We start from the raw sequence: 144,179 nt of genomic DNA, 5'->3' as shown, positions 1-144,179 counted from the left end.
GGCATACAGGTCTGCTCAGGGAACCATCCCATGCTTCTTCCAAAAGGTGCACGAGAGGGCGGGGGCGGGGGCGGGGGGGTGCTCAGTCGCGTCCTCGCAGACATACATATTGAGGACCTGCTGGTCCTTCTATGCCGGTCTATATGACAGAAAGGCCCCAGACACCACAGCCTCCCACAACTTCCTGTCGTCTATCACGCAGGTCTCAGACGACGGCAAGCGGGAGAGTCTGGACCAGCCACTGACCCTGGACGAGATGACAGGCTGCATCTGTTCCTTTGAACGTAGTAAGACTCCCGGAAGCGACGGCTTACCGGTTGAGTAGTATTTGGCTCTGTGGAACTGCATGAGCCCAGACCTGTTGGAAGTCCACAACGCTATGCTTCTGGCCGACAGCATGTCAGAATCCATGAGGAAAGGCATCATCACCCTCATTTACAAGCAGAAGGGGGAAAGAGATGACATTAAAAATTGGAGGCCCGTATCACTTCTGAATGTGGACTACAAGATCCTGTCCATGACTATCGCCAACAGGGTTAAGTCTGCTCTGGGACGGGTGATCCACCCGGACCAACCCTGTTCTCTACCGGGCAGGAAGATCTCGGACAGCCTCGCGCTGCTGAGGGACACCATCGCCGACGTGCGGGACAAGGGGGGTGAACGCCTGCCTGGTCAGCTTGGACCAGGAGAAAGCCTTCGACAGGATATCGCACACGTACATGGCGGACGTGCTCTCCAAAATGGGATTTGGCGAGGGACTCGGGAATTGGACCCAGGTGCTCTACACAGACATCTGTAGTGCAGTCCAGGTTAACGGGTGGGAAACAGATAATTTCCCCATCAAGTCTGGAGTGAGGCGGGGCTGCCTCTCTCCGCTGTCTTGTTTGTGTGCTGTATAGAAAACCCTTTGGCGAAGCCATCGGGAAGGATTAGGGCATAAGAGGGGTGAAGCTGCCAGGCAGTGGAGGACCCCAGGTGAAAACCTCTCTGTACATGGACGACGTTACCATCTTCTGGTCTGATCCGAGGTCAGTTCGCAGGCTGATTAGCATCTGTGACCAGTTTGAGCTGGCGTCGGGGGTCAGGGTCAAAAACACGAAGAGCGAAGGCATGCTCTGCGGCAACTGACCTGAGCGATCCAGCGTCCCCTTCACCATCAGGTCCGTTACGTGAAGGTGTTGGGATTCTGGTTCGGAGGGGCCGAGGCGAGCAATAAGAACTGGCTGGAGTGGACTGCCAAGGTGAAACAGAAACTGGGTCTGTGGGGAGGGCGCTCCCTATCCATAACGGGCAAGAACCTGCTCATCAGGAGTGAGGTGCTCTCGGGGCTGCTGTACTTGGCGCAAGCGTGGCCCATTCCCCTCTCCTGCAGCTCGGAAATCACCCGATCCCCATGTTCGGCTGGGGATCAAAGATGGAGCAGATCAGACGGGTCCCTGGACAATGGGGGCAGAAACGAATCCAATGTCGCCCTCATCCTGATGACCAGCTCCGTGTGTGACTGCATCAGGTTGTGTGTGGAACCCAAATATGTGGGCACCAAGTAACACTATGTGCCCAGGTTCTACCTGTCGCCCTGGCTACGAAGGATGGATATGGCCCCACTCCCGCGCAACGCCCCAGTCAGCTGGACGTTGCCGCACTACTTGGCTTTCATGGGGAGGGCGGGGTGTGGTCGACAGCCCGCCCCTGCATTTCTGATCACCAGCTGTTTATGGTTCTTGTGTTAAAATGCTTTCGTGGAATTACGTGAGAAGTTTCAGTTCAATTAACGTTACATTTTAGCTTGGTTTATACCGTTATTTGCTTGTGTATACGTGGGTCACCCTGACTGTAACTGGGATGTGTGATGGTCACCTTCCCACCGGTATGACACTGAGCTTTTCTCTCTCCGGTTGTGGTGCCCGGTCTGTTCTGCGGTCTCTACTTGTTGAGGGGTATACTCCCCGCCACCCAGCCCCTCCCACTCCCCCGGGAGAAGAACCCTATACCCTGGTCCTTCCCCACCGGGCCCTTGCGGTGGCAGTACCAAGTTTCGGTGCGTCCCTTGGAACGTACCCCTGCAGCCGAGAATGTGCCAGTTGGCTCGACGTGCTGGTAGACCATCAAGTTTCGGGCCGCCCAAAGAGCGTCTTTCACTGAGTTGTTGATCCGCCAGCGGCGTCGGATATTGGTCTCCATGTGCGTCCCCGGGAACAGCCCGTAGTTAAGAGAGTCCTCTGTGACGCACTGCAGGAACAGTTAGAACCAAAGCCATTGTTGATTTCAGAATGTTTTAGGTTTCATAAACGGAATCAAAAGGTCTAATCAACGGCTTTCTGCGAGGGTTGGGAGGGCTGAGGGCTGAGGGCTGCCTGCTGCGGGAGTGGCTGAGTGGACGAGGGAGTTAGCTGCTGGCTGTGGGGTGTTGTGGGGGACATTCTGTGGGAATATTGACAGACGGCCTGTATAGATCCGGAATGACGGATCACGGTCCCTTGCAAACTCTGATAGGATGGCAGGGAGGGAGACTGATGGTGACAGCAATAGCACTGAGTGTGAGTGGGAAGAGGTAGGGAGAGGGACTAAGAACAGGAAGATGATGGGTCAGAAGAGAAAGAAAGGAGGTGGGTCTAAAGTAGGTGGATCGGAAAGTGAGGGAAGAGAAGTTGAGGAGAAGGGCTGAGGGCAAAATTGCTAAATGTAGTGATAAGATTTGAGGGGGAAGGGGGAGTAAAGAAAATTGATCCGCTTAAGCTAACAAAAATCATTAGAGGACAAGTAGGGGAAGTGAACCATGTGAGAATTTTAGGAGATGGAAACCTGCTGATGGGATGTAGAACTGAAGAGCGGATGGAGAAGGCAATGAAGGTGATTAATGCTGGGAAAGACAAAGTGTCCAGGGTTGTAAGAGTTGGAGCACAAAGGGTCAATGGTTGCAAGGGGGTGATATCTGGGATTCCCCTCAGTGTTAATATGAAGGAGCTAGTGGAGAACTTGAGAGTGAGGAATAGTTCACTGAAGAGTGTGAAAAGAATGACAAGGGGAGCAGAGAAAAGAAAGACTGAAACCGTTCTGGTAGAATTTGAGGATAAGGTCCCTCCAAAGGAGTTATATTTTGGATTTCTAAGATACAATGTAAGAGAATATATACCAAAACCTATGAGGTGTTTCAATTGCCAGGAGTTTGGGCATGTGGCCAAAGTGTGCAAAGGAAAGAGAAGATGTGCAAGGTGTGGTGTGGAACATGAATACAGAAAATGTGGAGCGGGAGTGAGACCAAAGTGCAGTAATTGTGGAGGTAACCATAGTGTAGCGTACTGGCGATGTGAAGTGTTGAAAAAAGAGGTGGAGGTGCAGCAGATAACGGTGAAGGAAAAAGTCTGATTTGCTGAGGCAGTCAAGTTGGCAGCACAGAAGGAAATGAATGAGGGAGGATGTAGCAAAGAGCAAGCAGCAACTAAAGAAAGGCAAGATAAGAAGAATGCATGGATAGAGAAGAAGAAATTGGTGACCTTTATAGCAGGAGTGGTAACCGCAATGTATGAGATCAAATCTAAAACTGCAAGGATTCAGATTATTGTGAAAGCTGCAGAGCACCATTCGGGTATGATAGGATTAAAATGGGAAGAAGTAAATGATGAACTCAGGGTACAGTCAAGTCAAGAGACAGTATGTGTGGGTTGATATTACTAATAATACTACTTCTTCAATGGAACGCAAGAAGCCTGATTGCTAATGGACAAGATTTCAAGCAGTTTATAACAAGTAGGAGAGAAAAGCCAGATGTTGTGTGTATCCAAGAGACCTGGTTAAAACCTAATTTAGATTTTGTTTTGTATGGTTATGAGGCAGTAAGGCGAGACAGGAGAGAGGGTGGAGGAGGAGGATGTGCAACTTATGTAAAGCGAGGTATTCCTTATAGAATACTAGGTGTAGGAAGTGAACAAGAGTATGTGGTAGTAAAAGTATGGGCTGAAAGGAAAGAGTTGGTGATTGTGAATTATTATAATCCATGCAAAAGACTAGAGTTAAACAAGCTTGAGGAGATAGAAGGGCAGAATAGTAGTAATGTTGTTTGGTGTGGTGATTTTAATGGACATAATGTATTATGGGGGAGTGACAGAACAGACATCAATGGTCAGGCAATAAGGAGTTACTAGATGAGAAGCATTTAGTGTGCCTAAATGATGGTAGTAGTACTAGGATTGATGTTAATACAGGTAAAGAATCTGTGCTTGATCTTACATTAGTATCAAACTCCATTGCATCAGTGTGTGATTGGTTAGTGTACCAAGAAGGAACTGTAGGGAGTGATCATTACCCAATCTAGTGCAAGATAAATATTTCTGCTTCATTGGTCACAGTGAATACAGGTGGGAAATGGATCCTTGAGAAAGCCAACTGGGAGAAATTTCTGGAAAAAAGTGATAGATATCTAAGTCAGGTCAATGATGGAATGGGCGTAGAAACACTTGACTTAAAACAAGGTATAATATCAGCTGCATTAGAATCCATCCCTAAAAGTAGAGGAAGAATAAAAAAGAGAATAATACCATGGTGGGATGATAATTGTAAGGAAGCAGTGAGAAATAGAAATAAGGCATTTAAACTGGTTAAAAGATCTCATAACTTCCAACATATGATTCAGTACAAACAAGCTCAGGCAGTAGTAAGGAGGACAATAGACATGCTAAAAGAACGCACTGGAGAAAGTATTGTGATTCAATCGGAAACACAACTCAAGTAGGAGAGGTGTGGGGGATGATAAAAAGGATGGGAGGGGACAGGAGAGAGTGGAGGTACCCAGTTCTGGTTGATGGAAATGTGACTGCAGTAACAAATAAGGAAAAGGCAGAATTGTTGGCAAACACTTTTGTTATGGTACATGGTTCTGATAATTTGTCTGAGAAGGGTAGAAGAGGTAGAGAGAGAACAAGAGTTGAAAATATGGAGGCTTTATGTAGGAAAACTAACCTTGACGGTGTGCAAGATGTCCCTTTCAGCATGGGAGAACTAAGAAAGGCACTAGATAAAACAGGAAAGACTGCGCCAGGTAAAGATGAAATATGTTATAGTATGATAAAACACTTGAGTGAAGGAAGTCTGGAGAAACTACTGCTTCTGTATAGCAAAGTCTGGGATGAAGGGAGAATACCTGGGAGCTGGATAGAGGCAATAATTATTCCAATAAGGAAACCTGGGAAAGATGCCAGCAGGCCAGAAAAATACAGGCCAATTGCCTTAATGTCACATGTATGTAAACTTATGGAACGTATGATAAATGAGAGGTTAGTGTACTTCTTGGAAAGTAGAGGTATGGTGGCTATGCATCAAAGCGGATTCAGTAAAGGAAGGAATACTATGGATCCAGTGTTGTGTCTAGAGGATGAAATAAGAAAAGCTCAAGTAAATAAGGAGACAGTGGTTGCAGTTTTTTTGATATTGAGAAAGCTTATGATATGTTATGGAAAGAGGGGCTCCTAATCAAGCTACATTTAATGGGATTGGGGGGGGGGACAGTGTTCAATTGGGTTAAGGACTTTCTAAACAGAAGAACTATTCAGGTGAAGATAAGATCAGAGCTATCAAGCCAGTATGTTGTAGAAAACGGGACGCCTCAGGGGAGTGTAGTGAGTCCAACTTTATTCTCCATTTTGATAAATGATATATTCGTAAATATTCCAATGGAAGTGGGGAGGTCATTGTTTGCAGATGATGGGGCTTTGTGGGAAAGAGGAAGAAATATTGAACACATAGTTACGAAAATACAAGATGGAATTAATCAAGTTGAAGAGTGGGGGACAAAGTGGGGTGTTAAATTTTCAGTGGAGAAGACAAAAGCCATGTTCTTTACAAGGAAAAAGTTCAGGGGACTTAATTTGAATCTGTATGGAAGTAACCTGGAGAGAGTTGAAAGTTTTTGGTTTTTGGGAGTGCACTTTGACCTGAGATTAACATGGAGAAAACATGTTAGGTATGTAGTTAGTAAATGTAAAGATGTGATAAAGGTCATGAGGTGTCTTGCTGGATTGGAATGGGGTGCTGATTTTGCATCACTGAAGTATATTTATATAGCATTAATAAGATCAAAATTAGACTATGGAAGTATTGTATATGGGTCAGCAGCAAAATCTGTGCTGGCAGAACTGGATATCGTGCAAGCTCGGGCTCTAAGGGTGTGCTTGGGAGCGGTTAGAACTTCCCCAGTGTGTGCACTCCAAGTTGAGGCAAATGAAATGCCATTGGGGCTGTGGCGTAAACAGCTGGAGGCCAGTTACTGGATTAATTTAAGGGGACATGGTGATAGCCATCCTACAAAAAGGGTGTTGCAGACATGCTGGGAGAAGGAGAGGTCACAAAAAGAAAGTTTTGGATGGACAGGAGAGCTAACAGGAAAAGATATGAGTGTATACAATAAAGAGTTTTGTCCAAGTGTGGTGTGGCCTGTCAGACCTTTCTAGGTATTAGAAAATCCCTCTGTAGATTTGGAATTGCTTAAGATTAAGCACAGTAATAGGACAGCTGATATACTCAGTGAATATCATAGTTATAGGGAATGTAAGTATAAAGGCATGCAGATTTTTACAGATGGATCAAAGGATCCAGAAACAGGTGCAACAGGGTCTGCAATTGTTGTACCAAGTTATCGAGTGGAGATTAGCAAGAGAACACCTGATTACTTAAGTGTATATGCATTTGAAATGTTTGCCATATTGTTAGCACTAGAATGGAGTGAGCAGGTTGATTGTAATAATTTTGTGATATGTAGCGATTCTGTATCGGTCCTTGCAAGCATTAAGGCGGGTACAGCTAGAGGTCACCAGGATCTGCTTTATGAAATCCTGTTTGCAAGTTCAAGACTGGCTAGACAAGCCAAAAATATCGCATTCATGTGGGTTTCAGCACATTCAGGTCTTATGGGAAATGAGACCGCAGATATGCTGGCAAAAGCAGCAACTAAAAAAGGATCCATAGAGGTCAATATTAAACTATCAAAATCAGAGGGGAAGAGCATAATGTGGAGAAGGATAAATCAACAGTGGCAGCAGCATTGGGATAGAGCAATAAAAGGAAGACATTTACATTCAATTCAGAACAGAGTAGATATGGGAAGAAGTAGGGGAGTAAAGCAGAAGGAGCAAGTAATTATAAGTAGACTGAGAATTGGGCACAGCAACCTTAATGGCACTCTGGCCATCATAAATAAGCATCCAACATGTTTTTGCGATCTATGTCAGGAGACTGAAACAGTAGAGCAGATCCTTATTTCATGCTGGAAATTTGCACAGGAAAGGCAACAAATGTTACAACAATTACGCAAAATAGGACTGGTAGAGAACAGTGTTAAAGGTTTATTGGAATGTGGGGAGAGTGATCAGGGGAGGAAATGGTTGTTTAGTTATTTAAGGGCGACGGGACTGGAAAGACAGCTTTAAAGTGAATGGACAATGAGGGACAATAAATCCTGAAGATGGCAGTAATGCAACAGTGTGGATGCCAACTGCCGTAAAAACTCAAAGAAGAAGAAGAAGAAGGAGAGTCCATTTCAACGCATGTAGCTGAACTGAAGAGATTGTCAGAGCGTTGTCAGTTTGGTTATAGAGTGAGAGGTGACTTGAATCAGCTCCAATTTGCCTACCAGAGCAAAAGATCCACAGCAGATACCATCTCATTGGCTCTTCACTCAACCCTGGATCATCTGGACAGCAAAGATGTGTACATCAGGGTGTTCTTTATATACTTTATACTTTATTGTCGCCAAACAATTGATACTAGAACGTACAATCATCACAGCGATATTTGATTCTGTGCTTCCTGCTCCCTGGATTACAAATATTAAATAATAAAAATATTAAAAGTAGTAAAAAAAATTAGTAAATATTAAAAATTTAAATTATAAATCATAAATAGAAAATATAAAAATTGAAAGTAAGGTAGTGCAAAAAAACCGAGATGCAGGTCCGGATATTTGGAGGGTACGGCCCAGATCCGGGTCAGGATCCGTTCAGCAGTCTTATCACAGTTGGAAAGAAGCTGTTTCCAAATCTGGCCATATGAGTCTTCAAGCTCCTGAGCCTTCTCCCGGAGGGAAGAGGGACGAAAAGTGTGTTGGCTGGGTGGGTCGTGTCCTTGATTATCCTGGCAGCATTGCTCCGACAGCGTGCGGTGTAAAGTGAGTTCTTTATCAACAACAGCTCAGCATTCAATACCATCATCCCCTCAAAACTAATCAATATGCTGCAAGATCTTGGCCTCAGTACCTCCATGTGCAATTGGATCTTGAATTTTGGATTGGCGATAAAAGCTCCTCCAGGATCTCCATCATCACAGGTGCACCACAGGGTTGTGTGCTTAGTCCCCTGCTCTACTCACTTTACACCTATGACTGTGTGGCTAAGCACGGCTCTAAATGCCATATTCAAGTTTGCTGATGACAGCACTGCTGTGGGTCGTACCAAAAATGGTGATGAATCAGTACACAGGAGGGAGATTGAAAATTTGGCTGAGTGGTGTCATGACAACCCCTCACTCAATCTCTGGAAGCCCAAGGAATTGATTGTAGACCCCAGGTGAGGGAAACTAGATAGAAGCATAGAAGTATAGAAAACCTGCTGCATAATACAGGCCCGATGGCTCACAATGTTGTGCTGAACATGCACTTATTTAGAAATTACCTAGGGTTACCCATAGCCCTCTATTTCTCTAAGTTCCATGTACCTATCCAAGAGTCTCTTAAAGACCCTATCATAACTGCCCTCACCACCAATGCCAACAGCCCATTCCACACACTCACCACTCTCTGTGTGAAAAACTTACCCCTGACATCTCTGTACCTACTTCCAAGCACCTTAAAACTGTGCCTTCTCATGCTAGCCATTTCAGCCCTGGGAAAAAACCTCTGACTATCCACATGACCAATGCCTCTCGTCATCTCATACACCTCTATCAGGTCACTTCTCATCCTCTGCCGCTCCAAGGAGAAAAGGTCAAGTTCACTCAACCTATTTTCGTAAGGCATGCTCCCCAATCCAGGCAACATCCTTATAAATCTCCTCTGCACCCTTTCTATATTTTCCACATCCTTCCTGTAGTGAAGTGACCAGAACTGAGCACAGTAATCCATGTGGGGTCTGACCAGGGTCCTCGATAGCTGTAACGTTACCTCTCAGCTCTTAAATTCAATCCCACGGTTGATGAAGGCCAGTGCACCATATGCCTTCTTAACAACAAAGTCAACCTGTGCAGCAGCTTTGAGTGTCCTATGGACTAGGACCGCAAGACCCCTCTGATCCTCCACACTGCCAGGTGTCTTGCCATTAATACTATATTCTGCCATCATATTTGACCTACCAAAATGAGCCACTTCAAACTTATCTGGGTTATCTGGGTTGAACTCCATCTGCCACTTGTCAGCATCCTATGTCCATGAGTCAGTCCTTATCAGAGGTGGAAAGGGTTAACAACTTTAAATTCCTATGTGTTTCTATTTCAGAGAACCAGTGTTACTATTTCAGAGAATTCTGATTCTGATTCTTAAGTGCAATTGCAAAGAAAACACGGAAGCGCCTCTAATTCCTTAAGAGTCTGCAGAGATTTGGCATGACATCTAAAACTTTGATAAACTTCCATAGATCTGCAGTGGAGAGTATATTGACTGACTGCATCACAGGCTGGCATGGATACACCAATGCTTTTGAATGGAAAATCGTACAAAAGGTAGTGGATTCGGCCCAGTATATCACAGGTAAAGCCCTCCTAACCATTGAGCATATGTGCATGAAACACTGCTGTAGGAAAGCAGCATCCATCATCAGAGATCCCACCACCCAAGTCATACTCCCCTATCGCTGCTGACATCAGGTAGAAGGTACAGGAGCCTCTGGACTCACACCACCAGGTTCAAGAACAGTTATTACCCCTCAACCATCAGGCTCTTGAATAAAAGGGGATAGCTACAGTCACTTACCTCAACATTGAAATGTTTCCACAACCAATGATCTCACTTTAAGGACTCTCTGTCTCATTATCTCATGTTTTCGTTATTTAATGCTATTTATTTGCATTTGCACAGTTCATTGTCTTCTACACTCTGGCTGATCTTTCATTGATCCTCTAATAGTTACCATTCTATAGATTTGCTGAGCATGTCCACAGGAAGATGAGTCTCAGGGTTGTATATGTTGACATACAATAAATGTACTTTGAGAATAAAAGTTGCTTTGAACTTTGAACATATTGTGCCTGACTAATGGTGTTCCATGACGATCTATGCTGGAGCCCATGCTCTTCGTGATTTGTATAGATTACTTCTATAAGGGTGAGGATGTATTAGTAAATTTGCAGATGACATGAAGGTTGTTGATGTTGTACAGCAGATAGTGTGGAAACTTTTTGTAGGTTATGTTGGAATCAGTTGTTTTTTTTATGCCTTTAATAAGATATCACTTGAATTGACACAAGACTCAATTTTACTGACACATAACTGGCTGGCCCACAGAAGGCAAAGAGTGGTTGTAGACGGGTCATGTTCTGCATGGAGGTCGGTGACCAGAGCGTGCCTCAGGGATCGGTTCTGGGACCCTTACTCTTCGTGATTTTTATAAATGACCTGGATGAGGAAGTGGTGGGATGGGTTAGTAAGTTTGCTGATGACACAAAGGTTGGAGATGTTGTGGAAAGTGTGGAGGGCTGTCAGGGGTTACAGTGGGACATTGATAGGATGCAAAACTGGGCTGAGAAGTGGCAGATGGAGTTCAACCCATATAAGTGTGAAGTGGTTCATTTTGGTTGATCAAATATGAAGGCAGAATATAGTAATAATGGTAAGACTCTTGGTAGTGTGGAGGATCAGAGGGATCTTGGGATCTGAGTCCATAGGACACTCAAAGCAGCTGCACAAGTTGACTCTGTGGTTAAGAAGGCATACGGTGTATTGGCCTTCATCAATCGTGGAATTGAATTTAGGAGCCGAAAGGTAATGTTGCTGCTATATAGGACCCTGGTCAGACCCCACTTGGAGTACTGTGCTCAGTTCTGGTCACCTCACTACAAGAAGGATGTGGAAACCACAGAAAGGGTGCAGAGGATGTTGCCTGGATTGGGAGCATGCCTTGTGAGAATAGGTTGAGTGAACTTGGCCTTTTCTTCTTGGAGCGATGGAGGATGAGAGGTGACCTGATAGAGGTGTATAAGATGATGAGTGGCATTGATCGTGTGGATATCAGAGACTTTTCCCCAGGGCTGAAATGGTTGCCACAAGAGGACACAGGTTTAAGGTGCTGGAGAGTAGGAACAGAGGAGATGTCAGGGGTAAGTTTTTTACGCAGAGATGGTGAGTACGTGGAATGGGCTGCTGGCAACGGTGGTGGAGGTGGATACGATAGGGTCTTTTAAGAGACTTTTGCAGTTTAGAAAAATAGAGGGTTATGGGTAAGCCTAGTAATTTCTAAGGTAGGGACATGTTCAGCACAACTTTGTGGGCCAAAGGGCCTGTATTGTGTTGTAGGTTTTCTATGTTTCTATAATTAGTATTTTTAACAAAATCGTGTATTTTTCACAATATGCAGTGTTTGTCTCCACCTACTGGTGGAAAGCAGTATAGCAGTTAAATACAGCTTATCACCTTTTTTTATATATTTTTCACTGGCCAGTGTTAGCATATGATACGTGTGTTCTTACCCTGCATCTTAATTGACCCCTTTGTTTATCTCAGGAATGTGGCCTCATCTGAAGTATAGAAGTGCCAGCCTTTGAAAAAGCACCATCGTGTTCTTTGTCTTTCCCTGAGTATCTTTAGTTTCATGTGCTCTGATCCTGAAGCAACAAGTTTTCACTCATTCCTGGACTCCTAAAAGAACCTGGGAATCAGAAAAATCAGCAGATCCCATAGTTGTAATGGAATATAGAAGGATAGAGAAGCTGGGCAGAGTAATGGCAGATGGAGCTCAATGAAGAAAAGTGAGAAGTGATTCAGCTTGGAAGACTGAACTTGAAGACGGAGTACAATGTGACTGGCAGGATTCTTAGCAGTGTGCAAGAACAGGGGGATCTTGAGGATACAAGTCCACAGATCCCCCAAATTTGCTGCACAGTTGATAGGATGGTTAAAAAGTCATATGGTGTGTTGGCCTTCACTAATTGGGACTGAGCTCAAGAGAAAGATGTATTGTAAGATCACACTTGTAATGCTGTGCTCAGCACTGGTTGCCTCATTATCGGAAGAATTTTGAAGCTTTAGAGAGGGTGCAGAAGAGATTTACTGGGATGCTGCCTAGATTAAAGCGCATAACTTATGAGGATGGCATTGGCAAACACCAGAAGACATCTGTTTAAGGTGAGTGATGGAAAGTTTAGGGGAGATCTCGAAGTCAGATTTTTTACAGAGTGGTGGGTGCCAGAATATTCTGCTGGTTATGGTGGTAACAGCAGATACAGACATTTAAGTGAGAAAGGCAGATGGATGTAAGAAACATGGAAGTTTGTGGGGTGTATGGGAGCGAAAGGTTAAATTGATCTTGTAGTAGGTTTATATAAGTGCTGTTCTGTACTCTGTGTTTTACCCTGAACTCATGGCCCACCATGACTGCACTGGGAGTATTGAAAGCAGTTTTGGGCTCCTTATCTAGAAAAATATGTGCTGGCATTGGAAAGGGTTCAGAGGATGATCATGAGAATGATACCATGAATAAAAGGGTTAAGGAGTATTTGATGGCTCTGGGTCTGTACTTGCTGGAGTTTAGAAGAATAATGTGGGATCTCATTGAAACCTATTGAATATTGAAAGATCTAGATACAGCAGATGGGGTGAGGTTATTTTCTAGAATAGGCGAGTTTGGGATCAGAGGGCACAGCCTCAGAATAGAGTGTCATCCATTTAGAACAGAGATGAGGAGGATTTTTTTTTAGGCAGAGGGTGGTGCATCTGTGGAATTTATTGCCATGGGTGGCTGTAGAGACCAAGTCTTTGCATTTCTAATGACCAGCACTGTTTATTGTTCATGTTAAAATGTTTTTTGTAGGATTATGGTGGAAAGTTCCAGTTCATTTATTGTTACATTTTAGCTTGGGTTATACAGTTAATCGCTTATGTATTTGTGGGTAACTGTAATCGGGGTGTGTGATGGTCATCTTCCCCAGTCTGATTGAGACTGGTTGGGTTCACTCTCCGGGTCACGGTGCCCGGTCTGTTTTGTATTTATCACAATAAAACGGTTGTTGTGTTAACAAGCTTCCTCATCTGTCATTATAGAAACATAGAAACATAGAAAATAGGTGCAGGAGTAGGCCATTCGGCCCTTCGAGCCTGCACCGCCATTTATTATGATCATGGCTGATCATCCAACTCAGAACCCCGCCCCAGCCTTCCCTCCATACCCCCTGACCCCCGTAGCCACAAGGGCCATATCTAACTCCCTCTTAAATATAGCCAATGAACTGGCCTCAACAGTTTCCTATGGCAGAGAATTCCACAGATTCACCACTCTCTGTGTGAAGAAGTTTTTCCTCATCTCGGTCCTAAAAGGCTTCCCCTCTATCCTCAAACTGTGACCCCTCGTTCTGGACTTCCCCAACATCGGGAACAATCTTCCTGCATCTAGCCTGTCCAATCCCTTTAGGATCTTATACGTTTCAATCAGATCCCCCCTCAATCTTCTAAATTCCAACGAGTACAAGCCCAGTTCATCCAGTCTTTCTTCATATGAAAGTCCTGCCATCCCAGGAATCAATCTGGTGAACCTTCTTTGTACTCCCTCTATGGCAAAGATGTCTTTCCTCAGATTAGGGGACCAAAACTGCACACAATACTCCAGGTGTGGTCTCACCAAGGCCTTGTACAACTGCAGTAGTACCTCCCTGCTCTTGTACTCGAATCCTCTCACTATAAATGCCAGCATACCATTCGCCTTTTTCACCGCCTGCTGTACCTGCATGCCCACTTTCAATGACTGGTGTATAATGACACCCAGGTCTCGTTGCACCTCCCCTTTTCCTAATCGGCCACCATTCAGATAATAATCTGTTTTCCTATTTTTGCCACCAAAGTGGATAACTTCACATTTATCCACATTAAATTGCATCTGCCATGAATTTGCCTACTCACCCAACCTATCCAAGTCACCCTGCATCCTCTTAGCATCCTCCTCACTGCTAACACTGCCACCCAGCTTCGTGTCATCCGCAAACTTGGAGATGCTGCATTTAATTCCCTCATCCAAGTCATTAATATATATTGTAAACAACTGGGGTCCCAGCACTGAGCCTTGCGGTACCCCACTAGTCACCGCCTGCCATTCTGAAAAGGTCCCGTTTATTCCCACTCTTTGCTTCCTGTCTGCTAACCAATTCTCCACCCACACCAATACCTTACCCCCAATACCGTGTGCTTTAAGTTTGCACACTAATCTCCTGTGTGGAACCTTGTGAAAAGCCTTTTGAAAATCCAAATATACCACATCCACTGGTTCTCCCCTATCCACTCTACTAGTTACATCCTCAAAAAATTCTATGAGATTCGTCAAACATGATTTTCCTTTCACAAATCCATGCTGACTTTGTCCGATGATTTCACCGCTTTCCAAATGTGCTGTTATCACATCCTTGATAACTGACTCCAGCAGTTTCCCCACCACCGACGTTAGGCTAACCGGTCTATAATTCCCCGGTTTCTCTCTCCCTCCTTTTTTAAAAAGTGGGGTTACATTAGCCACCCTCCAATCCCCAGGAACTAGTCCAGAATCTAACGAGTTTTGAAAAATTATCACTAATGCATCCACTATTTCTTGGGCTACTTCCTTAAGCACTCTAGGATGCAGACCGTCTGGCCCGGGGGATTTATCTGCCTTCAATCCCTTCAATTTACCTACCACTTCCCTACTAACATGTATTTCGCTCAGTTCCTCCATCTCACTGGACCCTCTGTCCCTTACTATTTCTGGGAGATTATTTATGTCCTCCTTAGTGAAGACAGAACCAAAGTAATTATTCAATTGGTCTGCCATGTCCTTGCTCCCCATAATCAATTCATCTGTTTCTGTCTGCAGGGGACCTACATTTGTCTTTACCAGTCTTTTCCTTTTTACATATCTATAAAAGCTTTTACAGTCCGTTTTTATGTTCCCTGCCAGTTTTCTCTCATAATCTTTTTTCCCCTTCCTAATTAAGCCCTTTGTCCTCCTCTGCTGAACTCTGAACTTCTCCCAGTCCTCAGGTGAGCCACTTTCTCTGGCTAATTTGTATGCTTCTTCTTTGGAATTGATACTATCCCTAATTTCTCTTGTCAGCCACGGGTGCACTACCTTCCTTGATTTATTCTTTTGCCAAACTGGGATGAACAATTGTTGTAGTTCATCCATGCAACCTTTAAATGCTTGCCATTGCATATCCACCGTCAATCCTTTAAGTGTCATTTGCCAGTCTATCTTAGCTAATTCACGTCTCATACCTTCAAAGTTACCCCTCTTTAAGTTCAGAACCTTTGTTTCTGAATTAACTATGTCACTCTCCATCTTAATGAAGAATTCCACCATATTATGGTCACTCTTACCCAAGGGGCCTCTCACGACAAGATTGCTAATTAACACTTCCTCATTGCTCAAAACCCAGTCCAGAATAGCCTGCTCTCTAGTTGGTTCCTCGACATGTTGGTTCAAAAACCATCCCGCATACATTCCAAGAAATCCTCTTCCTCAGCACCTTTACCAATTTGGTTCACCCAGTCTACATGTAGATTGAAGTCACCCATTATAACTGCTGTTCCTTTATTGCACACAAATTATGGACCAAATGCAAGGGTGTCAAACATTACAGAGAGAAGGCAGGAGAATGGATTTGGGAGGGAAAATAAATCAAACCATAATGGAATAGCCTAATTCTGCTCCTATGTCTTAAGGTTTTATCTACTTCCTGCTACCTTCCTATACTCTGTACAGTTTCGTGTGGTCCAGGATGAAACAATTACCATGCTAAGCATGATACATCCAATAAGATGCTTACTATTATGCATTAGTGAGAGTCAAGGGGGACATGACAAAGTTCTTTAGCCTCCTGAGGAAGTACCAGCACTGGTGAGCATTCATGGTCATGGACCAGAACAAGACAGTGAAGTTCACTCCTAGGAACGTGAACCTCTCAACTTCTACACACCTCTGAAGTAGAAAAGAGTGTGTACTGCCCCGTCCCCTCTCCTAAAGTCAATGAGCAGCTCTTTTGTTGACATTGAGGGGAACTTCATTATCATGACAACATGTTACTCAGCTCTTATCTTCTTCCTGTAATCTGACTCATTGTCATTTGAACTTCTGATCTCACTGCTACCTCGTTATGATCTGGCACTTTATTATCTGCCTGCATTGCACTCTCTCTGCAGCTGTTACTCTCTATTCTTCATTCTGATATTGTTTTCCCTTTTCACTTCTCTATGGACAGTACACAGGACAAATTTTTCACTGTACTTCAGTACATATGACAACAATAAACTGATCTTAGTGCCACCAAGAAACTTACTAACCTCACCACCTACATTCCTGTACACATGACAAATAGAGGCTCCAGCACTGAACCCTGCAGCACACCACTGGCTACAGGCCACCAGTTTGAACAACAAACCTCTAACTCCTTCCACCAAGTGCAATTTTGAATCAAGTGGGCCAGCTCACTCCGCATCACATGGCATCTCACGAAGGGCATAATTGTAAGGTGACTGAGGTAAAATACAGGTGGAGGACAGTGTTGTTAGAGATAGGTTTTTACACAGAGAGTGGTGAGGGCATGGAACACACTGCCTGGGCAGCTGGTGGAGGTATGGATGGCCAGAGATTTTTGCAGACCTGGGCAACTTCTTAGAGTTTGTCTACAAAACAGTTTAAATCTTCTGTTCTCATGTCTTCTTTTTCAAGGTGGCTGAAATCCAGATGGAGTCCTTGATCTAAAGCTGTACTCAAACTACATTCTTCACAGATGATGGGTGCTAGGGAGTTAATTTGTGAAGGAAATTCGATTAAAATTGATTGCAAGTAAAATTAGACACAGACTTCAAAGTAAAGAGAGCTTTATTCATGATATTGTGAGGAGTAGAACTAATAAAGAGAACACATCTCATTTTATGCATGTACAAACTGATGCAAAAGCAAAGGCTGTTCGATTAACCTTGTGAATTAGAAAAGATAAGCTAGGTTCACATCCAGTTCTCTTGTGATAAACTATACCCACAGCAACAGCCAAAAATTAAAAATTCAATCCTGAGTACAACTTTGTATCAGCAACCAGTTTGTCTTATATCCTTGAGTCTAATTCTTACAAGATAAGCAACTGCAAGTATTTGTTCTAAGAGTCATCTCTGCTGAAAGCCAAGGCCATATCTGTAACAAACTAAGCTGCAAACTGGCTTCCGTACTCAAAAAGCCAATATTAACCCTTTGTCTATCAAAATCCTTAACTCAATATTTTCCTCCACAGTGGGAACTTGCCATTTTCTCTCTCTCTCTCTCTCTCTCTCTCTCTCAATGGTGAGAAAGTGCCTGTTGATTCTTGAGTCAGAGGAACTGGAATAAGCGAGGCTGCAGACTAAAATGAGCTGCAGGTGTCCCCTCTTGCTGTAGCAGGAGCGATATCCCTGTCTCCCTCGTTAGTGAGAGAGATGTTGAAGTGTTGGGATGGTCGGTAGTTTTTTTTATATGGGCTCCAGATTATCTCTGGGGGCTTGCTATAGATTGCATGGTGGATGGTGGGAAGGCTGATGCTTTTTCTGGGAACAAGTGGAGGGAGGGGAAGAGAGGTTGATCTTTTCTGCTGCTTGTACATGGGAGGGAGGAGGAGGGGGATTTGGATTCCAACATCTTCCTGTTTTTTTTGCTGTTTCATAGATGTCCACAAAGAGTAAGGATTTCGGGTTGTATATTGTATACATTCTCTGATATTATATCGAACCACTGGGATTTAAGAGACTCTTAGATAGGCACGTGGATGAAGAAAAATGCAGGGCAATACGGGAGAGAAGGGTGAGACTGACCTCCGAGTGGGTTAATAGGTCAGCTAAACATCGAGAGCCGAAGAATCTGTACTATGTTATGATGTTCTGTGTTCTCAACAGCTTACCATGCAAAGACCTTGCAGAAATCCATGTAAGTAATGTTTACCATCTAGCCCTTATCAAACTTATTAGTCATCTCTTCAATGACCAGCTCTTCTGTTGATGTTGGGGGAGAGGTTGGTGCCATGACTGCGTGTTACTCAGCTCTCTATCTCCTTCCTGTCCTCTGACTCAGTACGATTTGAGATATGGCCCACTACAGTGGTGCTATCTGCAAACTTGTAGATGGAGTTAGCGCAGAATCTGGCTATGCGTTTGTGAGTGCAATGGGAGTAGAGTATACAGCCTTCTGCAGTTATAGACTGTTGAATAGTTTGCTAATAAGACACTTGACCTCATTATGGCTCTTGCATTGCACTTTCTCTGTCACTGTAACACTTCATTCTGCATTCTGTTACTGTTTTTCCCACACACTGATGTGATGAAATGATCTGTATGGGTGGCGTGCAAAACAGTTTTTCACTGCACCTTGATACATGTAACAATAATAAGCCAATTTACCCCACGACCTGTATTCCTCTTGTCACGTCATTGTAGGAAGGATGTGGAAGCTTCAGAGTAGGCGGAGAGGAGATTTATCAGAATTCTGTCTGGAATAGAGAGCATATCTTATGAGGAAAGGTTGAGAAATCTTGGGCTTTTCTCTTTGCAGTGGAGGAGAATGCGAGGCAACTTGGTAGAGGTGTATAAGATTATAAGAGGCATAGACTGAGTTGATAGCCCACACCTTTTTCCCTAGGAAGCCTCAGGGGAGGGAGGGTGGATAGGTTTGTGGTTGATGGGCAGAGAGATCAGAAACAGAATCGGACTCTGATTTACTACCACTGGCATGTGTTGTGAAATTTGTCATTTTGTGGCTGCAGTACAGTGCCATACATAATAATTACTGCAAGTTTCAAAAATAAATATTTAGTGAAAAGCAGAATAATGAGGTAGTGTTGATAGGTTTATGGACTGTTCAGGAATCTGATGGTGGAGGGGAAGAAGCTGTTCCTAAAATGTTGAGTGTGTGTCTTCAGGCTTCTGTGCCTGATGGTAGCCAAAGAGTCATAGAGCACTTACAGCACAGAAACATGCCCTTTTTCCCATCTAATCCCATCTTCTGCCTAGTCCCATAGGCCAAAACCTCCAGTTCTAGTCTCACTCAAATTCAGTGGAAAAAGCCTGCTTGCAAATACCCCATCCATGCCCCTCAATAATTTTGTATGCCTCAATCAAATCTCCCCTCATTGTATGCTCCAGTGAATAGAATCTTAATCTATTCAATCTTTCCCAATACCCCAGGTCCTCAAGTCCTGGCAACATCCTTGTAAATTCTCCCTGTACCCTTCAATCTTATTGATATTTTCCAATAGGTATAACCATATAACCATATAACAATTACAGCACAGAAACTGGCCATCTCGGCCCTTCTAGTCCGTGCCAAACTCTTACTCTCACCTAGTCCCACCGACCCACACTCCATTCGTTTCCTGTCCATATAGCTGTCCAATTTAACATTAAACGACAACATCAAACGTGCCTCAACCACTTCTGCTGGAAGTTCGTTCCACACAGCCACCACTCTCTGAGTAAAGAAGTTACCCCTAAATTTTTGCCCTTTAACTCTCAACTCATGTCCTCTTGTTTGAATCTCCCCTACTCTCAATGGAAAAAGCCTATCCATGTCAACTCTATCTATCCCCCTCATAATTTTAAATACCTCTATCAAGTCCCCTCTCAATCTTCTACATTCCACAGAATAAAGACCCAACTTGTTCAACCTTTCTCTGTAATTTAAGTGATGAAACCCAGGTAACATTCTAGTAAACCTTCTCTGTACTCTTTCTACTTTGTTGACATTTTTCCTATAATTCGGTAAACAAAACCATACACAATACGCCAAATTTGGTCTCAGCAATGTCTTGTATAATTTCAACATTACCTTGTATAATTTCAACATTACATCCCAACTTCTATACTCAATGCTCTGATTTATAAAGGCCAGCATACCAAAAGTTTTCTTCACCACCCTATCCACATGAGATTCCACCTTCAGGGAACTCTGCACCATTATTCCTAGATCCCTCTGTTCTACTGTATTCTTCAATCCCCTACCATTTACCATGCATGTCCTATTTTGATTAGTCCTATCAAAATGTAGCACCTCACATTTATCAGCATTAAACTCCATCTGCAATCTTTCAGCCCACTCTGCTAACTGGCCTAAATCTCTCTGCAAGCTTTGAAAACCTACTTCATTATCCACAACTCCACCTATCTTAGTATCATCTGCATACTTACTCATCCAATTTACCACCCCATCATCCAGATCACTAATGTATTTGACAAACAACATTGGATCCAATACAGATCCCTGAGGCACACCGCTAGTCACTGGCCTCCACTCCGACAAACGTTTACCCACCACTACTCTCTGGTGTCCCCCATCCAGCCACTGCTGAATCCATTTTACTACTTCAATATTAATACCTAAAGATTGAACATTCCTAACTAACCTTCCCTGTGGAACCTTGTCAAAGACCTTACTGAAGTCCATATAGACAACATCCACCGCTTTACCCTCGTCAACCTCTTCAAAACATTCAATAAGATTTGTCAAGCATGACCTTCCATGCACAAATCCATGTTGACTGTTCCTAATCAGACCCTGTCTATCCAGATAATTATATATACCATCTCTAAGAATACTTTCCATTAATTTACCCACCACTGACGTCAAACTCACAGGCCAATAATTGCTAGGTTTACTCTTAGCACCTTTTTTAAACAATGGAACAACATGAGCGATACGCCAATCCTCCAGCACCATCCCCATTTCTAATGACATTTGAAATATTTCTGTCAGAGACCCTGCTATTTCCACACTAACTTCCCTCAAGGCCCTAGGGAATATCCTCTCAGGACCCGGAGACTTATCCACTTTTACATTCCTTAAAAGTGCCAGTACTTCATCTTCATTAATCATCACAGCTTCCATAACTTCCCTACCTGTTTCCCTTATCTTACACAATTCAATATGCTTCTCCTTCGTGAATACCGAAGAAAAGAAACTGTTCAGAATCTCGCCCATCTCTTTTGCCTCCACACATAGCTGTTCACTCTGATTCTCTAAGGGACCAATTTTTTTCCCTCACTATCCTTTTGCTATTTATATAACGGTAGAAACCCTTGGGATTTATTTTCACTTTACTTGCCAAAGTAACCTCATATCTTCTTTTAGCTTTTCTAATTTCTTTCTTAAGATTTTTTTTACATTATTTATATTGCTCGAGTACCTCATTTACTCCATGCTGCCTATATTTATTGTAGATATCTCTCTTTTTTCGAACCAAGTTTCCAATATCCCTTGAAAACCATGGCTCTCTCAAACTTTTAACCTTTCCTTTCAACCTAACAGGAACATAAAGATTCTGTACCCTCAAAATTTCACCTTTAAATGACCTCCATTTCTCTATTACATTCTTCCCATAAAATAAACTGTCCCAATCCACTCCTTCTAAATCCTTTCACATCTCCTTAAAGTTAGCCTTTCTCCAAGCAAAAATTTCAACCCTGGGTCCAGACCTATCCTTCTCCATAATTATATTGAAACTAATGGTATTGTGATCACTGGACCCGAAGTGCTCCCCAGCACAAACCTCCGTCACCTGATCTATCTCATTCCCTAACAGGAGATCCAACACTGCCCCTTCTCTGGTTGGTACCTCTATGTATTGCTGCACAAAACTATCCTGCACACATTTTACAAACTCCAAACCATCCAGCCCTTTTACAGTATGGGCTTCCCAGTCTATGTGTGAAAAATTAAAATCTCCCACAATGACAACCCTGTGCTTACTACAAATGTTTGCTAACTCCTTACAAATTTGCTCCTCCAATTCTCGCTCCGCATTTGGTGGTCTATAATACACCCCTATAAGTGTTACTACACCTTTCCCATTCCTCAATTTCACCCAAATAAACTCCCTAGACGAGCCCTCTAATCTATCCTGCCAGAGCACTGCTGTAATATTTTCTCTGACAAGCAATGCAACACCTCCGTCTCTTGTCCCTCCGATTCTGTCACACCTGAAGCAATTAAATTCAGGAATACTTAGTTGCCAATCACACCCCTCCTGTAACCATGTTTCACTAATAGCCACCACATCATACTTCCAGGTATCAATTCATGTTTTCAGCTCATACACCTTTCTTATAATGCTCCTAGCATTAAAATAAATGCATTTAAGAAATTTTCCACCTCTTACTCTCTGTTTATCCCCAATGGTGCAAACAACTTTACTATTTTCTTTTTCTTCCTTCTCCCCTTCATCTGTTCCTACACTCTGGTTCCCTTCCCCCCTTGTATCTAGTTTGAACTGCACTCAGCATTCCATATAAGGCCTCACCAATGTTTTATACAATTTCAACATAGCTTTCAAACTCCTGTACTCAGTATTTTGATCTATGAAGGCCAATGTGCCAAAACACTTTTTTAAAGACTCTATTGATCTATGGTGCCACTTTCAAGGGATTATAGATCTGTATTCCCAGATACCTCTTCTACTACATGCCCCACTGTTCACTGCGTATGTTCTACCCTGGTTTCTCCTCTCAACGTGCAGCACCCACACTTGCACAAAATTCCATATGATCGAGTTCAGCCTGTTTTTCCAGCTGATCCAGATCCCACTGCAAGCTCTGATAGCCTTCTTCAATGTCCACTACACCCCCAATCTTGGTGTCATCGGCAAATCTAATGTTAGCACATTATCATTAAGGTCATTGAGACAGATGACAAACAACAATGGACTCAGCATCGAATCCTGAAGTACACCAGGTCTACGGTAAAATAGGCAATCATCTACTACCATTCTTTGGCTTATCCCACAAAGCCAATATCAAACCAAAGTTAGTACTTCCATCCTGCATGCATGTGACTGAACCTTCTTGACCAAACTTCCATTGGGTAGAAGTTTAAACTAATATGGCAGGGGGATGGGAATCAGGACAATAGAGCTGAGGATAAGCCAGCAGGCTCACAAATAGATGATGGACGTAATATGAATCTAAGGAAGAGCAGGCCAATGATTAGGTACAAATGCAGGTGGAGCAAGGAGTTAAATTGTACTACAGAAGCAAAATTCAAAAGGCTAAAGAAAGCATGACTGAATGTTCTGTATTTAAATGTGCGTAGTATTCAGAATAAGGTGGATGAACTCGTGGTGCAATTCGAGATTGATTAGTATGATGTTGTGGGCACCACTGAGTCATGGCTGAAAGAAGGCCATAGTTAGGAGCTTAACATCAAAGGATATACTTTGTATCAATAGGACAGGCAGGAAGGCATAGCTGGTGGTGGGGCTCTGTTGGTAGGGGATGGAATTACATCTTTAGAAAGGTGACATTGGGTCAGAGAATGTTGAATCTTTGTGCGTGGAGTTAAGAAACTGCAAAGGTAAAAAAAAACATTATGGAAATCATAAATGGGCCTTTAAATATTGCCAAGATGTGGGGTTGAGATGGCAAAGGGAGCTGGAAAGGGCATATAATAAGGGTAATGACATAAATATAATGGGGGAGTTCAATATGCAAGGGAATTGGGAAAATCAGGTTGGTGTCAGATGGTAAGAGAGTGAATTTGCTGAATGCCTAAGAGATGTTTTTTTAGAGCAGCTTGTGCTTGAGCCTGTTCAGGGAAAAACTATCTCAGATTGGGTGTTGTGCAATAACCCAGATCTTATTAGGGAGCTTAATGTAAAGGAACCCTTAGGCGACAGTGATCATAAAATGATTGCATTCTGCAATTTGAGACAGAGAAGCATGAATTACATGTATCAGTATTGCAATGGAATAAAGGGAATTACCGAGGCATGAGAGAGGAGATTGCCCAGGTGGATTGGAGGAAGATACTGGTAGGAATGACGGTAGAGCAGAGATGGCTGAATTTTCTGGGAATAGTTCACAAGGCACAGAATAGCTGCGTCCAAAGGAGGAAGAAGTTCTCGAACAGCAGGGATAGGCATCCATGGCTGACAAAGGAAGTAAAGGACTGCATAAAAACCAAGGAAACTTGGCTGAGAGACTGGTGTAAGGGACAGGGCTTCAGATTCCTGGATCATTGGGGCCTCTTCTGGGGGAGGTACGACCTGTACAAAAAGGAGAGGTTACACCTGAACCCAAAGGGGTCCAATATCCTAGCAGGCACATTTAATTGAGCTGTTAGGGAGGGTATAAACTAATTTGGCAGGGGGATGGGAACTAGAGTTGAGGAAGGGGAAAACAGAAATAAATCAAAGATAGCATGCAACAGAGATTATAGAAAGAACAGTCAGGAGATGAGGCTTAATCACAGCCAGTGGCATGAGTTACAGGGCAATAGAAGCATGGTGCAGTTAAAACAGAAAGTAACAAACACTGGATTGAAAGTGTTATATTCGAATGCACGCGGCAAAAGGAATAAAATGGATAATCTTGGAATTCAGCTACAGATCGGCAAATATGACGTTGTGGCCATCTCTGAAACTTGGCTAAATGATGGCTTCCATCGGGAGCTGAACATCCAAGGATATACAGTGTATTGGAAAGATAGGTTAGTAGGCAGAGGGGGTGGTGTGGCTCTGTGTATAAGAAATAATATTGAATCATTAGAAAGGGATGACATAGCATTGGAAGGTGTAGAGTCTCTATGGGTTGAGTTAAGAAATGGCAAGGGTAAAAGGACCCTAATGACAGTTGTATACAGACCTCCAAACAGCAGCCAGGATGTGGATTACAAATTACAGCAGGAGATAGAAAAGGCGTGTCAGAAAGGCATCGTCATGATAATCATTGGGGATTTTAACATGAAAGTGGATCAGGAAAACTAGGTCAGAACTGGACCTCAAGAGAGAGAATATGTAGAATGTCTGCGAGATGGCTTTTTAGAACAGCTTGTTGTTGAGCCCACTAGGGGATCGGCTGTGCTGGATTGGGTGTTGTGCAATGATCCAGAGGTGCTAAGAGAGCTTAAGGTTAAGTGGTCACAATATGATTGATTTCACATTGAAATTTGAGAGGGAAAAAAATAAAATACAATGTATCGGTACTTCAGTGGAGTAAAGGAAATTACAATGGCATGAGAGGGGAACTGGCCGAAGTTGACTGGAAAGGGATATTTGCAGGAAGGACAGCAGAGCAGCAATGGCTGGAGTTTCTGTGAAAAAATAAGGAAGTGCAAAACAGATATATTCCAAATAAAATGAAATTTTCAAAGAGAAGAAGGACACTACTGTAGCTGACAAGTGAAGTCAGAGACAAGGGGAACAACAAGCGGGGGGGAGGGCCAAAGTAAATGCTAAAGAGAGGGCATTCAAGGAATCCGGAGCTAGTGAGGAGATAGAGGATTGGGAAGCATTTAAAAACTTGCAGAAGGAGACTAAGGAAGTCATTAGGAAGGAAAAATTGAATTATGAAAGGAAGCTGGTGATTAATATCAAAGAAGATACTGAAAGCTTTTTTACGTATATAAAGGGTAAAAGGGAGTCGAGGGTAGATATAGGACCAATATGAAATGACGCTAGAGATATTGTAATGAGAGATGCAGAGATGGCAGAGGAACTGAATGCGTATTTTGCATCAGTCTTCACAGTGGAAGACGTCTACAGTATACTGGACATTCAAGAATGTCAGGGAAGTGAAGTTTGTGCAGTGAAAATTACAACTGAGAAGGTGCTCAGGAAGCTTAATGGTCTGAGGGTGGATAAATCTCCTGGACCTGATGAAATGCACCCTAGGGTTCTGAAGGAAGTAGCTGGAAAGATTGCGGAGGCATTAATGATGATCTTTCAAAACTTGATAGATTCTGGCATTGTACCAGATGACTGGATAATTGCAAATGTTACTCCGCTATTTAAGAAGGGTGGGAGGCAGCAGAAAGGAAGCTATTGACCTATTAGGCTGACACCAGTGGTTGGGAAATTGTTGGAATTGATTGTTAGAGATGAGATTAAGGAGTACCTGGAGGCACATCACAAGATAGGCCAAACCCAGCATGATTTCCTGCTGACAAACCTACTGCCAAATTTGCCGATGATACAAAGATAGGTGGAGGAGTGGGTAGTGTTGCAGAAACAGTGGGCCTGTAGAGAGACTTAGATAGTTTAAGGGAATGGGCAAAGAAGTGGCAAATGAAATTACATGTTGGAAAGTGTTACGTGACCACTGTTTGGTTTACAGTGGGTGTCACTTTAAAACTCCTAAATGAGGTGGAACTATGATGTCAGTATAACAAGCTGCGACGGACCACTGGGTTTTTTCAGGAGGCGAGAGAGGGAGAGAGGGGGAGAGAGGGGGAGGTCAGGACTTCAGCTCGCTACGATATGGGTAAAGTCTGATTCTTTCCCATGCCCAAAGGACTGGGTTGAGTAACGGCACACAGTGCACATTGGATGTGTGACTGTCACTTGGTATAATCCTTACGTGGATTTTTGTTTGAGTATCCTGTGGCGACCACTCTTGTTAACCCTTACATGGATTCAGGTGTGTTAAGTGGTAACCACTCGTGCGAAGTGATACTCTGTGATTGTCACCTTCGGGATATTTTTACATGGATTTCAGAATGACTCAACGGATAAGATCTTCGGCGGCGGTTACTTCATTTTCCCAGTGTGGAACATGTGGAATTCTTCGTAATCACCTTTTCTCTACAGTTTAACGTGGATTTACAAATCTCTTCCCTCTCTTATTTCATGGATTACTGGACCTTTCTACTTTGCCATCTTAAAACTTTAAGAACTGTTCCTAAGCTTGACAGTTTGGGAGCCACACACACATAACACTGTTAACTTCTGTTTATTTTGTTTCATTTTTTTATACTTTTGTGTAGGTACTAATAAAGATAGTGGTTTTAACATTAAAACCTGACTCAATTTGTGATCTATTGCTGCTGGTATGTAACATAAATTGGGGGCTCATCTGGGATTTGAACGAAATTGGAGCTTATTGGTTGATTGATTATTGATCTGATTGGTTACTTCCCTTTTGATTGACCTGTATGTGGAATCAGCAGCAATAAATATTGATGCATTCCTGACATCACCAACCTCTGAGGCATTAGGGGAAGCCTGTCATAACCGGGCAGGGGGGAGGGCGAGGGGCTCAGGGAGGAAACACAAATGCAAGACCCAGACACTGAAGTACTAGGAACATGGCTAGACTAGAGTTAGGCATGTGACTGGATGCAGACAAGGAGCTGGGACAGAAACACAGACGTGGGCGAGGACATTGGCTAGGCAAGCGGGACCAGGACAAGGAATTGGGAACTAGGAGCCTAGGTTTGGACTCCAAGCTGGAGACTAGAGAAGGACCCTGAACCTAGGTCTTGACTCGGGCTCAGACCCTGGAACTAGGCGAGGACATGGCGTGGCTACAGGAATGGACATCGCTTGGGTTCTTCATGGCTTGGGTTCTTTGAGGCGAGGACATGACAAGGCTTGGGTTCTTCAAGGCGAGGACATGACGAGGCTTGGGTTTGGACTCCAAGCCAGAGACTGGACAAGGACCCAGAACCTGCGTCTTGATTCGGGCTCGGACTCCGGAACTAGGCGAAGACACGACGTGGTCTTGGGAGACAGGACTAGGCAAGGCTACAGGACAGAACGAGAGACTCCTGGGCAAGATGAGGGAACTCCAGTACAGGATGAAGCACATGGACAGGACGAGAATACAAAGTCTTGACTTGGTACTCAGGAACAGCCGAGCCTTGGACTTGGGACGACAGGAATCTCGGAAACTTGGACTTGGGATGACAGGAATGCGGAACACAGAGTCTTGGTCTTGGGGAGGACAGGAACACAGAGCCTTGGTCTAGAACACAGGAACATGAAGCCTTGGACTTGAGAGACAGGAACGCAAAACACAGAGCCTTGGTCTTGGGAGACAGGAACATGGAACACAGAGCTGGGACCCCTCCTTGGGAACAGGACTTGGGGCTGGGGCTCTACACAGAAAGCTGAACACGACAAGACAGTTCCCAACACTATGTAATGGCAAACGGCCAGACCTACCTAGCGAAGGCGTGGACACAGAGACAGTTCCAACTCAACGATAGACAGTTCCTTATCTTGACACAGCAAGGCTCCAGTGGTAGAACTTGACAAGGTTGCAGGCAAGTCTCCAGACACCGGTTGCGGGCAAGGCTCCAGACACCGGTTGCGGGCAAGGCTCCAGGCGAAGGTAGCAGGCGAGGCTTCAAAAGGAAGGGTAAGGGGAGAGAACAGTCCAGCCTCAATGTAACGGCAAAGACAGCCTGGCTTACCCAATGGAGGCAAGGACAGGAAGGGGCAGATCCAACCGCAGAGTAATTGCAAAAAACAGCCTGACTTCCCCACAGAGGCAAGGACGGGATACTGACAAGATGAACCAGCACCCACACTCGAACCCAGGGCCACTTATATTCCCAGCCTCAAGACGAGCATCAGTTGCCTATGATTAAGCCTGACTGAAACAAGGAACAGCTAGAAGACCCAGAGTCCGGAGTCCACAGACCGGACCATGAACTGGAACATGAACCTCACGGACTGGACCATGACAAAGCCAAAAAGAAAGACTTGTTGCTCCTTGCTGAAAAGCTGGAACTTGCTTCAGTAAAGTCGGCTAGAAGAAAGAAAGAGATTCAGAGGAGAATAGCTGAGTACTATGTATATATGGTGGAGTTTGAAGAGGGATGTTAAGGGGGTGTTAGAAATGTTTCCCAAAAGTAAACCAAATGACACTGAGCTCCATTTGGAGCTGGAACAAATAAAGTTAGAGAAACTTAGATTAGAGCTAGAGAGGTTAGAGAAGTTACAGCAAAGGGGTCCAAGGTTTGACTCTGGTGATAAGTTTGTTGCCAGTTGGGAAGTTAAATTGGATCCTCCATTTGATGAGGCTAAGGTTGATAAATACTTTCAACATTTTGAGAATGTTGCTCAGAACCTGCAGTGGCCAAGAAACTGCTGGGCTCTCCTGTAACATACATCAAAGTTGCTGGTGAACGCAGCAGGCCAAGCAGCATCTATAGGAAGAGGCGCAGTCGACGTTTCAGGCCGAGACCCTTCGTCAGGACTAACTGAAGGAAGAGTGAGTAAGGGATTTGAAAGCTGGAGGGGGAGGGGGAGATGCAAAATGATAGGAGAAGACAGGAGGGGGAGGGATAGAGCCGAGAGCTGGACAGGTGATAGGCAAAAGGGGATACGAGAGGATCATGGGACAGGAGACCTAGGGAGAAAGACGGGGGGGGGTGACCCAGAGGATGGGCAAGAGGTATATTCAGAGGGACAGAGGGAGAAAAAGGAGAGTGAGAGAAAGAATGTGTGCATAAAAATGAGTAACAGCTGGGGTACGAGGGGGAGGTGGGGCCTAGCGGAAGTTAGAGAAGTCAATGTTCATGCCATCAGGTTGGAGGCTACCCAGACGGAATATAAGGTGTTGTTCCTCCAACCTGAGTGTGGCTTCATCTTTACAGTAGAGGAGGCCGTGGATAGACATGTCAGAATGGGAATGGGATGTGGAATTAAAATGTGTGGCCACTGGGAGATCCTGCTTTCTCTAGCGGACAGAGCGTAGATGTTCAGCAAAGCGGTCTCCCAGTCTGCGTCGGGTCTCACCAATATATAAAAGGCCACATCGGGAGCACCGGACGCAGTATATCACCCCAGTCGACTCACAGGTGAAGTGATGCCTCACCTGGAAGGACTGTTTGGGGCCCTGAATGGTGGTAAGGGAGGAAGTGTAAGGGCATGTGTAGCACTTGTTCCGCTTACACGGATAAGTGCCAGGAGGGAGATCAGTGGGGAGGGATGGGGGGGACGAATGGACAAGGGAGTTGTGTAGGGAGCGATCCCTGCGGAATGCAGAGAGAGGGGGGGAGGGAAAGATGTGCTTAGTGGTGGGATCCTGTTGGAGGTGGCGGAAGTTACGGAGAATAATATGTTGGACCCGGAGGCTGGTGGGGTGGTAGGTGAGGACCAGAGGAACCCTATTCCTAGTGGGGTGGTGGGAGGATGGAGTGAGAGCAGATGTACGTGAAATGGAGGAGATGCGTTTAAGAGCAGAGTTGATAGTGGAGCAAGGGAAGCCCCTTTCTTTAAAAAATGAAGACATCTCCCTCGTCCTAGAATGAAAAGCCTCATCCTGAGAGCAGATGCAGCGGAGACGGAGGAATTGCAAGAAGGGGATGGCGTTTTTGCAAGAGACAGGGTGAGAAGAGGAATAGTCCAGATAGCTGTGAGAGTCAGTAGGCTTATAGTTGATATCAGTGGATAAGCTGTCTCCAGAGACAGAGACAGAAAGATCTAGAAAGGGGAGGGAGGTGTCGGAAATAGACCAGGTAAACTTGAGGGCAGGGTGAAAGTTGGAGGCAAAGTTAATAAAGTCAACGAGTTCTGCATGCGTGCAGGAAGCAGTGCCAATGCAGTCGTCGATATAGCGAAGGAAAAGTGGGGGACAGATACCAGAATAGGCACGGAACATAGATTGTTCCACAAACCCAACAAAAAGGCAGGCATAGCTAGGACCCATATGGGTGCCCATAGCTACACCTTTAGTTTGGAGGAAATGGGAGGAGCAAAAGGAGAAATTATTAAGAGTAAGGACTAATTCCGCTAGACGGAGCAGAGTGGTGGTAGAGGGGAACTGATTCCTCCAAACTAAAGGTGTAGCTATGGGCACCCGTATGGGTCCTAGCTATGCCTGCCTTTTTGTTGGGTTTGTGGAACAATCTATGTTCCGTGCCTATTCTGGTATCTGTCCCCCACTTTTCCTTCGCTATATCGACGACTGCATTGGCGCTGCTTCCTGCACGCATGCAGAACTCGTTGACTTTATTAACTTTGCCTCCAACTTTCACCCTGCCCTCAAGTTTACCTGGTCTATTTCCGACACCTCCCTCCCCTTTCTAGATCTTTCTGTCTCTGTCTCTGGAGACAGCTTATCCACTGATATCTACTATAAGCCTACTGACTCTCACAGCTATCTGGACTATTCCTCTTCTCACCCTGTCTCTTGCAAAAACGCCATCCCCTTCTCGCAATTCCTCCGTCTCCGCCGCATCTGCTCTCAGGATGAGGCTTTTCATTCTAGGACGAGGGAGATGTCTTCATTTTTTAAAGAAAGGGGCTTCCCTTCCTCCACTATCAACTCTGCTCTTAAACGCATCTCCTCCATTTCACGTACATCTGCTCTCACTCCATCCTCCCACCACCCCACTAGGAATAGGGTTCCTCTGGTCCTCACCTACCACCCCACCAGCCTCCGGGTCCAACATATTATTCTCCGTAACTTCCGCCACCTCCAACGGGATCCCACCACTAAGCACATCTTTCCCTCCCCCCCTCTCTCTGCATTCCGCAGGGATCGCTCCCTACACAACTCCCTTGTCCATTCGTCCCCCCCATCCCTCCCCACTGATCTCCCTCCTGGCACTTATCCATGTAAGCGGAACAAGTGCTACACATGCCCTTACACTTCCTCCCTTACCACCATTCAGGGCCCCAAACTGTCCTTCCAGGTGAGGCATCACTTCACCTGTGAGTCGACTGGGGTGATATACTGCGTCCGGTGCTCCCGATGTGGCCTTTTATATATTGGTGAGACCCGATGCAGACTGGGAGACCGCTTTGCTGAACATCTACGCTCTGTCCGCCAGAGAAAGCAGGATCTCCCAGTGGCCACACAATTAATTCCACATCCCATTCCCATTCTGACATGTCTATCCACGGCCTCCTCTACTGTAAAGATGAAGCCACACTCAGGTTGGAGGAACAACACCTTATATTCCGTCTGGGTAGCCTCCAACCTGATGGCATGAACATTGACTTCTCTAACTTCCGCTAGGCCCCACCTCCCCCTCGTACCCCAGCTGTTACTCATTTTTATGCACACATTCTTTCTCTCACTCTCCTTTTTCTCCCTCTGTCCCTCTGAATATACCTCTTGCCCATCCTCTGGGTCACCCCCCCCATCTTTCTCCCTAGGCCTCCTGTCCCATGATCCTCTCGTATCCCCTTTTGCCTATCACCTGTCCAGCTCTCGGCTCTATCCCTCCCCCTCCTGTCTTCTCCTATCATTTTGCATCTCCCCCTCCCCCTCCAGCTTTCAAATCCCTTACTCACTCTTCCTTCAGTTAGTCCTGACGAAGGGTCTCGGCCTGAAACGTCGACTGCGCCTCTTCCTATAGATGCTGCTTGGCCTGCTGCGTTCACCAGCAACTTTGATGTATGTTGCTTGAATTTCCAGCATCTGCAGAATTCCTGTTGTTTGGGCTCTCCTGTTGCAGAGTGTAATTAAGGGTAAGGCTCAGCAGGCTCATTCTTCCCTGTCAGTTGACAATGCAGCTAATTATGAGATTGTGAAACAGGCTGTGCTTAAAGCTTATGAACTGGTTCCAGAACCCTATAGGCAAAGGTTTAGGAATTTGAAGAAATCTGTGAACCAGACTCATGTAGAATTTGCTTATGAGAAGTCTGTGTGTTTTGAACAATAGTGCACATCTAAAAATGTGGATGATAATTTTGACAAATTGAAAGAGTTGATTTTAATTGAAGGGTTTAAAAGGGGCGTCCATAATGATATAAAGATATATTTAGATGAGAAGGATGCTGCCACATTACAAGAATCTGCTAAATTAGCAGCTGAGTTTGCTCTAACCCACAAGTTTAAGTTTACCCCGAGTAAGACCTTCCAAAAGAGCAGCATAGATAGTCAGGGTAAACCAGAAATCAAATCCGGGACTAATGACAAAGGTAAGGATGAAGTGAAGCAATTAAAGGAGAAGCATTCTTGTCCTACTTGTCACTGTTGCAAGAAACCTGGTCATGTTATGGCTAACTGTTTCCTCCTAAAGAAGAAGAAGGAAAAGGATGCAGTTCCAGATGCCTGTATTCAGCGCTTTGAAACACCTGTAAACCCACAGGGTTCTGGACATTCTGATGAAGCTCTATCAAAGGCTGAAACGTCTGACCTAGTTAGGAAAGAATTCATACCTTTTATGTCAGAGCGGTCTGTTTCAGTGAATGAAGGGTCATCCCTGGTACCAGTGAAAATTCTTCGGGATACTGTGGCTTCTCGGTCACTCTTGTTAGACAATGTTCTAGAGTTTAGTGATGAGACTGCCATTGGTGAGGAAAATCTTATTCAAGGCATTGGGGATGACATTGTTTCTGTACCTCTGCACAAGGTAATTTTGAAGTCAGAGTTAGTTTCAGGACCGGTTAAGATAGGACTACGACCTAGTTTACCGGTGCAGGGTGTTTTCTTGTTGTTAGGGAATGACTTAGCAGGTGGCAAAGTTGTTCCTGCAGTGCAGCTGATGATTAAGCCAATCACTGATGATCTAAAGATGGATTCTAACATGTATCCATCCTGCGCAGTAACTCGAGCTATGGTAAAGAAGCTTGCTGATGCAGATGGTTCTGTGCAGAATGGTTCTGCTACCCATGATAGCCCAAATCGGGCCTCAGGTCTTAATGACTTGTCAGCAACTTTCCTGCCTTCACTGTTTGACCAAGATCCTTGTATTAGGGCTGACTATAAAGATTTGTCTTTGTCCAGGAAGGAGTTTATAGCAGAACAGAATAGAGACCCTGAGATTGCAGCCTTGAGAGAAAAAGCTCTCCCAGGTGATGAGATTGAGAAAGTGCCAGCAGGGTATTATATCAAGGATGGACTGTTAATGAGGAAGAGGGGACTAGCTGATATTCCTGCGTGAGGAATGGGAGACTGTTCACCAGGCTGTAGTTCCTAAAGTTTATAGGAATGAGATTTTAACTTTGGCCCATAGTATGCTCTTGGGTGGGCATTTAGGTGTGTATAAAACTGTGGATAAGATTTTTAAACAATTCTTCTGGCCTGGCTTGAGGAAAGATGTTGCGACATTTTGCCAGACCTGTCACACTTGTCAGGTTGTGGGTAAACCTAATCAGGTCACCCCAGTGGCTCCACTGCAGCCTATTCCTGCATTCGCTGAACCCTTTTCTAAAGTTATTGTGGATTGTGTTGGCCCATTGCCCAAGACTAAAGCTGGCCATCAGTATTTGTTAACCATCATGTGTACAGCATCTAGATTCCCAGATTCTCAGGAATATAAAAGCTAAAACTGTGTCGAACACTCTCATAAAGTTTTGCACCATATTTGGTTTGCCTAAAGAAATCCAGTCTGATAAAGAAAGTAATTTTATGTCAGGATTGTTTCAGCAGGTAGATTACAAACTGGGAGCCAAATAAATTACATCAACTGCGTATCATCCAGAATCCCAAGGGGCTTTAGAGAGATTTCATTCTACCCTCAAAAGCATGATTAGGACATTCTGTATTGAAAATGAAAAAGGTTGGGATGAGGGAGTTCACTTGCTTCTATTTGCAGTAAGGGAGTCAGTGCAGGAATCCCTAGGCTTTAGCTCATTTTTTTTAGATTATGAAGACACGTAGTCCTCTTTTATTGTCATTTAGTACTGCATACAATAAGAAATGATACAATATTTCCTCCGGTGTGATATCACAAAACACAGGACAGACCAAGACTGAAAAAAACTGACAAAACCACATTATTATAACATATAGTTACAACAGTGCAACAATACCATAACTTGATGAAGAAGTCCATGAGCACAGTAAAGTTCAAAGTCTCTCAAATGTCCCACATCTCACACAGACGGGAGAAGAAAGAAAAACTCTCCCTGCCATGCTGACCACAATCCAACTCTGAGTCATCCGAAAACTTCGAGCTCTGATCAGCTCTCCGACACCGAGTACTGAGCGTCATCTCTGTCCGAATGATTCAACCTCCTTCTCAGTCACCAAAAGCAGGCAGGGCCGGGGATTTTGAGGCCTACCCTCTGAAAGATTCCCAACCACGCAGTAATGACAAGAGCGAACGAGCGTTTCAGAAATTTCTCCAGATGTTCCTCTGTGCTTTCACATCCATTCTCCATTAAATAAGAACTGTCCACGGCCCCTATTTAACAGATACGATATCATTTTTCACTGGAGTGCTGCGCACGTGCAGGCGCGCTGCTCTCCTCTCCTCCCAACCATTTGATCTTGTGTTTGGGCACCAGGTCCGAGGACCTTTAGCATTATTAAAAGAGCAGTGGATTAACAATGACCTGCATATTAATTTGTTGGACTATGTTTTAAAATTCAAGGACAGATTACAAAGGGCTTGTAACTTAACAAGGGAAAATTTAAAATCAGCCCAGGGAAGAATGAAAACTTGGTATGATAAAGAAGCTAGAATGAGGTCATTCAAGACAGGAGATAAAGTCCTTGTTTTGTTCCCAGTGAAAACAAACCCTTTGCAAGCTAGGTTCCATGGTCCCTGTGAAGTTGTGTCTAAAGTTAATGATGTGGATTATGTCGTCAAAATACCAGATACACGAGGGCCAATGCAGCTTTGTCATGTAAACATGCTTAAGTTGTACCGTGAGAAACAGCCAGCAGCTGTGACAGTTGTTGTCAATAACAATGAGTCTGAACTCTTTGGGAACTTACCAGCTGATCCATCTGAGGTCTATTTTAAATCAAACATTATTTCAGCTAGATTGACAAATTTGACTAGTTTGGAAAATGTTGATGAGATGTTGGCTCATTTACAGCCACGGCAGCAGCAACAGATGAAGCAGTTGATCATGAAATTTAGGGATTTGTTCCTTGATGTTCCAAAAAGAACCACAGTAGCCTCATATGATGTAGATGTTAGTGATGCCAAACCTATAAAACAACATCCATATCTCATGAATGTTGAAAAATGGAGACTTGCTAAACAAGAAATTGAATATATGTTGGAAAATGGTGTTCTACTTCAGATTGGAGTTCAGCTTGTATTGTGGTACCTAAACCAGATGGTAGTATCAGGTTTTGTATTGATTACAGAAAGGTGAATGCAGTAACAAAAACAGATGCTCATCCCATCCCCAGAGTGGATGATTGTGTAGACAAGGTTGAATGGCTAAGTTTCTTACAAAGATCAATCTGTTAAAAGGATATTGGTGTGTTCCATTAACGGATAGAGGTAGAGAAATTTCTACATTTGTAATGCCTTCTGGGTTGTATGAATACAATGCTCTGCCATTTGGAATGAAAAATTCTCCAGGAAAATTCCAGAGAATGATTAATTCTGTAATTCAAGAGTCAGAACACACAGATGCCTATATTGGTGATTTGGTCAAAGTGGAAAAGCTGTTTGACAGGCTCTCAAAGGCCAACCTTACAGTTAACTTAGCTAAGAGTAAATTTAATCATGCCACTGTGACCTATCTCGGTTATGTTGTAGGTCAGGGCAGGTTGGCTCCTGTTCAGGCGAAAGTTCAGGAAATTTCTGAGGTTCTGAGGTTCCCATTCCAACCGGTAAAAAACCTCTTTGAAGATTCCTGGGAATGGTCGGACATTATCACAAGTTCTGTAAGAACTTTGTTGATGTTGCTCTTCCATTGACTAACCTCCTGAAGAAGGGTGAAAAGTTTGTTTGGATAGAGCTTTGACAGGAGGTATTTGATAAATTGAAAGCCATCTTATGTCACCAACCTGTGCTCAGGTCACCTGACTTTGCAAAGCCATTTTCCATAGCTGTGGATGCCAATAACGAAGCTGCAGGAGCCGTATTATTACAAAGGGATGATTATGCTGATGTTGACCATCCTGTGGCTTACTTCTCGAAGAAATTCAATGAGCATCAAAGAAATGATTCCACCATAGGGAAGGAATTATTATTACTTATTTTGGCTTTGCAGCATTTTGATGTGTATGTTTGCTCAGCTCAGAAACCACTGGTGGTTTATACAGATCATAATCCATTGGTGTTCTTGAGTAAAGTGAAAAACAAAAATAGAAGGTTGTTGAATTGGAGTTTGGTTTTGCAGGAGAATGATCTCATGATCACTCACATTAAAGGCAAGGATAATATAATTGCCGACTGTCTTTCCAGATGTTAAGTTTGCAATGTAGTTTTAGTAGTAGAGTGGAATTTACTATTTGTATACGCTTCTGCAATTGTTATATTAGTCTGTAGTATCCTATATGGTAATCGTAAATGTATTGTTTCACATACTACAGTTTGCAGGTAAAATTTTGCTCTTACATTTCAAAATTTTCCCTTTTTGGGGGAAGGTGCTATGTGACCACGGTTTCGTTTACTGTGGGTGTCACTTTAAAACTCTTAAATGAGGTGGGACTATGACGTCAGTATAACAAGCTGCGATGGACCACTGGATTTTTTTCAGGAGTAGAGGAGGGAGAGAGAGAGCGGGCTGTCAGGACTTCAGCTCACTACAATATGGGTGAAGTCTGATACTTTCCCATGCCCAGAGGACTGGGTTGAGTAACGGCACACAGTGCACATTGGATGCGTGACTGTCACTTGGTATAATCCTTACATGGATTTTTTTGTTGGAGTATCTTGTGGCGACAACTCTTGTTAACCCTTAACTGGATTCGGCTGTGTTACGTGGTAACCACTTGTGTGAAGTGATATTCTGTGACTGTCACCTTTGGGATATTTCTATGTGGATTTTGGGACAACTCGATGGATAAGATCTTCGGTGACTGTTACTTCGTTTTCCCAGCGTGGAACCTGTGGAATTCTTCGTAATCGCCTTCTCTCCACATTTTAACGTGGATTTACAAATCTCTCCCCTCAGTTATTTCGTGGATTACTGGACCTTTCTACTTTGCCATCTTAAGACTTTAAGAACTGTTCCTAAGCTTGATAGTTTGGGAGCCACACACACATAACATTGTTAACTTCTGTTTATTTCCTTTAATTTTTTTATACTTTTGAGTAGGTACTAATAAAGATAGTGGTTTTAACATTAAAACCTGACTCAATTTGTGATCTATTGCTGCTGGTACGTAACATAAACATATGGTCATGCACTTTGGTGGAAGAAATAAACAGGCAGACTGTTATTTAGATGGAAAGAGAGAATTCAAAATGCAGAGGTACAAAGGTTCTTGGGAGTCCTTGTGCAAGATACCCTAAAGGTTAACCTCCAGGTTGAGTCGGTTGTGAAGAAGGTGAAAGCAATGTTGGCATTCATTTCCAGAGGTATAGAATATAAGAGCAGGGATGTGATGTTGAGGCACTCATGAGACCACACTTGCAGTATTGTGTGCAGTTCTGGGCTCCTTATTTTAGAAAGGATATACTGACATTGGAGACAGTTTAGAGAAGATTCACAAGAATGATTCCAGGAATGAAAGGGTTACCATATGAGGAAAGTCTGGCAGCTCTTGGGCTGTATTCCTTGGAGTTCAGGAAAATGAGGGGGGATCTCGTAGAAACATTCCAAATGTTGAAAGGCCTGAACAGATTAGATATGGCAAAGTTATTTCCTGTGGTAGGGGATTCTAGGACAAGAGGGCACAACTTCAGGATTGAAGGACATCCATTTAGAACTGAGATGTGGAAAAATTACTTTAGTCAGAGGGTGGTAAATCTGTGGAATTTGTTGCCACGAGTGGCAGTGGAGGCTAAATCATTGGGTGCATTTAAGGCAGAGATAGATAACTTCTTGATTAGCCAGAGCATTAAAGGATATGGGGAAAAGGCAGGGGAATGGGGATGACTGGAAGAATTGGATCAGCCCATGATTGAATGGTGGAACTGACTCGATGGGCCGAATGGCCTACTTGTGCTCCTCTTATGGAAAGGGCATATAAAGTAGCAAAAGTGAGTGGGAAGTTGAATGATTGGCAAGCTCTTAAAATCCAATGCAAGGCAACTAAAAAAGCTATAGAAGGGAAAAGATGAAAGACGAAGGCAACCTAACCAATAATAACACCAGAACACCAAAAGATTTTTCAGTTATATAGTTACAGGAATGGATAGAGGAATGGCTGATAGGCAGGAGGCAGTGGGTGGGAATAGAACGGGCTTTTTCTGGCTGGGTGCCAGTGACTAGTGGTGTTCTTCAGTGGTCAGTATTGGGATCGCTGCTTTTCATATTTCTTGTCAAAGATTTGGATAATGGAATTGATTATTTTGTGGCAAAGTTTGAGGATGATTCGAAGATAGGTGGAGGGGTGGGTAGTGCTAAGGAAGTAAAGTAATTGCAGCCGGACTTAGACAAATCAGAAGAATGGGCAAAAGAATGGAAGATGGAATACAATCTTGGGAAATGTTTGATAATGTATTTTGATAAAAGGAACAATAGTGCAGACTATTATCTAAATGGGGAGAAGGTTCAGACATCAGAGACTTGGGAGTCCTTGTGCAAGACCCCCTGAAGGTTAATTTCCAGGTTGAGTTTTTGCTACAGAAGGCAAATGCGATGTTGGCATTTATTTCAAGGGGAATAGAATATAAAAGCAAGGAGATAATGCTGAGCCTTTATAAGACATTAGTCAGGCTGCACGTGGAGAATTGTCAACAGTTTTGGTCCCATATCTCAGAAAGGATGTGTTGCCATTGGAGAGAGTCCAGTGAAGGCTCATAAAGATGATTCTGCGAATGAAAGGTTTAACATATGAGGAGCATTTTGCAGCTTTGGGCCTGTACTCACAGGAATTTAGAAGAATGTGGGGGGGGGGGGAATCTCACTGAAACCTACCATATGTTGAAAGGACTAGATAAGTTGGATGTGGAGAGGATGTTTCCTATGATGAGGGTATCCAGAACTAGAGGGCACAGCCTCAAAATTGAGGGACAACCTTTTAAAACAGAGGCAAAGGGTTTTTTTTTAGCCAGTCCATGGGTATAGTTAAGGCAAAAATTGATCATTTCCTGATCAGTCAGGGCATCAAAAGATATGGCAAGAAGGCAGACATATGGGGTTGAGTGGGATCTGGAATGATGGAGCAAACTCGACGTGCTGAATGGCCTAATTCTGCTCCTATGTCTTATGGTCTTATACAAAAGCATGGAAAGCATGTATCATCGGACTCAAGGACAGCTTCCACCTTTAAGACCATAAGACTTAAGAGCATGTCTAGGCCATTCAGCCTATCGAGTCTGGTCCGCCATTTAGGCATGGCTGATCCACTTCCCTGTGAACCCATTCTCCTGTCTTCTCCCATAACTAATCAAGTACATATCAACCTCCACCTTAAAAACACCCAATGACCTGGCCTTCACAGCCATCTGGGGCAATCAATTTCACAGATTTACCACCTTTTGGCTGAAGAATTTCCTCATCAGTTCAATTCTAAATAGACATCCCTCTATTCTGAGGCTGTACCATCTGGTGTTAAGACTCCCCAACCATAGGAAACATCCCCTCCATGTCCACTCTATTGAGGCCTTTCAACATTCAATAGATTCCCCCTGCCCCACCCAATCCTTTTAAATTTGGTAAGTAAGGTCCCAGACCAGCAATCGCCTCTCAAACAATCAGTTTTTCATTCCCAGAATCATTCTCAAGAACCTCCACTGAACTGTCTCCAATGTCCTTTCTTAAACAATGGACCTGAAACTGCTCACAATACTCCAAATGAGGCCTCACCACTGTTTTATAATGCCTCAACATTCCATCTTTGCTTTTATATTGTAATCCTCTTGAAATGAATGCTAACATTGCATTTGCCTTCCTCGCCATTGACTCAACCTGCAAATGAACCTTTAGGGAATCCTGTACGAGGACTCCCAAGTCCCTTTATGCCCTGGATTTTTAAAATTTTCTCACATTTAGAAAATAGTGTCTGCTTTTATTCCTTCTGCTAAAGTGCATGACCATACTCTTCTAGACACTGTATTCCATTTCCTACTTTTTTCCTCATTCTCCTAAACCGTCCAAGTCCTTCTGCAGCCTACCTGCTTCCTCAGCACCAGCTGTCCCTCCACCTCTCTTCGTATTGTCCACATACCTGGTCACAACGCCATCAATTCCGTCATCTAAATCATTGACATATAACGTAAAATGAAGTGGAACATCACTAGTCACTGGCAGCCAATCAGAAAAAACTCCCTTTATTCCCACTGCCTCTTTCCAATTAACCAATGCTCTATCTGTGCTAGAATCTTTCCTGTAATATCATGAGCTCTTATCTTATTAAGCAGCCTCGTCTGCCGCTCCTTGTCAAAGGTCTTCTGAAAATCTGAGTACATACCGATTCTCCTTTGTCTATCATTTTAAAGGATTCTAACAGATTAGCCAGGCAAGATTTTCCCTTCAGGAACTCATGCTGACTTTGGCCTATTTTAACATGTGCCTCCAAGTACCTCTGAAACCACATCCTTAACAATCAAATTCAACAACTTCTCAACCACTGAGGTCAGGCTATAACTTCCTTTCTTCATCCTCTCACTCTTCCTGAAGAGTGGAGTGACATTTGCAATTTTCCAGTCCTCCAGAACCAGTCAAGAATCTAGTGATTCTTGAAAGATCTTTACTAAAACCTCCACAGTCTTTTAGAACTGCAGTCTATCTGGTCCAAGTGACTTATCTACCTTCAGTTTCCCAAGCACTTTCTCCCTAATAATGGCAACTTCACTCACACTCTCGAACATCCAGCGTACTGCAAATGTCTTCCACAGATACCTATTCAGTTCATCTGCCATTTCCTTGTCCCCCATTAGTACCTGTATCTCTTCTGTGTCATTTTCCAGCAGTCCAATATCTACTCTCACCTCTCCTTTACTCTATATATAGAAAAAAAAACTTTTGGTGTCTGCTTTAATATTGTTGACTAACTTACCTTCATGATTACCTACAGTCCTGATGAAGGGTTCCAGCCCGAAACGTTGACTTATCGTTTCCACAGATGCTGCTCGACCTGCTGAGTTCCTCCAGCGTGTTGTGAGTGTTACCTTCATGATTCATCTCCCTTCCCCGCCCATGGCCTTTAAAACTCCCTTCTGTTGGTTTTTAAAAAGTTTTCCAATCCTCTAGTTTTTCCTCTATTATATGCCCTCTCTTTTGCTTTTATGTTGGCATTGACTTTCCTTGTCAGCCACAGTTATATCATCCTGCCTTTAGAACATTTCTTTATCATGCACCTTTCGAATTTCTCTTGGAAACTCCAGCCACTGCTGCTCTGCCATCATTCTTCATCATCCCTGCTTGTGTCCCCTTCTAATCAACTTTATACTTACACTTTATTGTCGCCAAACAATTGATACTAGAACGTACAATCATCATAGCGATATTTGATTCTGCACTTCCCGCTCCCTGGATTACCAATCGATAGTAAATATTAAAAATTTAAATTATAAATCATAAATAGAAAATATAAAAATTGAAAGGAAGGTAGTGCAAAAAAACCGAGATGCAGGTCCGGATATTTGGAGGGTACGACCCAGATCCGGGTCAGGATCCGTTCAGCAGTCTTATCACAGTTGGAAAGAAGCTGTTCCCAAATCTGGCCATACGAGTCTTGAAGCTCCTGAGCCTTCTCCCGGAGGGAAGAAGGATGAAAAGTGTGTTGGCTGGGTGGGTCGTGTCCTTAATTATCCTGGCAGCACTGCTCCGACAGCGTGCAGTGTAAATTGAGTCCAAGGATGGAAGATTGGTTTGTGTGATGTGCTGTGCCATGTTCACGAGCTTCTGCAGCTTCTCCCAGTCTTGGACAGGACAACTTCCATACCAGGTTGTGATGCACCCGAGAAGGATGCTTTCTATGGTGCATCTATAAAACTTAGTGAGGGTTTTAGGGGACAGGCCAAATTTCTCTAGTTTTCTCAGGAAGTAAAGGCGCTGGTGGGCCTTCTTGGCAGTGGACTCTGCTTGGTTGGACCAAGTCAGGTCATTTGTGATATTGACCCCGAGGAACTTAAAGCTTTTGACCTGTTCCACTTGCACACCACCGATTTAAATTGGGTCGTGCGGTCCGCTACTCCTTCTGAAGTCAACAACCAATTCCTTTGTCTTGCTGACGTTGAGGGATAGGTTATTGTCTTCGCACCATGCCACCAGGTTCTTAATTTCCTCTCTGTACTCAAACTCATCATTACCCGAGATATGGCCTACAATTGTTGTGTCATCAGCAAACTTATATATTGAGTTTGATGGAAACTTGGCTACACAATCATGGGAGTACAATGAGTACAGCAGGGGGCTGAGTACACAGCCTTGTGGGGCACCGGTGCTCAGAGTGATTGTAGAGGAGAGCTTGTCAGAGCTTATTCAGCTCCTCTCTCATACCTCTATAATTCTCTTTACTCTACTGTAATACTAATACATTTGACACTAGCTTCTCCCTCTCAAATAGCAGTGTGAATTTGATCATATTACGACCACTACCTCCTAAGGGTTCCTTTACCTTATGCTCCCTATCAAATCCAGTTCATTACACATCACCCAATCCAGAATAACTGAACCCCCAGTGGGCTTAACCACAAGCTGCTCTAAAAAGCCATCTTGTAGGCATTCGACAGATTCTCTCTCTTAGGATCCAGCACCAACCTGATTTTCCCAAACCACCTCGATCCTGGATTTGCTGTCAGGTTGCCAGCAGGTTTTAAGAGTGGGCTCCCTCACATCCAACCTTCTGACTCTCAATACAGGAGCCCCTCAGAGCTGCGTACTAAGTCTACTCCCTGTATACCCATGACTGTATCACTACCACAGCTCCAATGTGCTAATTAAATTTGCTGACGACACTACATTGATTGGCCTTATCTCAAACAATAACAAGATGGCCTTATCTCAAATAATAATGAAGTCATCTCTCTGACGTGGTAGTGTCAAGAAAACAACTTCTCCCCCAATGTCGCAAAAACAAAGGAGCTGGTTGTGGATTACAGGAGGAATGGAAACGGGCTAATCCCTATTGACATCAATGGATCTGGGGTTGAGAGGGTAAACAGCTTCAAGTTCCTCGGCATCCACATCACTGAGGACCTCATGTGGTCTGTACACACCAGCTGTGTGGTGAAAAAAGCACAACAGTTCCTCTTTCCCCTCAGACGGTTGAGGAAGCTTGGTACGGGCCCCCAAATCCTAATAACTTTCTATAGGGGCACAATTGAGAGCATCCTGACTGGCTGCATCACTGCCTGGTATGGGAACTGTACCTCCCTTAATCGCAGGACTCTGCAAAGAGTGGTGCGGACAGCCCAGCGCATCTGTAGTTGTGAACTTCTCATGATGCAGGACATTTACAAGGACAGGTGTGTAAAAAGGGGCCGTAGGATCATTGGGGACCCAAACCATCCCAACCACAATCTATTCCAGCTGCTACCATCCGGGAAGTGGTACTGCAGCATAAAAGCCAGGACCAACAGGCTCTGGGACAGCTTCTTTCACCAGGCCATCAGACTGATGAACTCACACTGATTTGAGTGTACTCTATATTACATTGACTGTTCTATTTATTATAAATTACTATCATTGCACATGGCACATTTAGATGGAGATGTAACATAAATATTTTTATTCCTCATGTATGTGAAGGCTGTAAGAAATGACGTCGAGTCAATTCAATATCAGAATCCCCCAAAAATATCGTAACATTACCTATTTTACATGGCTTTCCTATCTTCTGCTGCAATTTGTAGCCCACACCCTGGCTACTGTATGAAAGCCTGTATATAACTCCCATTAGGGCCTTTTTATCCCGGCAGTTTCTTAACTCTACCCACAAGAAATCAACATCTTCTGATCCTATATCACAGATCCTAAAAGTGGCAGACGGAACACAGTTTTGGGAAATGTATGATAATGCATTTTGGTAAAAGGAACGATAGTGCAGACTATTATCTAAATGGGGAGAAAATTCAAACATCAGAGGTGCAGAGGGACTTGGGAGTCCTTGTGCTAGACTCCCAGAAGATTAATTTACAGGTTGGGTCTGTGGTAAAGAAAGCAAATGCAATATTGGCATTTATTTCAAGGGGAATAGAATGTAAAGGCAAGGAGATAATACAGTCTTTATAAGACACTAGTCAGACCGTACTTGGAGTATTGTCAACAGTTTGGGGCCCCATATCTCAGAAAGAATGTGTTGTCATAGGAGAAATCCCAGAAAAGGTTTACGAGGATGATTCCAGGAATGAAGGGGTTAACATATGAGGAGTATTTGGCAAATTTGAGCCTGTACTCACTGGAATTTAGAAGAATGCGAGGGGATCTCCTTGAAACCTACCAAAGTGGACAAGGTGGATCTGGAGAGGATGTGTCCTATGGAGGGGGTATCCAGAACTAGAGGGCACAGCCTCAAAATTGAGAGGCAACCTTTCAGAACAGAGGTAAGGGGGAATTGTTTAGCCAAAAATAGTGAATCTGTGGAATGCCCTGTCACAGACTGGTGGAGGCCAAGTCCGTGGTATATTTAAAGCAGAAGTTGATAGTTTCCTGATCGGTCAGGACATCAAAGGATATGGTGAGAAGGCAGGTGTATAGGGTTGTGTGGGATCCGGGATCAGCCATGATGAAATGGCAAAGCAGATTTGATCAACTGAATGGCATAATTCAGCTCTAAAGTCAGATGGTCGCCTCTTTAAGGATTTGATTACATTTTTTTTACCAACAGAGTCACACCACCCTCTCTGTCTAGCTGCCTGTTCTTCCAATACAGTGTGTATCCTTGGATATTAAGCTCTCAACTATGATCTTCTTTCAGCCACAACTCAATGATGCCCACAACGTCATACCTGCCCATCTTTAACTGCACTACAAAATATATCTCATATATTTTACCTGTACATTGCATGTATTCAAATATAACACTCCCATCACCCTTTTCAATTTTGTTCCCATTTTACACTACAACTCGTCTCACTGACTGCAATTTCACCCTATCAACTACCTGTCCTTTCTTACAGTGTCACTACACACTACCTCTGCTTGTAAGCCAACAGCCCAATCACTTTGGTTCCTATCCCCTGCCAAATTAGTTTAAACCATCTCTAGCAGCTCTAGCAAACCTACTGACAAGGATATTAGTGCCCTTCGAGTTCGGGGTAAACTGCCTCTTTTTTACTGGTCATACTTTCCCCAGAAGAGATCTCAAGGATCCAGAAATCTGAAAGACTACTCACTACACCAATTTCTCAGCCATGCATTGATCATCTAATTCTCGTCTTTAACAGCAGGCAGCACGGGCAGCAATCCAGAGATCGCTACCCTGGAGCTTTTTACTTAGCGCCCTAAATTTTCTGTTCAGGACCTCCTTGCCTTTCCTACCACAGTCTTTGGTTACAAATGAGATAGGGAACAAAAATCATCTGACCCCACTATTATAAGACGATCGGATATTCATCTAGTACGATAAGACTTTGCAATCTACTTCATTGTGGCCTTTGCACTTTATCGTCTGCCTGCACTACAATTTGTTTAACTGTAACACTTTATTTGGCATTCTGTAATTATTTTACCTATACTGATGTGACGAGCAGTCCTGGGTATGACTCTAAACTGCAACCAGTGATGAGGCTCTGATCGGGGACTTTCAGAGCTTTGGGGAAAGTGGAGTTACCCCTCAGTCATTCATTGCTCCCGGGGCCGCTCTGACCTGGAACGGTAGCATCTGCAAGGGTTCCTGCTCAGGATATGAGCGAAGGCCAACAGCAGATCCGGCAGGTTCAGTAACTGAACTTACGACGGAGAAGGTAGATGAGCTAGGACCTCAAATGTCAATGGCTATAGTGCAGGCATTTGGCTATTCAATGGCTATAGAACATTTGGGAAGAGTCACCGCTTGAGGATAAAGGGGAAGCCTTTTAGGACAGAGATGAGGAAAAACTTCTTCACACAGAGAGTGGTGAATCTGTGGAATTCTCTGCCACAGGAAACAGTTGAGGCCAGTTCATTGGCTGTATTTAAGAGGGAGTTAGATATGGCCCTTGTTGCTAAAGGGATCAGGGGGTATGGAGGAAAGGCTGGTACAGGGTTCTGAGTTGGATGATCAGCCAGGCTCGAAGGGTCAAATGGCCTACTCCTGCACCTATTTTCTATGTTTCTCTGTTTCTATGTTAAGAGAAATGGTAATTTCTTTAGTTCGCCCAATGGAAGGCAATAGCAAACCACCGTTGCTAGATTCTAGGTTTCCTAGAATCTACTTGCTAAGAAAACCATGGTCAAGCTCACAAAACGTATCACACAACAACAGCGTCAAAAGGATCTTCAAGATAACTCTGAAGATGCTTCGCTCGGTAGGGTAAATTCTGAGCAGCAGGGGATCCCCGACCGTCTTCAAGCTACTGCTCATAAAATTCAAGTAACACAAAAGAAAATTATTGCCACTTGGAATGTAAGAACCCTATATCAAGCAGGAAGATTAGACAATATGATAAATGAAATGGAAAGACTAAAGATTAACATCATGGGAATTAGCGAAGTTCATTGGCTAGGTGCTGGAACATGTCAGAATATAAATAAAACACTAATTTATTCTTGTGAAACATCCCATACTAATGGAGTAGGAATTCTTATGGATGAAAACATGGCAAAAAGTGTTTTAGGACATTGGGCAATATCAGAAAGAGTGCTCCTTGTTAGATTCAGAGGACATCCATTTGATTTAGCAATTATACAGGTATATGCACCAACGACAGATGGATCAAATGAGGATATAGATAAATTCTATGAAGAGCTTGAACAAGCAAAGAATGGATGCAAATCTCAAGATACTGTTATTGTTATGGGAGATCTAAATGCTCAAGTAGGACAAGGTGCTAATGGAAATATCATAGGAAAATTTGGACTGGGGAAAGAAATGAAAGAGGTGAGAAATGAGTAGAATGGTGCAAGATGAATAATCAGGTCATTATGAATACCTACTTTAAAAACCATCCAAGACGCTTGTGGGCCTGGAAAATTCCAGGTGATAGCACTAGAAATCAAATTGACTTTATTACTATAAACCAAAGATTTAGAAACTCAGTGACTCAATGCAAAACATATCCAGGTGCAGACTGTAATAGTGACCATAACCCAGTAGTATGTCATGTAAAAGTAAAACTTAAAAAACTAGAGAAGCAAAAACCTGAACAATCCTTTGACTACTCGCAATTAATTAAAGAAAATATAAGACAAAAATTTACAATTGAAGTAAGAAATAGATTTCAAAGACTCGAAATAGAATCTGTTGAAGATGATAGCAATCATGTAGAAATGAAGTTTAACTCTATAAAGGATGCCTTGGTAGAATCAGAAAAGTCAGTGATTCCTAAAAAAGAAAAAAGCACAAGGAATAAATGGATGACAGATGAAATCAAAAATCTAATGGAAGAAAGGAGACAGAAGAAAGCAAATCTTATAGAATATAAGTTCATAGATAAAAACATTAAAAGCTTATGTCGAAAAACCAAAGAAGAATGGTTAAACCAGGAATGTGAGCAAATAGAAAGAATCCCTATTACTGATCCAAAAAGGTTACATCAACAAATGAAGAATATCACTGGTAAAAAGCTCCTCTGTTCTTCAGGTGGATGTTTGAAAGCAAAGGACAGTACCATTATCATGGAAAAAAATGAGATTATGAACAAATGGACTGAGTATATTCAGGAATTGTTTGAAGATGATCGAGGCAAAAAAAACAAAAATTAAGAAGAACGTTGAAGGTCCAAGTATTTTAAAATCTGAAGTTCGTAATGCAATTAATAAGATGAAGAAAGGAAAGGCAGTAGGTCCTGATGAATTAGTAACAGAACAAATTATCGCCCTTGAAGATTATGGAATTGAAAAACTTACTGATTTAATCAATGACATTTATGAAACTGTCACAATGGTGAGGGCATTGGTAGCAAGGGTGAACCCAAATGCAAGACACATCTTGTGAGGTTACTGAGATTTAGTTTATTGTTTGATACCAGGAGAGCAAGGCAGGAGCAGGAATAGCGACCTGGACAAGGACTCAGGAATACGACTAGGCTGGGACCAAGGGTCTGGGCTTGGACTCGGAATCGGCTCCCTGAACTAGAGGAGACATAAAGAGGCTAGGGTATGGACTCCGAGCCTGAGACTAGGCAAGGACCCAGTACCTGGGTCTTGCCTTGGGCTTGGACCCCAGAACCTGGCATGGACATGACATGGGCTAGGGAGAGGAGGAACATGGAAAACAGAGCCTCGGTCTCGGGAGAGCAGGTACATGGAACCATGGACACATACACAGGACACAGAGCCGGGACCCCTCCTTGGGTACAGGACATAGGGCCGGGACTCACACACAGAACAGACAGCCAGGACCCCTCCTTGGGTACAGGACATAGGGCCGGGACTCATGACCCTCCGCGGGGCAACGGCAAGATGGCCTGACTTACCCCACGGAGGCGAGGACAAGACATGACAAGCCATGACCCTCCCCGCAGGGTAACGGCAAGACGGCCAGACTTACCCCACGGAGGCGAGGACAAGACATGACTCCCCACAGGGCAATGGCAAGTCAGCCAGACTTACCCCACGGAGGCGAAGACAAGACAAGACCAACACGAAAGAACACCAGACAGTACCTATCTAGCTCCAGCGATAGAACTAGACCGAGGTGCAGGCGAGGGCTGCAGATGAGGGCTATAGGCGAGAGGGGCAGAGAAGGGATTCAGACAGGGGGTTAGGACAGGAATCACAGACCGCCAGGGCCAGGACTTGACTCAGAACTGGGAAGCCACCAGGGCCAGGACTTGACTTGGTACTCGAATGCCGCCCGGGCCAGGACTTGACTTGGGACTTGAATGCCACCAGGGCCAGGACTTGACTTGGGACTTGAATGCCGCCAGGGCAAGGACTTGGACTTGGAACTTGAATGCCCCAGGAGCCAGGACTTGACTTGGAGCCTCCGGGTAGTGGCGAGCTCTCGACTTGGCCCGGGAACAGTAGACAGCGGTTCTTGATTCCCTTCGGCGGGTTAACTGACAGACCCACCTCGGTGAGGCAACTTTGCAGGCTCGCTTTGGCAAGGTAACTAGACCAAGTTGCTCTGGTGAGGAAAGGCGAATTACCGGCACTTGCTTCAGGTGGAGACTAGGCTTGCTCCGGCCAGATGACATTGGCACGCCGTACCTTGGTGACTTTGCAAATGCTCCCGCACCGAACGGCTGAAAGCCGGAGACTATAAACTACCGGTTCAGCCGAGCATTAATTGCCTCTAATCACCAAAGTCGAGGGACACAGGAAAACAGGGAATCAACGGTCCGGATCGTAACATAAACAAGGTAAATTTAAAGGGACCCCAATCCGGACCATGACATAGACTGAAATAATACCAGAAGAGATGGAAAAAAATCAGTATTTATCACTCTTCCTAAGAAACCTGGAGCAATAGAATGTGAATTCATAGGACCATAAGTTTAATGAGTCATATCACCAAGATACTTCTAAGAATTTTGATGACAAGAGCTAAAAGTAAGATACAAGCCGAAATAGGTAAAGAACAATGTGGTTTTGTGAAAGACAAAGGTACAAGAAACACAATATTGATGTTAAGGATACTATCAGAACGAGCTATTCAAGTGCAAAAAGATTTGTTTGATTGTTTTATCGACTACACAAAATCACTTGATAAGGTGAAGCACAATAAGTTATTTGAAATATTACAGGAAACTCTGGATCTAGATTCAAAAGACCTCCGCCTAATCAGAAATCTGTACTGGGAACAAACTGCCGCTGTAAGGATAGATGGAGAAGTGAGTCAGTTTACGAAAATCAGGAGAGGTGTTACACAAGGGTGTGTCTTCTCCCCTGATTTATTTAATGTGTACAGTGAAACAATATTACAAAAAGTAAGAGACATCTTGGGAATCAAAGTTGGCAGTGAAAACATCAATAATTTCAGATATGCAGATGACACTGTGTTAATTGCAAGTACGGAGGAAGAACTACAAAACTTAATTGATATAGTTGTTGAAGAAAGTGCAAAAATGGGTCTATCAATTGCAAAAAGACAGAATGTATGGTGATACCCAAAAATAAGGAGAATCGTATCCGCAGGCTGAGAATAAATGGGGAAGACATAAAACAATTACAGAACTTTTGCTACTTCGGAAGCTGGGTGACATCAGATGGCAGGTGCGACATGGACATCAAAAGAAGAATAGGGATGACGAAAGACACCTTTACGAAGAATGAAGAGTATACTGACCAATACTAAACTAGGCATGACAACCCGCCTCAGAGTACTGAAATGTTACGTTTATTCAGTTATGTTATATGGCTCAGAATGTTGGACAATATCTAGTAACATGAGGAAACAAATTGAAGCAGCAGAGATGTGATTTTTGAGGAGGATGCAAAGAATATCATGGACAAAACGAATATCTAATGAGGATGTCATGAACAGAGCAAACACAAAAAGAGAAATAATGTATGAGATCATGAAAAGGCAACGTAACTTCATTGGACATGTGATTAGGAAAGAGGAGTTAGAAAGCACCGTAATTGTGGGCACGTGGCCAAGTGTTCCAAGTGTTAAGGCATTGAACTGGCGATCTGAAGGTCGTGAGTTTGAGCAAAGTGCTGTGTCCTTGAGCAAGGCGCTTAACCACACAGTGCTCTGCGATTACACTGGTGCCAAGATGTATCGGCCTTTGCCCTTCCCTTAGACAACATCAGTGCTGTGGAGAGGGGAGATTTGCAGCATGGGCAACTGCCGGTCTTCCATACAATCTTGCCCAGGCCTGCGCCCTGGAGAGTGAAGACTTTCCAGGTGCAGATCCATGGTCTCGCATGACTAACGGATGCCTTAATTATGGGAAAGATTGAAGGGAAGAAAGCAAGAGGAAGACAAAGACAAATGATGATGGGGACAACAGCCAGAGAACTGGAAATGAATACCAATGAATTGATCCATTTGACCCGAAACAGGAGTGCGTGGGCCATGGCAATCAAAGCTCAAACTGGGCATGGCACATGATGATGATGTGACAACCTGATCAGTATGGATAGTACGTTCAACGTTTTTCACAGTACCTTGGTACACGTGACAATAATAAATCAAATTCTCAGGCTCTTTCCCGCCCCTTCCCTCGCACAGTCATCTTTCCACTCAGCTACGATACAGAGTGGGCACCCGAGACCCTGACTGTCCAGAGGCGGCGCGAATCTCCGGCCGTTTTGTTTCTTAATCCAACTTCCGCGTTCGAGGAGCAACCCGCCCCCGAGCCCCAGTCTCCGACTCCCATTCGCTCGCAATCCCGATGACGCAATTGTAGACCGTTGGGGTGCGAACCGTGACTGGCGGGGCCTTCTGAGTAGGAGATTGCGATTGGGTCTGCGCTCCCAGGGAGGCTGATTGACACGAGTAGCCTGGATTGGGATTGGTTGAGATAGGTGCCCGGGGCGAAGGGACGGGAGGCTATGGCGCTGACACTGGCGTTGATTGGTAAATTTTATCCAGGGGACGGTTTCTGAAATTGGCTTGAGGCGGAGGCGGTGATTGGTCGGCAGCCTTTGCCGGCCGGTGGGTGTTGAAGATGGCGTCGGGCGGAGCGGCGCCGGGGTCGGAAGGGAGAAGCACAAAGGTCCGGCCGCTGGCAGGTGGGTACCTGTTACTATGGAAAGCGGTTACCCCGGTAACCTCCCTCGTGCGTGCCCGTCAAGGGGGGAGGGGGGTCGGTGAGGGTTGAGGGTGTACCTGGACCTGGACCTAATCCGGAGCGTTGGTTTCCAGGGAGACCCCGTCACCAAGGAGACCCGCCATGTTGGCCGATCTCAAGGACCAGCTCCGAGACGTTGGTTACCGGGGCAACCCGGGATGAAATTCGCAATCTTGGGTGAGGAGGATCGTTGCCATGGGGATGTGGGGAAACGTGGTTACCAGGGGGATGATGTGGGATGGGTGCCACTGGGATCTGGAGAGATACAGAGCTGGGAATCTAGTTACTGGGCTAGTTCTGAGTGGTGAGAGGAGATATTAGGATTGATGTTCAGGAAGTCTGAGCAGTAAGTGTTTGGTGTCCGAGCTTCCCGGGTCACTGAGTATATTTGCCTCAGTAACATTACTGATGCATTGCTGTGTACCAATTCCCCAGCCTCTTTCCCACCCCTTTCCTCTCATCTTCCTGATCAGCCATGAGACCCTGACCACCCTGAGGTGGCCCAGAGCACCAAGTCCTGATGGCCACAGCCTTTTAACTTGCAGCTCAGAGTTTCCTAATAACCCTGCTGTGTTAACTGTGGCAAGGCAGTGCTCACTCACTGATACATAAAGGCATCAGTGAAACAAACACCATCCCAACACCCCAACCCAAATGGACAGCCTGGACTGATGAAGGGTATTGACCTGAAATGTTGACTGTCCATTTTCCCTCCCCCAAATCAGGTGCTACCTGACCAGCTGACCTCCCCTCTTATCCCTGATTGCCACTGAACCGTCCCTTATTATCCCCCTTTTCCCAAATTACTTCCCATGTACCCAAGAAGTAAATGTGGTGGTGTTCCTGAATTTTATGTGTGGCCACAGCCTAGTGCTGGTTAATCCCAGTTGGCCTTGGATTGGATTTGCATTTGATGTGCTGTGACATAAGGTACAACTCCATTCCAAGGACACAGACACCGGGGATCAGGAACATGGATAGGTTGGACTCAAGGCCATTGCTGGCAGCGCCTGCTTGTTTTGGCTCAGTTTGACAATCTACAGCTTGCCTGGTGTGGCTTAACATGCAAATTGGAGCTAACAGAAGAGTTGTTATTATGCTTAGAATGTTTGACTGCTGTGTGTCATCCCAGCCTTCGTATCTCTGCCATTGCCTTTGATGTCTTTGTTAACCATGGACAGTCAGTGCCTCTGTCTTTTGTAAATAACAAGTACTCAGTGGGGCTTGGAAGTCTTTCAGTGGGAGGTCAGATCTAACCATGTTGTCATGGTATGGGGAGACAATTCAAAAAATAACAAGGATGGCTGTTATGATTCCCTTTGATGGCATTAGTGCATCAAATTGGAATCAGGTTTATTATCACTGATACATGTTGTGCAAATTGTTGTTTGTGGTAGCAGTGCAGTACAAGACATAAAAATTACTGTAAGTAACAATAAATAAACAGTGCACGAGTCGAGTAATGAGGTCGTGTTGGTGGGTTTATCGACCATTCAGAAATCTGATGGCAGAGGCTGTTTCTAAAAGGTTGAGTGTGGGTTTCCAGATTCCTGTATATCCTCCCTGGTAACAGCAATAATACGAGGGCACATCCAGGATGGTAAGGGTCCTTAGTCTGAGTCTAAACCCTCTTCAGCATCTATTCTTCCTATGCACTGGAGCCTCCATACCAGGCACTGAAGCAACCAGTCAGAATGCTCTCCACTAAACAAGCTCGTCACTGGTGACATACCAAAACTACTAATGAAGTATAGCTGTTGGCATGTATAGTAAGTGTTTTGGGCCCAGGATAGATTTTTGGAGCTATGGATGGCCAGGAACTTGAAGCTGCTTACCCTTTCCACCACTCAGCCCTCGATGGAGACTGGTGTGTGTTCTTCCACTTCCCCTTCCTGAAGTCCACAATAAATTCCTTGGTCTTACTGACGCTGAGTGCAAAATTGAACCAAAGGGTGTGCAGGAATACTGTAGAGACTCTGTTTCTATGACTCTCGATTATAATTCCATATAACCTTTGAAAGTGCTGGGCTAGTCAAAGGAGAGGGCGGTAAAACGTATGTTGTGTTGAGACTTCATTATCACTGACTTTATTCCAGAATTTAACTTGAGCGCGTATCTCTGAATCACTAATCGAGACCCCTGGATTAGAATTATACAGTCTCTTCAGCCGAACTCATCCATACTGACCTGAGTTCATCCCATTTAACTGTGCTTGGCTCATATCTCTCTTAAAATGTTCTATCCGTACTTTTTAAAATCATGTGTGCGCCTCCATCATGTCCATAAAAGCAAAGGAGAGGGATACAATATAGTAAAAATTAGTGGGAAGCGTATAAAAACCAACAGAAGGCAATAAGGAAAGCAAAGATGAGATATGAAGGTAAGCTACAAAAAAGGATAGAAGCGTAGAAACCCTACAGCACAACACAGGCCCTTCGGCCCACAATGCTGTGCCAAACATGTACCTACTTTAGAAATTACCTAGGGCTACCCATAGCCCTCTACTTTTCTAACCTCCATGTCTCTTAAAAGACCCTATTGTATCCACCTCCACTACGGTCGCCGGCAGCCCATTCCACACTCTCACCACTCTGCGTAAAAAAACTTACCCCTGTACGTACTTCCAGGCACCTTAAAACTATGTCCTCTCGTGATAGCCATTTCAGCCCTGGGAAAAGGTCTCTGACTATCACATGATCAATGCCTGTCATCATCTTGTACACCTCTATCAGGTCACCGCTCATCCTCTGTCACTCCAAGGAGAAAAGACCAAGTTCACTCAACTTATTCGCATAAGGCATGCTCCCCAATCCAGGCAACATCCTTGTAAATCTCCTCTGCACCCTTTCTATAGTTTCCACATCCTTCCTGTACTGAGGTGATCAGAACTGAGCACAGGATAGTATAAGTTTTTTTTTCAGATCTACTGCTAAAAAGAGTAGAAGAGAGGGAGAGTGAATCTCAGTCCACTGGAGATGACACTGAAAAGGTGGTAATGGTGAACAAACTCAATAAGTTCTTTGTGTCAGCCTTCATTGTGGAAGACAGCAGCTGTATGCTAGAAAGTCAGGAGGCATAAGTCAGTGTAGTTGATATTACTATGGAGAAGATGCTTGAGAAGCTGAAAGGTAGAAAAGTCACCTGGACCAGATGGACTACACCCCAAAGTTCTGAAAAAGATAGATAAAGAGATTGTGGAATCATTAGTAGAGATATTTCAAGAATCACTAGATTCTGGAATGGTTCCTGAGGCTTGGAAAATAGCAAATGAACAGAAGGGGTCAAAAGACAAGAAATTATAGGTCTGTTAGCCTGACTTCAGTGGTTAGTTAGACATTAGAATGAGTTCTTAAGGATGAAGTTTTGGGGTACATAGAAGCAGATGATAAAATAGGTAGATGTCAGCATGGTTTCCTAAAGGGGAAATCTTGCCTGACAAATCAGTTGGAATTATTTGAGGAAATAACTGGCAGGTTAGACAAAGGAGAGTCAATAGGTGTTGTTTGATTGGATTTTCAGAAGGCCTTTGACAAGGTGTGTTGCAAATGAAGCTGTTAACCAAGATAAGAAAGAGCCCATGGTATTATAGGAAAGATGCTAGCATCTATAGAAGATTGGCTGACTGGCAGAAGACAATGAGTAGGAATAAAAGGGGTTTTTTTCTGGTTGGCTACAGGTGACTAAGTGGTGTTCCGCAGGGGTCAGCATTGGGATCAGAATCGGTTTTAATATTACTGGGACATGTCATGAAATTTGCTGACTTCTTTTCACATTATATGTCAATGTGAATGGAATTGATGGCTTTGTGGACAATACAAAGATAGGTAGAGGGGCAGGTAGTGTTGAGAAGGCAGGGAGTCTGCAGAAGGACTTAGATAAATTAGGAGAATGGCAAGAAGTGGCAAATGGAATACAGCATAGCAAAGTGTCTGTCGTGTACCTTGGTAAATAAAGCCAAAGACTATTTTTGAAATGAGGCTAACAATGAAAGCTAAGAGAGAGGCATTAAAAAGACTCAATTCTCTACTTGAGAAGACCTTGACTTGGCAGATGACATTCTTATCACAGACATTCCTATCACATGCATACCAGTTCATGTAAGAAAAAACAGAGTCTGTGTACCTTTGGTGGACAGGTTGGACTCAAAGTCAGCCAGAAGAAGACTGAGACTATAGCCCTCAATATAGTCTCCTCCTCCCATCGAGACATATGGCTTCGACTTACCCAACACCAGCAGATTCACCTACCTGGGCAACATCACTCAGCAGGATGGTGGGACCAAGGAAGACATCCAGTGCACACTCAGCAAAGCTAGAAACATCTTCAGGTCAATGAGCGACATAGGGGGATCAACCAATTACAGCGTCCAAAGGTGAAGCTGCACCAGAGCTGCGTTCTGTCCACACTCTTGTACGGGTCAGAATGCTGGCGCATGACAGAGAATGACCTTTCCAAGGTGTTGTCATTCCACAGCATGAGCCTCTGGAAGATCAGCAACCACCCTCTACTGGTGGGCCACGTGTGAGCTAATGGTACTAGCTCTAGTTGGCATGCTTCCTTTGGCCCTGTTGCTGTGCTGTAGAACTCCATGACTATATGAGGAGGTTCAAGATAGAGTGCTTGACAAGATGAGTGGGGAACTAGAGTATTTTTATAGTTAGAACAAGGTAGCTTGTGAGGTCCAGAGTACATCTTTAAGATACCAAATGTTATTTCAAGAGTCTGCTAACAGCAGAACAGAAAATGTCCTTGAGCCTAGTCATACATGTGCTCAAGCTTCTGTGTCTTCTGCCCGGTGGGAGGAGGGTGAAGAGAGAATGTCCGGAGTGGGAGGGAATGTTGAGTATGTTGGCTGCTTTACAGAAGCAGTGAGAAGTGTAGACAAAGTTCGTGGAGGAAAGGCTGGTTTCCATGATGTGCTGAACTGTGTCCACAACTCACTGCAGTTTCTTGTGGTCTTGGCTAAAGTAGTTACCATACCAAGCTGTAATGTGCCAGTTAGGATGCTTCCTCTGGTGCATTTGTAAAAATGGAATCAGATGAATAGTTGGTGATACATCAAGGAACTTGAACTGTCAGTCATCTCCACCTCAGCGCCATGATACTGATGGGGGCATGTACTTCATCAGACATAGAGCCACAGAATAGCCAAAGCAAGAGGTGACCCCATAACTTTGCTGCACCACCTTTAACGTGGTCATCACCAGTAACGTCTTCCCACCCTCTCCTCCCTCATTACTCCAACAAACCTTGTGCTCCACAGTGGTTTATGACTCCATTTCACCAGCATCCTTCCCCAGACAAGTTTGTTTTATGCAGAGAGTGGTAGGTGCCCGGAATGTGCTGCCAGGAGTGGTTGTAGAGGCTGATATGATAGAGGCAATTAAGAGGGTCTTAGTTAGGCACATGAGGGTGTAGAGAATGGAGAAGATTAGATATTGCATATGCAGAAGGGATTAGTTTGGTCATTCATGCAATTAGCAAGAACATGGCTTCAACTGTTGTAAGGCTGGTGTTTAATTACTAGTTTAATGGCCCATTCTTGTGCTGTACTGTCAGATGTTTTATGATTAGAGGTATCTGCCACAGAGGTGGAATTGAGGCATTGGTCAACCACAATGATGTCAAATAGTGTGGGGCAGGCTTGAAGGGTTGGTTACCCTGCTCAAGTTCCCGTTCCCCTGTGGTCTTGGTTCAGGGTAAGCTAAGCCTTGACAGGAATGGAATCAGGAAATGTTCTAGCAGTTATAGCTGTGGACAACAACTGGGACTTTTAGTAAATCAAACTTTACAATTAAAGGAGTTGGTGGAGTGATTAATAAATTAGAAAGGATAGGTGTAGAGAACACATTTGTAACAAAATATTTTGCTACAGGAAGTGTTTCTGGTGCACTTTGTAGGAGAGGGAGCTACAGGGCTGTGGGGAGAGAGCAGGGCAGTGGGATTAGTTTGGGGACTGATATAGGGCTGTGGGGAGAGAGTAGGCAGTGGGATTAGTTTGGGGACTGATATAGGGCTGTGGGGAGAGAGCAGGGCAGTGGGATTAGTTTGGGGACTGATATAGGGCTGTGGGGAGAGAGTAGGCAGTGGGATTAGTTTGGGGACTGATATAGGGCTGTGGGGAGAGAGTAGGCAGTGGGATTAGTTTGGGGACTGATACAGGGCTGTGGGGAGAGAGTAGGCAGTGGGATTAGTTTGGGGACTGATACAGAGCTGTGGGGAGAGAGTAGGCAGTGGGATTAGTTTGGGGACTGATACAGGGCTGTGGGGAGAGAGTAGGCAGTGGGATTAGTTTGGGGACTGATATAGGGCTGTGGGGAGAGAGTAGGCAGTGGGATTAGTTTGGGGACTGATACAGGGCTGTGGGGAGAGAGTAGGCAGTGGGATTAGTTTGGGGACTGATACAGAGCTGTGGGGAGAGAGTAGGCAGTGGGATTAGTTTGGGGACTGATACAGGGCTGTGGGGAGAGAGTAGGCAGTGGGATTAGTTTGGGGACTGATACAGGGCTGTGGGGAGAGAGTAGGCAGTGGGATTAGTTTGGGGACTGATACAGAGCTGTGGGGAGAGAGTAGGCAGTGGGATTAGTTTGGGGACTGATACAGGGCTGTGGGGAGAGAGTAGGCAGTGGGATTAGTTTTGGGGATTGATACAGGACGGTGGGAAGAGAACATGTCTAAAACTCAAATAGAAAATGCTGGGAACACTCAGCAGTGTCATAGTTTGTGGTGAGACAAACAGAGTCAACAGTTCCCAGAACAGAACCTAATATCAAATGTAAACTAATTCCACAGCCTTCGACAGGTCCGTGGAGGGGCGAGCCTTGAAGAGATGTGGGTTGAACGCAGGAAATTGGCAATCGCTTGGCGGGCACCATGGTCAGCATGATTGTTGGACCAAGGGGCTGTAATGCTCTATGACCATATGACTAAAAATAGCCAATCGCATTTTAAGATTGTCTTCATTATAAAGGAGTGCATTGCACAATTGTTCACCATCTCTGGTTTTCTAAAGCATTTAATTGCTTCATCTGCTGTCCCTCAGAATTGGGAATGACCTGTAATCACTCAGATTCAGCATCTGTCCAGGCATGTCCTTCCTACAGTGTGGTGATCAGAGTACACAGTACTTTAGCTGTGGTGTGATCAATGTCTCATGAAGTTCAATACAGGGTTTTATCCTGAAACAAGGATGGTTCATCTCCCTCCCGCACCTCTCCAACAGATTGTTGCTCTAGGTTCTAGCATCTGCAGTCTTGTGTGTCATGACTTTCCTGCTGTTGTACGAGCAATCTAACCCTTCACTCCTACACAGCATAACCCTCCATTTGTCATTCAGCTGTGTGCCTATTGATGTGTCTGCCTCTACCACCACCTCTGTCTCTCCCCTAAACCTTCCTCCAGTCACCTTAAATGGATATCCTCTCATTTCTGCCTCTTTATCAAGTCACCTCTCATCCTCCATTGCTCCAGAGAGAAAAGTCCTATTTCACTCAACGTTTTCCTAATAAGACATGCTCTCCAATGCAGACAGCATCCTTGTAAATCTGCCCTGTACCATCTCCAAAGCATCCACATCATTCTCCTGCATGTGACTGTGTGTGTGTGTGTGTGCCTGAAATTGAGTTGCCCTTGGCCCTGTGCTATCAGGTTAAAGAGGTATGTGTAACATTGGAGTTTGTTCACACCAGATAAAGTGGTGAGAAAGGGCAATGTCTGAACAACATCAGCCGAGTTGGACCAAAGTCAGCATCGATCGGGTTCTGCTCTGTCACAGGGATCTGACACAAAGCTATTCCAGATGTATTAACCTAAAAAAGTTTAAACTCTTCCAGGGGTGCCTACCCTAAAGAAGTTTAAATCTTCCCTTCGATGGGACGTCAGTGAAACCCTCACTCACTGAACCCCCTTTGTGATCTCTGCAGCTCTTCGACCACGTGCTCACCTATCACCTTGTGCTTCTCCCTCCTCTCCCCCCACCCACCTTTTACCTCTACCCCTCATCTTTTTTCTCCCCAGTCCTCCTGAAGGGTCTCGGCCCGAAATGTCAACTATACTCTTTTCCATAAATGCTGCCTGGCCTACTGAGTTCCTCTAGCATTTTGCGTGTGTTGCTTGAATTTCCAGTAACTGCAGATTTTCTATTGTTTCTCTGGGTGTACGTCCTTAGGGTTTTACATCAAGTGACCACACAACTGTAACACAAAACAGCATAAAGTTAATCTCTTCCTCCTTTGCACCTTTGGACTCTGGAAGCAGTTAAAATTTTCACTGTGCAGTTAATTCAGTAGTTGTTGTTGAGGAAGGAGTGTTCATAAAGTTGAAGTGCTATGTATGATAAAGGACAACTCACACTTTGCTGATGCTTTCTGCACCCTCTGTCTCTCCCACCTGCTTGTCTCTCTACCCCCCCCCCACTGTCACTCTCTGCACTCCCTCCCTCTGTCTGCACTCCTCTCTATGCTTGCTTGCTCTGCGCTCTCTTCACACATCTCCTCTCTCCCTATCCCACTACCCCCCTCCCTCTCTCCATTTTATTTATCCACTCTGCCTGTATTTCCACTTTTCTGGACCTCTCTCCCTCTTTGATCCTCAGTGACCAGTGTTTTCTCCAAAGCTGCTTCTTGGCCCCCTTCCTGCTAGCTCATCCCCCCGCTGACTCCCTCACTCCCTTCAGGTCCATCTTGCTCCCTTCCTCCCACTCTCCCCAGCACCCTGTTTCCTTGTCTTCCTCCCACGAGTCGCTGTGCTTATTATCCGTCTGACTTTCCTTCCTCCCCATCGGATGCTCAATATGAGTCCACGGTTTAGGCTGAGGTTGTTTCTTTGATGGTGAATCCTCAGTCAAAACCTATAATGTGTTCCAGCTGAGGCAGTACTCAGTTGTGAGGTCCCCATCCAGTGCTGAGCTGGAGACTGGTTTCGTACCATTCAGATCTCTGTGTGTGTGTGTGTTGGGGGAGAGGGTGATGTTATAGAACCACGCCATCATTTAACATAGAAAGAGGCCTTTCAACCCAATCACGTTTGAGCTTATTCTCCATCTACACTAATCCTGTCTGCCCACGTTAAGATGGTATCTGTCTCTTTCTTGCCATATTAAGTTTCTGTTTGGATGTGTGGCACTGACTCAAACGATATTATTTTTCCACACATGCACACACTGTTGGGTGGGGAGAGATGTCTGATCTATCAAACAAACCACATGAATTATGTTGTTTAATTAGTTAGTCATTGACTCACTTTGAAATATTAACATGTTGACATAACACTGTTAATCTGGCAATGCTACCAGCTCAATGCATCACAGACTAATGCATCTCTGGGCCTCTCTCTACTCGATGGAGTTCAGAAAGATGCGGAAGGTGGGAGGGATCTGTATTGAAACTTCCCAGATGCTGAAAGGCCTGGATAAAGCCAATGTGGAGAGGATATTTCCATCGGTAAGATCTGAGGGCACAGTCTCAGAATAAAGGGTGTTCCTTTGGAACTGTGACAAGTTGAAATTTCTTCACTGGAGTGGTGTGAATCTGTGGAATTCGTTGCCACAGAGAGTGGTGTAAGTTGAGTGACTGGGTGTAGTTAAGGCAATGATTGATAGGTTCTTGCATGGTAGGCAGGTTAAAGATTACAGGGAAAAGTCATGAGAATAGAGATAAATTATTAGTCATGATTGAATGGCAGAGTAGACTCAACAAGTTGAGTGGCCCAATTCTCATATATGTTATGATCTTATCGTCACACATGCTCGGACAGATCTAATGGAACTTTGCAAGAATGGGGATGGGGGAAGAGCTTCCACCTATCAGGGTCCTTTAGCTTAAGGTGTTCTACCACCATAGCTGAATGGTAGCACAGAATGGACAGCAGAGTCTCAAAGAAGCCAGCAGTCCCAACATCAGTGGCATAGAGTATTACAGCATGGAAACAAGCCCTTTGGCCCATCTGGTCCATGCCATTCATGCTTTCTACCTGAACTAGTCCCGTTTGCCTGCACTTACCCATCTTTCTCTGAGCTCTCCCTATCTACGTACCTGCCCAAGTATCTTGGTAATTGTAACTACTTCTAGCACTTCCTCTGTACCCACCATTGTCCATGTGAAAAAGTTGCTTTTCCCACTCTCGCCTTACCCTGTGCCCTCTAGTTTTAGATTTCCCTGCCGTGGGGAAAAGAAATTGTGACCATTCATATTATCTACTCCCCTCATAAACTTATAAACCCCCATAAGGCCACCCATCATTCTCCTTTGCTCCAGGGAAAACAGCCTATCCAGTCTCTTCTTAAAACACGTCTTCCAGTTCCAGCAACGTCCTTGTGAATCTTTCCTGCACCATCTCCAGCTTTATGACATCCTTCCTACGGCTGGTGACTAGAAATACACACAATGCTCCAGGTATTGTCTCAGCAACATCCTGTATGGTTGTAACATGACGTCCCAATTCCTGTCTCGCTGCCCTGAGGCAGGCATGCCAAATGCTTTCTTTACCACTCTGTCTCTAAGCTTCTTTTTTTCCATCCTTTCTAGTATAATGACACCTTATAACTAGATAACCAGAAGTTTGTCCATCTACTTTGAAATGATGCCCAGTGTTGGGACTTCATCTTATTAGCTGTAAAGGACCTTCTGCTTTTACCACTTCTGCTCATGACACCACCACTACCTCCTCTGTTGCACAGTAGCTGCCCTTTGGATTCCGCAGGCATGTTTGCTTGTGTACTCTGTGCTTACTGCTGAAAGCCTTGCCCGTTCTCTTGTGTTACCTCTACACCCACCTTCCCACACCCCAAGATTGCAAACCAGCTCATTCTCTTTTCATCAACCTGACCTCATCCAAAGACCTTGGCAGTCAACCTGATTCTGACCTTGGCTCTCATCTCTGGAATTCCCTTCCTCACCCCGCTTCCTCTTTGTTGTCCTGTTAGAAACCCTGTGCAACCCACTTTTTTAAGAAATCTTTAAAACCACAAGTGTAGTTGTATAGTTTGATGATTAAGCTTCAGGTTTATTACCACTGACTTAGGTGACCCAAAATTTGTTCATTTGCGGCAGGAGTGCTGTGCAGACATAAAATTGATATAAATTACAAAAATATATAAATAGTGCAAAAAGAATGTACTGTTCCTGGACTGTTCAGAAATCTGATGACAGAGGGGAAGAAGCTGTTCCTTAAATGCTGAGTGTGGATCTTCAGGGTCCTGTACCTTCCCCCCGAAGAGGGCACGTCCCAGATGAATGATGCCATCTTCTTGAGGCACCACCTCTTGAAGGTATCCTCAATGATGAGGAGGGTTGTGCCCATAATGGAGTGGCTGAGTCTACAACACTCTGCAACCTCTTGTGATCCTGTGCATTGGAGTCTTCATACCAAGTAGTGATGCAACCAGTCAGAATGGTCTCCATCATACTTCTATAGAAATGTGCTTCAGTATTTATACTTATACGTTATACTTTATATTTTATTGTCGCCTAACAATTGATACTAGAACATACAATCATCACAGCGATATTTGATTCTGCACTTCCCACTCCCTGGAGTACAAATCGATAGTAAATATTAAAAATTTAAATTATAAATTATAAATCATAAATAGAAAATGGAAAGTAAGGTAGTGCAGGTCCGGATATTTGGAGGGTACGGCCCAGATCCGGGTCAGGGTCCGTTCAGCAGTCTTATCACAGTTGGAAAGAAGCTGTTCCCAAATCTGGCCATACGAGTCTTCAGGCTCCTGAGCCTTCTCCCATCTCCTCAAGCTTCTAACAAAGTAGAACTACTGATATTCCTTCTATATGATTGCATCATTGTGTTGCGCCCAGTACAGTCCTTTGTGAAGTATTAGTGTGTCTGCTTGCGGAAGGGCATATATGTGTTGAAGATAATTTAGGGAAACTTCTGAAAACTTGCTATGAATTAGTAGGTTGTCTTGTGGGGAAAGGTTGGTTGGGGGGGTGGAATCATGATTGAATTTGTCGAGTCTTGGCAGGGTGAGTGTGTAGAGGATGCTTCCCCCAAGGGTACATCTACAATCAGGGGTCACTGTTTGAAAATAAAGGATTGCCCATATACTCAGCCTCCAATGCTGTATCAGTGGTTTATCTTGTAACAAAGGCCATCATACAGAGTCTGATTTGGGATAGCCAGCACATCTTTGTGCATGGGGAGTCATGTCTGATAAATCTCTTGAAGGAGGTAACTAGGAAGGCGGATGAGAATAGAGCAGTGGGCATCCGTTTGATTAATTCCCTCATGGCAGGCTAGCCTGGAAGATTAGATTGCACAGGATCCAGGTGGAGAAAGTGGACTAGACTCATAATAGGCTCAGTGGTAGAAAGCAAAGATCAACAATTGCTTCTTCGGCTGGAGGCCTGTGACCAGTGGTATCCCACAGAGGTCGGTGCTAAGTCCTTTGTTTCCAAATTTCAAAATCAAATTCAAATTAAATTTGTTTAATTATTATTCAACCATACACGAATACAGCCGAATGAAACAGTGTTCCTTTGGGGCCAAGGTGCAAAGTGTACACAGCATGTTCAAAATAGCAAGCAAAAAAAAACATAGTCATGCAAAAAAAGAACACATATATATAACCAAGACGCTGAGCTACATGTCCCTCAAATTGGTTGTACAGTTCCCGGCAGTGCCCAGCCACTGCAATCTAGCCTGTAATTCTAACGATCAAACACTGGAGGGCAGCACCAATGGGAAAGGCCAACCCCCCCCCCCCCCACCCAACAGAGCATCGACGCTACGCTGCACCACCTCTGGTGTCTCCTCCCCTGGACTGCAGCAGCAGGCAAGCCCGCAGCTTGAGGCCAGTCCTCATCTCAACTGAGGCTATGCAGCTCTCCTGCTGTCTGTGGTATCAACAAGGGAAACCGGCCTGCAGCACCTTGCATTATCAATGTCCAACAGGATCTTGCGATCGCAAGGGAAAAGTCCAAGACAATCACCCACAGTTATACTGTATGCCACCTTCATGTACCAGCTTCAATGTTTTTGAGTAGTGGGCAGCAACATGGTCTGCAGCTAAACTTGCTCCTCTGGCACCCAGTAATTTATATAAACAATTTGGATGTGAATGCACAGGGCATGGTTAGTAAGTTTGCAAATTATACTAAAATAGGTGGTGATGTGAAAAATATACGTTATGAAAATTACAAAGGGATCTTGATTAGTTAGATATATGTGCTGAGGTTGGCTCATGGCTTTCAATCCATGAAAATAGAACAGAGAACTTTGAACATTACATCACAATGTTGTGCTGACCCTTCAACCTATTCACAATCAATCAAACCCTTCCCTCCATTTTTCTTTCATCCATTTGCCTAGCCAAGTCTTTTAAATGCTCCTAATGTATTTGCCTCTATCACCACCCTTGGCAGCAAAGTTAAGATAAATGCAGATAGGTGCCCAGTAGTCAGCACAGTGGGCCCAATGGCCCGTTTCCACATTGATTAATGATGGCTCTGTGGAAGGAGAGAACATTAATTAATGTTCATCACAGCTCCTCGAAGATAGTATGCTGATGACTCCTTGATTCTTAATTCACCATGAAGCCTTGGCACGATCATGGTCAATGTCTTCCCTGTACTTGATTAGATAGTCCCTTACACCATTAATGCAAGTGAACTGCTTCATTCTTAGTGTTTTCTCAGGGAGCTCAGGATTTCCATGACCCTCTGTCGCCCAGTGTGACAACATTACCCTGAACATTGCAGCTTTTTATTTAAGGACTATACAGTGTGATTGGATTCACTTCCCAGTCCCCATGCCCCCTTGCCCCATGCCCCCTCCCCCTTCCCCATTCCCCCCTCTCCCCCACCCCCTTTCCCCCTCCCCCACACGTCCCTCTCCCCACCACCACCGTGTCTCCTCACCACTGTCTCTCCCCCTCTTCGAGGACCAGCTTTGATCCCAGCCTCAGGTGCTGTCTGTGTTGAATTTGAGCACTAGCCCTATAACCACTTGAGTTTCCTCCACATCAACCCAATGTATGGGGTCCGTGGGTAAATTGATTACCCCCCACCCCCAGCATCTAGGTGAGAGGTGTATTCTGAGGAGAGCTGTTGGGTGTGTGGGAGAATGAAGTGGGATTGGTATAAATGCTTGGCTAATGGGTCATCACAGACTCTGGAAGAACCTATTTCTCTGCTGCATCTCTCTCTGGATGCGTGAGGCATGTGATTTTGTTGGTGAGTGATTGGTGTGCTCTGTAATATATTGCATTTAGTGTCCATTTACATGATTCTCAAGACTAGGTGTGCAGGAATAGCAACTAATTAAAAAAGCTAACAATGTTATCATTTATTGATAGAGAGATTAAATGGAAAGGTAAGGATTGTATTTCATTTGTGCAGGACATTGCTGAGACCATATCTAGTCTCCTGTGTACAGGATTGACGTGTCTATTTAAGGAAGGATGGGCATGTGTCTTATGGGGAAAAGTTGCAAGAGAAGTCTTGTGTCTACTGGTGTTTGGAAGAGTGACGAGGGTCTTGATAGGGTGGGTGTGGAGTAGATGTGTCATCCTGAGGGAGAATCTAGAACCAGGAGTCTAATAGCTGCAGGTCCTTTGGCCCAAATCGTGCATGCCAACCAAGTTGCCTGAGCTAGTCCCATTTGCCTGTCTTTGGTCTATATCTCCACGTTTCCATCCATATCTCTACTAAGTATCTTTTAAGCATTATATTTGTACTCATCTGTACGATTTCCTCTTGCTGGCCATTCCATATACCCATCACCAACAGTGTGGCAAAAAGTTCCTTCTTTTAAATTTTGCCTTCTCACCTTAAACCTATGCCCTCTAGTTTTTAATTCCCTTTCCCTGACAAAATAACTGTGTGCATTCACCCTAAGTACACTTCTCATGATTTTGTATATCTCTGTATGGTGTACAGGTTTCCCTCACCGTCCAAAGGTAGAGCGTTCCTATGAAACGGTTCGTAAGCTGAAATGTCGTAAAACGAAGAAGCAATTACCATTTATTTATATGGGGAAATTTTGTGAGCGTTCGCAGACCCAAAAATAACCTACCAAATCATGCCAAATAACACATAAAACCTAAAATAGCAGTAACATATAGTAAAAGCAGGAATGATATGATAAATACACAGCCTATATAAAGTAGAAATACTTTTCCACAATCATTACTGAACTGTTCTCCATAGCGAAAATCTCACGCAAGCACTCTCGGCGGAAAATCTCACGCAAGCGCTGTTGGCAAGAACACTCTCTCCAGTAACCTTTAAGCTATGAAGCTGCCAAATCATACCAAATAACACATAAAAATACACAGCCAATATAAAGTAGAAATAATGTATGTACAGTGTAGTATCTCGGGAATCGGGAAGATAGCTTGCCTTGCACACTGATGATGGTGTGTTAGACTGAGTCGTCGCAGGTTGGGATGGTGCAGTGGCCCCCGCCCTCCAGGCCGCCGACCAATACATTACCAATGAAGCATGCAGGAATGCAGCTGTAGCCGGGAGGCACACAGCACATCTTTAAGATAAAAGCCAAAATAAACAAGCTAATTAATTAGGTGCCGCCGGACACGTAATTGTCAGCCCAGATCAGTGCCGATTTCCGATTGCGTCGTCTCTGATCTGGGCCGACAATTACGTGTTGGCGGCACCTAATTAATTAGCATGTTTATTTCGGCTTTTTTCTTAAAGATGAGCTGTGTGCCTCCCGGCTACCGTTGCATTCTCCGCGAATCGGTATCTGTCCGTAGCCTGGGGGTTGGGGTGGTGGGACACTGGGGTGCATCTCGTCATCATCTGTTTCCAGTAGAGCATGCAGCTCATCTTCTACTATCTCTGCCCGCCTCGATGTCGAAGGTCGAGGTTCGTCGTCTGCTGTGGCTGATGTGGAAGGCTTGCTTGACTGCTGAGCCTCACACATTTTTCTATAATACAGTTCTTTGTAAGGACTCAAACAATCCTGCAAATATCTCCTAAACTGACGTACCCTTTCAAAATTAAAGTGGTACCCTTTCATTCGGTTTCGATTGTTATCCTTTTTTCTTCCAATTGCATCAGCTCTTCATCTGTCAGTTCTTGGTCATGGGATGCCAAAACCTCTTCAACATCATGTTCGTCAGCTTCCACAAGCCAAACTCACGTTGTCCTTACTTCGTTCACCACGATCAAAACGCTTAATTATGTCTAGTTTTACGCTAAGTGTAACACCCTTACGAGCTCTTTCAGGCTTTTCCGATACCTTAGAACTCAACTTGCACACGACTGCTCACAGGCTCGTGTTTAAGCAATGCTGGCGAGAATCCGGGGGAGAGCGGCTGCTCGGGGCACGTGCTGCCTTTTATCATGTGCTGATTTTTTTTCGTAACAGTGAAAACATCTTCTGAAAGCGAAAACAGGGTACTAATGTAGGTCTTTCATAACAGTGAGGTTTCGTAAAGCGAACGTTGGAAAAGCAGGGGACACCTGTATCTCCACTTCCAACACTCCAAGGAATAAAGACATTGTCCATGCTTCATCTGGCTGCCATTAACTAAATAAGACAAAGAAGTAACTTATTGTAAAGAACTTTATGTGAATGTTAGGGAAATTAATTTGCTAAGGAAATTCGATTAAAGTTGATCGTAAGTAAACTAGAGACGCACTTTGAAGTAAAGAGAGCTTTATTCATGATATCATGGGGAGTGGAATCTCTAACAGTGGCTTTCGAACTCCAAATAATACAGAGAGCATAGCTCCCTTTATGCATGTACAAAATAATAGCAAAAGCAAAGGCTGTTTGATTAACCTTGTGAATTAGAAAAGATAAGCTAGGTTCACCTGCAGTTCTCTTGTGATAAACTATACCCATAGCAACAGCCAAAAATTAAAAATTCAGTGCTGTGTACAACTTTGTATTAACAACCAGTTTGCTCATATCCTTGAGTCTAATTCTTACAAGATAAAAAACTGCAAGTATTTATTCTAAAAGTCATCTCTACTGAAAGCCAAGGCCATATCTACAACAAACTAATCTGCAAACCAAAAAGCCAATTTTAACCCTTTCTCTATTATAGTCATAGTCATACTTTATTGAGCCCAGGGGAAATTGGTTTTCGTTACAGTTGCACCATAAATAATAAATAGTAATAGAACCATGAATAGTTAAATATTAATATGTAGATTATGCTAGTAAATTATGAAATAAGTCCAGGACCAGCCTATTGGCTCAGGGTGTCTGACCCTCCAAGGGAGGAGTTGTAAAGTTTGATGCCACAGGCAGGAATGACTTCCTATGACGCTCTGCGCTGCACCTCGGAGGAATGAGTCTCTGGCTGAATGTATTCCTGTGCCCACCCAGTGCATTATGTAGTGGATGGGAGACATTGACCAAGATGGCATGCAACTTAGACAGCATCCTCTTTTCAGACACCACCGTCAGAGAGTCCAGTTCCATCCCCACAACATCACTGGCCCTAGGAATGAGTTTGTTGATTCTGTTGGTGTCTGCTACCCTCAGCCTGCTGCCCCAGCACACAACAGCAAACATGATCGCACTGGCCACCACAGACTCGTAGAACATCCTCAGCATCGTCCGGCAGATGTTAAAGGACCTCAGTCTCCTCAGGAAATGGAGACAGCTCTGACCCTTCTTGTAGACAGCCTTAGTGTTCTTAGACCAGTCCAGTTTATTGTCAATTCGTATCCCCAGGTATTTGTAATCCTCCACCATGTCCACACTGACCCCCTGGATGGAAACAGGGGTCACCGGTACCTTAGCTCTCCTCAGGTCTACCACCAGCTCCTTAGTCTTTTTCACATTAAGCTGCAGATAATTCTGCTCATACCATGTGACAAAGTTTTCTACCGTAGCCCTGTACTCAACCTCATCTCCCTTGCTTTAACTCACCATATTTTCCTCCATAGTGAAGAATAGTTCTGTTCCAAAAATGTTTAATTGATTGTAAAGCTGAACTTAAAAAAAGCAGCTGCCTTGATCGGGCTATTTGAATATGTCCGATGTGTCATTCAATTGCAATTAACTAAACAAAACAGAGAAATAACTGGTTGTAAAATAGTTTACTTTATATGAGGAATCTTTCTGCATTACTTGGAAACCAAGAATGGTTAAGAGGTTAAGGATTAAAGGGACAAGGTGGGAGAATGGACTTCACCCACGTTTGAATGGTTGAGCAGACTCAATGGGCAGAATGGTAGAATTCTGTTCTTGTATCTTATGAAGTGTTTATTCTGATTTTTTTTTTACTATAAGTAAACTACTTTGCAAAATATTTGACTCTTCCATCCTGGGAAAACGGCAATTCAAATGCTGGTCCAAATTTTGTGAGAGTAGCAGAGAAGGTGATGGAGATATCTGGGAACCAAGAACGGTGTTTGTTTTGAGTTTCTCAGATAGGGAAACAAGAACATTGTTGCGTTCCATATCTATTCCTGATAACAACCTGGTTATATCTGTCTAGCCAAGCACCATTGTAATTGGACAGTTCTTTTCCCCTTGTTATCATCACCCACATGAGAGTCTGCCAGTGTCTATAGAAGGTTGGGGAGTTTGGCTTGTCCCTAAACATTCCAACAAACTTCTACAAATGTCCTGTTGAAAGTATTCTGACTGGTCTGATGTGGCAATTTGAATGCACAGAAACGTAAGAAGCTGCAGAGAGTAGTGGATTCAGCCGATGCATCACGGTCACATCCCTCCCTACCCTTGGTAGTATCTACAGGAGGTATTTAGTATCTAGAAGGCAACATCCATCAGCAAAGATCCCCACCATCTGGGTCTTGCCCATTTTCTCTACCATCAGGTAGGAGGTACAGAAGTCTGAAATCCCACATCACCCGGTTCAGGGACAGCTACTTCCCTTCAACTATTCAGTTCTTGAATCAACCAGCTCAACCCTGATCAGTATGTCATTTTAGCAACACCTTGGCCACCCACACAAAATGCTGGAGGAACTCAGTAAGTCAAGCAACATCTGTGGAAGGGAATAAACAATCAATGTTTTGGGCTGGGACCCTTCACCAGCAACCTCATGAACAGTATCATTCCAAAATGCTGACTTCCATAGATGCTGCCTAACCTGCTGGAACCCCTTGTGTCTATGATTTGTATTACAATAGCCTGTTCATGTTCTAATTGTCTTCTTTCTTATTAAAGGTGCATATAATATACTGCATGTTTAATTTATGTTTTTCTTGTGAATGTTATGTCTTTGATTCTGTGTGCCTGTGATGATGCTGCAAGTAGGTTTTTCATTGCACCTGTACATACAGGAACTTGACTTTGACTTTGGTAAAGCACCATAGCATGAACATCATATTCACCAGTTTCAGGTAACTACTGGCTCCCTGCGACCCCCCCCCCCCATCTCTTTTCTCTCCTCCTGACAAAGTTAATTCTTCCTACACCCACAGCCCAGCCCCCATCATCCTGTTTCTTTCCTCTCCTCCCTGCACTTCATTTGCCCATTACCTTCAGACCTATCCCACTGGGACCCCTCCTGTTACTGTTCCTCCACACCTCCCTATTTGGTTTCCTGCTCCACCTCCTTCTCCCATCAAATTCCACCATCTGCAGCTTTTTTTCCCACCGTCACTGGAATGCAGTGCACAGAACAGTTCAGCACAGGTACAAGCCCTTCGAACGTGACAGCACATGTTGAACTAACTAAATGCTGTACAGAACTAACAGAATCTTTTGTGTTTATAACTGTCAGTAATGAAATGCCCAACTAAACTAATCCATTGAATCTGATCCTCCAGGGTCACTCATGCACACCTCCTCCATGGATACAAGGACCATGTTCCTGCTGCTGCAGTCTGTCATTGAGGACAATGTCCACTTCTTCCAGGAGAACCCTTCGGAGGCCTCTCGTCGCTTCATTTCTGCCTTCAGCCAGATCCAGGAGGACACACATGGGCTGCAGCCACTGATGCTTGCCTTTGCGGGATCCCTCGCTGCCTTTGACTTCGACGAGCAAACGCCCGCCAATGGGTACCGCAGCCTGATGAAGGTGGTTCGGGCCTGCGTCCTGCACATCGTCCACAAGGCCCGCTACATCGCTGCCAACCGCCGCAGCATTTTCTTCCGTACAAGCCACAACCTGATGGAGATCGAGGCCTACAGCTCAGCACTGAGGCAGCTGCGCGCCCTGCTCTACTTCGCCCAGAAGCTGCTTACCGAAAGCAGGCAGGGCAACCTTTTCTCTGATGAGGAAAGGGGCCTGTCTGAGGAGTTCCTCCGTGAGTCCAACTCCATGCACAAGGGCTGCTTCTACGGCCGATGCTTGGGCTTCCAGGTCAGTGTTCCTTCCCCTCAGTGTCAAGCCAATTCTGCGGAATCCTATGCCCCTTCCCATTTTTGTAAACCACCCCCACCCTTGCGCCAATGCCCCCATATGTCTCTAAAACTCCTTCCTGGTCTCTACATCCCTCACCATCTCCGTGACTCCTCCAGCCCCAACACTCTTCCCTGTCTCTGTAACCCTTTCTGCCCTCTGCGCCCCTCCCCATCTCTGACACTATCCAACCCCTACAACCTTCCGCTCCCTCTCTAACCCTCTATGCACCTTACTATTCCCTACACTCCTCCCTTGAATCCACTCTGTGACCCTCTCCAGTTCCTATACTCCTCCCTCCATAAAGCCCTCTAACCACAACACCCTTCCCCATCTCTGTAAACCCCTCTGGTCCCTACACCCCAGACATGATGGAATGCAGACTCCTTGGGCCAATTCTGCTCATATCTCTTATGGTGTTATTGTCTTATGGAAACAGGGTCCCAGTGAGTTTAAAGTGAGTAGGAAATAGGGCCTGGTGAGTTTAAAGGGAGTGGGTAAGGGTCTTGGTGATTTTGAAAGGAGCAGAATCAGTACCCCATTGATTTTAAAGGGGTTGTAGAAATTAAGGTCCAATCAATCTAATAGGAGAAGGAAATGGGTCATAGTGAGCATGAAAGGAACATGTGAAACAGACATTGTGAGCCAGATCCCAAACCAATAGGATTTCTAAATAACTGGAGACCTGATTATCAGAGTTTTACTGTATACAGGACAGCAGGTAATCAGGAAGGCAAATAGAATGTTGAGTCTTATCTCAAGGTGACTAGGATATAAAAGTAGGGAGATCTTACTCCTCTGTACAAGGCACGAGTGAGCTTAATAGTTATCGACTATGTAGTGTTCTTTTGATTGACTGTAAATGAACAATATCAGTGCACACACGTAGTGCAGATAATGGACTGCCTTCACTCTCTTCATACTGACGTCAAAATAAAAAATATCAAAATCATCAAAAATCACTGTTTTTTGAATTGGCGTCTGACGGCCGATACGGACAACATAACACAAGTGCACGCAACTAATGAAAACTGTTCACTCCATTGTGTCTAACAGCTACACAGTGCACTGACTGACACTAGTTAGAAACTGTTCAGTAACAGTCGCTTGTCTGGTGCTAACAGTGCACCGACTGACACTAGTTAGAAACTGTTCGGTAACAATCGCTTGTCCCAATTAAGCAGCATAGTGTCGCAAATAAACAAAGGGAATCCCACCTATTTTCTTAATTAGTTTTTGTTCTTTAAATAAGCGGCTGTTCCAATTAACCAATGGCATAAATGTTAATAAACATGAGGTGATGAATTTTAAGAGTACTGATCGGGTTGGAACATGAGCTATGAATGGTAGTTTTGCTATACTGAGGCAGTGATTAGGGTTGTGCTGGCTGGTTCAAGAACCAAATGGTGGAAGGGAAGTAGCTGTTCCTGAACATAGTAGTGTGGGACTTTTCTGCCTGATGGTAGCTGCAAGTAGAATGCATGACCCAGACTGTTGCAGTCTTTGATGATGGGTGTTGCTTTCTGCAGATGCTACCAATGGCAGGAAGGGATGTGCCCAGGTTGTACTGGGCTGAGTCCACAACTCTGCAGCTTCTTACATTCCAGCGCATTCGAATTGTTGTGCCAGACTGTGATGCAACCAGTCAGGATACTTCTAACTGTATACCTGTATGTGTGACAAGCATCCTTCTTAACCCCCTGAGAAAGTAAAAATGTTTTACTTTCCTTATGGTTGAATCCCTACTGATAGCCCGTCTGAAGAATGTACAACTCATCGAACTTGACATTGTAAGTTCCAGGAGGAAGTTTCCCCTTGTCGGAGAGCCTGTTACCAGACGCAATTGTCTCAGAGTAAGAGGGCTTCTGTTTATGGCTGTGACTGTAATGAAGAATTTCCCCCATCTAAGGATTTCCATGCTTCAGAAAGGCAAGAAGATTAGATCAGATTAGGTTAGATTATCGTCACGTACGCCACAGTGCACTGAAATTCCTCTCTCATGTGAAACTCACAGAGTAAATATTGCACATGATAATAAATACAACAATAAATATTGTTAATACCATAAATAAATAAATAACCATGACACCACTGTGGGTGCCAGTAGCAGTCAGCACTATGCTGTTACAGCTCGGGATGTTCCAGAGTTCAGAGTTCAATTCTGGCACCGTTCTGTAAGGAGTCTCTGCACGTTCTGCCCGTGGAACGCTTGGGTTTTCTTCAGCTCCTCCAGTTTCCTTCCACAGTCCAAAGACATACTGGGTGGATTAATTAGCAATTGTAAATTGTGTCTTGATGAGCTTAGGGGGTGTTAATTGGTTTTGTCAGGGGTTGCTGATGTGGCATGCCTCGAAGAGTTGGAAAGGCAAACTTTCTGCTGTGTCACGAAATAAATAAATACAACAACAAGCTCAACAGCGGAATGGGTCGAAAATTGTCTGAAGCAGTGCAAATGGAATTATGGAAGTGACAATCTCAGAACAACAGAGATAGAGTTAAGAGTCCGAGAATGCAGCAACACCACTGGGAAGGAGATGTGAGAGAGGTGACTGATTCTGGAGTCTGGTAGCACTGGGAAAGAAGACATTCTTGAGACTGGTTGTCTAGGTTTGAAGCTCCTGTATCTGCTCCCAGAAGTTATAAAGGAGAAAAGGGAATGCCCAGTGTGGTAGGAATTCTCTACAACAGCACTAATCTTCCTGAAGTAATGTACCGTGAACATGGGCTGGATTTACCCTATGATGGACTGGGCTGTGATTACCACTCTCTGCAGGTTACATTGGTCCAGAGCAGAGCAGAATACCTCAAAGCTGAGTTAGATTTTTAATCAATATGGGAATCGCTAGTTATGAGGAGAGACTGGGAAAGTGGACAGGAGAGATGGATCAGCCATGATCTTCTTGTAAGGCAAAGGAAGCTTGAGGCATTGAATAGTCTGACATCCCTGCCAAGTGACCTGGTTCTGAATTCAAGGCTATGCCTCATTGTTTTAACTCTCTTGCTGTCTGATTCCTCTGTATCTTCCCAACTAAATTCATTAAGCATGTGATTAGGGTGACCTTCAATTTATACTCAAGGGCCCATGCATGATGTTTATAGACCTTATCTTTATTCTTAAACTATTTCATCTCCAGAAGAATATAGACCATTTTCAGGCAGTTGGGATTAGCATCATGATCAGTACAGACATTGTAGGCTGAAGAGCTGTTCCTGTTCTGCACTCTCCTATTCTGTGTTCTAGTACAGTCCTCAGGATGTAACATTCAAGAAACATCTGCATGAGAAGTTAAATGAAAATGAGTGACTGGTGAAGGTTGTATTGGTTTAATATTGGCACATGTACAGTTCTGACATATGGTGAAAAACTGTTCTGCATGCCATCCATACAAATCAACATAGCACAAGTTAAAACAATAACAAAATGTAGTTAGTTAGACCATAATGAAGTTAAGAATCGATGTTATTATAAGACAAGAGGTACGTCCAATAATTTTATAAGAGTGGGATAGAAAATGTCTTTAAACCTGGTGGGATGTACTTTCAGGCTTTTGTATCTTCTGCCTGATGGGACGGGGAGGTAGCTGGGGTAGGAGGGATCATTGATTACATTTTCTGCCAAGGCAGCAAGAAGTGTAGCCAGAGTCCATGGAGGGGAGGCTAGTTTCCATAATGTGCCAAGTTGTGTCCACAACTCTCTGCCATTTCTTGTGGTCATAAGCAGTTGCCGTGCCAAACCAGGATGCGTCCAGATAGGACGCTTTCTATGGTACATATATAAAGATTGGTGAGTGCAAGCTGAATTTCTTTAATGAAAGCAGAGGCATTTTCTGTGTTTTCTTGGTCATGATGTCTACAAGTTGGTCAAGGACAAGCTATTGGTGATGTTTACACCTAGGAGCTTGAAGCTCTCAACCACCCCCATCTCAGTGGCATGGATATAGACAGAAGTGTGTTTTACACACATCTTCCTGAACTCAATAACCAGCTGTTTTGTTATGATGACAATGAGGAAAAGGTGGTTGCCTAGACCCAGGTTTTCTGTTTCCTTCCTGTTTTCTGTCATGTCATTAATTGAGATTCAGCCTAGCACAGTGTTGTCATCTGCAGGCTTGCAGATGGAGTTAGAGAAGAATCTGGATACACAGTCATGAGAGTTCAGTGGGAGCGTGAGAACATAGCCTTGTGGAGAACCAGTGCTGAGAATAATTGTGGCGGAGGTGTTGTGTTGCTGCCTAGCCTTGCTGATTGTGGTCTGTTTGTCAGGAAGTCAAGGATACAGTTGAAAAAGGGTTGTGTTGGGTCCCAGATCTGGGAGTTTGGAGAAGAGCTTGCTTGGAGCTATAGAATTGAAGATGGAGCTGTAATCTATAAATAGGACTCTGACGTAGCTGTCTTTATTATTCTCAAGCTCCAGGAATGAATGTAGAGCCATGGAGATGATGTCCACCATTGACATGCTTCACTGCAGTTGCTGAAGGTTGCATGGGAGACTGGAGTTGATGTATGCCATGAACATACTCTTAAAGCACTTCATGACGGTGGATGTCTGAGCCACTGGTGGTAGTCATTAAGGCACGTTATCTTGTTTTTCGTTGGGGTGATAGTGGTCCTCTTAAAGTAGGAGGGAACTTTAGGCTTCTGTATATCCTGTCCGATGGTAGCTATGTGAAGATGGCAGGGCTTATATGTTGGGAATCTTTGATGGTAGAAGATGCCCTCTTGAGACAGTACCTCTTGTAGATATTAGTGATGGTGGGGACAGATGTGTCCATAATGTATTAGGCTGAGTCCATTACTCCCTGCAGCTTCTTGCTTTCCTGTGCATTTGAATTGCCGTACCAGACCATGACTCTACTCATTTCATATTGTGGAGCCTGCTGGGCGTGCCTCTCCGCCTCACCATTTCTGACAGATTACACTGACTGACTAAATAGACATAATATACCTGTATCTGCCCCAGCTCACCTGCAAATCTGTTGGGTTTGTCTAGTGTATCTGATCCTCCTCTATGTCAGTGAGATCTGATGAAGATTGGGGGAATCACTTCATCAAGCACAACTTTACTCTGCCTGCCACAAAAGGCACCCATTTTAATTCTACTTCCCATTCCCATTACAACATGTCAGTCTGTGGCCCCCTCTACTGCCCGATAAGGCCACACTCAGGTTGGGTGAATAACACTTCCTATTCCACCTGAGTAGCCTCCAAACTGACAGCATGAGTATTGAGTTTTCTAACGTCTGGTATTTTCAGTCTCCTCCCCCTTCACTCTTTTTCCATTTCCTGTTCTGGCTCCCCTCTTTCCTCTTCTTCTCACCTGCCCATCACCTCCCTCTTCACTTCACCTCCTCCTTCACTTTGTCCACTATCCTCTCGTATCAGATTCATTCTTCTTCTGCCCTTTACCTTTTCCATGTTTCACCTTCCAGCTTCTCCCTCCACCCACCTATCCCTTCACCTAGTGTCACCTATCACTCCCCCCCCCCACTCACCTTCTTATTCTGGCTTTTTCCCCCTTCCATTACAGCACTGATAAAGAATCTCAGCCCAAATCATTATCTGTTTATTTCTCTCCACAGATGCTGTATGATCTGCTGAGCTCCTCCAATATTTTGTGTGTGTAATACATTGACATAGCCATCCCTCTCCCACCTTCTCCACCTCTGAACCCCAACTTGTTCTCTCCCTCCCACACCCTTTTCTTTGTCTGCTGAGCCCTTGCAGCATTTCCTGTTTCTACTGCTGTGAACTCTTTAAACTCTCTTTCTGCCTCTATTTGCTACCTGACCTTCTGAGTGTTTTCTGCCATCTTCCTGATTTTTGTTTCAGATTTCTGGCATCTGTATTGTTTTGTTCTGTTTTGATCCTGCCCTGTGATTGTATGTTTGTAGGTGATTCAAGTCTTGGGTCTTTCTTTACATAGCAAAATCCCACGTAAGAGTGCTACTTGTGTTTAGTTGTCAATTATACTGCCTCCATTGATGGGGACCTCCCCTCTCACTCCTCTCAAATTCCTTTAATTGTGCGTTCTCTCAGGATAGCAACAGTGTCTGTTGTGTTCCTGACCATTCTTATTGTCACGATTCCTCCAAGCTGTCCTGTGAACATAGAACATAGAACAACAGTTTGTTTGTTCGTCATATGCCGTGTCATGACATGGGCGATCATGGTCTTTGGCAAATTTTTCTACAGAAGTGGTTTGCCTTCTTCTGGACAGTGTCTTTACCAGATGGGTGACCCCAGCCATTATCAATACTCTTAAGAGATTGTGTGCCTGGTACCAGTGGTCACAGGACCAGTGAACAGCATTATATCACAGGAACAGTTTCTTCAGCCCATGATGCTGTGCTGAACTAATTAAATTAGTAATTAAACCTAAGTAAATTAATCCCTTCTGCCTACACAGGTCTGTATTCTTCCATTTCCTTTGCATTCTTATGTCTACCTAAGAACCTCTTAAACTCCTCCATATTTCAGGCACCCACCACTCTGTGTAACTTAGAAACTTGCCCAGCATGTCTCCTTTGAGCTTAGCCCTTCTCACCTGAAATCTTAATATTAGATATTTTGACTTCTAGGAGAAAATAGCAGCTGTCTACTCTGTTTAATGCCTCTCATTACCTTATGGACCTCTTGTCAGGTTGCCCCCTCAGCCTCCACTGCTCCAGAGAAAACAACCCAAGTTTGCCTAACCCTCAAACTTAGCATCCTGGCGAACCGCTTCTGCACCCTCCAAAGCCTTCCTGTAAAGGACAACCAGAACTGAATGCAGTATTCTAGTTGCAGCCTAACCAGAGTTTTGTAAAACTGCAGCATAAATTCCAGACTCTTGAACTCATTGCCTTGACTATTAAAGGCAAACTTGGCATTTACCTTCTTAACCGGACATCTTGAAGAATTTAATATCTGATCTTTCACCTCTCCTTCGTTACAGTTTACCCCTTCCATCCGCCCCTTTCTCCAAACTATCTCAATCGGCCTGGTATCATTCGGAGAGAATTACAGGAGGCATGAAACCAGATTGGGTAAGTTGAATACATTTGTCTGCACCTGTTCTCACAGAATCATGGAGCAGTTACGTGGAAACAGGGATAAACCTTGATACAGCAGGGAAACAGGCCTTTTGGTCTACTAGTGCATGGCAGCCATCGATTACCCAATCAACAATTCCTTTACCTCCTTTCACACATTTACTAAGAGCATGCACAAACCACACACACACACACTCCACTCGCTACTCATATATATATATATATATATATACACACACACACATATATACACACACACACACACACACACACACAAACGCACTCCACTCTCTACTCTGTCACATATATATATACATACACACACACACTCCACTCTCTACTCTCTCACATATATATATACACATACACTCCACTCTCTACTCTGTCACATATATATATATATATATATATATATATATATACACATACACATACACACACACACTCCACTCTCTACTCTCTCACATATACACATACACATATACATGTACACACACACATACAAACGCACTCCACTCTCTACTCTCTCACCTATATGTACGTACACACACACACACAGTCAGTCAGGATGGATCCTTGGACTCTGGAGCTGGAAGGAAATAGCTCTACTTGGTGAGCCACTGGGCTGACCACATTCTACACTGGTTCAAAGTATGAGTAAACCAAACAAATTCACACTTGTATTTGAGCTATGCCACTAATATGCTTTAGTTTTATTCAATCTTGTAATTACAAAGAGCACATACAAACAGAAAGTATGTAAAGAATTGAAAGAGAGGGGTATGGCTCACTTGCCTTTGTTAGTTGAGATGTCAAATTCAAGAGTCAGGAGATTATGTTGCAACTTCATAAAACTCTGGTTAGGCCCTATCTGTTGGGGCCTATGATCAACAGTTTGATGGTGTGTTTTCAAGCCAATTGAGCAATCTGGTGCTTTGCTGTCTGCAAGAAAGCTTCAGGAGGAGAGCAGCCTAGGGGCCAAGAAGCTTAGAGATGGCCGCGAGCCCATTATCAACTCCATTTCTTGCTGATTAAAGTGTCATGGTTTTCTTTGTTTTGTTGCTGTGTGTGGTGAAAGAAGATCTCAGAGTTTTATCCTGCAAATGTACTTTGATAGTAAATGTACTTTGAATCTAGAGTACTACGTTCATTTCTGATTACCCCTTTACAGGAAGGATGTTCAAGGTTTAGAGACAGGGATCACAGAACGCTGCCTGGATTAGAGGACATATGCTATAAGGAGAAGTTGAACAAGCTTGTTTTCTCTTGAGGAGAGAGCTGATTGAAATTTAAAATATTTTACCAGAGACATAGATAGGGTGGATAGCTGGTATCTTTTTCCCAGTGTTGAAATGTCTAAAACTAGAGGGTAGGCATTTAAAGTGAGTGGAAGTAAGTTCAAAGGAGATGTGCAGGATGAGTATTTTTTAAACAGAGCAGTGGGTATCAGGAATATGCTGCCAGAGGTGGTGATGGTAGAAAATACCGTCTGGTATGTGGGGGTGGGGGCTACTGCACAAGATTGAAGTCAGCTCCATCATGGGTACTAGCCTCTATAGTATCCAAGACATCTTCAATGAGTGGTGCCTTAGGAAGGTGTCATCCATCATTAAGGATCCCCATCACCCAGGACACTGTTACTGTCGGAAGGAGGTACAAAAGCCTAAAGGCACACACTCAGCAATTCAGGAACAGCTTCTTCCCCTCTGTCATCCGATTTTTAAACGGACATTGAACCTATGAACACTACATCATTACTTATTTTAACTATTTAAATGCCTTTATTTATATATAAATAATGTAACTCAGTATATTTCCCTATATTTATCTATCATGTATTTCATTGTACTGCTGCCATAAAGTTAACAAATTTCGCAACATGTGCCAGTGATATTGAAGCTGATACCTGATTCTGATTCTGAAATACGATAAGGGTGTATAAAGAGCTTCTAAGTAGGCATGTGAATGTACAGGAAATGGAGGGATATGGACATTGTGTAGGTGGAAGGAATTAGTTTACTTAAGCATTTAATCGCTAGTTTAATTAGTTCAGCACAATATAATATATCAAAGGGCCTATTCATGTTCTGTACTGTTATGTGTTCGAAATGCTGGCACTTTGCACAATCAACCACTCCTCAGAATGGATGGGGTTCAGTTCTGGTTTCCCTTCGTTTTCAAACTTCAAGTCTCTGCCAGCCCAGGTTGTCACACACATCCATATTACCAGTTGGGTCCTATATCCAAGTCACATTTCCACCCTACTTCTTGCAATAAAAGCTGAATATGTCAGAAACACTCAAAAGGTGAAGTCAATTTTTTTGTCAGATGCACAGCACCCCAGACACACAGCACCAAAAATACAATATTCTCAAGAAAAAAAATAAGTTAAACATGAATTATACATTGTTTTTACAAGAAAGGACAGAATTAAAATGAAATCAGACCGTTGTGGTCACAATTTTGCTGCACTGAGGTTGTTATTAGTGTTGTGGAGGTTGTTTCAAGAACCGAGAAACAGAATTAGCATCAGGTTTATTATCACTGACATGTTATGAAATTTGTTGTTATGTGGCAGCAGTACAATCCAAGACATAAAAATTACTATAAGTTACAAAATAAATAACAATTGCAAAAAACAAGTAATGAGATAATGTTCATGGGCTGTTCAAAACTCTGCTGGCAGAGGGAAAGCTGCTATTGTTAAAGCATTGAGTGTGGGTGTTCAGGCTCTTGTACCTCCTGGCTTAAGGGTGTTTATCTGAAGGCCACCTTTTTGAGGCATCGCATCTTAAAGATGTCCTTGATGGTTGAATGGAAGTAGCTGTTCCTGAACATGCTGCTGTGGGAAGAGAACCAGACTTAACATTTCAGATCAAAGACCCTTTGTCAGAACTGGGAAGGAGATAAGATAAGGTATTAAAGGTGCAGGTTGGGCGGTGTAAGGCGGGGGGGATGTCTCTAATAGGGCAAAATCAAGTTGACCATGGGGCTGAGCTATAAGTAAGATTATCTAGTCAACAAATAAATGAACATAAGATCATAAAGAAATAGAAGCAGAAGTTGGCCATCTGTCCTGTTGAGCCTGCCCCACCATTCAGTAAGGTCGTGGCTGATCTGCTTGTGGACTCAGTTCCACCTACCTGACTTTTCTCCAGATCCCTTCAATCCCTTAAAAAAAAATCTGACTGTGGCTTAAATATATTATCTGGATAGAGAATTCCACAAATTTTTGGGAAAAGCATTTTCTCATCTCCGTTATAAATATATTTCCCTGAACCATCACGAACACCCACATCCGCCGATGATGCGATGCTTTCAGTCTCTGAAACTGACATGTGGGCTGCCTTCAGAAGGGTGAACCCACAAGAAGCATCCAGACCGGATAGGGTACCTGGCCAGCTACTAAAGACCTTTGCTGATCAATTCGCTGCTGTGTTCAATGAGATCTTTAACCTCTTTCCTTGGTGGTATGTGCTTCAAGCAGGTTTTAATTATACCGGTGTCCAAGAAGCACGTGGTAACCTATCTCAATGATTATCACCCAGTATCACTTACTTCCACAGTAATGAAGTGTTTTGAGAGATTGGTGATGAACCATTTTGGCTCCTGCTGAGAGGTGACTTGAATCAGTTCCAATTTGCCTACCAGAGCAACAGATCCACAGCGGATACCATCTCATTGGCTCTTCGCTCAACCCCGGAACATCTAGACAGCAAAGATGTGTACATCAGGGTGCTCTTTATCAACTACAACTCAGCATTGAATACCATCATCCCTGCAAAACTAATCAATAAGCTCCAAGACTTTGGCCTCAATACCACCTTGTGCAATTGGATCCTGAATTTCCTCATTGGTAGACCCCAGTTAGTTCAGTTTGGCAAGATGATCACCATCAGCACAGTGCACCACAAGGCTATGTGCTTAACCCCCTGCTCTACTCACTTTACATTTATGACTGTGTGGCTAATCACAGCTCCAATGCCATAAAACAGGAATTCTGCAGATGCTGGAAATTCAAGCAACACACATAAAATTTGCTGGTGAACGCAGCAGGCCAGGCAGCATCTCTAGGAAGAGGTGCAGTCGACGTTTCAGGCCGAGACCCTTTGTCAGGACTAACGACGACTTGTTGACGACTTGTTGACGAAATGTTGATTCCATTATAGTTACTATAGTATAGATTTATTGAGTACTTAGAACATAGAACATAGTGTCATGTGATTGGCAACAATGAGGCAGGTTTAATAAAAACAAACAAACAAACATTTATTAAACTCTGCTCAACAATAGCGAAAAGTATTCAAACGACTAACTTAACTGGAAGTAAACTGCTATATGGCAACTCTGGAACAGTTCTTAAAAGGGTAAACGTGAAAACAGTTCTTAAAGTGGTAAATTCGAACCCAGTCTTAAAATGGTAAATTTGAAAGTCCAAGTGATTTACACAATCAATAAGGAGAGACTTCTCTAGAAACGGATTTCTTCGAAGACGTGACGTTACTACTGATTCTCTAAAGGATTCACGACGAAGGAATAAAATGGCTTAAAGGAACTGACCTTTTCCTGGTGAGGGGACACTGCACAAACTTCCCTGCTCTTGCAAGAGTTATCTCAGATACAGGTCACCACTTCTGAATGAATGCTCGATAAGTTTGATCCTCTATAAAACCGCCAAACGACTCCAACTTTATTCCGATCCTTCAGGTTCCCGTCCTTTAATAAGGTCTTCACTCTCCAATACTACTGTAAAGGTAAATCAAAGATACACCAACAAAACTGGCAGCGATTGGTGAAACTGCCGGCACCACTATTTTACCTTACAATAGAAAGTAGATCTCCTCTTTAAAATGAAACTGCGTTGAGACAAATATGCAGCATAACAGAGTAACTAATGAAGCAGACGACAACTCAACTGAAACTAACTGTGTCACACCAGGGGTCTCCTTTATACCTTGTTGAGAGCAGGTCATCATGTGACCTCACACTGGCAGGAAAATTACATCATGTGACCTCCACAAGACCATTACATCGTGCTCATAAGACAGTCACAAGGTACCCACGGGGTATGTAACAATAGAAATCTACAGCATAAAGGGTTTCCGGTGATGTCATCGTCCAGAATGGCAGCTTAAATCAATAGCTCCTCTGGAACAACGCATATTTTGCCCCATTAATCCATCAAATATAAGATCTTTTGAAAATATCTGAATTGATAAGGGGGGCAAGAATGGGGAAAAAGAATGGAAAAGAATATCTTTTCTATAAGTGTATACCTCAGCTGCTTGACCTGCTGAGTTCCTCCAGCATTTTTGTGTGTTGCCCTGAATCAGTGCATGTGGGTCTTCAGGCTCCTGTACCTCCTCCCCAATGGTAGTGATGAGAAGAGTTCAGATGGTGAGGGTCTTTGGTGATGAATGCTATTTTCTTGAAACAAGAGGTTGGACAAACTTAGGTGCTTTTTCTGGAGCAACGGGGGCTGAGAAGAACCTGACAGAAGTTTGAGAAGTGATGAGAGACATAATCAAACCAGTATCATTTTCCCTGGATTGAAATGTGTAATGCTAAGGTGACAGTGGTGGGTGCCAGGAACGTGCTGTGGAAGGAAAGGTACATGGTCGAGCAGAGAATGGAGAGTGATGGACATTGTACAGACAAAAAGAACTAGGTATCATTGGAATCGGAATCAGGTTTATTATCACTGACCTACATTGTGTACTTTGTTTTTTGTGACAGCAGTACAGTGCAAGAGATTAAATAGTACGAAAGAGGAGTAGTAGGGTGGTGTTATGGACTCATAGATTATTCAGGAATCTGATGGTAGAGGGGAAGAAGCTGCTTCTAAACATTTAGTGTGGTTAGTCAGGCTCCTGTACCTTCTCCCTGATGCTAGTAACGAGAAGAGGGCATTTCCCAGATGGAGAAGTCCTTCATGATGGATGGTGCCTTCTTGACACATTGCATTTTGAAGATGCCCTCGATGGTGGGGAGGGTTGTGCCTGTGAGGGAGCTGGATGAGTCCACAACCCTCTACAACCTCTTGTGCTTCTGTGCATTGGAGCCTCCATAGAGGTGGTAATGCAACCAGTCAGAATGCTCCTTGTCGTACATCTGTAGAAATTTGCTAGAGTTGGTACACGATCATGGGCTGAAGACCTGTTTGTGTGCTGTGCTGAACTGTATTCTGTGTTCCAAAAGATATTCTATCCGTACCCAATCCGACCCTTGGTTCATGTTGATTGTTCTGGTTAGTGAAATATAGGGAAAAGAAGCTGATCTGCATACACCCATAAACGTCCTGTAATGTTAACAATATCCTCATTTTGACAGCGTTTGTCCACTGACGTGACTTGCCCTGTTCCTGAAGGCTTGGTGGGGGCAAAACACACCAGATTATTGTTCAGAGAATGTCTCGAACCTCCACACCAGACTGAAAATCTCCAAGTAGTCACACAATGATCTCCCTGTATGAAATCTGTTGATCATGTTAATGCACTGTCTATAATGCATTTATTGATGCACTAATCCACACAATGCCTCCTCTGTGGCACGGATGGGGGAGGAGAAACTGCAGCTTGTTGTTTGTAAGTTGGATCCTGTCAGAGATGTTCCCGACATCCTTAAACCACATCACGTACAGATAAATGGTACGATGCATTACTGACATTGTAGACCTAGCACTGAAACAGGCCCACAGCCTGACCAGTACATGCCAACCAAGATGCCTCTGTGAGTTAGTTTCATTTTCCTACATTTTATCCATGTTCCTCTAAATCTTTCCGATCCATGTGCCTGCCCAAATGTCTTTTAAACACTGCAATTATTTCTGCTTCTGTTGCTTTCTCTGACGGCTTGTTCCATATACTCAGCCCTTCTGTGTGAAAACCTTATCCCCGTGATCCACTTTAAATTTTCCCCTCTCATCTTAAATGTGTGCCCTCTACCCAAAGTCAAGTTTATTGCCAGACATGCAAGTACATGTGTTGTACATTATTGTCAATTGTAACATTTTAGAGAAGTTTAGATAGATACCTGGGTGAGAGGGGTTTGGAGGACTATGGGCTGGTGCAGGCAGGTGGGACTAGGACTAGATGGGCCAAAGGGCCTGTTTCTGTACTGTAGTACTCTATGTCTCTTATGTATGCACAAATGCAATGAAAAACTTGCTTGCAGCAGCATCTCAAGTGCATAGCATTATATAAGCAGCATTCGGAGTATGAATTGGAGATAAATTATACTCATTTTTACAAAAAAGAACACAATTGAAACAAAAAAGACAGTGATCAGAGTGGTCCTAGTGTTGCTACACTGAGGTAGTGATCAGGATTGTGTCAGCTGCTTCAAGAACGGAATGGTTGAAGGGAAATAGCTGTTCTTGGTGGTGTGGGACTCCAGGCTTCTGTGCGTCCTGCCCAGTGGGAGCTGCAGGAAGATGTTATGGTCAAGAATGCAGGGATCTTTGATGATGGACGTGTCCTTCATGACGCAGCATCTCTTACCAATGTATCCCTTTGTAATATCAGATAATCTTCTATGCTGTCTACTCTACCACCAATTTTCATATCATCCTCAATGTATACTTTACATTTAATGTGTAAAATCTTGTAGCTTATTTAATATTATATTATGGATAAGCTTACCACTAGTGATAATTGAACAGAGTATACATTTCTATTATATATCCAATGACATCTTCTATTATTTATTAAATAGTTCCTGACCACCATCTCCACTTGCTCAGTTCCCAAAGGACATAGTTGGTAAAGTGTATGGTATTATTGCATAGAGAACAGATTTGGTGGCTAAGTGCCAGGGTAAATATCTCAAAGTAATTGCGTACTGATTTCTCCTAATTCTCACTTCTCCCCAACCCCCCCCCCCCCAGGTCAGGCAGAAGATACAAAAGCCTGAATGCATGTACCATCAGTTTCTGCCCCACTGTTATAAAACTATTGAATGGTGCCCTAGTACAATAAGATTAATTCTTCACTTCACAATCTACCTCCTTATTATCTCGCTTTTATTATTTACCTGCACTGCACTTCTCTGTTAGCTGTTACACTTTATTCTTCATTGATATTGTTTTACCTTGTTCTGCCTCAGTGCACTGTGAAATGATTTGGTCTGTATGAACAGTAAGCAAAACAAGCTTTTCACTATATCTTGATACATGTGACAATAATAAACCAACACCAATAAATCTACAATGCTAGTCGTATATAATGGAGTCAGTTGTTCGGTTAAAACACGCAGTGTCTCCTCTGTGGCTCAGATGGGGTGAGCAGAAACTGCTGCTTATTTTTCTCTGTTGGTGATATTCCCACCATCACATCCTTAAACCACAGCACCAACGTTTACCCGTATGTGTGGAACAATACATATACCCTAATACCCTTTCATCTGCAATTTGCTAGTTTTTTTTTGTAAAACAAAGGAATCATGACCATGATTGATACAACCTTCCTGCTCTATAATTGTCCACTTTATTCTTTATAATGTTCTGCAAGTTCACCCAACTGGCCCTATTATTGGTCCAATGTTATTGATAAACTGTGAGGAGTTATTGAGCATATTGGAATGCTGTGTAGGTATTCATACTGTGCAGAGTAGTGTCCTGAGGTAAATTCTCAGAGAATATGGTGCAAGATGTAAATTGTGAGAGTTAAGTTCTAAAATCAAATATATGTTACCAAACGATTCAGCATCGTAAAATGTGTCAGAGAAACCCCTTTGGAACTAGTGACTGCAGAGATTTATTGTAGGAAGTGGCAAGGGGGTGGCATTATGCAGACTGCATTGGCAACACAGGTGGAACCAGTTTGGAAATTTTGTGGAAATGAAAAGAGATGTTAACGGATCAGACAACAGCTGTGGAGTGAAATTTCGACAGTCGACAGTCAACTTTTCCGATGAAAGGTTCAGATCAAACATCCCAACCCAAAACATTGCCTGTCCATTTCCCTGTACAGATGCTGCCCAACCCGCTGAGTTCCTCCAAGAATGTTGTGTACTGGTTCCAGCATCTGCAGTCTCATACACTGCCTGAACAGTTATTTTGCTTGCTACGTCTTCATGTAGTAACCTGCTTGTTTAAAGTAACCTTAAGAAAAAGGTTTCCTGGTTCCTTAACCTGAAAGCAAGTCAGTAGTACGTTCCAGTTCCCTGATGTGATCTTCTAAAGGTAGATTGAATAATTACTCAGGTAATCAGATTGTTTCCTTGGTTTATGCTTTATTCGCATAATGGGTGTGGGCTTCACAAGCTGAGCCAACATTTGGTTGCCTAGCTCTACTTGTCCTTGAGATGGTGGTAGTGAGGTATCTTCCTGAACTGCTGCAGACCATGATATGTGAATATGGACGGCATGCAAAGTAAAGTCTTGGACTTGTGACAATAATAAACCAATTTAACAATGCAAAATATCAGATTTTAGTGAGAGCTATGAGGTTATAAGTAAAAGATTTTTCATTTACAGTATGTGCAGTGTACATACGTCCTGTGTCTTGCTATCACATGCTGTCCTCCAGCAAACCTTGCGCCTCTCCCTCCCATCCTGGCTGAAGTTTTCAGGCCCTGTGTGTGTGTGTGTGTGTGTGTGTGTGTAGAATTTGCACGGTCTCCCTGCGATATCCATGGGTTTTCCCCATCCTGTGCTCCAGTTTCCTCTCACATCCTAAGGACGTGTGGGGTGGTGGGTGGGTTAACTGGCCATTGTGAACTGACCCCCCCCCCCCACACCACCCAGCATGTAGGTGAGGGATTGAATCTGAAGGGAATTGATGGGAATGTGTGGAGAACAAAATGTGATTAGTATAAATGGATGGTTGATAGCCCAGGTTTAATGGGCAGAAGGGCCTGTTTGTCTCCTGTATTTCTCAGTGTCTCTAGTGTAGATGATCTTTCCTCTGTGTTTTATCACTGCTCAGTGGGACAGTGTGAGCTGTATGCAGTTCCTGACGTGTGTAATATGTTGTGTGGGGGTGTTCGATGAGAGAGTGTACGTGGAGGGAGCTTTGTGCAATATCTGACCCATGTTGTACCAACTCTCTGAGTGTTTGATGGGACAGTGTTTGGCAGGAGGATGATGTTTACATAGTCCCTAGCCTGTACTGAATTGAATTGACTTTATTTCTTAACTCCTTCACATACGTGAGAAGTAAAAATCTTTACATTACGTCTCCGTCTGAATGTGCAATGTGCAAATTATAGTCATTTGTAATAAATAGTATATACAACAGAACAGTCAATATAGCTTAGAAATACAATTGTGTCAGTGTGAATTAATCAGTCTGTACCTTCCGTGATAAGACAGTGTATAGACACAGCTTTACAGAGTACTAGACTTGTGTTGGAGTGTTCAAACCAATGAGAACTCCACACCAACACTTGCCTCAGTGGAGGCTAATACATTGAGCAGGAGTCTCAATACCATTCTGGAGTGATATCTTTAGTAGTGAGAGAGGAGAAGTGCATTAGGCAACACAAAGTAACATTAAAATGTTTTGTTTCTCTTTTAATATAATGCCTTCACCAAAGGAAGCAGGTAGCTTACCACAGTATGGTGAGTCCGTTTATATTTCTCATACTGAGCTGTTCCTGCGTTAACTTAAGTCATATCAGGTGGATGCTTTTGGCTGCTTTATTAAACAGCATTTTTCTTTGGAGTCAGACAGATATGCATCAAAGTGGAGTTTAGTGCCATGTGCAGAGGTACATAGGTGCAATAAAAATCTTACTTGCAGCTATATCACAGTCATGGCATACAGCATCAGATACACAAAATTCACATGAAAATCATAGATGAAACATCTATTATACAGAATTAGAACAAAAAAAGTCCATTTTAATGCAGAGTGATAAAAATATTCATGCCAAGCTATAGTAATTATTTATTTATAGAGGTACAACACAGAATTGGCCCTTCCTGTCCTTCAAGCCATGCCGCCCAGCATTCTCTCGATTTAATCCCAGACTAATCACGAGACAATTTACCATGACCAATTAACCTACCGTGCTGTATGTCTTTGGACTGTGGAAGGAAACCCACGTGGTCACAGGCGTAGAAAGTCCTTACAGGCAGTTGGTTCAGGAGCCGAATGGTTTAAGAGAAGTAGCAGTTCCTGCACCTGGTGGAGTGGGACTTCAGGCTTGTGTACCTCCTGCCCAAAGTGAGCTGCGAGAAGAAGGCATTGCCCAGATGGTGGGGATCTTTAATGATGGATGTTGCCTTCTTAAAGCAGCACCTCCTGTAGATACTGCCGACGTTGAGGAGGGATGTGCCCATGGTGTACTGGGGTGAGTCCACTCCTCTCTACAGCTTCTTGCATTGCTGCACATTCGAATTGCCATACCAGACCATGATGTAGCCAGTCAAGGCACTTCCAACAGCACATCTGGAGAAGTTTGTTGGAGTGTTCGGTTGACAAGCCTCCTTAGATAATATAGCCAACAGCATGCCTTTTGTGTATACTGTCCTTAGTAACTATCTCCATTAATGGCACCAGGGCTGACATTAGATGGGCAGATGAGCGGTCATAGAACCTTCGAGTCAGGCAGTGTAGAAACAGGCCATTCGGCCCATATTGTCCATACTGACTAGTGCACATCCATCGATATTAATCCCATCTCCCAGCACTTGGTCCATAGCCTTCCATACCATTTGTACTTGTCTTCAGTGCGGTCCTTGACTTTGCTATCACTGCTCTCTCTGGCTGTGTGATCCAGGGGCCCACCACTCTCTGGATCCGAATCAGAATCAGGTTTAATAACTCTGGCAGATGTCATGAACTTTGTTGTTTTATGGCAGCAGCACAGAGCAATACATAATAAAAAAACATAAATTGCAGTAAAAGTATCTATGTAATATTAAATTAAATTAACAGTGCAAAAAGGCCGGAAAAATAGTGAGGCAGAGTACGTGAGTTCATTCTCCATTCAGAAATCTGAAATGAAATGGGAATAATCTGTTACCAAAGTATTGAGTGTGTATCTTCAGGCTCCTGTAACTCTTCCTTGATAGTAGCAATGAAGAGAGGGCATGTCCTGTGGATGGGGGCCCTTAATGATGGATGCCGCCTTTTTAAGGCATCACCTTTTAAATATGTACTTGATGCTGGGGAGGCTGGTGCCAATGATGGAGCTGCCTGAGTTTCCAACTTTCTGCAGCTTTTTTCTGACACTTTGCATTGGCCCCTATTCATACCCCTCATAATTTTATATAGCTCCATCATATCCCTTCTTAATCTCCTCCACTCCAGAGAGAACAGACTCAGCATCTCCTGTCTCTCTCTGTAACTGAAACACTCCATCCCAGGCATTGTCCTGGTAATTTTCTTCTGCACCCCCTCCAGCACTTGCATATCCTCCCTATAATGTGGAGACCAGTTTTCAGAAACGGTGGAGTGCTATGTAACAATTTTCATTCCAACCTGGATGAACGTTGTTTAAAGAACAGCTAACACCTGATAATTCCTGCTCCAATCTTCTTTTTCTGGATAACGTGGGGTGCAGATTATTGTTTCTGGAGATTTGTCTGTCTGAAGTACCATTACTTTCTCTTCTATACTTCTCACTGCCTGGAGAAAGCATCCAGCATAATCAAAGACCCCACCTACCCCAGGCATTCCCTCTTCTTCTCCCCTTTCCCATCAGGCAGAAGGTACAGAAGCCTGAAAGCACATACCACCAGGCTCAAGGACAATTTCTACCCCACTGTTATAAGATGATTGAACAATAATGATGGACTCTTGACCTCCCAATCTATCTTATGGCCTTTGCACCTTATTGTCTAATTAACCATTTACCAATGTATTTTATGACCTTCCTGTTGAGACATTTTACTTTGATTAAGCCAGTGGGACATGAACTATTCTTCCTGCGAAATTTTCACAGTATTTATTTAGTAAGTGTGGGTTATTCTTACTGTGCGTAGTAGTAGAGGCACCTCTTAATATATTTATATAAATATTTTACAAGCTCAAAGTTGAGTTTAGGAGTGTGGGTGTCTGGAGTGTACTGCCAGGGGTGACAGCAGAGGCAGATAAGATGGAGGCATTTAAGAACGCCTTCAATAGGCACATGGGTGTGCAGAGAATGGAGAGGTATGGACAAGTACGTCTGTGCACAGGTGCAATGAAAAAACTGCAGCAGCATCACAGGCACCTAACATCATATAAAGAGCATTCACAAGAAAAACATACATTAAACATAAATTATACACATTTTTTTCAGGAAAGGACATAATTAAAACAAGAAAATTGAAGTCCTCTTAGTGCAAAGTGATCAAAAGGGTTATAGTGTTGCCAAACTATAGTGATTAAAGTTATGCTGATTGGTTTAAAAACCAAATGGCTGAAGGGAAGTAGCTGTTCTTGAACCTGGTGGTGTGGGACTTCGGGCTTCTGTACCTCCTGCCCAATGATAGCTGTGAAAAAATGGTGTGGCCGTCTATGTCCTTTGACTGCCCTTATATTTTATCCTGAGATGGATTTGTTTCATTTTATTGCACTTTGGGAGGTCAAATGTAAAGGGATGTACTGTATTGATTAACAGTGTTGATGAACAGGGGGATTTTAGGATCCAAGTCCACAGCTCCCTGAAACTGGTAAAGGTGGTGTGTGGCATGCTTGCCTTCATTAGTCGAGGTGCTGACTTCAAGAGTCTGAAAGTTATGTTGCAGCTTTATACAATTTTGGTTAGTATTGCATTGAGTTCTGGTCGATACTGATTGCCTTGTTACAGGAAGGGTATGGAGGCTTTGGAGAGGGTACAGAAGAGGTTCACCAGGATGCTGCCTGGATTCAATGACAAGTGCATAAGACAAGGTTGGACAAACTAGAGTTATTATCTCTGGAGCAACAAGGGTTGAAGCGGGACCTGATAGAAATCTGTAAGATTGTGAAGGCTACGATACAGTGGACAGCCAGGATCTGTCTTCCCAGGGTTGAAGTGTCTAATATTAGAGAGCATGCATTTAAGGTGAGGAGGGTAAGCTCCAGGGAGATGTGTGGGGCAAGTTTTTTTTTACACAGAGTGTGGTAGGTGCCTTGAATGTGCTGCCAGGAGTGCTGATGGAGGCATATATGATAGAGGTGTATAAGAGGCTGTTCAAAATGAATGTGCAGAAAATGAAGGTTTATAGACAATGTCTAGGCAGAAAGGACTAGCTTGGTCAGGCATTCAATTACTAACTTAATAGTTCAACACTACATGCTGGACTGAAGGACCCATTCCTGTGCTGTACCATTCTATGCATCAGCATAGAAGATTTCTTTGTAATCTTCCTACTTGTGATGGTCTGCTTCTCACTTGCACAAGGGAACCTTTGTCTGGAGAGTGCATGATTAGCTCTTGTACTGTACCAATCACCTGACTAACTCCCACTGTTTCCTGACGAGTGTTTAACCACTAACACCCGTCTGGATTGTTTACCACACTTCAAAAGTATGCTTCAAAACTTTGAAGTTTGTCCCACGTGTATAGCCCCCTAATCATCCTCTTAAAGTCAATGTCAAGCTTGATTGTTTTCATACAGTATACAAATAGGCCCTTCAGCCTGACTGACCCATGCTGACCCAGATTCCCATTCAAGCTAGTCCCATTTGCCTGCATTTGGCCCGTATCCCTCTAAATCTTTCCTATACAAGAACCTTTTAAATGTTGTTAATGTACCTGCCTCAACTACTTTCTCTGGCAGTTCTTTCTACACAGGGACCACCCTCTGGGTGAAAAAGTGGCCCCTCAGGTTCCTATTACATCTCTCCCCACTCACCTTAAAACTGTTGCCTCTACTTTTGATTCTACACTGTGTGAATTCACCCTATCTATGCCTCTCATGATTTTATACACCTCTATAAAATCATCCCTCATTCTCCTATGTTCCAATGAACAAAATCCCAACCTGCCCAACCTATCTGCTTGACTCACTCCCTCGAGCTCTGGCAACATCCTCGTAAATCTCCTCTGCACTCTTTCTAGCTTAATGACACCTTTTCTGTAACAGAGTGGGTATAGTGAACAGATACTGAACTTTTGCTAGTGTTTCTTTCAGAATCTTTTTCATATTTTCTCTTGATACATAAGGGATGCTATTCAGCTCTCTGCAAATGTTCTCCAGTAGAGGTCAAGAGGGACTGATTGCTGCATATAAAGCTATGAGGGCTACATATGGTGAAGACTGCAGGAACACTTGTATCAGAAGTGGGAACACTAGAGGACGCAGATTTAGGGGAAGGGATAAGAGGGGATCTGAGGGGGATTTTCATCACCCAGAGTGGTGAGTAGCTGGAAAAGGCTGCCAGAGAGCGAGGTGGTGGGATGTCAGAGGTCCCAGGGAAAGCCCATGGGGTCACAGTGAGAACATGCAATCTCCCCCCAAACACACAAGCACGTACGCACATTTACAATGTTGGAGGCCGGGATCAAACCTAGGTATCCAGAACTGAGAAACAACAGCTCTCTCTACTGTGCCATCCCATATACAAGGGAACATTCAACCAGCGGTTAGCCTCCCAGTTCAGGGGAACACCAGTTTTATCTCATTCCCCAAATGTCTTCACTGGTAGTGGGCTTGGGGAAGGTAGACCTGAGGTAGCAATAGAATTCGTGGTGGCGTATCCAGTGCAGAGGGGTATTGCTTTATTCCAGGCACTCTCCTGTGTAATGCTTCACTTGGGCCTTTACAGGCATCGCTGCCACTTCCATCTTCACCAGTGGGAAGTACGCCATTGATCCCGAGCTGCGTGGCGCTGAGTTCGAACGGCTCACGCAGAACCTTGACGTGCACTTCTGGAAGGCCTTCTGGAACATCACCGAGACCGAGATCCTTGCGGTAAGTTCCTCTGTGCCCATCCCGCTCTCCGAGTGGTGGCTGAACACCCGTGTAAACTCAGCTCAGTCACACAGCATGGAAGTAGGCCCTTCAGCCCAACATGTCCGTGCCCACCAAGGTACCCACCTAAGCCCGAGTTTGGTTCCTGTCCATGGACCTATTTTGATAGATTCATGCGGTAAGGATACAGGCCCTTCAGCCCAGCTGGTGTCCAAGATGTCCATCCAAGCTCATCCCTTTTTTCCCATATTGCTCCAAACCTTTTCACACACCCACCGACTGTCTTTTAAACGTTGTAATTGTACCTGCCTCCACCACCTCCTCTGGCAGCTCATTCCATATAGCCACCACTCTGTGAGTGAAAAATTTACCCGTCAGCTCTCCATTAAATCTTTTCCCTCTCACCTTAATCCTAGGTTTTAGACTCCAACATCATGGAGAGAAAGACTGTGACCATCCATCTTATCTATGGCCATCGTGATTTTCTCCTTCTCTCCGTGGACCACAGCCCCAGCCCGTCCTATAACCCAAGCCCTCCAATCCCAGTAACATAACTGAATCTTTTCTGCTCCCTTTCCAGCTTAATGACATCCTTAACCGTGGTAGCATCGCGGTTAGTTCAACACCATTACAGCTCAGGGCACCCAGAGTTCAGAGTTCAATTCCAGTGACATCTATAAGGAGTTTTTACATTCTCCCTGTGAACCGTGTGGGATTCCTCCAGGTACTCTGTTTTCCTCCCACAGTCCAAAGATATACCAGTTAATAGGCCATTGTAACTTGTCCTGTGACTCCGCTACAGTTAAATAGGTGGGTTGCTGGGTGGTATGGCTCGTTGGGCCAGAAGGGCCTGTTCTGTGCTGTATCTCTAAATAAAATATATCCTAACTATCACTGGATGACCAGAACTGCACACAGCATTCCAAGTACAGTGTCACCAATGTCTCGTAACATGACGTTGCAACTTCTGTACTCATTGCCCTGACCGATGACAGTCAGCAGGCCATATGCTTTCTTCACCATCCTGTCAGTCTGTGTCTCCACATTCAGGGGACCATGTACCTGGGTCTCTCTGTCCTACACCACTCTGTACACAATAGATTCAGTTGTCTTGTGTTAGGAATTAGCCCTGGTATTTGGGCGTGTGCCCTGTGTATATAGTGTAGTGTGTATCTATTGCTGAATGTATTACCAGCTACTTATTTTCTGCCCAACAGTCATTGGTGACCCTCACTTCCACTACCGTACGCGTGAACAAGACTCTCTCCATCCCACCCAACCACTTTGAGCTGCCTCTGCTGGTGGACCCTAACCTGACGGTGACGATTACACCTCCTGTGGCTCACTCTGGACCAGGACCCGTGCAGATGAGGCTCATCTCCTACGAGCTACGAGAAGGACAGGTACTGCATCTTAGGTGTTGATCTGAGCATGTGTGGAGAATCCTGAACAGTTTTGGGCCCAAAGTCTAAGGAAGAATGTGCTAGCATTGTAGAGGGTCCGGAGGAGGTTTATGAATCTGATCCAAGGGAATGAAAGGGTTAACATATGAGGACCACTTGATTGCTCAGGGTCTGTACTCACTGAATTTTAGACGACTGAGGGGGGATCTCTCTGAAACCTATCGAATATTCAAAGGCCTGGACGGAGTGGATGTGGAGAGTATGTTTCCAGTTCTAAGAGAGTTTAAGACCAGGGGGCACAGCCTCAGAATAAAGAGATGTTGCTTTAGAACATAGATGAAGAGGAATTTCTTTAGCTATAGGGTGGTGAATCTTTGGAATTTATTGCCATAGATGTCTGTGAAGGCCAAATCATTTGCTATATTTAAAGCAAAGGTTGGTAAGTTCTCAATTAGCGGTTCACCAAAAGTTACAAGAGAAAGCACAAGAGTGGGGTTGAGAAGGAAAATTAAATCAGCCGGGAACGAATGACAGAGCAACTCAGTCAGACAAATGACTTAATTCTGCCCCTTTGTCTTATGGTACTTTCTGCTTCTGAAGTCATTGAATTGTGGACACATAACCTTGAATGTAAAGCTGGTAAGAAGCAAAAGGTTCAGTGGTGTGCTGCAGGGATTGGTGCTGCTTCCACTCTTATTTGTCCTGCATATTGACAATTTAGAGAAAGTAAAAACGCTGGCACGCCTTCCTTGTGAGTGTACCTGTGTGCAAGGCACAGGACAGGTCACCGAAATGTTAATGCCCAGGGATTTAAAGCCGCTGATTCTCTCCACCACCAATCCCTCGATGTAAACTGATGCATGTTTGTCCTCCTTCTTTTTCCTGAAGTCAAACATCAGTCCTTTAGCTTTATTGATCAAAATACCACAAGTCATGCTTGAATGGTAGTGTGGTCACGTCCTTCCATTGTGTGGGGACTGATTTAGAGAGCGGACTGGAGTTTGAACTGGTGACACTTCAGAGTACCACAGCAGGAGGCCAAGGAGGCCTGCAGTACCATGTACCACCACCAGGTGACACCCGGGGCCAAACTTTTCCTTCACCTTTCTGTCAGCCTGTGTCTCCACCTTCAGGAGTCCTACCAAAGGGCCTGGGCCTGAAATGTGGACTGTACTTTTTTTTCTAGATGCTGTCTGGCCTGCTGAGTTTGTCCAGTATTTTGTCTACATTGCTTGGATTTCCAGCATCTGCAGATTTTCTCTTGCTTGTGATGGACTCAAATAACTACGGTCTCCCACAGAACCCCATCCCCATCCCCCACAAGAGATTCAAGATCATTTAATGTCATTTCCAGTACACAAGAGTAAAGGAGCATAAAATATTTGTTTCTCCGGATCCAATGCTGGACACAAAAAGCACCATAAGATAAAGAACACAATAATAATTTTAAAAAACAACAAATAGAAATACATAAGATAGCAGGTATATGAAGATTAATTGTAGCCCATAAAGTGATGCCAGGCGCAGGAGTCTCTGTAAATAGGTGACTGACAGGAAGTTATAAAGTACTGGTGGTTAGGGGTGTGGAGGGATGGATACAAGTGATAAACCATAGATGGGAGAAACAGAAGACTGAATTTTGAAGCAACGCACCATCTGCTGGAGGGTTTCTTTTTGTGTGTGTGTCTGTTTCTGTGTGTGGCTGATGTAGCGGGAGAAAGACAGGTGGAGAGAGAAACAAAAGGGGGGAAAGAGGCAGTGGGGGGGATGTTTTAAAACCCAATATCCATACCAAAAGGTTGGAATATTGTGTGCCTTTCTTAAAGTAGAGGTTGATAGGTTCTTGATTAGTCAAAGATGACAAAAGGTATGGGGGAATGGCGTTGAGAAGGAAAATAAATCACCCATGATGGATTGGTGGAGCAAACACAATGGGACCAAATAGCCTAATTCTGCTCCTACATCTGATCGACTCAGGTTAACTCTTCTATGCAATGAGAGCTCAGGACTTCACGAAGGGAGCGGGGTAACAGGCAGGCGATGACATTTGAAGGAGTTTGGAGGGCCACCTGAAAGGAAATAACCTGAAGGTCCTGGGGAAAGAGCTGGATGTGGGATGGGTCATTGAGCCAGCAGGAAGCGGCATCTCTCCTCACCACACTAACGATCCTCATCTTTCTTTCACCGCCCCCCCCCCCCCACCGGCACCAGGAGAGCGAAGAGCTCAACCGCTTCTGCAAGCCAGAGGCACAGAACCACCTCGACAGGCGGCTGAAGAACAAGATGGAGCCACGGTCCAGGTTCCTGATCGTCCACTTCCACGGTGGAGGGTTTGTGGCTCACACGTCCAAATCACATGAGGTAAGAACAATAAGAAGATGAGAAATAGGAGCAGGTGTACACCATCTGGCCCGGCTCCTCTACTTCTCTGCGTGGAGTTTGCACATTCTCCCTGTGACCCTGTTCTTCGCCCAGGAGCTCCAGTTCACTCCCACATCCTAACGGCGTGCTGGGTGGGTGGTTTGATCAGCTGCTGCCATTGTACTTCCCACGCGATGAGGGGGTATATCCTGGAGCAGTTGTGGGTGGAAATGGAGAGGAAGGTCAGGACGATCAGATTGCAGGGAGTATTAACGGGGTTCAGATTGTTCTGTGTAACAGCAGAAGTCAATGGACCAAATGGCATATAAGGGAACATAAGAAACAGGAGCAAGAGCTGGCCATCTGTTCTGTCAAAGCTCCACCTACCACCCTTTTCCCCAGAACCCTTAATTCCCCTGCTATGCAGGAATCTATCTCCCTGTTTCTTAAGGGTTTGGGGGAGGCATAACACCGTGGGTGACACAACAGGTCAAGCAGCATCTCTGTTGGTTGGGGAAAAAGACAATTGACAGTTGGATTGTTGACCCTTCATCTGGCCAGAAAAGGGGGAGGGGGGTAAGGACCAAGAAATGGGAGGCGATGGGTGGATGCATGTGAGGTGGGATGATAGATGGATAGAGGAGGGGGAGAGTGGAAAGAGCAACATATGGATGGCAACTGAGCCAAATTTGAGGATTTGCACCTTGGGAGGTCCAGTGGCAAGATCATTAACAGCATTGATGTACAGGGGGACTTTGGGGTCCAAGTCTAGAGCTCCCTGAAAGTGGCAGCACAAATCCTTAAAGTGGTAAACATGGCATATGGCATGCTTGCCTTTATTAATCAAGGCATTGAGTTCTGGAGTTGCAAAGTTACATTGCAGCTTTATAAACCTCTAGTTAGGACTTATCTGGACCTGTGCGTTAACTTCTGGTCGTCCCATGCGGGAAGGGGGTGGAGGTTTTGAGCAGGGCACAGAAGAACCTCAATGGGATGCTCCTTCAATTAGAGGGCATGAGCTTTCAGGAGAGGTTGGACAAACGTGGGTTGTTTTCTCTGGAGCAGCAGAGAATTATGAGAGGCACAGATAGAGTAGAAAGCTGCTATCGTTTTGGAACATTTAATATCAGAAGGCATGGATTTAAGGAGGAAGAGGGCTAATTCAAGGGAGAAGTGTGGGGCAGGTTTTTTTTTACAAGGATTGGTGGGAGTTGGAACATGCTGCTAGGGATGGTGGTGGAGACAAATATAATAGAAGTTTTTAAGAAGCATAGATAGGCACATGAATGTGCAGATAATGGAGGGATATGGACCATGTTCAGGGAGAAGGGTTAGTTTAGTTGGGCATTTAATTACTATAGTTAGCTCAGCAGACATGTTCAAAGGGCCTGTGTACACATGAACACATGTTCAAAGGGCCTGTTCATGTGTTGAATTGTTCTGTGTTCTACGTTCCAGTGGCGGTGATAAGTGGAAGGAACAAGATGGTGGAATCTGATGGGAGAGGAAGGTGGAGCAGGGAACCAAGTAAGAGAGGTGGGAAGGACAGATGGGAACAATAAAGGAAAGGTCCCAGGGGAAGGGGTGTGCCGGCGATGGGTAGATGAAGTGCAAGGAGGAGGGAAAGGAAATGGTGTGATGGGGCTGGGGTATGCGTGTAGGAGGAATTAACTAGCTCATGAGGAGAGTAAAAAGGCAGGGGGTGGAGACATAGGTTGCCTGCAACTGGTGAATTTGATGCTTGTGCCATTATGTTGTACCCTAACAAAATAAAAGTCAAGTTTATTGCCTTCTGCACAGGTGCAATGAAAACCTTACTCGCAGCAGCATCGCAGACACAGAGCATCAGAGACACAACATTCACAAGAAAAACATAAATTATACACAATTTATACGAAAGAATACAATTAGAACAAAAATAGTCAATTTTGTGGAAGGTAATCAAAGTGGTTCTAGTGTTGCTATACTGAGGCAGTGATTAGGGTTGCTTCAGTTGGTTCAAGAATCGAATGGTTGAAGGGAAGTAGCTGTTCCTGTCAATGGTGGTGTGGAACTTCAGGCTGCTGTACCTCCTGCCCAATGTGAGCTGAGAGAAGATGACATGGCTGGGATGGTGGGGATTGTGAATGATGGATGTTCTCTTCATGGGGCAGTGCCTCCTATAGGTGGTGGGTAGGGATGTGCCCATGGTGTATCCAGGCTGAGCCCACTACTCTCTGCAGCTTCTTACATTCCTGCACATTTCAATTGCTGTGCCACTTAAACAGGACATCTATTGTTAGAATGTTCACCTCCACACTGTCCCATTACTTATTTCTGGTGTCAGGTACAGAATGAAGCTCCCTCCACACCTTCCCATCAGTCACTTCCAGGGTTAGACCCAGACTGAAGCTCCCTCCACACCAACCCATCACATACTCCCGAGGGCCGACACAGAGCGAAGCCCCCTCCACACCAAACCATCACACACTCCTGGAGTCAGACCCAGACTGATGCTCCCTCCACACCAACCCATCACATACTCCTGGGGTCAGACACAGAGCGAAGCTCCCTCTACATTGTCCCGTTGCACACTCTTGGGATAGAGAACTGCTTTTCCCACCATAGTCCTAGGTAGCAGATGATCACGATCTCTCAGTATCTCTCTCTCATCCCCTCGCCTTCCCTGCACTTTGAGCTGGACTGCTTCCCATTCTGTCCTCTCCTCCCTCAGTGTGGCACACCCCGTGCCCCCGCTCTTCCACGTGATCCTGGCATCCCACAATGCTGACCCCATCTATGTTTGTGTCTTTTCAGCCTTACCTGAGGAGCTGGTCCCACGAGTTGGCCTCACCGATTCTGTCCATCGATTACTCCCTGGCACCCGAAGCCCCCTTCCCTCGGGCCCTCGAGGACTGCTTTTTCGCCTACTGCTGGGCAGTGAAGAACTGCCATTTGTTGGGTAGGTACCCCAAAGCACATCCAGCACAAGGCCATACAGTGAGGCAGAACGCAATGTGCTGGCTGTGCATTTGCTTGATCAGACACAGAGTGAAGCTCCCTCCACATCGTCCCATCACGTATTCCCAGGGTCAGACACAGAGAGGAGCTGTGCTGACTGAGCTGGGAGAAATCGAAGGAAAACTACTGGATAAAGTTCGTGGAATACTTTGGAGGTGGCTCTAAAAGTCTCTTGGACAACTGAGTGAGTGACGGCGTTGGCGTGGAAGCTCGGTGTGGAGTTTTTGCTGCCGGTTTGGACTGGGTTTGTTGGCGGCTGCTTACTGCGTAGCTCCCAGCTGCGGCCGCTGGCAACTCGCCAGTAAGCCGGTTCGCTCCAAAACCGGAGGCAAACGCCGTCGTTTTCCCCCCATTGACATCGGGGCAACGTTCCTCCTCCATTGTTTTCCTGATTTTTCGTCCGGTGTCGGTGCCGGTGCCGGAGCATCTGGAAGGACGTTTCGGCCTCTCCCGGCCTGGGTCTCTGCAAGTCCGACGGAGCCTTTCCTGGCGCCGAGCCAGCGAGGAACTGTCGACTGCAAACTTTCCCGGCCAGTTATTCGACTCGCTCCAGGACTTGTAACTGGCACCGCCGCAAAATTCTCGGACTGGAAAGAGCGCCAGCATGCCGGACCGGTCTCCAGGGAGTCGCGGGCCTTCGGGGAGTTACGCAAGGGCGGCTGCCTCCCCGGCCTCGGACAACGCCCTGTTTCGGTCGGTGAAGGTGGAACGTGGGGTGCAATGTATTTTGCGCCCTGGAATGACACTAGAAAAGTGTACGGAGGCAATGGAGGACCTTGTGGGGAAAGGTGGTATTCTGGCCACCGAGGAGGAGTTCGGAAAGGCGGTGTTCTATCTGGTGAATGAAGAGCTAGTGCACCGGGCCCTAAGCAGGGGAGTCACGGTGGACAACATCTTTTTACCTATGGAGCTGGTGACGGCCCCCACGCAACGTATCGTGCTTGGGCATGTTAAGCCTTTCATTCCAAATGAGGACTTGCTTCCCCCACTGGCCCGTTTAGGGCAAGTAAGGTCGGAGATCACTGCCATCCGACACAAATTTAAGAGACGCACCCTCCGCACCTTAATCTCTTTCCGGCGTCAGGTTTTCATGCAGCTGGAAAGGGAGGACGATGTTGAGGGCCGCTTTACTGTCCGGCACGAGGGAGTAGATTATCAGGTGTACTGGAGCTCCGAGCGCCCACGGTGCCATGCGTGCAGGGAGGTGGGGCACTTTCGGAGGGACTGTCCTGCCGCCCGGAACCCGAGGGAGCCCACTTCGGGCACCAGTGCCGCAGCTACCTCTGCCCCTGATCCTACTCCTGCGCGTGCGCCTGCACCTGCATCTGACCCTGCCCCCGCCCGTGATCCTGCCCCAGCCCCTCACCCTGCCCCTACCCCTGTCCCTACTTCTACGGTTGGGTCGGTCCCTGCTCCTCTCCCTGTAGTTCAGGTGGGGGACGGGGTGGAGTCTGTGCGGAGTAAGAAGGCAAAGGGGAAATCCAAACATAGTAAGAAGCGGGCCTTTGAGGCCGCAGAGCTCACACCCATTTCGTCTGAAGTGGAGCGTGGGGCTCGGGGAGGTGCGCAAGCAGACGGGGCGATGGAAACAGAAGGCGCCGCCCCATCGGTGAAGCCTGCACCTGTGTGCTCCTCCAGCGTGAAGAGGAGAAGGGAACGTTCCCGCAAGAGGGCAGGGGATGTAGATGCGGGGGAGTCCCAGGAAGGGGTGGGAATCCGGGTAGGGGTTGGTTCTAAACCTGAGTCCTCAGATGTAGCCACCAGTCCTGCGGTAGATGGTGTGGTTGTGCAAAAAGCTTGTGATAGGCCTGTTTGCACAAATGAGGCAGCCCTGGAGGCCTCCACCCAGGACCTACAAGTCAGCGCCTCTCTGGAGGCCAGTGTACCGAATAGTGTAAGAGGAGACGAGGCAAAGCTCTCTCATTCTCAGCACCAGGCGGCTTATGAATCCCTTGGACCAAAGGTGCCGGGTTCCCCTCTATGCCTGCCCCCTAGGGAGGACGATATTCTGTGCACATCGACCCCAGCAATAAATGACTTGCAGGGAGTCCCTGGGGATTGTCTCTCCGCTGTCGCAAATGTGGATGAGGCTGATGCGACGGTGGAGCAGGCAGGTAAGAGCGAGGTGCCCGCTGCGCGGTGTGGGTCACAGGCGCAGCCATCTATTGGGACATGCGGGGAGGCCGATGGGGATTCTGTCTGCAGTGACGGGTTGGAGGGGGACTCTTTCGATAGTGAAACAATGGACATCCTCACCCCTCCTGAGAAATCCCCATTGATACCTGTAGAGGAAATTAAGCATTTCATTCTCACCTCTGAGGGTGCCAAGCACCGGCCTCAGCTAGCCTCGCTTCGCTGGCCCAGCATGCCGAGGCTGGTGAGGTCTCTGCGAGTCATCCTCAGACGAAAGGGAAAGGGAAAGAGGAATGCGGTGGTGGGGAACGACAGACGGCAACTAAAATCTTTCCTGGATGACCTAGTAAGGGACATCAGAGGGAGAAGCAGCCTCGCTCCTACGGGGGATGGTGGGTCACAGGGTGTTGCTGGTACCGCTCGAGCCCGGAAAGCAAAAGGTATCCTTGCTTTCTTTCCGGACAGTGTGGTGGAAGGCGCCTCCGCTCTCACCGAAATGGGCGCAGCTGCTGAGACCTAGTGTGCTCCCGCCATGAAGCTTACCATAGCTAGTCTCAATGTAAACGGCAGCAGGGGTCCTCTTCGCAGGCATAACAATCTCTCAGTCCTCAGGGATGGGCGGTATACGGTGAGTTTCCTGCAGGAAACCCATACCATCCCTGGGGACGAGTCTGCTTGGCTCCTGGAGTGGCAGGGCGGGGTCTACATGAGCCACCTCAGCTCCATTTCTAGCGGGGTGGCGATCCTGTTGGCCCCGACCTTCCAGCCAGTAATTGAAAGGGTCCAAGACGTTGTGCCCGGCCGTCTGCTCCACCTGGTTGTGCGCCTGGATGGCGTACCTTTGCATTTTATCAATGTGTACGCTCCCAGGCGCGGTGTGATGCAGACGCGCCTATTTCTGTCAGCTGTCCACCCTGCTGAGCTCCATCGATCCTGGGGATTGCGTCATCCTCGGGGGAGATTTCAATTGTACCCTCGAGGCGGAGGACCGTTCGGGCCTCCAACGCGACCCAGCATCAGCAAAAAAGTTAAAGGAGCTAGTCGGCTCCTTTGACTTGGTGGACAGCTGGCGGAATTTTCACCCCAACTCTAGCGCCTTCTCGAGAAGGTCTAGAGAAGGAGGTTCCAGGATAGACCGCATTTACATCTCTCGGGCCTACGCCTCCCGCGTGTCGGCGTCCTCCATGCGGCCAGTGTCGTGCTCGGATCATCACCTTGTGTGGATGGAATTTATTCCACTACACCCTCGGGTGGGATCCGGGTATTGGCATTTTAACAACCGGCTGCTGGAGGACAGCCGTTTCCGGGATTCGTTCCGAGCGTTCTGGGTCTCCTGGAAGGAGAGGCGGAGAGAGTTCTGCTCCCTACGGCTATGGTGGGATGTGGGCAAAGCCCACATCCGGTTTTTATGTCGGGAGTACACTAGGGGGTCGACCAAAGGGCGGGGCTCTGAGATTGAGCGGCTTGAGAGAGCGTTGCTTGACCTGGAGTCCCGCCTCGGTCCGACCACTGGAGACCAGCAGCTGTGGCAGGAATACCAGGAGAAGAAGGACGCACTAAGGGACTTGCAGCTTCAGCAGTCCCGAGGTGCGTACGTGAGGTCACGGATCCAAATGCTGCAGGATTTGGACCGTGGCTCACCCTTCTTCTACTCGTTGGAGAGGTGGCGGGGAGTTCAAAAGCAGCTAGTGGAATTGCTGGCTGCCGATGGCTCCTCCATCACGGACCCTGATGGAATTAACAACGAGGTCCGTTCATTCTATCGGTCCTTATTCTCGCCTGATCCGTCAAATGCGGAGGCGTGCAATGAGGTCTGGAAGGATTTGCCTAAGGTCAGTCTAGAGGATGCAGTGCGTCTGGATGCCCCCCTGACTCGGGAGGAGCTGTCCACTGCCCTTCGGCAACTCCGGAGGGGCAAGTCCCCTGGTTTGGATGGACTGAGTGTTGAGTTTTATCAGGCTTTTTGGGATGTCCTGGGGGATGATTACAGCCTTGTCCTAGGGGAGAGCCTAGCCACCGGAGAAATGCCCCTCTCATGGCGAAGAGCTGTTGTGGTCCTACTGCCCAAGAAGGGAGACCTCCGCCTGCTAAAGAACTGGCGGCCGGTCTCCCTCTTGTGCGCGGACTACAAGATCTTCGCCCGGGCAATGGCCAACCGTCTGGGTTCGGTAATTGGACAGGTGGTCCATCCTGACCAATCTTACACGGTCCCGGGCCGCTCCATCCAGGACAATGTCCACCTAGTACGGGACCTGATCCACCTGCTCCAGGAGACTGGGACCCCGGCAGCGTTTCTTTCTCTTGACCAGGAGAAGGCGTTTGACCGGGTGGACCACAGTTTCCTGCTGGGCACCCTGCAGGCTTTTGGGCTCGGACCACACTTTGTGGCCCGAGTTCGGCTCCTGTACTCTGCCGCAGAGTGCCTAGTTAAGATCAACGGATCACTGACAGGACCTATCCACTTCCGAAGAGGAGTGCGTCAAGGGTGCCCCATGTCCGGTCAACTGTATGCGATCTGTGTCGAGCCATTCCTCGGCCTTCTTCGGCGAAGGCTGACAGGTCTGGTTCTGCGCGAACCGGACATGAGGGTCGTCCTCTCGGCCTACGCCGATGACGTACTCCTCATGATGACAGACCCCTGTGACCTGCGGAGGATGCGCGAGTGCCAAGATGTTTTCTCGGCGGCATCCTCCGCCAGGATCAACTGGGCGAAATGTTCCGGACTCTTAGTAGGCCAGTGGCAGGTGGACTCCCTGCCGGAGGAGATGAGAGCTTTTGAGTGGAGCACCAGACGTCTTCTCTATCTGGGAGTCTACCTGAGTCCTTCTGGGGAGACCTGGCTGGCGAACTGGCAGGACCTGGAGACAAAGGTCATGGCCCGGCTAGGGCGCTGGTCAGGCCTTCTCAGGGTGCTTTCCTATGGAGGCAGGGTGGTGGTCATAAACCAGCTGGTGGCCTCCATGTTGTGGTACCGGATGGTCACCTTGGCCCCCCCTGCCCCTTTTGTGGCGAGAATGCAGAGGAAGCTGGTGGACTTCTTCTGGGGAAACAGGAAACACTGGGTCTCTGCAGCGGTTCTGAGTCTCCCAGTAGGAGAGGGCGGACAGTCGCTGGTGTGTGTACGCACACGACTGGCGGCTCTCCGCCTCAGGACTCTGCAGAGATTCCTGTACGCCGAGCGCCCTCCCAGGTGGCATGTGTTGGCGACTTTCTTCCTCCGGAGGGGCTGCTGCCTTCACGAAGATATGCAGCTACCACCGGCAGGCGTCAGCCGTGCTGCTTTGCAGAGGCTGCCCGGCTTCTATCAGGACCTACTGAGAGTCTGGAACATGGTTGCCTCAGGCCGGGAATCCCCTCCTCTGGCAGAGGGCGGGGTCCTGGCCGACCCTTGCCCTGCCTCAGCGGATGTCGGTGCGGCTCAGGTGTGTGGATCGACTCAAGCTGAGCTGCTCGTCGGGCCCAGGCCCCGCAGCCTTACCCGAGAGACGAATCCACACAACTTGAGCCGTCTTTCATCGACACCCACAATCCCATTCAGGGATGCAGGCAGGAGGTACCTTTATGGGCTGCTGCTCCACACCCTCCACTTCCTAGCCTTTGTCCACCGTCCCGACACGCCATGGCGGTCGGTCTTTCCACCTGGAGGTGAGGGGGGTCCCCAATGGAAGTCCCTTTACAAGGGAGTCCTCCCCATGCACCTTGGGGATCTCGGCTGGAGGGTGCTGCATAAAGCGGTGCCCTGCAATAAGTTCTTTAGTCTGTACACGGATCTCCCAGCCGCGTGTCACTTCTGAGGGCTGGAGGAGACCGTGTACCACATGTACACGGAGTGTGTGAGGCTGCAGCCCCTTTTCGCGTTTTTGCGTGGGCTGCTTCTCGCCTTCTGGTTGCATTTCAGTCCCACCCTATTTATATATGGTCATCCAGTAAGGAGGGGGGCACAGAGGGATGAGGATGTCCTTGTCAACTTGCTCCTGGGGCTGGCGAAAATTGCCATCCGTGGCTCCTGGAAAAGGGTGGCAGGAGGTTCTCCCCGGGCGGACTGCCTGGCTATGTTTCGGGGGTATGTTCGTGCCCGGGTGAACATTGAAAAGGAATACGCACAGTCCACGGCGACCGTAGAGGTGTTCCGGGACCGTTGGGCTCCGCGGGGTGTAAATGCCATCATTGATGAGGATGGCAATATATTGGTTTAAGATGCATTGTCTGTTTGTAGTGTAGTAAATATGTTAGTCACTGGGTTTGTAAATATTGTATAGCACCGACATTTGTAATAAAGAATTTTGTATAAAAAAAAAGCACATCCAGCACAAGGCCATACAGTGAGGCAGAACGCAATGTGCTGGCTGTGCATTTGCTTGATCAGACACAGAGTGAAGCTCCCTCCACATCGTCCCATCACGTATTCCCAGGGTCAGACACAGAGTGAAGCTCCCTCCACATCGTCCCATCACGTATTCCCAGGGTCAGACACAGAGTGAAGCTCCCTCTACACTGTCCCATCACACACTCCCGGGGTCAGACACAGAGTGAAGCCCCCTCCACACTGTCCCATCACATATTCCCAGGGTCAGACACAGAGTGAAGCTCTTTTCACACTGTCGCATCACACATTCCCAGGGTCAGACACAGAGTGAAGCTCCCTCCACACTGTCTCATCACACACTCCCAGGGTCAGACACGGAGTGAAGCTCCCTCCACACTGTCTCATCACACATTCCCAGGGTCAGACACAGAGTGAAGCTCTTTTCACACTGTCGCATCACACATTCCCAGGGTCAGACACAGAGTGAAGCTCCCTCCACACTGTCTCATCACACACTCCCAGGGTCAGACACGGAGTGAAGCTCCCTCCACACTGTCCCATCACACACTCCCAGGGTCAGACACAGAGTGAAGCTCCCTCCACACTGTCCCATCACATATTCCCAGGGTCAGACACAGAGTGAAGCTCTTTCCACACTGTCTCATCACACACTCCCAGGGTCAGACACAGAGTGAAGCCCCCTCCACACTGTCCCATCACATATTCCCAGGGTCAGACACAGAGTGAAGCTCTTTTCACACTGTCGCATCACACATTCCCAGGGTCAGACACAGAGTGAAGCTCCCTCCACACTGTCTCATCACACACTCCCAGGGTCAGACACGGAGTGAAGCTCCCTCCACACTGTCTCATCACACATTCCCAGGGTCAGACACAGAGTGAAGCTCTTTTCACACTGTCGCATCACACATTCCCAGGGTCAGACACAGAGTGAAGCTCCCTCCACACTGTCTCATCACACATTCCCAGGGTCAGACACAGAGTGAAGCTCCCTCCACACTGTCTCATCACACATTCCCAGGGTCAGACACAGAGTGAAGCTCTCTCCACACTGTCCCATCACACACTCTTGGGGTGAGAAACCAAGTAAAACTCTCTCCACACTGCCCTACTACATATGCACAGGACATGGCTTTGGAAGAACGTTTGAAGGATCACAGAGGAGGGGAGGCTTGTGGGCTGCGGGAAAGTGGGACAGACCTGGGGCAAGTCAGCCACAGTAGGACAGGATAAGTGGCCAAACTATGCCTCAGGGCCTCACTGATGACCTTGTTTATGAGACATGGCTGTCTTCAGCATTTCTTCTCCATTGTAGAGCTGGAGGGTATCATTGAGGTCACCCTGGGATAAGTCGTCTGTCCTCTCCGCTGACAGTCTTCAGCGAATCAGATCAGTAGCTCTACGTAGATATACACATACTTTCTCTTTCTCATATACAGACACACACACAACGCAGTGTTCTGCAGGACAGTATGAGCCCTTCAGCCCAAGATCAGTGTCATGCTTCTTTATATCACATATATCACACATACACTCAGCACCAAAGCTCAGGATTAAACCCAGGTCTCTGGGGCTGGAAGCTAGCGTCTATCCGCTGCACCTCATTGGTGTCTCTTTGCAAACAGCCCAGCCATGCAGTAACTTGTTCTCTGAGCTCCCAACACTACCCCCCACTTCTACAGAGACTGAATCTCCCTGCCTCAGTCATCTCACCCGACTCTCCTCCCCCTCAGGCTCGACTGGAGAACGGATCTGCCTGGCAGGTGACAGCGCAGGCGGGAACCTGTGCATCACTGTCTGCATGCAGGCTGCTTCGTACGGCGTCCGACTGCCGGACGGCATTATGGCTGCCTACCCAGCCACCCTGCTCCAGGCCACTGCCTCGCCGTCCCGTCTCCTCACCTTCATCGATCCGCTGCTGCCTCTTAGCGTCCTCTCCAAGTGCCTCAGTGCCTATGCAGGTAAGACCTAGGGGGTGCGTTGGGGTAAGAGCTACCTGTGGGGGTGGGTTTGCAAGAGGATTCACTGTGGGGAGAGTAAGAGGCTTGCCAGCACGCTACCTGGGTAAGAGGGGTCGAGCTGCGAGGAGGGGTTTCAGAGACTTCACCATCAGTTGCAGCACTGAGGATAAGTGCAACATATTCTACAGATGCTGGAAATATGGAGCGGTACACAGAAAATGCCAGAGGAACTCAACGGGCCAGCCAGCATCTATAGGTGGGAATAGAGAGTTGGCGTTTCAGGCCAAGATCCTTCATCAAGACTGGAAAAGAAAGGGGCAGAAGCCAGAATAAGAAGGTGGTGCTGGGGGGAAGGTAGGAAAGAGTTCAAGCTGGCGGATGATAGGGGGAAGGTGGGATAAGCTGAGAGGTGATAGAGAACAGACTGGGCTGAGAACAGACATGGGACGTACCTAACACATTTGGGGGGGGCACGGAGAGGATTGTGCTAGTACTTGAAGTGGGATCAGCACAGCTGGGTGTAGGGTTTGATGTAGACAGGTTGGGCTGAAGGCCGTCTCTGCGTTGTCCCAGTTGGGTAAAGAGAAAGCATAGGGTGTCACTGGTAATGGGTTAATCTCCTTTGCACCCATTCACCAAGCTCGGTCCATTCTCCTTCACAGGTCTGGAGCCGGCAGCCAACTCCTCGTCCTCCTCATCCTCCTGCACTTCGTGCACCCCGGATAAAGTAGACCCCCTCAGCGCAGTACGCAACGACACAGCCATGATCCTGAGGGAGATACGCCTGGGGGCTTCAGCCTGGATCAACTCCCTGCTCGAGACCCGCAGGGTGGGCGGCAGACCTGGTGAGTGTTCCGGTTCCTCACCTCCTGATCTCTCCCCTCACTAGCAGCCCCCCTCCATCGGGAACTGTATGCTATGTTCCCAGGAATCCCCTCCACATGCCTCTTCCTGATTCCTGAAAACCACCCCTCCCAACATAATCGCCAATCCCCCTTTTTTTTTGCCAGTGACCCAAGCCCATCCCTGGACACTTCCTCATTCCAGAAATGTGCATGGAAAGCCCCTTCTCCCCTCCATCCCTTCATGTACACAGAATCCACCCCATCCCCTTGGACAAGCGTCACTCCCAGAATTAACTTCCCCCAACCTTCTTGTCGTCAGAATTGCCTCCATCTCAGGATTTCACTGCCTCTTCCATCCCAGTGTCTGAGCTCATTCCAGGCAGCTCCAAAACTTTGAATCCCATCATCCCAAATCTCATCCTTGGTGAAGCATCTCACCTCAGCTCAACCTTGCCCGGCATCTCTCCCACCTCCTGACCCCTACACCTAACGCCCACTCCTCTCCCACACTGTAACCTGCACCATCCTGAAAAACTCCTGAGATCCCAGGGTGCCTCGACCACCCCTCCTTCCCACCTCTGCATGTCCGTATCGGAAGAGAAAGAAGTAGCCAGAGCATAAACATTCACCAGGTCAGTCAGCTCCAGTGGAGAGGGAATCATTTGCAGGTTGACCACCTTCAGGCAAAAGGCCACCTCCCTGCTATGTTGCCACCATTTCCCCAATTCATGAGCATCTTACCAACAGGCTGAGTCTCGCACCTGCCAGCTGCTGCAACAAAAAAAAATTAGAAGATAAAGCTGCAGATGCTGAGAAATCTGAAAGAAAGTTAAGAGTTAATTGTTTACCTCTCCACAGATGCTGATTGACTTGCCGAGTTTTTTTTTTGTTTTTTTTCTTGTTACAATTTTTTTTTAAATAGTTTTCATTAATTAAGTTTGACACCGTAATTTCAATGCCCTGGGTGTTTTCTGTATACGAGTGAGGAGTGGGAAGGTTACAGTGGTGCAGTGGTTAAGCTACTAGACTAGTAATCCAGGGAGTTTAACTTTGCTGCAGGGGACCTGAGTTCAAATTCTGAAAAGGCAGCAGAAGGGTTTAAATAACATTAGTGGGGATAATGTAAATGATGCAGAATGTGGTTAAAACCCGTTCAATGGCCAAGGAGCTAGTTATCCACATTGGCCCATACATTGCTGTAGGTCCCACCACTACCTACAGACATTTGTAGGTGTGTACTTGCAGAATATGGGTGCATGCAACACACATAAAATGCTAGAGGGACTCAGTAGATCAGACAGCATCTGTGATGGGAAATTAGCAGTCGACATTTTGGGCCAAGACTCTTCATCAGGACAAACGAAATATCAATTGCATGAGTAACTTGTCTATCTATGCTCATGTTTGTCCATGTGTCTGTGAATCTATGCATGCATGGTGCACGTGTATCGAGGATGTGTTGCTGGGGAGGTGGGGCGACGGTGTGAAGGGAAAATTTAGGTTGACTAGAGACAGTAGGGTGTTGCAGGTCGGGGGTGGGGGAGGTTCAAGAGGAAGGCTGAGTCGCTCCCTGAGACTTCCCCCAGAAACAGTGCAAACTGACGACTGGGGCAAAGGGTTTGGCAGCCGACGCCTACCTCCCTCTCCAACACAATCCCACCCGAACTTTGTCCTGTCTCAGTGCCCCTCTCTGTCTGCCACTGAGTTCTGTCTTGTCTCTCCAGTGGCGCTGCAGTGGTGGGCTTGCCTCAGGCGACCTCTGAACCTCTTGGTACTTCTGCTACGTCTCAAGAGGCCTGTGGTATCTAACTGTCTAGCTTCTGGTAGGAGCCTCTCAGTCTCTGTCTCTGTCTCTCCCTCTCTGCCGTAACCTGCACTGACTGATCTCTGTCCCCTTGCCTGCGTCCCTGCTTGCTTCCTTGTCCCTTCTCCTGACCTTTCAGTCTCGTGCCATTACACCTTGGCACAGCCCAGACACTTTCCTTGCACGCTCTCCCACCTCCCCTTTGAACCTACCGCATGCCAGGCAACAGAATCAGAATCACGTTTATTATCACTGACGTCTGTTTCTTAAGATAGTGAGGTAGTGTTCATGGGTTGATGGACTGCTCAGAAATCTGATGCTGGAGTGGAAGAAGTTGTCCTAAAATGTGCGTTGAATGTGCTTCTGTATCTCCTTTCTGATGGCAGTACTTTAGCGGGAAGAGCAGGGGCATTTCAACCAGTTCAACCCAATGTCCTCCCATCACCCTGGCTTCTGTAGTTCAATGCTAGGCCAAGTTCAGAGATTTTTCTTCAGGAAACATCCGGAAGTTCTCTTATATGGAATTCACAAATCACCATTCAACAATCCCAGTTACAAAGTAAGGTTTGCTCTCACAGAACCCTCTGGCACCCAGCACGCTGTGTTTAAAACAAAATCTTACCCCATACATCTCCTTTGAACTTGCACCTCGCACCTTAAATGCATGCCCTCTCAAATTTAGACACTTTGACCCTGGGGAGAAAGATAACTGGCAGCTACACTATCTATGCCTCTCATAATCTGTCGGGTCTCCCTTCAGCCTCACTACTCAAGATTGCTCCTTATAGTTTATAGTATGCTCTCTAATCCAGGCAGCATCCTGGTGAATCTCTTCTGCACCCCCTGCCCCCACGTCCTTATTGTAATGGGCTGAGCAGGTAGATTGTGATGGGGGCAAGGCACTAAACTGGAGTCTGGTAATCGGGAATAAGTGAGAGGCACTGCCCCATATGAGGGGCTATGGGGAGCTTCCTCGCTGTGATGGTCATGATGGGAAAGGTTGAAGGGGAGTTGGGGAAGGTATCAGAATATTTGACAATTTGACCCCTGGACAAGAATTGTTGTTGTTCAATGTGTAAGTTGAGTCTGACTCTTCATGACCTCATGGACTCCTGCACACCAAGCCTTCTTGTTGGAAACTGCCTCTTTAAGATCTCCCAAGGTCACACGCATTGGCTGAGTAATATTATCTATCTATTGTAGCCTCGCTCGTCCTCTGCTTCTTTTACCTTCTACTTAACCTAACATGAGAGTCTCCTCCAATAAACCCTGTCTTCTCATGATGTGGCCAAAATATTTGAGCTTTTATCTCATAATCAAGCCTCCTAGTGAGCAGTCTGGCTGTATTTCTTCAAGTATCGACTTGTTGGATCTTGCTGTCCAACGAACTCTGAACACTTTCCTCCAACATCTAAGTTCAAAGGCGTTGATTCTTCTGTATTCAGCCTTATTGATACTCCAGCCCTCACAGCCGTACATCACAACTGGAAATACCATAGAGTTGACTATACGGATCCTTGTAGCAATGTTATGTCTCTGCTCTTCAGTATTTTATCTAAATTTGCCATTGCTGCCCTCACCAGAAGTAAGTGCTGTTTAATTGCGTGTCTGCAGTTACCAAAAATTACCAGCTGTCTATCTATCTACGCCTCTCATAATCTTAAAGACTTCCATCAGATCTTCCCTCAAAACCTCTACTGGACAAATAAGTAAATATATAAATGCAAATTTTATTTTTATTTTTAGCTCATATTTCCTGACACATACAAAGATGACATGGCTTTATGTTGCAGGAAATTGCAATACAAGCATCTTCATGTTGTGGGAAATTGCAATACAGACTGCTTTCTAGAGAAGTGACCCTTCCCAGGACACAAGAATGAACTGTAGTTAGGATTATTAAAATATCATTCTAGATTCAGTAATCACTGTTCTCTACAGTAGTTGTAATGATGACAACAGACTACCTCAGACTCAAAGATCGTCCTATAAGACAGTAGCAGAAATAGCCACTTGGCCCATTGAGTCTGCCCCACCATTCCATCATTGCTAATTCATTATCCCACTTAACCAATTTCTCCTGCCTTTGCCCCGTAACCTTTGACAGCTTTACTAATCAAGAACCTATCAACCTTCACCTTAAATATACTCAATGACTTGGCCTCCATAGCCATCTGTGCCAATGAATTCTACACACTCACCACCCTCTGGCTGAAGAAATTCCTCCATCTCTGTTCTAAAGGCACATCCTTCTTTTCTGAAGCTGTGCCAGATGCAGGCCTTCCAGCCCACTTAGCCCATGCAGCCCCTCAACTCCTAATCTACACTGATTTTGTTCCTCAACACTCAGTCTGTATCCTTCTCTGTATCTCAGCCATTCATTCAAGTGCTTTTCAGTGTTGTGAGAGTCTGCCTCTAGCCCCTCTTCAGGCAGTGTGCCTCAGGTTCCAATCTCCCTCTCAGGAAAATGTTCCGCCTCAGCTCACTTCTAAACCTCTTTCCCCTCACTCCAAACCCACAGTATGATGCTCTGTGCCTGTGATACTGCTGTAAGTTTTTCGTCACACCTGTACACACATCTGACAATAAACTTGCCTTTGATTTTGACATTGTTGAGTGCAATTCTGGTGTCCCCATTGCAGAAAAGATGTGGACTTCTAAGAGGGTGCATAAGAGATTCACCAGGATGCTACCTGGATTAGAGGATATGAGCTATAAGGGCAGGTTGGGCAAACAGTGGAAGGAAACCTGATAGAAGTATATAAATTTTTTGGAGGCATAGATAGAGTAGATAGTCAGAAACGTTTTTCCTAGGGTAGAAATATCAAATACTAGAGGCCATGAGTTTAAGATGAGAGGGAGAAAATTTAAAGGAGATGTGTGAAGGCAAAGTTTTTTTTTAACAGAGAATGGTGGATGCCTGCAACAGGCTGCTAAGAGTGACGGTGGAAGCAGATATCTTAGTGGTTTGTAAGAGGCTTTTAAACAGGCACATGATTGTGCAAGGACTGGAAAGATGTGGACCATGTGCAGGCAGAAGGGATTTAGTTTAATTCAGCAATGTGTTTGGCACAGACATTATGGGCTGAAGAGCATGTTCCTGCCATGTACTGTTTTCTGTTCCATGTAAACCTACTCTAGTTTTAGACTTCTTTGCCATGAGAAAAAGTCTCCTGTATTTTAAATACTTCTTTCTTTCTTTTCTTTTTAAATCTTTTTATTGAGTAAGTATACAAAAAAGGTAAGCCATATAAACATTAATACAATGTTAAAGTATAATAAAATTCCAAAAGATAACAATACCAAAAAGAAAATACTACAAACAATGTAATTTAAGCATAAGAAACCAAGATAACATAATAGTATACTAGATTTTATATATATCAATGGAAAAAAAAAGAAAAAAAAACCCCAAAAAAAAACCCACCGTGCAACTAACTAAAAGCAAAGCAAAGCAATGGGCTAACTTGAAACCAAACAGAGTTAAACTTAAAATCACGTCCTCAATCCCGACCTCCATTAAAACAGTGAAGAAAAAACAAGAAGGGTAAATATTACATTAAATGAAAATATCGAATAAAAGGTCCCCAAATCTGTTCAAATTTAAATGAAGAATCATAAAGGTTACTTCTAATTTTCTCCAGATTCAAACATAAAATCGTCTGAGAAAACCAAAAAAAGGTAGTTGGAGCATTAAGCTCTTTCCAATGTTGTAAAATACATCTTTTCGCCATTAAAGTAAGAAATGCAATCATTCTACGGGCTGAAGGGGAAAGATTACTAGAAATTTTAGGTAGTCCAAAGATAGCAGTAATAGGGTGAGGAGAGATATCTATATTTAATACCTTAGAAATAATATTGAAAATATCTCTCCAAAAAGTTTCCAAAGTAGGGCAAGACCAAAACATATGAGTTAAAGAGGCTATCTGCCCCGAACATCTATCACAGAAAGGATTAATATGCGAGTAAAAACGCGCTAACTTATCTTTGGACATATGTGCTCTATGAACCACTTTAAATTGAATTAGGGAATGTTTAGCACAAATAGAGGAAGTATTAACTAATTGTAAAATCTGCCCCCAATCATCCACAGAAATGGTAAGCCCCAATTCCTGTTCCCAATCTACCCTAATCTTATCAAATGGAGCTTTCCTAAGTTTCATAATAATATTATAAATCATAGCCGATGCACCTTTCTGACATGGATTAAGGTTAATTATCGAATCTAAAATATATATAGGAGGAAGCATTGGAAAGGAAGAAAGTATAGTACTTAGGAAATTTCTAACTTGTAAATATCTAAAAAAATGTATTCTTGATAAGTTATATTTATTAGATAATTGTTCAAAAGACATAAGGGAACCATCTAAAAATAAATCCAAAAACCGTAAAATACCCTTAGTCTTCCAAGTTTGAAAAGCGCGATCCGTAAAAGAGGGAGGAAAAAATATGTTACCTAAAATAGGAATCGCTAACCCGAATTGATTAAGATCAAAAAATTTTCTGAATTGAAACCAAATGCGCAAAGCATATTTAACTATCGGGTTAGAGACCTGCTTAAGACGTTTCGAATCAAAAGGAAGAGAGGAACCTAAAATAGAACCAAGTGTATAACCCTGAACAGATTGTAATTCCAATGCTACCCATTTAGGAATAGATAGTATGTCCCGGTCAAGTAACCAAAATTTCATATGTCGAATATTAATAGCCCAATAATAAAATCTAAAGTTAGGTAATGCTAAACCTCCATCTCTCTTAGCTTTCTGTAAATGTATTTTACCCAGTCTCGGATTCTTATTCTGCCAAATAAATGAAGAAATTTTAGAGTCAACTTTATCAAAAAAAGATTTAGGAACGAAAATTGGTAATGCCTGAAACACATATAAAAATTTTGGCAAAAAAAACATCTTAACTGCATTAATACGACCAATCAAAGTTAAATATAAGGGAAACCATTTAGATGAAAGTTGAGTAATATGGTCTATTAATGGTAAAAAGTTAGTCTTAAATAAATCTTTATGTTTACAAGTAATTTTAATCCCAAGATATGAAAAGTAATTATTAATCAATTTAAATGGAAATTTATAATATAAGGGAAGATGTTTATTAATCGGAAAAAGTTCACTCTTACTAAGATTTAATTTATAACCTGAGAAAAGACCAAATTGTGCTAATAACTCTAAAACAGCAGGAATGGATCTCTCAGGATTAGAAATATATAAAAGTAAATCATCAGCATAGAGTGATAATTTATGGGACTTTAATCCCCGAGTTATCACAGTAATATTTGAAGATTCTCGAATAGCAATTGCAAGAGGTTCTAATGCAATATCAAATAATAGGGGACTAAGAGGACAGCCTTGTCGAGTACCACGAAAGAGAGGAAAAAAAGGTGAGTTTAAGGAGTTAGTACGAACCGAGGCTACAGGGGAGTGATATAACAGTTTAATCCAGGATATAAATTTCAAGCTAAAATTAAACATTTCAAGCACCTTAAATAGATAAGGCCATTCTACTCTATCAAAAGCTTTCTCGGCATCTAAAGAAATAACACACTCAGGAACATTTTGTGAGGGAGTATAAACGATATTTAACAATGTACGAATATTATAAAAAGAGTAACGACCTTTAATAAAACCCGTTTGGTCTTCCGAAATAATAGAAGGGAGTACTTTTTCTAGTCTATTTGCTAATAACTTAGAAAAAACTTTAGAATCAACATTTAATAAAGATATTGGTCTATAAGATGCACATTGAGCAGGGTCTTTATCCTTCTTTAGTATTAAAGAAATTGATGCTCTATTAAAAGATTCCGGAAGTTTACCAAGTTTCAAAGAAGCCTCAAAAACCTTATAGAGCCAAGGAATCAATAAGGAAGCAAAACATTTATAAAATTCAACGGTAAACCCATCAGGGCCAGGAGCTTTCCCCAGATTCATAGAAAAAATAACATTCTTAATCTCATCCATTGTAATGGAAGTATCTAATAAAGAAGACATATCCTGTGAAATCAGAGGGAAGTCTAACTTATCTAAAAAATCATTCATATATTTAGAATCTCGAGGAGACTCTGATTGATATAAAGAAGAATAAAAATCACAAAAGGTTTGATTAATCCCCACATGATCCAATATCAATCGATCATTTTGGTTATAAATCTGATTGATTTGAGATTTAACATAATTAGATTTCAATTGATTAGCCAGCAGCTTGCCAATTTTATCACTGTGAACATAAAAATCACTTCTTGTTTTCTTTAATTGGTTTACAATCGAGGACGAGAGTAGTAAACTGTGTTCCATTTGAAGTTCAGTTCTTTGTTTGTATAGCTCCTCAGAAGGAGCCATAACATATTTCTTATCAATTTCTTTAATCTTGTCCACAATTACCATCTCCTCCTGCTTCTGTTTCTTCCTCAAAGCAACGGAATACGAAATAATCTGACCCCGAATATAGGCTTTAAAAGTGTCCCAAAGAGTGTTAACCGAAATATCTTCTGTATGGTTAATTGTAAAAAAAAGCTCAATCTGTTCATTCATAAAATTAACAAAGTCCGAGTCCTGAAGCAACAGCGAATTAAAACGCCATTGTCTATTGTTTGGTATATTGGCCATAATTTTAATAGAAAGCTTAAGTGGAGCATGATCCGAAATGGTTATAGAATCATAATCACATTTAATCACTGAAGGAATGAGACGAGAATCAATGAAAAAATAATCAATTCTTGAATAGGAATGATGAACATGTGAAAAGAAGGAAAAATCTTTTTCCTGAGGATGCAGAAAACGCCAAATGTCCGTCGACCCAGAATCAGAAAGGAAAAAATTAATCAAATTTGCAGATTTATTAGGTAAAGTCCGTAAAGGAGCCGAACGGTCCAAAGCTGGAGATAAACAGGTATTAAGATCTCCGCCCCAAATCAATGAAAACTCGTTCAAATTCGGAAACTGATCAAACAATGATTTATAAAATTCCGGACAATCCATATTAGGAGCATAAACATTAACCAAAACTACTTTTTTATTAAATAATAAACCACTAACCAATAAAAATCTACCATTCGGATCAGAGATAATATCCTGTTGTATAAAAGTAACTGAGGAGTCTATAAAAATAGAGACACCTCGAATCTTAGCATTGGAGTTCGAATGAAATTGTTGTTCCTTCCAGAATTTGAAAAAACGTAGTCTGTCCCCCCTCCGTACATGGGTCTCTTGTAAAAATAAAATTTGTGCTTTAAGTCTCCAGAACACTTTAAAAACTTTTTTCCTTTTAATAGGATGATTAAGACCATTAGTATTCCAGGAGACAAAATTAATAATAGACTCCATAAATCCTAAAGTCAACCCATAACAAGGAGGATTGACAATAGGCGCGACCCACAAACCCGGAGAGGAAACAGAACATACAAAAGATACCGGGGAAAAGGACGCAACCAATACTTCAATAATGTATATAGCCCAAAGAGAAACAAACTAAAACGTGAAGCCCCTCCCACCGCCCCCCACCCCAGGACCCCAAGGCGAAATCTAAAGCAGACCCGCCAGAAAGAAGCAAGCGCTAAAACTACCCCCATGACTTCCGGTATACGCTCCCTAAAAAAAAGGTATAAATATGAAAAGGATCAGCTAATTGTAAAAACAGTAAAAAAATAAGTAAAAAAAAGTTAGCTCAATTAAAATACACACAGAACAGAACAAAAGCCGGAAAGTATATATTAAAAAAAAACCACAATAAACCTCAAACTCATGAATAGACACAGCAACAAAAAAAATAGGATTATTAACATAAAATGATTATAAAAAGCAAAACAGAATAAAATTTAAAAAAAAACTACAAAATTTAAGGCCGCACAGGAAATACGTAAGATGACAAAAGGGAAGTAACCACCCAGAATCCCCTGGGAAAAGAAAGAAATGACGCAGTTAAAAAGAAAGTTTAGCAGCCATATTAAGAAATCAAAAGTAAACTTTTCTGCCCAAATAGGGCACAGAAAAGTTAAAACCAACCAATTCACAGCCTCCGATCAACGGAGATAATTAAAAAAAGGCAATTAAGATGTTGAAGATGAAAGTTGATCCAGATAACTCTGGGCATCCGATGGAGAATCAAAAAAACGAAGGGCTCCATCTAACATGCGAATCCTTAGACGTGCAGGGTACAGCAGCGCTGGTCTTAAATCCATCTTATAGAATTCCGACATCACGGATCTGTAACGGACCCGTTGGTCCCAGATTGGTTTACTGAAATCTTCCACGAATCGGAACTTAAGATCCGAAAAATCAATGAAACCTTTAGATCGAGCGAATCGAAACAGTCTCTCCTTGTCTTGAAAGTAATGAAAACGTAAGATAACATGCCTAGGTCTATCTGACCTAGACGAGTATGATGGGATTCTGTGAACACGATCCAGTAGCGGTGGTTGGTCAGGAAATACAGTAGGGAATGCATCTTTTAAAAGTTGAGAGAAATATTTCATGGGGTTGTTAGCTTCCACGGCTTCCCTGACGCCAATCATTCGTAAATTCTGCCGTCGCATTCTAGATTCCAAGTCAGAGTTTTTAAAAGTCAAAAAGTCAAGTTTCTTCTTCATTACATTAATTGTTTCCTCGACTTTCCCCATCTTAAGCTCACTTTGTTGCGCGGATTTTTGAAGACCAGATATGGCCGACTGATGTTCCGCAATACATGTTTGCATCTTATCAATTAAATCGGCAATTTTCTGGAACTTAGTTGAGATTTCCGTATGAATCAGGTCTTTAACAGAGCCCATAATTTCTGTACGAATCATCTCCCTAACAGAGGTTGAAATTTCCCTCTGAATTAACTCCGATATAGCTTTCAAAGTCACCGGTGATTCAGTCGGAGGGAGATCCGTAGCTTTCGGTTTAACCGGAGGTTTACCATCCTTGCCGTCTTTCCCGTTCTTAGACATAGCCGATCTCAGTATCATCCAATTGTCAGAGAATTCAGTTTAATTCAAAGTATTGTAAAAATTGATGCCTTAATAGTTAATTAAAGTATAGCTGACCATAGAGAGAAAAAACTCAGAGGTAATGGAGCGAGTCAAGAACGCGACTTCACTCCATGAGCGCTACCGGAAGTCTCCCAAATACTTCTAAACTAAATCTTTATTTGCTCACAACCTATGGACTCACTTTCATGTTCTCGATATTTATTGCTTATTTATTTATTTTTTAGTATTTTTTCTTTTTGTATTGCCGGTTTGTTGTCTTTTGCACACAGGTTGTCCACCCTGTTGGTACGGTCGTTCATTGATACTATTATGGTATTGGATTTATTGAGTATGTCAGCAAGAAAATTAATCTCAAGGTTATATATGGTGACATATACAGTGGCATGCAGAACTCTGGGCACCCCGGTCAAAATTTCTGTTACTGTGAATAGCTAAGCGAGTAAAAGGTGACCTGATTTCCAAAAGGCATACAGTTAAAGATGACACATTTCTTTAATTTTTTAAGCAAGATTACTTTTTTATTTCCATCTTTTACAGTTTCAAAATAACAAAAAAGGAAAAGGGCCCGAAGCAAAAGTTTGGGCACCCCACATGATCAGTACTTAGTAACACCCCCCTTGGCAAGTATCACAGCTTGTAAACGCTTTCTGTAGCCAGCTGAGAGTCTTTTAATTCTTGTTTGGGGAATTTTCGCCCATTCTTCCTTGCAAAAGGCTTCTAGTTCTGTGAGATTCTTGGGCCATCTTGCATGTACTGCTCTTTTGAGGTCCATCCACAGATTTTTGATGATGTTTAGGTCAGGGGACTGTGAGGGCCATGGCAAAACCTTTAGCTTGCGCCTCTTGAGGTAGTCCATTGTGGATTTTGAAGTGTGTTTAGGATCATTATCCTGTTGGAGAAGCCATCCTCTTTTCATCTTCAGCTTTATTATAGACGGTGTGATGTTTGCTTCCAGAATTTGCTGGTATTTAATTGAACTCATTCTTCCCTCTACCAGTGAAATGTTTCCCGTGCCACTGGCTGCAACACAAGCCCAAAGCATGATTGATCCACCCCCCATGCTTAACAGTTGGAGAGGTGTTCTTTTCATGAAATTCTGCACCCTTTTTTCTCCAAACATACCTTTGCTCATTGCAGCCAAAAAGTTCTATTTTAACTTCATCAGTCCACAGGACTTGTTTCCAAAATGCATCAGGTTTGTTTAGATGTTCCTTTGCAAACTTCTGATGCTGAATTTTGTGGTGAGGACGCAGGAATGGTTTTCTTCTGATGACTCTTCCATGAAGGTCAAATTTGTGCAGGTGTTGCTGCACAGTAGAACGGTGCATCACCACTCCAGAGTCTGCTAAATCTTCCTTCAGGTCTTTTGCAGTCAAACAGGGGTTTTGATTTGCCCTTCTAGCAATCCTACGAGCAGTTCTCTCGGAAAGTTTTCTTGGTCTTCCAGACCTCAACTTGACCTCCACCGTTCCTGTTGACTGCCATTTCTTAATTACATTACGAACTGAGGAAATAGCTACCTGAAGACACTTTGCTATCTTCTTATAGCCTTCTTCTGCTTTGTGGGTATCATTTATTTTAATTTTCAGAGTGCTAGGCAGCTGCTTAGAGGAGCCCATGGCTGCTGATTGTTGGGACGAGGTTTGAGGAGTCAGGGTATTTATAAAGCTTTGAAATTTGCATCACCTGGCCTTTCCTAACAATGACTGTGAACAAGCCATAGCCCTAACAAGCTAATTAAGGTCTGAGACCTCGGTAAAAGTTATCTGAGAGCTCAAATCTCTTGGGGTGCCCAAACCTCTGCATGGTGCTCCTTTCCTTTTTTCACTCTAAAATTGTACAAAACAAAAATAATACACTAATCTTGCTTACAATGTTGAAAGCAATCTTTCATCTTTAACTTTATGACTTTTGGAGATCGGTTCATCTTCTACTCACTTAACTATTCACAGTAACAGAAATTTTGACCAGGGGTGCCCAAACTTTTGCATGCCACTGTATGTACTTTGATAGTAAGTTTGCTTTGAACTTTGACAATTGTAATTGTCTTAGAAAGAGCAATGTTCAGAATCAGCATCAGGTTTATTATCACTGACATATGTCATGAAATTCATTGTTTCATGGCAGTAGTACAGTAGAAGACATAAAAATTAAAATTACAATAAATAATTAAATAGTGCAAAAGAGAAATAGTGTGATAGTGTTTGTAGCTTCACGGACTGTTCAGAAATCTGATAGTGGAGGGGAAGAAACTGTTCCTGAATTGTTGCATGTGGGTCTTGAGACTCCTGTACCTCCTCTCTAATGGTAGTAATGAGAAGAGAGCATGTTCCAGATTGTGAGGGTCCTTAGTGATGGATGCTGCCTCTTTAAGATATCCTTGATTGTGGAGAGAGTGTACATCTTCAATACAAAATAAGCTATCTTAGGAAAATATATAATAATTTCTCTCCCATGTGACTAACTTCTGCAGGGATGGTAGTTGAAGAGTGTATAGTGGGACACCGTGTCGAGTTGATACCTCATGATCCCCAGATCTGGTGCTGTGTGCGTGCGCGCTCCATTTCTGTCCCATAGACATGGAGAGGGCATGGGTTAATCCGCCACACTAGTATGTGGGTGAGTAATAGAATCTGGAGCAGAGGTGAATTGATGGGATTGTGCTGAGACTAAAATGGGATTAGCACGTGATTAATATCAATGGGTGCTGTATGCTGCCCCTAGTGTGGAGGAGAGTGATTGTGAAGGAGATGTGTGGTTATGGTTATGAGTCTATTAGGGATTTATGGAGTATGCCCGCAAGAAAATGAATCTCAGGGTTATATATGATGACATATATGCAATTTGATAATAAATTTACTTTGAACTTTGATAACTGGGTAATTGGGGAAGTAGTATTACTTTGCTATGGACATCTTCCTGTGCCATAACAAGAAAGTCAAGTAAAGATGAGTTCTTTACGAGAGCAGGAAGCAGCATTGTGGTGTCACATCATAGGGAAACAGTCCCTTTGGCCCAACTAGTCCTTGCCAACCAGGATCCCCATCAAGCTGGTCCCATTTGCCCACGTTTGTCCCATATCCTTTGAAACCTTTCCTATCCACGTACCTGTCCAAGTGTGTTTTAAATGTTGTACCTACCTCACCCTAACCTTAATCTTTCCTGTTCAGATACTGTCCAAGTATCTTTTAAATATCATTAATGTATATGCCTCGACCATTTCCTCTGGCAGCTCGTTCCATATTTGGACCACCCTTTGGATGAAAAAGTTGCCTCTCAGGTTTCTATTATATCTCTGCACTCTCACATGAAAGCCATGTCATTTCAGCCCTGTAGGGAAAAGACCGTGTGCATTCACCCTATCTGTGGCCCTCATGATTTTATATACATCAATAAAATCACCCCTCAGACTCCTGCATGCCAATGAATAAAATGTCACCTGCTCAACCTCCATCCACAGCTCGGCACTGGCACCTTTCCTCAAGTAGAGGGTACCAGAGGAAGCCTAATTATAGAACAAGGATTGTCTCATCAGTCTTGTAATGAGATAGGAGCAGGTCAGACAAAAGAATATTGGTTTAAGATGAGGGAAAGAAGTTTCAGAGGGCATACAGGAGATGTTATTTTTATACAAAGAGTGATTGGTACTTGGAATGTCCTGACAGAGAAGGAGGTGGGATCAGATACAATTTCTACATTTAAGAGGAAATTAGACATTTAATCAAGCAAGGGAGGAAGCACAAGAGAATGGAGATGCTGCAGTCTGGAGCAACAGAAGTCAGGCAACAACTGTGGAGGCAGACTGAGGGTCAATGTTTCGGGTTGAGACCCTGCATTGGATCCCAGGTATAGTACGGTGATGGCACAGTTGGTGTAACACTATTACAGCCACCTGGCTTCAATTCCTGCCACCGTATGTACGTTCTTCCCGTGACTGTGTGGTTTTCCTCTGGATACTCTGGTTTCCTCCCACGTTCCAAAGATGTATAAGTTTGGTGGTGTGGACACATTAGCCTGTTACCATGCTGTACCTGTAAATTAAAAGATGTACATGGACCTAAAGCTGGCAAGTGGGATCAGTGTAGATGTGCAACAAGGTCGGCATCAATAGGATGGGCAGAAGGGCCTGTTCCTCTGCTGGTTTCCAGAGCAACGCCTTTGATTAGGAGGACATTTGTAGAGTTGGGGGACAATTTGTTCAACGTGAGATTAAGACTAAGGAAATAGATTAGTTTATCATCACATACACCAGGCTGCAGTGAAATTCCGTGATCATGTGAAACTCACAGAGTAAACATTACAGACTCAGGTTTATTATCACTGACATACACTCTGTGGCCACTTTATTAGTTACCTTCTATACCTATGTGATCTTATGCTGCTGTAGCCCATCTACTTCAAGGCTCAATGTTTTGTCCATACAGAGATGCTTTTCTGCACACCATTGTTGTGATGAATGGTTGTTTGAGTTACTTTCACCTTCCTGTCAGCTTGAACCGGTATGGCCATATCTCCTTCGACCTCTCTCATTAACAAAGCGTTTTTGCTCGCAGAACTGCTGCTCATTGTTTATCGCACCCTTCTCTATAAACTCCAGAGACTGTTGTGTGTAAAAAATAAATAAATAAATAAATAAATCACAGGAGATCAGCAGTTTCTGAGATACCCAAACTACCCGATCTAGCACCAGTTATCATTCCATGGTCAAAGTCACATTTCATCCCTATACTGATGTTTGATCTGAACAACAACTGAACATCTTGACCATCTCTGAATGCACGATTGACTGATTAGACATTTCCATTAATAAGCAGGTGTACAGGTGTACCTGAAGCGACTACTGAGTGTATGTCTTGAAATTTGTTGTTTTATGGCAGCAATACAGTACAAGACATAAAAATTATAATGTTACATAAATTTTGCAAAAGAAGAATAGAGAGATCTTGTTCATGGATTCATGGACCATTCGATGGCAGAGGGGAAAAAGCTGTTCCTGAAATAGTTCAGTGTGTGGCTACAGGCCCAGTACCTCTTCCCTGATGGTAGGAATGAGAAGAAGATGTCCCCGATGGTGAGGTTTCTTAAAGATGGATGCTGCCTTCCTGAGGCACTGCCTCCTGAAGATGTCCTAAATAGTGGAGAGGGTTGTGCCTGAGATGGAACTGGCTGAGTTTACAACACTGCACCCTCCTCCAATCCTGTGCATTCGAGCCTTCATACCAGGCAGTGATACAACCAGAACGCTCTCTACCATATATCCGTAGAAATTTTCTAAAGTCTCTAGTGATATACCAAATCTCCTTAAACTCCTACTGAAGTATAGCCACTGATGTGCCTTTGTGATTGCTTCAATCTGTTGGGCTCAGGGTAGATCTTCTGAGGTATTGACACACATGAACAGTACTACAATAAATAGAGGTGTAAAACAGCAGAGTAGTGCAGATATTGTTGTGCAGTCTAAGAGATGGTCGGGCAGCATGTGAGATGGTCAAGCAGTGCAAAAAGAAACACGTAAGTGATGTAAACAGAATAACTGAGAGAAGTAAATAATCCAAGAACATGACAGCTCCATTGGAAAGGGGATGTGAGAGAGATGATAGTTTCAGAAGTCTGATAGCAACGGGGAATAAGCTGTTCTTGAGTCTGATTGTCCAGGCTTTTGAGCTCCCATATCTTCTCCCAGAAGCTAGGAGCTTACATCAATTGCAGATATTGGCGGCGAAATGGCAGATGGATTTTAATCTGGCTAAGCATGAGGTGGTGTGCTTTGGGAGATCAAGTGCAAGGTGAATGTGCACACCTAATGGCAACACCCCTAACTGCACTGATGTACAGAGGAATCTTGGAGTCTATGCTCAGTTCTCTGGTAATGGCCAGACAAGTATATCAGTTGGTAAAGAAGGTGTAGGGCGTGTTTGCCTTCATGGACTGGACTAAGTGTTAGGAAGTCACGTTGCAGCTGTATAAAAGTTTAGTTTGACTGCTCTTTTAAAGATCTTTTTAAAAATTAGCTTTATATTTGTTACATGAACATCGAAACATAAAGTGAAATTGCATCAACGACCGACACAAAGTCTGAGGATGTGCTGGGAGCAGCATGTAGGTGTGGCCTCAGTTTCCGGCTCTAATATAGCATGCCCACAATTTACTAATCTTAACACCCACATCTTTAGAATGTGGGTGGAAACCCGGGCACACAGAAGAAACCCACGTGGTCACAGGGAGTACTTACAAACGGCAGAAATTGAACCTGACTTTCTGGCACTGTAAAGTGTTGTGCTAACCGCTACTCTCCCATGCCACTTGGAGCATTGTGTCCAGTTGTAGTTGTTTGATTACAGGAAAGATGAGGAGGCTTTGGAAGGGTGCAGAAGGGGTTCAGCAGGTTGCTGCCTAGATTGGAGAATATGTGCTATAAGGAGAGGTCAGACTAGCTCAGATAAACACATCTGCAGCTTCCGAGAGAACGTATTAGGGAACTGGAGTTGCAGCTTGATGACCTTCAACATATGGGGGAATGAAGAGGTGATAAACAGAAGCTACAGCAAGGAAGTCGCCTCTAGTTTGCAGGAGACAGGTTACTGGGTGACTGTCAGGAGAAGGCAGGGAAATGCACAGCCAGTGCAGAGTACACCTGTGGCAGTTCACCTCAATATTAGGTATGCAACTTTATCTACTATTGCTGGGGACAACCTACTGGGGGAAGCCACAGTGATGGGTCTCTGGCACTTGAGACTGGTGCCGTGGCTCAGAAGAGCAGAGAGGTGTGGAGGAATGCAGTGTGGATAGGAGATTCCATAGTCAGAGGAACAGAGACAAGATTCTGTGGACGCAATAGGGACATCCGGGCGGTACATTGCCTCATTGGTGCCAGGATCAGTGATGTCTCCAGGGTGACGGGGAGTAGCCAGAAGTGCATATTTGCACCAGTGACACAGGTAGACAAGGTGAGGAGATCCTGAAGAGAAATTTTAGGGAGTTGGGTAGAAAGCTGAAGGACAGGACCTCCAGGGTAGTAATCTCTGGATTGCTGCCTGTACCACATGCCAGTGAGGGTAAGATGGTTTGGCAGGTGAATGTGGCTGTAGAAGTGGTGCAGGGGTCAGGGGTTCAGATTTATGGATCATTGGGATTTCTTCTGGGGAAGATAGATAACTACTTTATTGATCCCAAAGGAAATTACAGTGACACAGTAGCATTACAAATGCACAGATATAAATATTAAAGACAGGTAGAAAGAATTAAAAAAAGATACCACAACAGTCTAACAGGAGCAGGTCATCACTTCCCCGGCTATAGGTTGACTCATTATAGAGCCTAATGGCTGAGATAAGAAGGATTTCACATAGCGCTCTTTGGAGCAACGCAATTGTCTTAGTCTGTTACTAAAAGTGCTCCTCTGTTCAGCCAGGTTGGCATGCACAGGGTGTCCAGAATTGCAAGGATTTTCCATAGGGTCTTTCGCTCTACTACGGCCTCCAGTGTGTCCAGTTTGACTCCTATAACAGAGCCAGCCTTTCTAAACAGTAAATTGAGCCTATTGGCATCACCCGTGTTGATGTCTTTGTCCCAGCACACCACCGCATAGAAGATAGTACTGGTGACAACAGACTGGTAGAACAGTCTGGAAAGGAAAGGCCTGCATACCACGAAGGACCTCAGTCTCCTCAGGAAGTAGAGGCGACTCTGGCCCTTCTTGTACACAGCCTCTGTGTTGGTGTTCCACTCAAATCTGTCATCCAGATGCACCCCCAGGTACTTACCCCATCCACATCCTCACCATCAATAGTAACAAGGAGCAATGCAGGCTTAGACTTCCTAAAGTCCATCACCATCTCCTTTCTCTTACTGATGTTGAGCTGCAGATGATTCAGCTTGCACCATTTGACAAAGTCCTCCACCAGAGCCCTGTATTCATCCTCCCGTCCTCCCTTTATGCACCCAACTATTGCTGAGTCATCAGAGAATTTCTGCAGATGACATGACTCTGTGTTGTATCTAAAGTCCGAGGTATACAGGGTGAACGGGAAGGAAGCCTCTACAGTCCCCTGAGGGGCCCCAGTGCTCCTTCTAGCCATGTCTGCCACACAGCTCTGAAGCCACTCATACTATGGTCTGCCAGTCAGGTAGTCCATTATCCTGGATACAAAGGGAAGGAACAATCTGTACAGAAGGGACAGCTTACAGCAAAACTCAAGGGGGTCCAGTATCCTTGTGGGCAGGTTTGCTAGGGTTCTCCAGGAGGGTTTAAACTAATTTGGCAGGGTATGGGAACCGGGGTGATAGTGCTGAGGATGGGGTAGTTGGTTTACAAACAAAGACAATCTGTATGAGACTTCTAGCAAGGAGAGGCTGATGACAGAGCAAAATTGCAGTCAACAGATGAGTTGCAATGTAAAAGCGAGACAAAAGCTAAAATGCTGAATACAGGACTGAAGGTGTTATATTTGAATGCGCACAGTATACGGAATAAGGTAGATGAACTTGTAGCGCAGCTACAGATTGTGATGTATGATGTTGTAGGCATCACTGAATCATGCCTGAAGGAAGATTATAGCTGAGAGATTAGCATCCAAGGATACACATTATATCAAAAGGACAGCCAGAGGGGGTGTCGTGGCTCTTTTGGTAAAAAGTGAAATCAAATCATTAGAAAGTCCCAGAGTGTCATGGGTCAGAAATGTGTGAATTTGCCATTAAAGTTCTTGGGAAACTGAAAGGTCTGAAGGTAGATAAATCACCAGGACCAGATGGTGTACAGCCTGGGGTTCTAAAGGGCTGGCTGAAGAGATTGCAGACACATTAATAATGATGTTTTAAGAATCACTAGATTCTTGAATGGTTCTGGAAGACTGGAAAATTGCAAATGTCACCCCAGTCTTCAAAAAGGTTGAGAGGCAGAAGATAGGAAATTATAGGCCAGTTAGTCTGACCCCAGTGATTAGGAAGATGTGGTCTCAGGGTACTTGGAGGTACATGATACAATAGGTCGTAGTCAGCATGGTTTCCTCAAGGGAAAATCTTGGGGAAATCTTGCCTGACAAATATATTGGAATTCTTTGAAAAAATGATAGGTAATATAGACATAGACAAAAGAGGATCAGTTGATGTTGTGTACTTGGATTTTCAGAAGGCCTTTGACAAGGTGCTACACATGAGGCTGCTTAACAGTTAACAGCCCATTGAATTGTGGGAAAGATACTAGCATGGATAAAGCAGTGGCTGATTGGCAGGAGGCAAAGAATGGGAATAAAGTGGGAATATAAAGAGCATTTGATGGCTCTAGACCTGTATTCACTGGAATTCAGAAGAATGAGGGGTGACCTCATTGAAACGTGTGGAATGGTAAAAGGTCTTGATTGAGTAGATGTAGGGAGGATGTTTCCTATGGCGGGAGAGTGTAGGATCAGAGAAATGGAGAGGTGTCCATTTAGAATGGAAATGAGGGATTTCTTTAACCAGAGTGGTGAATCTGTGGAATTCATTGCCATGGGCAGCTGTGGAGGCCAAGCCTTTGTGAATGTTTGAGGTAGAAGTTGATAGATTCTTCATTTCGTCAGGGTATGAAAGGATACGGGGAGAAGGCAGGAAATTGGGACAGAGAGGTAAAATGGACCAGCAATAATGAAATGAAGGAGCAGGCTCGATGGGCCAAATGGCCTAATTCTGCTGCTTTATCTTATGGTCTTATGGTGACAGAGGCTGAGAGGAGAACTGTAAGTTTATGAAAGGCATAGACACAGTAGACAGCTGGTATCTCTTTTTCCCCGGATTGAAATGTTAAGTACCAGAGGACATGTGTTTAAGCTGAGGGGGGCAAGTTCAAAAGAGATTTGTGGAGCAAGAGTTTTTTCTTAACACAGAGAGTGGTGGTTGCCCGGAATGTGCCGTTAGGGGTGGGGTGGAGGCAGATACGATAGAGGTGTCTTAAGAGCTTCTTAGATAGGTACATGAATGTGCAGAGAATAGAGGGATGTGGACACTGTGTAAAGATTAGTTACTTGTTTAAGTACTATTTTAATTAGTTTGATGCAACATGATGGTGCAAAAGGTCTGATCCTGTGCTGTGTAGCCTTCTTGACCATCACACATTGAAGACGTGCTGCGTGGAAGGAATTGGCAAGCCCATGATTTATCAGTGAGAAAAGAGGTAGCTTCCTAGCTGTGCCTCTGAGAATTTCATCGTCAATATCCCACCAGAGATCTCTGCCCTTCCAGACCTTGCTAAAATACCAGCTTGCAGGATCCTGCTGTGTGCAGTCTGACTGCTGGGTCTACCCCCTCCACCGTCCCCTCACACATCGCGTTTTGGCTGCAGGGCAGAGGGAGGGGATTATTCCGCGGGAACGGAGCCTGTTCCTTGCCCCCCCCCCACCTACCTCTGGGCCCGTGGTTGAGGGAAAGGGAGCGGGGTTAATACATCCACGATTCATGCTGTAACTGAGGTATTTGTCTTGTTCTTGCAACTACCCTCCCCCATCTCCCTCTTCTACCCTGACAATCTTTCTCTGCACCCCACCCCCAACAGACGCTCTGAGGAAGAGCTGCTCGGAGGCTGCACTCAGCAGACCGTGCACCAGTGGCTCCCTGCTGGACTCCCAGCATGACTACGTGATGAGCAGGACCTGCGAGGAGGAGTCCAGCCCCTCCTCCAGCGAGGGGGAGCTGGCGGCCGGAGTGGTCGACGGGAGCAGTGGGGCAGGGCCAGACCTCAAGCTGGGTGCCGAGGACGAGGAGGAGGAGTGGACCACCGGGGCATCCAAGTTCCCCAAGGGCTTCCAGCCTCTACGCAGTGGCTCAGGGAACATTGAATTGCGTACGTCTGCCATTGAGAGCAACCCCTTCATGTCCCCTCTGCTGGCCCCTGACCACATGTTGAAGGGACTGCCACCTGTACACCTCGTGGTGAGTGACACAGTGACAACAAAGTGTTACAGTCACAGGGACAATTTCAGAATGACTCACAGGGATGCAGTGTCACAACGAGACAGCGTTACAGACTCTCAGGGATACAGTGTCACAATGAGACAGCAGTACAGACTCACAAGGATACAGTGTCACAACGAGACAGCATTACAGACTCACAGGAATACAGTGTCACAACGAGACAGCAGTACAGACTCACAGGGATACAGTGTCACAATGACAGCATTACAGACTCACAGGGATACAGTGTCACAATGAGACAGCATTACAGACTCACAGGGATACAGTGTCACAATGAGACAGCAGTACAGACTCACAGGGATACAGTGTCACAACGAGACGGCATTACAGTCTCACAGGGATACAGTGTCACAATGACACTTACAGACTCACAGGGATACAGTGTCACAACGAAACAGCGTTACAGACTCACAGGGATACAGTGTCACAATGACAGCATTACAGACTCACCGGGATACAGTGTCACAATGAGACAGTGTTACAGACTCACAGGAATACAGTGTCACAATGAGACAGCATTACAGACCCACAGGGATACTGTGTCACAATGAGACAGCATTACAGACTCACAGAGATACAGTGTCACAACGAGACAGCATTACAGACTCACAGGAATACAGTGCCACAATGAGACAGCGTTACAGACTCACAGGAATACAGTGTCACAATGAGACAGCATTACAGACCCACAGGGATACTGTGTCACAATGAGACAGCATTACAGACTCAGAGATACAGTGTCACAACGAGACAGCATTACAGACTCACAGGGATACAGTGTCACAATGACACTTACAGACTCACAGAGATACAGTGTCACAATGAGACAGCATTACAGACTCAGGGATACAGTGTCACAAAGACGGCGTTACAGACTCACAGGGATGCAGTGTCACAATGACAGTGTTACAGACTCAGGATACAGTGTCACAACGAGACAGCATTACGGACTCACAGGGATACAGTGTCACAATGAGACAGCATTACAGACTCACAGGGATACAGTGTCACAATGACAGCGTTACAGACTCACAGGGATGCAGTGTCACAATGACACTGTTACAGACTCACAGGAATACAGTGTCACAATGAGACAGCATTACAGACTCGGATACAGTGTCACAACGAGACAGCGTTACAGTCTCAGGGATACAGTGTCACAATGAGACAGCAGTACAGACTCTCAGGGATACAGTGTCACAATGACACTGTTACAGACTCACAGGGATACAGTGTCACAATGACACTGTTACAGACTCACAGGAATACAGTGTCACAATGAGACAGCATTACAGACTCACAAGGATACAGTGTCACAACGAGACAGCGTTACAGTCTCAGGGATACAGTGTCACAATGACACTTACAGACTCACAGGGATACAATGTCACAATGAGACAGCATTACAGACTCACAGGGATGCAGTGTCACAATGAGACAGCATTACAGACTCACAGGGATATAGTGTCACAATGAGACAGCATTACAGACTCACAGGGATACAATGTCACAATGAGACAGCGTTACAGACTCACAGGAATACAGTGTCACAACGAGACAGCGTTACAGTCTCACAGGGATACAGTGTCACAATGACACAGACTCACAGGGATGCAGTGTCACAATGAGACAGCATTACAGACTCACAGGGATATAGTGTCACAATGAGACAGCGTTACAGACTCACAGGAATACAGTGTCACAACGAGACAGCGTTACAGTCTCACAGGGATACAGTGTCACAATGACACAGACTCACAGGGATGCAGTGTCACAATGAGACAGCATTACAGACTCACAGGGATATAGTGTCACAATGAGACAGCATTACAGACTCACAGGGATACAATGTCACAATGAGACAGCGTTACAGACTCACAGGAATACAGTGTCACAACGAGACAGCGTTACAGTCTCACAGGGATACAGTGTCACAATGACACTTACAGACTCAGGGATACAGTGTCACAATGACAGCGTTACAGACTCACGGGGATACAGTGTCACAATGACAGCGTTACAGACTCACGGATGCAGTGTCACAATGACAGCTTTACAGAGTCACAGGGATACAGTGTCACAATGACACTGTTACAGACTCACAGGGATACAGTATCACAATGACAGCATTACAGACTCACAGGGATACAGTCTCACAAAGACAGTGTTACAGACTCACAGGGATACAGTCTCACAATGACACAGTGTTACAGACTCACAGGGATACAGTGTCACAAAGACAGCTTTACAGAGTCACAGGGATACAGTGTCACAATGACACAGTGTTACAGACTCACAGGGATACAGTGTCACAATGACAGCGTTACAGGCTCACAGGGATACAGTGTCACAATGACAGCGTTACAGACTCACGGATGCAGTGTCACAATGACAGCTTTACAGAGTCACAGGGATACAGTGTCACAATGACACCTACAGACTCAGGGATACAGTATCACAATGACAGTGTTACAGACTCACAGGGATACAGTGTCACAAAGTGTTACAGACTCACAGGGATACAGTGTCACAATGACACAGTGTTACAGACTCAGGGATACAGTGTCACAAAGTGTTACACACTCACAGGGATACAGTGTCACAATGACACAGTGTTACAGACTCACAGGGATACAGTGTCACAATGATACAGTGTTACAGACTCACAGGGATACAGTGTCACAAAGACAGTGTTACAGACTCATAGGGATACAATGTCACAAAGACAGTGTTACAGACTCACAGGGATACAGTGTCACAACGAGACAGTGTTACAGACTCACGGGGATACACTGTCAGTGTCACAATGACATAGTGTTGCAGACTCAAAGGGATACAGTATCACAATGACACAGCGTTACAGACTCACAGGGATACAGTGTCACAATTATTACAGTTACAAGGACACAATACAGAGTCATAGGAAAACAGTGTCACAGCAATACACTGTTACAGTCACAGCTACACAGTGTTACAGTAGCAAAGCAGTTAGCATGATGATATTACAGTTCTGAGCGTCCGAGTTTGGAATTCAATTCCAACATCATGTCAGGAGTCTCTTTATGTCCACACCGTGAAGTTAATGGGTTTCCTCCCACTGTGCAAAGACATACCAGTTGGTAGGTTAACTGGGCATTATAAATTTTCCTGTGATTATGGTAGTGTTAAATTGCTGGGCGGCGCAGCTCGAAGGGCCAGAAGAGCGTATTCTGTGCTGTATCTCATTAAATAAGTAAGTTACAGTCACAGGGACAGAACAACAGTCAGAAGGACACAGAATTACAGAGAAACAGTGTCGTACAGTCACAGGTACATAGTCACAGTTACACAGAGACACCTCGAGTATTATATGACAACACAGGACATACAGCTCAGAAACGAGCCCTTTGGCCCACTGTGTCTGTGCCAAACATGATGCCAAATAAAACCAATTCACTTCTGCCTCCTTATCCCTCCATTGTCTCTCTAAGAGTCTCTTAAATGCCAATATCATATCTACCACCACCACCGTTGACAGTGCATTCCAGGCACCCACCACTCTTGAGTTTAAAAAAAAAAGCTTACCTTTCAGTTTTCCTTCTCTTAGCATGTTAGCATTTGACATCTTTTTTATTGAGATACAGCACAGAACAGGTCCCCCCGGCCCTTCGAGGCACACCACCCAGCAATCCCCCGATTTAACCCTCGCCTAATCACAGGAAAATTTATAATGGCCAATTAATCTGCCAACTGGACTGTGGGAGGAAACCAGAGCACCCAGAGGAAACCCATGCAGTCACTGGGAGAACGTACAAACTCCCTACAGTCAGCGGCTGGACTGCCTAAAAGACTGCTGTTCACTCTATCGATGCCTCTCATAAATTTATAAACTTCGATCAGGTCTCCCCGCAGTCTCCACCGCTTCAGAGAAAACAACTCAAATCTGTCCATCCTCACCTTACAGCACATGCCCTCCAATCCAGGCAGCATCCTGATGAGCTTTTTCAACACCCTCTCCAGGAGTGGTAATAGTTATCACAACATACATCTTTTTGTGGGATTTAGCCTGGGGAGTTGAGTATAGATTCAGGATTGAAGATCGTCTGATGTCGTTCCCAGTACACAAGTGTAAAGGAGAATGAAGTAAATGTTACATTGGGTAACAGGTGGGACATTAGGACATTTACCTGTCAGGGCACTGAGTGGAGGAGTTGGAACATAAGTCATTGGTGAGACTGCCTCTTGGAGCTCTGTGTGAAGGTTTGGTTACCCAGTTAAACTGGAAAGAATGCAGAAAAGATTTACGGGGATGTTGCCAGGACTACAGGCCCTAGGTTGCACAGAGAGGCTCGGCGACCTGGTAGAAATGTTTACAATTATGAGAGGTGGCAAGTAACATTTCTTTCCCTTGGGTAGGTAAATGCAAAGCTTGGGGTGCAAGTTTAGGATGAGAGGGGAAAGATTTAAAAGGGACGTGAGGGGCATATTTTTCACCCTGAGGATGGAACGTGCTGCCAGAGGAAATGGTTGAGGCAGGTACATTTGTATCATTTAAGAAGTATTTGGATAGGTACATGGAGGAGTAAGGGCTTAGACTGAGGGATTGGAAAGGCATTGTGGTCAGCATGGACTGGATGGGAAGGGTCTGTATCCATGCTGTGTTATTTCTTGACTCTCAAGTTTCAGCACTGATCATTCTCTCATCCACCCTCTTCTGTCCCCCACCTTCCTCTGCCCCTCCTATTCTCAATCTATCTTCCTCACATCCCTGCCCCTCCACACTCCATCTTCTTCCCCTCCTTCCCATTTACCCCCAATCACTCCCTCCCCTTTCCTCATCACCCCTCTCACCTCCCCATCCCCCCAACCTTTCTCCCCAACTCCCCCTCCCTTCCCAAACTCCCTCTTCCCGCCCCACTCGCACTTCCTCTACCTACCCCCTTACCCCTCACTCCACTCCTTCCACCCCACCTCTCTCCCCTCTCCGCCCCTAGGCCTGTGCACTGGACCCGATGCTGGATGACGCGGTGATGTTCGCCCGGCGGCTGCGGGCGGTGGGGCAGCCGGTGTCCCTGCGAGTAATAGATGACCTGCCACACGGTTTCCTCAGTCTGGCCCCGCTCTGCCGGGAAACCAGGGACGCCTCCCGACTCTGCGTGGAGAAGATACGCGAGGTCTTGCAGGACCAAAGCCGACCCCCAGGTCACGAAGCCGATCGACTGAGAGATGGGGCTTTGGAAGATAGATAACCCTTCCCCTTCGGCTCATCAGCGTGGACCCTACCCCCAGGTGCAGGCGACTGTGAACAGCCGAGAGACGGAGATGCGCCTCGCGTCCCGGGGTGCCAATGCTCGCACGGAGGCGGGTTTCGACCTCTCCCGAGCTCCGGCCGCTGGGCGCTCCTGTTCGTGAATCGCTGTCGAATTCTTCTGAGACACTGGAGAGAGACTGTGAATGCAGGAAATCTGGAGCAACACCGATACATATACACACACACACACACAGTCCTGCATTACCTCTGCGGGCCAGGCAGCGTCTGTGGAGGGAACATGGATAGGCGACGTTTCGGGTTGAGACCCTAACTCGGGACTGTGTTGCTCGGTTCCTGAATAAAGTGGGATGGGGTTGGGAGCGTGCTGGAAATGCGCTCGGTCCAAAGTACCAGACCCTTCCCTGCGCTCTACAGCGGGGCAGTGACACACTAATTCATTGAGTCCCTGCTTGACCTCCCTACCTGAGACGGGGGGAAAGGGAGTGGGCATGCGGTTAACCCCGGACTAACGCGGGCCGCTGCTATCGGATACAAGTCCGTGGTTCTGTGTGTCTGTGAATGTAGCTGTGGCGGTTCGTCTGTGTACGCCCATCCTGCTGCGTTTGGGCTTCACACCTCTGTCTAATGGTCTGTATGTGTGTGTCAGTCTGTGGTTCTGTTTGGGTGGACACGTGCGAGTAAGCGTTTGTCTGTTTCTGTCTGGCTCCGCATTTAACTGAGTGCACTCGCTTGTGTGCGACTGTATTTGCACCTGTGAATCTCTTGTCATTTGACCGAGTCTGTGTTTGTCTGTTTGCGAGCCTGTCTGTACTTCAGTCTGTGTTTGTCTGTGCATATCGGCGTTTTACTGAGTTCATGTTTGCCTGCACTTCATTGCGGTTCTGTGTGCCAGTGTTTCATTGTGTGTGTGTAAGCCCGTGTACGTAATTGTGTTTTAAGATCATAAGAGATGGGAGCAGAATTAGGCCATTCAGCCCATCGAGTCTACTTGCTTTTGAACGCTCGATTCCACGTGGGTGTTTCTCTGTTCACGAGCAACAGTTAGGTCGGTCGGTCTCTCTCTCTCTCTCTTTCGCGCACACACACACACACACACACTCACTATCTCTCTCTCTCTCTCACACACACACAGTATGGAGGTATCCTCTTCTAGGCATGGTTTGTTTTCACGTCGTCCCCCCCCCCCCCCCGGAGCTCACTTTCATGCTGTATGGGTTCCAGTAGACGCCTGATTCAGCGTTTCTCCTGATGTCTGCGAACGTCACTCTGTGAATGTAGGGATCTGACACTCACGCTGCTTTTTTTACGTGTGAGTTCGTCTGGGGGGGCATGAACTTCCGCACGTGTTTATCTGTGGAGTTCTTGTCTATGTGTCTGTGAGCATTGGCGTTGCATACTGATTATTGGGGACTTGTATAAAGTTGAAACAATTTTGTTTGTAATACTTCTGACTTTGAACATTCTGTGCTGCCTGAAGCCTCTCCCTGTTGATGTATGTGTCTCCTCTCCCACCTCCACCTTGTGTGTGGTGTGGAGTTTGCATGTTCTCCCTACGAACACATGAGTTCCCCCGGGTGCTCCCTCCCATACTCAACGATGGTCTGAGTTTACTGGCATCCCCTGCGCACCTGAGACCCGGGATACCCAGACCTCGGTATAGGGATATCCCACCAACTCCCCTCTCCCGCCCATTGCACCGGCAGGATAAAGCGGATCGGGTCTCCTATCTCTGATGACGCTGAGACCCCCGGTCGATCTCCGCTGGGCAGGGAAACGTCTCCCGCCCAACACCACATTCCGAATCGGGCGCTCCCTCCCAATCCGTAACGGGGTGGAGGGTGGGGCGAGGTTTCGCGGGGCGGGAAGAGGGAAAACCTCGGGAGCTCGGCGGAGGAATTCGACCGCCTTTGCATCTGGCTCCTAGGAATCTTAGAGTGGAGGGAGCGGGTTATCCATTGAGAACTGGGGCTGCGCGCTCGGGGACCCGGCGGCGAAAGGAGAATCCCACCCCCTTAAAATTAAAAAAAATAACTACCTCAGAGATTCTCGCTTCATCATCAGCTCACTGCCTCCTCCCAGGTGAACACCCCAGAAGGTGGGAAAACGGGCCGGGGGCGTGGAAACAGGCCAGTGAAAAGCTGTGGTTGTAGGTTGAACATTTGTACATCAAAACGGTAGGGGAAGGAGGGAAGGCATGAGGAGTAAAGGGATAGATTAAATGGATCAAGATTTCGAATGAATGGATGGCGGGCGAGGATGAGAAAGGGTGCACGAGCAGGTCCAGCACTGGCTCAGGAGGAGAGTTGGCACTGGGCTAAACTGAAAAATGTCACCTCAGTTTGTGTGACGTGCGATAATCGACTGTTTCAGTGTCGGTTAATGTGTGTGGTGTCTGGGTAAGGATAAAGTTGCTCCTCCGAGAAGAAATTCCCTGCTGAGAGTCTGGGGCAGTCGGATCTGCGCTTCCCGATGCGTCGGTTACGGGGGTTGAGATGAAGGAGGCCAGCAGCGTTCATTCCAGAGGGAGAGGCTTTGGAAAAATGTCAGGGGTTATTTGAATTTTTTCCGGGGCTCGTTTTAAAACTTGGCCCTTCTGAAAGAGCCATTGGCAAAAGGAAATATCCTTGATCGAGAGGATACTGCTGGAACCTCGAATAGTGTTCTCAGAATAATTGAAACTGCAGGTCGAAATTACAGACGTCAGAAATTCAGACTGGACACTAGACACAAGTTGGCTATAAGACCATAAGGTATAGAGCAGAATTAGGCCATTTGGCCTATCGAGTATGCTCTGCTATTTCATTATGGGGGATCCATTTCCCTCTCAGCCCCAATCTCTTGCTTTCTCTCCGTAACCCTTCATGCCTGACTTCTCAAGAGTCTATCGATTCAAGTCTCTGCCCAAAATGTCCATTGTTTATCCATTTCCGTAGATGCTGCCTGATCTGCTGATTTCCTCCAGCATTTTGTGTGTTTCGCCTTGGATTTCCAGCATCTGCAGATTTCCACGTGTTTTAAAAATCTCTCAGCCTCCGCCCTAAGTACACCGAATGGCGTTGCCTCCACAGCGCCTATGGCAACGAAATCCACAGATTCACCACTCTGGGTAAAAAAAAAAAATTCCTCCTCCTCTCCGTCCTAAAGGAACGTTCCTCTATTCTGAGGTTGTGGCCTCCGGTCCTAGAATCCTCTAGCATAGAAAATATTCTCTCCACGCCTTTCTATCAAGGCCATTCAATAGAGAATCCCCCCCCCCCTCCAATTTATCTGAATTCCGGTGAGTACAGGTCCAGAGCCATCAGCTGGTCTTCCATTCACGAAACCGTTTTCGTGAATCTCCTCTGAACCTTCTCCAATGTCAGCACATTCTTTCTTAAATAAGCGGCCCAAAACTACTCACAATACTCCAAGTGAGGCCTTATCAGGTGTCCTTGCTTTTACATTCTAGTCCTCTTGAAATGAATGCTAACATTGCATTTGCTTTCTTCACCACTGACTCAACCTACAAATCGACCTTTAAGGAATCCTAAACAAGGACTCCCAAATCCTTTTGCAGCTCGGATTTTTGAAGTTTTTCTCTATTTAGAAAATAATCTGTGCTTTTATTTCTACAACCAAGGTGCATGGCCATACACTTCCCAACACTGTATTTCATCTGCTAGTTCTTTGTCCATTTTCCTAATCACTCTAAGTCCTTCTGCAGCCTCCCTGCTTCCCCATCGCTCCACCTGTGCTCATATCGTCCACAAACCTGGCCACAAAACTACCAATTCCATCATCCAAATCATTGACATATAAACGTAAAAAGAAGTGGTCCCAACACAGACCCCTGTGGAACACCACTAGTCACTGGCAGCCAACCAAAAAAGGCTGTGCCTTTATTCCCATTCTTTGCCTCCTACCAATCAGTCAATGCTCCAGCCATGCTAGTATCTTTCCTAGCATGTTAAGCTGCCTCGTGTGCAGCACCTTGTCAAAGGCCTTCTGAAAATCCAAGTACACAACATCCACCTGCTTGTTATTTCTTGAAAGAATTCCAATAGATTTGTCAGGCAAGATTTTCCCTTAAGGAAACCATGCCAACTTCAGTCTATTTTATAATTTTTTCGGGGTTTCATTTTATCATACCCCAAAATCACATCCTAAACAATTGATACCAACATCTTCCCAACCACCGAGGTCAGACTGACTGCCGTATAGTTTCCTTTCTTCTGCTTCTTTCCCTTCTAGAAGACTGGCGTGACATTTGCAATTTCCCACTCCTCCACAATGATGGCAGAACATATTGATTCTTGAAAGATCATTACTAATCCCCACAGTCTCGTCAGTCACCTCTTTAGAACCCTGGGGTGTAGATCATCTGGTCCAGGTAATTTATCTAGCTTCAAATCTTTCAGTTTCCTATCCACCTAGGAAGGGCAACTTCACTGACTTGTGTCCCTGACACTCTCAAACTTCCAACATACTGTTTCCAGCATACTGTCTTCCACAGTGAAGATTGATGAAAAATACTTATTCAGCTCGTCTCCCATTTCCTACCCACTACCTCTCCAGCATCATTTACCAACGGCTCAATATCTATTCTTGCCTCTCTTTTACTCTTTATGTATCTGAAGAAATTTCTGGCATCCTCTTTAATAGTATTGTCTTGCTTAACTTCGTATTCCATCTTTTCCCTCTATAACTTTTTAGGTGCCTTCTGTTGGTTTTCCCCACTACTTTTTATATTGACTTTGACTTGCCATGTCAGCCACAGTTTTGTCATTCTGACTTTATAATACATCTTCTTCTTTGGGATGTATCTATCCTGCACCTTCTGAGTTTCTTCCAGAAACTGCAGTCATTATTGCTCTGCCCTCATCCCTGCCGGTGTCCCCTTCCAATTAACTTTGGCCGGCTCCTCTCTCATGCTTCTGTAATTATCTTTACTCCACTGCAATACTGATACATCTGACTTTAGTTTTTCCCTCTCAAATTGCAGGGTGAATTCTATCGTATTATGATCACTGTCCCCAGAAGGTTCCTTTACCTTAAGCTCTGTAATCATTTCCGGTTCATTGCATAATACCTAATCCAGAATAGCTGATCCTCAAGTGGGTTCAACCATCTTATAAACATTCTGCAAATTCCCCTTCGTGGGATCCAACACCAACCTAATTTTCCCAATCTATCTGCATATTGAAATCCCCCATAACTACAGTAACATTGCCCTTTTGATATGCCTTTTCCTTCTCCTGTTGTAATTTGTAGCCCACATCTTTGCTACTGTTTGGAAGCCTGTATAATACTCCCATCGGGGTTTTTTTACCCTTGCAATTCCTTAGCTCTACCCTCAAGGATTCTACATCTTATGATCCTTTGGCACCTCTTACTAAGGACTTGATTTCATTTTTTGCCAACAGAGCCACCTCACCCCTTCTGCCAACCTGCCTGTCCTTTCGATACCCATCTGTATCCTTGGACATTAAGCTCCAAGCTATAATCTTTCAGCCACGACTCAATGATGCCCACAACATCATACCTGACAATC

The 144,179-nt window shown here is 44.8% G+C and overlaps 1 protein-coding gene across 4 annotated transcripts; it reads left to right on the top strand.

Annotated features, from left to right (window-relative positions):
• The first annotated feature begins 52,309 nt into the window (after window positions 1-52,309).
• On the top strand, window positions 52,310-140,900 carry lipeb (lipase, hormone-sensitive b). Of its 4 annotated transcripts, none has more exons than XM_063056720.1 (12): window positions 52,310-52,410; window positions 72,206-72,741; window positions 79,715-79,805; window positions 95,495-95,640; window positions 96,858-97,043; window positions 99,255-99,404; window positions 102,201-102,345; window positions 110,598-110,825; window positions 111,488-111,670; window positions 113,395-113,493; window positions 132,980-133,356; window positions 138,372-140,898. In XM_063056720.1, the coding sequence occupies exons 1-12, from the start codon at window positions 52,347-52,349 to the stop codon at window positions 138,624-138,626; spliced, it is 2,460 nt and encodes an 819-aa protein (XP_062912790.1). In that variant the 5' UTR covers window positions 52,310-52,346; the 3' UTR covers window positions 138,627-140,898. The 4 variants fall into 4 exon arrangements, with proteins under 4 accessions (XP_062912790.1, XP_062912792.1, XP_062912788.1 ...); XM_063056722.1 differs by lacking the exon at window positions 52,310-52,410 and adding an exon at window positions 52,547-52,646 and having other exon boundaries at window positions 138,372-140,899; XM_063056718.1 differs by lacking the exons at window positions 52,310-52,410; window positions 72,206-72,741; window positions 79,715-79,805; ... (2 more) ...; window positions 99,255-99,404; window positions 102,201-102,345 and adding an exon at window positions 102,373-104,518 and having other exon boundaries at window positions 138,372-140,900.
• The last annotated feature ends 3,279 nt before the right edge of the window (window positions 140,901-144,179 follow it).

This window comes from Mobula hypostoma, chromosome 8 (assembly GCF_963921235.1).
Source record: "Mobula hypostoma chromosome 8, sMobHyp1.1, whole genome shotgun sequence".
NCBI classification, from domain to species: Eukaryota; Metazoa; Chordata; class Chondrichthyes; order Myliobatiformes; family Myliobatidae; genus Mobula; species Mobula hypostoma.
The sequence above is the reverse complement of the archived record's forward strand: the minus strand, read 5'-3'. Positions and strand labels throughout refer to the sequence as shown.

Bases quoted from the DNA above. Each gene is read 5' to 3' on its own strand.
- lipeb (XM_063056718.1), top strand. From the start codon at position 103,009: ATGCCGGACCGGTCTCCAGGGAGTCGCGGGCCTTCGGGGAGTTACGCA. The intron at 111,671-113,394 runs GTGAGTGTTCCG...TTGTCTCTCCAG, and splicing joins CAGGGTGGGCGGCAGACCTG to TGGCGCTGCAGTGGTGGGCT. The intron at 113,494-132,979 runs GTAGGAGCCTCT...CACCCCCAACAG, and splicing joins ATCTAACTGTCTAGCTTCTG to ACGCTCTGAGGAAGAGCTGC.